The 144,179-nt window shown below is 41.9% G+C and overlaps 3 protein-coding genes across 13 annotated transcripts; all 3 read right to left on the bottom strand.

The window, feature by feature from the left end:
- Positions 1-30,890: 30,890 nt before the first annotated feature.
- On the bottom strand, positions 30,891-38,016 carry LOC116444420 (toll-like receptor 2 type-2). Of its 2 annotated transcripts, none has more exons than XM_032109805.1 (2): positions 36,761-38,016; positions 30,891-33,291 (listed from the first exon to the last, which is right to left on the bottom strand). In XM_032109805.1, the coding sequence occupies exon 2, from the start codon at positions 33,281-33,283 to the stop codon at positions 30,932-30,934; it is 2,352 nt and encodes a 783-aa protein (XP_031965696.1). In that variant the 5' UTR covers positions 33,284-33,291; positions 36,761-38,016; the 3' UTR covers positions 30,891-30,931. The 2 variants fall into 2 exon arrangements, with proteins under 2 accessions (XP_031965696.1, XP_031965695.1); XM_032109804.1 differs by having other exon boundaries at positions 36,773-38,016.
- A 99-nt stretch (positions 38,017-38,115) lies between these two features.
- Positions 38,116-58,111, bottom strand: LOC116444419 (toll-like receptor 2 type-1). 4 transcript variants are annotated; one of them, XM_032109802.1, is made up of 4 exons: positions 57,965-58,111; positions 46,118-46,402; positions 42,679-42,748; positions 38,116-40,880 (listed from the first exon to the last, which is right to left on the bottom strand). In XM_032109802.1, exon 4 carries the CDS (start codon positions 40,874-40,876, stop codon positions 38,495-38,497), a length of 2,382 nt encoding a protein of 793 aa, XP_031965693.1. In that variant the 5' UTR covers positions 40,877-40,880; positions 42,679-42,748; positions 46,118-46,402; positions 57,965-58,111; the 3' UTR covers positions 38,116-38,494. The 4 variants fall into 4 exon arrangements, with proteins under 4 accessions (XP_031965693.1, XP_031965694.1, XP_031965692.1 ...); XM_032109803.1 differs by lacking the exon at positions 57,965-58,111 and adding an exon at positions 46,542-46,716; XM_032109801.1 differs by lacking the exons at positions 46,118-46,402; positions 57,965-58,111 and adding an exon at positions 43,006-43,124.
- A 4,038-nt stretch (positions 58,112-62,149) lies between these two features.
- TMEM131L (transmembrane 131 like) lies at positions 62,150-143,613 on the bottom strand. 7 transcript variants are annotated; one of them, XM_032108225.1, is made up of 35 exons: positions 143,453-143,613; positions 143,069-143,139; positions 135,970-136,013; positions 107,896-107,967; positions 106,878-107,001; positions 105,697-105,813; positions 103,594-103,704; positions 97,454-97,531; positions 95,435-95,588; positions 93,319-93,377; positions 92,856-92,964; positions 91,816-91,921; positions 91,012-91,165; positions 90,219-90,389; positions 89,841-89,910; positions 87,766-87,883; positions 87,027-87,168; positions 85,917-86,026; positions 84,165-84,237; positions 81,919-82,061; positions 81,158-81,300; positions 80,640-80,826; positions 79,507-79,692; positions 78,481-78,630; positions 77,314-77,930; positions 75,058-75,212; positions 73,648-73,772; positions 71,962-72,119; positions 70,899-71,084; positions 69,766-69,844; positions 68,645-68,730; positions 67,195-67,315; positions 65,017-65,105; positions 64,040-64,182; positions 62,150-62,561 (listed from the first exon to the last, which is right to left on the bottom strand). In XM_032108225.1, the coding sequence occupies exons 1-35, from the start codon at positions 143,574-143,576 to the stop codon at positions 62,283-62,285; spliced, it is 4,854 nt and encodes a 1,617-aa protein (XP_031964116.1). In that variant the 5' UTR covers positions 143,577-143,613; the 3' UTR covers positions 62,150-62,282. The 7 variants fall into 7 exon arrangements, with proteins under 7 accessions (XP_031964116.1, XP_031964120.1, XP_031964119.1 ...); XM_032108229.1 differs by having other exon boundaries at positions 68,645-68,727; XM_032108228.1 differs by having other exon boundaries at positions 73,648-73,769.
- Between the last annotated feature and the right edge of the window lie 566 nt (positions 143,614-144,179).

Genomic DNA, 144,179 nt, shown 5'->3' with positions numbered 1-144,179 from the left:
GTACCCACATATATTTAAAAATCTGGCTGCAAGACATATCCTTAGAGAGTTTAATGTACCTGGCACCCAGGGATTTTGGAAATGGGACCTAGACTGTTGAAAATATTAGCAAGTAGTAGTGTTATAATCTATCCCACACATGTGAAATGATAAATTTATCTTTACTCTTTTGTTTCAGCCTTTCACTAGAATACGATAGTTACTGGAAGAGCTGAAATAAGACATCTTAGCTTCCCCACAGAAACAGACTTTGTAAATTCATAAGGTACCTCTGGAATTCTAAAGCTAGCTCTGCCTTCACAAGAAAACACTGGGTGGAAATCAGTCCCTAAATTCAGAACTAAGCTTTAGAAACCTTGCTAGAAAGATTGACATCCTTCTCAACTTTGTACTGCTCATTAAGTAGATGAACAAGAAAAGATTTGTATGAAAAACTTCTGTCTACGACACAATACAGCTGGAAACTACATTAACTGTTAAGCCTTGCCTTGCAACTGCTGCAACTAACTAGTAAACAGCAAGGAGTAGTATGAAAGTCAAAAGTAAAGTTCACAGAATCACAGATTATTTTGAGTTGGAAGGGACCCACAAGGATCATCAAGTCTGACTCTTAAGTGAATGGCTCATACAGGTATGAGACCGGCGAATTTGGCATTGTTAGCACCATGCTCTAACCAACTGAGCTGATCTCAAAATGGATGGAAGAGATGCATTTTCTCGCATGTGAAACTCAAAAGGATCACTGGATCTAGAATGTGGATTACAATATAGCACATCTATGCTGGTAAAGTGCCACAACCTACCTTAGGGTGAAGTTCACCCAGTGATAATTACACTCATTGTTTGTATATTGTATCCAAATGTGAGCTGCTCCATGGAGCATCCTTCTTCTGCACACCTGCCAACTGTGTGCTCCCACCATCTTCCTCAGTCACACAAGGGTTAAGTGTGTGGGCTCAGCTCTTTTACCCAAGCCCAAATGAGCACTGAATGAAAACAACTAGATACCATGAGTGGTTTGTGATGAGTTTGGCAGCCGAGCAGGAGACCTACCTAGTTCCATGGCTGTTCCTGCAATCTCCATTTCTGCATGGGAACCAAGCAATGCAGGGAGGTCACATAAAGTGCACCTCAAAAACAGGCCCTCAGCCCAGACATTTGCAAAGAAACAAGTATGTTACAGCAGGTTCAGTTTTGATTTGCTGCCATGGCTTGCCCAGCACCAAGGTAAGTTGGTGAGGGCAGATAAAGCATTTGCAGTATCAGTTTCATCTTGGTGTAGCCTGTCTCTGGAGCACATTAAAGGGTCCCCCAGGGACCTACCCTCCATCACAAGGAGCCAGGGCTGGGGTGCTGTTCCACAAGCCAGGAGAGCAGCAAGCAGGAAATGGCAATCTAATGACCATCTGCAGGGCAGGGCTAAGCACACCTGAGTCTTGGACAGGAAAAATATACCTTTTCAGTCTTATGGTAGTCTTGATAAGGCTGAGCACCCCAAGGCCTAGGCTTGCAGCATTTGGCAGCTGAACTCCCCCCTGCTTGTCTGTCTCTCACACTCATTCTATCTTTGATCCTCTCAAGGAGAAAAAGGATCTAGAAGAGCTTGTGGAAAACTTTACACACAGCAGTACTCAAAAAAGAGATAAGAAGGAGGTGCTGGTGAATACTGTAATGGCATAATCTACTTCAGTGGGAGATTCTCGTCTGGCTGATGCATTTCATTTCTGACACACTATTGAAAGGACAGTGCAGAAACAGGGGTAAAAAAAAAAAGAGGGCAAAATTTGCCAGAGAATTTGGTACCAACACATATTCTAGGTGGAGTTAATGAAGTGTGAAATGATGGCCTAGAGCTGGTCCTAGGGAAATAAGCAGTAAAATTCCATATACATTAATAGAAGCAGAAGTACCAGTATTGACTATTTTGAAGAGTCTGACTGTTCAATAGCAAGAGAATCTATTTTCTAATTTTCATGCTATGTCTAAGTCAAGGACACCAAGGATCCAGAAGAGCCACTCCTGCTCAAACTCAAATTAGAAGAGAAGCATTGTAAGTAGATTTAATGGAGCCCTACTGAAGCCACTGCACTATGTCTAATGTTTAGCTGATAGCTAAAATGCAAGAGCTGACAATGTCTGAATAAAACATGTATTTATATACAGATGCAATGGCAAAAGCTATCGGGAAGAAAAAACATCAACCCTGATTGTCAGTGTGTGGGCATATAAAGAGGTGGAGAAGTAACTGTGGTCAGGACAAAGTCATTCTCACGGTATAGTGTTGGGCAACTGGCTAAGTGCAAAGCTGCCCAAAGTTCAGTGAAGTCAGCCTGGTGACATGTGAAGCAGATGCTGAAAGCCTGACAGCTGGAAATGTTGGAAGCACTTGTCATCAAAAGGTGGCAGGAAGCTTATGTCAGCTGGAAAAGAGCCTGGATGCTTGTTGCTAGGGCAGCGGAGAGGGTTTTGACAGATAAAAGTGTTGGTGAGCAACGACTAGAGATAAGAGCTCAGATCCCTGGGAAGGCGGAGGAGGGCTGGTTCTTCACGTTTATCTTTCGTGATAGGGATACAAAAGGTCACTGCAAACCCCCAATTTGGGGCAAGGCCTTGCATAGTCCTCAAGTCATCTGCCACTAGCTTAACCCTAGAAGGGAATTGTTAGTAGGACATTTCATGCTCATTCTCAGTGTTATGGTATAAATGCCACAGCTAGCCAGGAGGCTGCAGATGGGGGGTGTGGGGAAGAAAGTATTTGTCTTTGGGAAGAGTTAGATTTGTTAGACTTGACCTTGAGAACTTGAATGACAAAAGTTACGTCTGTGCCTGGCAAAGCGCCTTCTTTTTGTATTTTACTTCTCTCTAGACACATTCAGAGAAAAGCAAAAAAGACATAGCAGACCTGTCCTCAAGTAAATCTTACTTGGTCCTGTAAAAAACAGAGGGAAAAAAAGACCCAGAAGTTCTTTATTGGGATAGCTAAATCATAAATATGTTAAAGAACAGGAAGAAAACCCAAGGACTATCAAAAAATGCAGTCTTCAGAAAGACTGAAAAATAAAACCTTGTTAGTTGCTGGTTTCAGTCCAGATCCAGTAAAAAAAACCTAGAAAACAACAAAAAATAGAAATCCCTTTGCAAGTTTTTTTTTAAACAAGTTTCCCAAATGTACAATATTACTCAGAGATTTTCCAGAGCAAAAGCCTCTTCAAAAAACATAATAAAAGTTACAGTATTGATAGCAATTTCAGATAAATGGAACACCCAAGGTCTTCGTCAATTTTCACACTATGAGAAGTTTCATTAATCAAGTACAGCTGGTTGAACATTTTTTTCATTATATGGTTTATTGGTTTGGATGACTCAAATAAATTGGGGAAATTCACCTAGTGCTGTTTCCCTTTCGTTTCCAAGGTTGGCAGTGGACATTTCTGAAGTGATATATTCCAGTTCTGGTAACAGATTTGCACAGTCAGTCATCAGTTATACTCACTCATGCACGCTCAAACAGATAAGTGAGACAAGATGGCAAATACTTGTCTAGGCCATGGGAGACCCAGGTTCAAATCTGTCCTCTCTGCCCCTCCGTGTTCCATGTCTCTGTTCACACTGTGACCTTAACCAATAACCAGGGGATTTGGTAACTACACATTTGAATGGAGAGTGTGCTCCAAATTATATAAGATTATAGAATAAATCAGAAAGAGGAAGAATAATCTTATGGCCCAATGACTGTGTTACTCACTTTGCACAGCAGTGAGAGGACATGGATTAGAAGGGTCAGAGCCCTTCTCTGAACCTTAGTGTCTCTCTTGCCTCTGTAGATGTGTGCTGTGCTCCCACATCAGGCTTGCAAACAAAGATTTAGCACAAGAAATCTGACCCACAAATTCTGATTTACTTGCTTGATGCATTTGGGTTATTTTTAAAATCTAGTTATCCTAGGAAAGAAACAGAGGTCCTGCTCAAAATACTTCATTTCCAGCATTAAGACTTTCGTCCAAGCGTTAGGCAAACCTTTTAGTAAAAAGTTTGAAACAGTTTGGAGTCTTGAATTTAAGTTGTTAACATCCCAGGTAAATTGCCCTACTCATTCAACCAGCAGATAAAATGGGAGAGCTGGGACTACTTACCTCTCATGTTTATGATCCAATCCTTTTCTTTTATTAAATATACATGAAAACCAAATGAAACAGTTTGCCAGGTGTTAAAAAATGTTTCTATAACCTCAAATCAATCCTTGTGCTGTGCTAACAAATCTAAAGAAATTAAGTTTCCATTCAGTCCATAACATTTTCTTTGCAGCTCAGCTGCCAAAATATTTTAAACCCAGCAACTATTTGCACAGCCCTATAAATTAGGTTTACTAAAGGAAACAATTAGCAAGCCTGTAGCTTACAGGAATTTCAATTGGTACTGTTACAGTGCATTGTTTAAGTAATTAGAAAATTATTCCAACTATTGTAAGTATTTGCAACACAAATCTGGTGCACTTAGATGCTCTCCTATTAATAATGAAAGCTATAAAAAGCTTGAAAAGCTATTCTGCAGAGGAGGTCACATGCTTATTAGTCTAATCCGTATATGTTTTTCATTGTTACTGAATAGCAATATTAAAATAAAATAGGAGCATACAGGGAAATGTGCTCCTGTGCTGCTAAATTTGTGAGAAATCTAAAGATACAGATGTGTCACTTACTCCATTCAAGTTTAAACATATAAGGATCTGGATAAAGACATTAATACAATAATTATTGATGTTAAGGTGTACCACTGGACTAGGGTTCTGTATTAAATACTTAGCAGAGCTATAAAATCAGCAGCAAAATGTCATGAAACCTAAATGAGTTTCCAAATGAGTGTCTATTTCCAAATGGAAATAGCGTCAATCCTAAATGAGATGCTTTCAGCACAATTTAGTACTCTCTACAATCCTGAAATGCAATTAATCTGCTAAAGACAGTAACACTTCCAATAATGATTAGCAGCCTTAAAAAATTCTGCACCTCAGATTTAGCTATTAAGCTCTAGACATGGGCTAGCAGCCAGATGTTTATAAACTCTTTTCAGGTTACAATTTAGTTACGGTTACAGGGTTAGACAATGTACTCTCATTTAGCCCTCCAACTGACTAGCTTAACCATTATCTGCCGCTACGCTGGGCATATGCACCCTGCTGGCTGCCACTGTCCAATGCCAAGTCATCTATTTCCCCGCTACTGCTCGGCTGAGGCTGCTCCATTCATCCCCTAGACAGCCTCCTTTCAGGGGAGCATTACAGGCTCAACAGACCTCTTTGCTGGAGTTCTATTTACACCACCATTTTTTGTTACTCAGATTGTGAAAGGAAACAACAGGAGATGGAGAGGAGACGGACTGCTAACACAGTGGACCAGAAGTCATCAACCTCAGTTCTTTGAAGTGATATGCACAGTAAATACGGAAACTATACCAATATGTGAAATAACCTGGTGGTCTAAGTGCAGTTCCCAGCAGACGTGCGGATCTATATCTACAAAAAGTCAGCGTCATAATCAGCAATCACTGGCAACCTTCCCCACTATTTATAAAGAACTGCAGTGTAATTATTCACCCGGCTCCCATTGATTATAATGGGATTTGGCCGGATAAATCCCCATGTAGCTCTTTGAAAATTTGGGAGCTTTAGGGCAGTTGCTACTCCAAGGTGTAAAACCCTGTACACATTGGGATGGAATGTGCTCCCTTCTGACACAGCTAAAATGCAGCAGTAAGTATTGTGAGCCCTTGACTTGATTACTGCTGTCTGCAAGCTGTTGTGAGATAGAAATGCACCTCCCTGCAGCAGGACAGCACAATGACCCTGTGCCTCCCGGGCAAAGGAGTGCCGGAGCGCATGCCAAACTTTGAAGACGTGTTTAATTCCCGTTGACTTCCACATGACTAAAGCACGCACACGACTGCTTCGTGGCATGGATTTCAGCGTGTGACCAGGACGTAAGGCATACACCAGTGCTCGGGAGGCCTCACAGCAGCTTCAGTTGTCAGGTTTTATTTGGGGAAGCTGCCTTGCACACACACCAGGCTGCTCAGCAGCTGCATCCCCAGTGCGCCGTGGGCTGGCTGCTCCTTGCCCGCACCACAAAGACTTTTGCAGCCGCATTGCTTCACTCTGCTGACTTCAGCAGGAGCAACACTGCATTTCAGCGAGTGATGGCAGCACCAGGGCTTTATATACTGAGGCGACAGACACGGTATATTGAACCACCAGCTGAGCAGGCATAAAGGGCTTGGGTTCAGTGAACTCTGTCTGTGCCTTTCAGATCTCCTACACCAGAGAGCAGCTCCATTAAGGGTACATATGTATCCCTCATTTCTTTGCCGCACTCTGACTGAAATACACCTCTTATCCCCCAGCCCTGTTATCTTCATTATTTACTGCAGCACCTTACCTCCAGCTTCAGCTTCCTCCCTCCTACTCTTTTCTGAGCTTCCCTGAATGGCAGCTCTGTGCCTCTTCAGTTACCAGATTTAGTTTGCAAGACCATGGCACCCTGGTCCCACTGGCCATGTTGGCCATTGGTTGTTCCAGCATTCTCCACTCCCATCTTCCCATCCGGTGGTGCCTTAGACAAAATAAACATCACCAGAGGCAAAGTTAATGTTACTTCTCTATGACAACCATCTCCCATTTCTATAGTGGGACAGATGCCAATAAGTGGTGTTGTGGAAGATGAGTCTGCATGTGCTGCCTTTACGATGGCCCACAACCAGTCTCTCAGAACATTTTATTGGTACAGATTCTGGGGTTCTGGCATGATAAAGATCTCACCTGCTTTCATTTTATAAAATGCACATTTTTGGATTTTCTTTTTCAAACAAAAAAAGATTTGAAATAGAGAAGCCTAGCACCTAAAAAATTTAAAATTACTAAGAGAAAGTATGTTGTTATTACAGAAAAGTTTCTCTTCCTAAACCAGTCGCACCATTGGGAAAACAAGGGGATTGGTTCTTGAATTTTCATTATTTGAAGTAAAGAGGCTTGCTTCACTAACTTTTGCAGATATGAGGAGAAAACACATTTTAATGTCCCGCTTTTTGGCAGATTAATTTACTATTACTTGTCTGGTGTGTTTTGCTGCTTTTTAAGAACACCTTCACAAGCTAACAGTGTTCTTCTTTTATCTGACAATATCCAGAAGCTGGACATAAAATAGACAATGTACAGAGCACTGTGTGTGCATGCATGTTTCAGTGCATAGAAATTTGCACTTTTAATTTTAACCAGAGCAAATGACAACTAAAAGCAATAGCCTTTCAACTTTTGCAAAAGGACGTCCCATTTTTGCATTTTATGGGGTAGTTAGAAAAACAAAATTTTATTGCCTGTAGAGGGGAACAATTTTCAGTAATTTGAGCTTATAGTGAAACCAGCTGATCTCCATCTTGCTTTATCTGTATTGTTTTATTCTTTGATCATAAATGCATCCAATGAATATTTTTACTTTTTTTTTAATAAATTGTATGCATCATGAGATAAAAATTATACTGGTTACTATTATTTCCCTAATGGGTTTTCCCTTCCTGTACAGTATTTTCTGTAGTTATCATATTGAGAATTTGCCAGAGTTATCTGACAGACTCAGCCTAGAGCTTCAGCAATTCTGACATTCCCACAAAAGTTCCAAGAAGAAGAAAAAATCTATTTTTTTTTACTTCCTAGGAGCCTCAGAATCCAGCCTAGTCAGTCAGAAAAAGTTGTTGTCTTGTAAGGGTAAAGCACGCTTTGAAGCATGTCAAGTTTATGAAAACATAGACAAATCCAGAAAAGCATTCTTCAGGGAAAAGCTCAAAGAATAAAATTTAAATTGTTTCTTATGTTCTTCTGATTGGTAGGTTAAAGATAACAACTTACAGGGCTGCCTGGTCATCAAGAGGTTGGGATGGAAAAACAGAGCCCCTGATGTTAATTGCACACAATTTAAATTTGGCTTAGGCTATCTTACACAGCCCCTTGCTTTTGATTAGATTTCTGCCAAGTGCTCTGACGCTCTTGTTTGGTAAGTGCTACAAAGGTACAGTGTGCTCAGGCTGAACTTGGGTGCTGTTAGTTCATCCAGAAACATTCCTCTGTCGCCCAGTGCCATTTTGGCTGCCTACTCCTGTTTCTTAAAACACTGTAGAACAAAAGGGAAAAAGTAGGATAACAACATATAACTTTTCCCTTGGCAATTTCTGCTTTGTGGGAGGTAAATTCTCTTTAGGTTTCCATTTCTTTATTTTTTTAAGATTCTGCTGTTGCGTTTTAAAGAGCACTTGGAAATATAAACAAACTGCTTTTATAACAGAAAAACATCTCATGATTTAAGATTATTGCAAAGATTTTGATTCATATTCTGGGTTAAATGCCCAGTATGGAAGCTATACAATGAAACTGCATTACGTTATGACATGCAACCTACTGTGTTGAAATATATACATATTTGAAAAACATATGTACTTGTAGGGAAATACCTAGGAAAGGTTCACCACAGTGATCAGGGACTTGCAAAGGGTGGCCATCTCTTCAGGATCCTCAATAACAGACTCAGAAAGGGTCAGGAGACCACAGGCCACTGCCATTTTGGTGTCCCATGCACCAGATAACAAAATGAAGTCATTATGTGGCAACAACAAACAATAATAAAGTTCAATTTGCTGCTGCCTTGGGAGGTTTTGAGGAGGCTGCTCAAGAGATCTCTCAGGCTGCTTCCCCACAGCTGCTCATCAGGCACATGAAGCAAACTCAGCAGGGGGAGTAATAAAGACACATGTTCTCCCTCAAGTTTAGAACAGAGAGTGGAAAGGCCAACAGAGGGCTGCATTGGGTCAGATGGAACAGAGGCAGCCTTGACTGCTCTTGATGCCAGCCTGCCAGCCCTGCCACCAAGAGACCATGGGCTTGGGTGGACACCTGGCAGTGGCACCTTCCTCCCCACCTGCTGCTGGGGGCACGACTACTCCCATGGCTGTGGCATGGTCCTGGAGGGACAGCAGCAGAGCTGAAGGGAAGAGGAGGGCAGAGGGTGGCTGGAGAGAGGCTGGTGGTGGCAGGAGGTGTGGGGCAGCTGCAGCCATGTGTGCGTGCAGGGGTGTGTGCATAGACAGGTGCCTGGCTAAGAGGTGGTGTTGGATGTGTGATGAGAAGCCACATTTTCAGCTCCAGTGTCCCACAGGCTGGGAGGGAACACAGGTCTGGGGGGAGGCCAGATGCACCCCAGGCATCTGAAAGAAGGAGCAGAGACAAGCCTGCACCTCTAAAGGAAAACCCAGTGCTCCTGCTCCAAAAGAGGCACTCATTCTTCTCAGCCCACTGGCTTGGCATCACCCATCCTTCCTGGCCAGCCCAGCAGGACTGGGCACCCCCTTACCAGCTCACTCCTGGGGAGCAAGACTGTCAGGCCTCCTCTGCCTTTATGCATTTTTCCTTCACTCTTGGAAAATGGAGCAATCAAGAGACTTTCAACCATTTCCTGACCTAATACAGCTTTCAGAGAATTTTACAAAAGCTGGCAAGGGTGAGATGGTAGCTCTCTGTACAACCCTATGCACTAACCACAATCACTGTTCATTACAACTGTAGTAGTATCAAAAAGCTCTAGCACAGTTTTTGAGTAATGCTAATTTACACCTCATTAGCAAGTACTTTCTACCCAGCCACCAGAAGAGAGGCACTGACCGCACAAATGGTATCTAGTCCTTATCTGAGTCTGCTGCTGACAGACACTGTGTTTACAGGAGAGTTTAGCATTTATAGCAAATACTTTTTGCCAGGTCAGTTTGCCACTACTGAGGGGACAAGTCATGCCATGGCCATACATTCACTGATCATCCATTACACACTGATGTTACAGATCCCTGCTGCAACCAAATCCTTTCATTGTTCTTTGCCTGGAGGCCAAATAAAAATTTCACTGTCACATCTATATTCTGGCACAGATAGGCTGATACATGAAGAAAAGATGTCATCATCAGAATGTGTTGGGTTAAAAAAACAACAACAACAAACTGAACAAACAACAAAAAAGTCAGTATTTTCTATAACCTCATCACTTTAATAAGGTGGAAAAGAGTATACTAGCAAATGGTCTGCTGCCTTTGAAATAAAACTAATTTTGTTAAGACCCAGTTAACTGGGTTAACTCTCAACTGGTCCCTAGCTTGCTACAGAGACAAATTACGGTGTGCAGTATTGAGTAAAGCAGGATCGAAACCATCCCAAGCGATTTCCAGTTTTATTGCATACTGACAACAGAAATCAGATTTAATTAGCAAGACATGAATGCATTTTCAGAATCTGCAAGTTTTTTATCACTTGCTAGCTGGTAAACAAATAAATTATGCAGTGTGAATTGAAACACATCTCTACTTGGAGCTATATAATGTAATTGTTGTAATTTAATTCAGTTCTAATGAGATTAGAGTTTGCAGACGTGTAATCCAGTATTTTTGTAAAGATACATTACCATACATTTGAAGTACAAAAGCAAGTCGGTTTTACTGTATTTGCTGACTTGTCAACACCTTTACTTGACTCTGCAAAAGTTTAGTGAGTGTTTTCTTTTCCCTTGTTCCCTCAATTTGATCCTCGTGACCTTTAAAAGACATCAGATCAGGAGCTTCTTGCCTTACACTTTTTCTGACAGAAACAGCAAAAAGAACTGAGAAAGCAGAATGGCAGCTGGACATCTGGATAGCTTTGAAGTTCCTGCTAGGTGAAGTTGTATCTTTTGATACTTAAATACTTCCAAGAGTGTACATCTCTCCCCAAGTGAATGGTGACTTGCATTCCCTGTTTCTCCCTTAACTGAGTACAAAGTGCCATGCAGTCCTTTAAGGCAGATGGCATAACTGTAGCATATCCCTCAGTACTCAGGAGCAAAACTCAAGGGCACATCACCCATAGGGCTAAGGTGTATATGGCAAAAAACAACATAAAGGGGCACACTTCAATTCTTAGTAACCATAACAACGACCACCACATATGGACATTACAACTGAAAAAAAAAAAAACCAAACAAAAAAACCAACAATAAACATTTGTAAAAAATAAGGAAAATATTATCCTCTTCAGTTTTATAATTTCTATAGAAAATTTAAAGACATTTAAAGAATTGGAAGATTTGGGAGGAAAAACAGGAACAAAATACCATCTTTGATAATGACCACTTCTAGGATATTTCAGTTTGGAACCAGAAGTACTATTTTTAGACTTCATTGAGTACTCAAAGTCAACTTTTCAGACTCTTTCTGTGTGAGCTATACCACGGGCTTTATGGTGTACCTGTACAGTTGCTGGATTAATGCATCTGAAAGATCAGATCCAGACCTTTTTGATTAAGCCTAGAAGACACTTTGTTTAAACCTCAGCTTGCTAATCTTTTTGCAGTGATTTTGCCCCCATGTATTGAAGAAGTAAAAGAGAATTTGCTGCCACAGGAGGGGCCCAGAGAGGCACTGAAATATCCATCCATGAAGATTTTAATAATCCAGCTGGACTCAGCCCTGAGCAACACGATGTCCTCACTCTGTTTCGTGCTGGTCCAGATAACTGCCAAGGTCCCTTTTGGCTGAAGTCATGCTGTAACTGTAGGTCTCTAGAATACCCCATCATCTCTGTTGGTCAGTCACCCTGAAGGAATTGCATGACCACTACTGATGTACTGCAAGTTCCTAAGCATTCTCCATGCAAGAGGGGCAGAGGGAACTTAACAACATCCAGCAACTCGTGGGACAAAGGGGGTGATGAGGGTGAAGGGAAGAAACCCTCATCTGGCTGTTGTTCAACTTGAAGCTATAGTATTTGTTTTGAATGCATTTCAGGAAGGTGATTTATTATAAGCAGAGGAACAATGGAAGTAAGTTAATTTACATATTACTTGCAAATATTTTGATAATCAAATTGTTTATGTTTACAGCAATACCAGAAACATTCAACATTTTGTTCACAGAAGTATAGTTAATAAGGAATTTTCTTTTCTTGAAAAACTGTACTGGGATTCTTATTATGTCAGTTTAATCAGTTCCTCAGAAAAACAAAATAGGGAGTGGCTTTCCAGTGATCATTATGCAGATTGCTGCTGTAGTACAATGTTTTCCTTTAGGTGCAATAAATGTAATGCTTCCTGCAAGTGTAACATAAAGAAATGATCCTTTAACCATCATCTTAAGACCTGCTTCGCCGGGGGATGGGTGGGAGAGGGTGGAGAGGAAAGCTTGTTACGGCCCTGCTTCCGCCTCACCTTTTCCTCGTTCCTTAATTACTTGTTTTCTTAATTACGCCATCTCCAGCGCTGGGCTTGCCGGTGCACTCCCCATAAGGGGGCATCCTTGGGTGCGTCCTGAGGGATCGCGACGGGCTGCTCCGAGATGCCGAGCGCCGGCACGCTGCCACCGGCGCTGATGTGGTGTCCGGTGGTGCCCACATAGAGCCGGGAAATGACACAGTCAGCTCTGGTACCAGTACCTGCTGCAGCGCTGCAACATCTCAGCTCAGCATCCATCATCTAGCCACTTCTTTCCAGATAGAAAAGAGTGTGGGTACTATTGCACTTTTTCTTCTGAAGAAGGAATGGGACGGAGCTGTGTGCTTAAAACCCATATCCAGATTTCTGCAAAGTCAAAAGTTTTGATTGGATGCAAACTTTGTCTAACATGAGATAGTAACTAATAGCAACAAAGAATGGCCTCTTGCTTTTGCCTGGTTGCTTGCTCCAATCTGGATCCCAACAGGTTTAACACCGGCTGTGTCTGAACAAAGAAGCTGCTGCCTGTCAGCCACCACGACACAAGGTCTGGGTCTGCAAACATCCCAGGCAGGCATCACACAGAATGCTGCAGCTCCCTTCCAGGAAGGGAGACAGTGCATGTCTGTCTCTTTAGCTTTATTTCAGGTTGTAGTTGAGTCAATGCACACACGGATCTGTAAGCCAGGAGGTGCCTGCTGACTCCTTAAATGTAGGCCCAGAAGGCTCCAGGTCAGAGGGAAATCAGCATCCAGGTTAATCTGAGTCAAGCTCAGATGAAGAACAAGATTCTTAACTACAAGGACATGAGACTCTAATCAAACACAGAAGCTCACTCAGACTTAGATATGATAAGAGACTGATTTATAGCTCTAAGACAATCCCCTCCTTCCTTAGGGGCTCAAGGAAACTTTTATTAACTCTAGAAGGAAGAGAAATACCAGTTACAATTCTCACTTTATATAGAAGGAAGCAGAAACAGGACTTTAAGCCCTCTTCTGAGTTTGCATTTACTTTGGATATTGCAGCCTTGGCTGTTGCCCAGATTGTGCTTGTTCAGTGGAAACAAAGCCACTGTTGGTCCTACAATGTGAATGGCTTTTCAGAAAGAGCCATTTTGGAGCTGCCATGCTTAAGACAACATCCTTCTCCAGTTACAGCTGAGAGTCATGGCACAGTCCTCAGGGGTTACATCTGGCAAGACAACCAAGCCTCTGTGGAAAGCAGCAAGCCATGGCTTTTGTTCAGGTGAAGAATAGCATTTATATAGGAGGAAAAAGCCAAATTGTGTTTTATTTTCTGTGTATGTGCACTGATGCTGTTGCCAGTCTTTTAGCAGGTTAAAACTTTTAAGGAAAGTACTCGGAGTTTTCAAACTGTCTAATAATGGACTATGTAGGAGAAAAAAGTCACTACCCTTATCTAGATGAAATATTGCTACGGAGAGTTTACTGAAAGAATTGAAGACCCCTACTCATCAAATTACTCAGGCACATGCCTAATTAGAGAGAAAGCTTGTTTTGTGGTTAAGGTGCTATAACTGGGGCTCAGGGTGGTTTGGCTCACTTCCTTCCATCTACCACAGGCTTATCTGCAAACCTGAGAAAACTAGAGTAATATGTTTTCCACACCAGACCTCCCTATTCAGTAGTTTTAAAACAGGTAAGGCATCTCAGAAAGGACCAGTCCTTAAAAAGCAATTTATGAGTTTTAAGTGGATGTTAAACAAATAATGAGGATTACACAGCTATTGCACACAGGCAGAATTGTAAGCACACAAGCAGCTTCTTTGCTTTTCCATCTTCATCAGCTGATGAGTGCCCTAAGCCATCTGTAGATTGAAATCCAGTTTTTCGTAACTGATCTTCCTGAACTGTGGTATCAGTAACTTGCATGATCAGTACTTTATCTCTTGACAATTGCCCCTCAGATTCTGAGGCATCATACCCCCTTGATTTGACAGCTCTGCCAAACTCTAAGGCATGAAACCTTGAGTACAATTTACAGAAACTGTTTCAGTACCACATACAGAACTAGCCTGACCTATGACAGCCTAACTGTCAGGGGCTTTCCACAGCAACGTAAAATTGCAGTGCAGAGATTGCGAAACAGGCTCTTTAACTATATGGAACAGTGACAAAGTGTTTGTCATAGCCTCATATACACAGGTGAAGCATCTAATGAAGTCACAGATAGTGCAGCTCATTGAAGGTTTTAGCTTCATGGCACAAACTCTCTACCTTTACAAACACAAGCTCCTAACCCTGAGTGCACACAATACCTGAGAGCACATAGTATAATCATATGCAATACTACTTATCATTATGTTCCCTTTAATTTCTCTTCTAGACCAGTGTGCTGTATGATTTAATCATTTTATGTTCATGTTAGCATCTCAGCCTTTCAAGTATTTTTTTTTCTATGAATTTTTGCCTTACTGATTTTAACAGATACTTAGAATAAAGAGCACAACACTGAAGTGACTAAGGTCACTCAGGTCATCCGCACATGTTTTCCGTTGAAAATATTTTGCACCAGACTGGTATTGACTCAGTGCTGAAACACTTGAATTCAAAGTGCACGTACTGGGAAGGTTCCTGTCTGCCTGGGAAAGCCTGTAGGATTCTAAAAAAGCATGCACTCTATGTTGCCTTGGCATTATTCTCCTCAACTGTATTTAAAGTTAGTTAATATGTACTACAGAGAATCAACCACTATTAAAAAAAAAAAGCTTATAATTCTTACAATTCTATTACTTGTGTAACTCAGCCTTCAACAATTGAAGCTTCTTTCTCAACCATTAGTTTACTGGAGCCAGTCACACCCACAAGGTGAAATAAGCAATACAGAAAAAAATACATTTTTAAATATGTTTAATCTAATTTAGGGAGAATTCTGTACAACTGAATCCATACAACACTTTAATAAGATTTTGTGATGGTTTTTGTAGTGCATTTAAAAATAAACAAAATATCTGCACCAGAAACATGTTGGGGCCTCAATTTTCAGTGCATAGCTGCATGACAGCAGCAAAGGCTCCTTCTCCAGTAAAAGAGGAACTGAAGCAGAGCCTTTTTCAGTAAAAATAGCAGTTGAAGTTCACTCTGCACTGAGTTTTGGCAGTTCTGCTTCATGGTCTGTTTAGCTGGGAGAGCAATGTCTTTTCACACCTACCAACTATCTGAGTATGAAGTTACTTCATAATAGTGAGCACTGGTCACTGTAGGTCTCTTCCAGTAGAGGGTTTATTGCATTTATTCCATGTTAGATAACTTAAGAGTCACCTGTACAACTTCCAAGTTTGTGTATTAAGTAGTAACTGCCCTAACGTTTCATATCCAGAGATTTTTCTATAGTTTTCTAACACACTGTTGATCTCCTTGAATGAGCATACTCCCTTTAAAAGCATGTCATATAGCAACGCTAAAGTTAAAAATTTCTACCCATATAGTAAGCACCAACATCTGATCCCTACATTTCAAAGACTAGCAAATAGCACAAACATCAAGAAACAAAGCTGGATGATTAATGAGATATACTAAAAATAACTAGCATACATTTTTGCATCAGATAAGAAAGCCACCTTATTCAGGAGCAGAAAATGTAAAGATGGTTGTATTTAGGATTTTAAAAGCTTGGTTAATGCATACAGGAAATTGTCCATTCAAGATGAAAACAAACAGAAAAAAAAATCTACTGCTGCCCTAAGTACAGGCAGGTCTAGACTTCTGCATTGCTGTTCTTGCAGGTGGCAATTATTATTCTTGCATTCGCGTGCATATATTTTTAGTTTAATTTGGTGAGAAACATTGAAATAAGTCAAAATTTGAAAACCACCACATACTCATTGAAAACAGCCCTCTGCTTTTGCTTGCTTACACATTTGTCCTACTCGCCACCCAGTCTTTGCCAACTTGGTTTATGCCTGTATGGTTCACATACAGGTTACACAGCAGAGTGTCTAGTACTGGGAGAGAAGACACCAAACACTTTTCTCTGCCCCTAACAACATCTGCATCTTTAGGAGCAAAAGACAGGGGAAATGAGATGAAGAGGTAGAACCCGCTATTTTCAATGGGAGGGGTAAACCTAGGGCTCCTTTATCTGATCAAAAACTGCTTTCTTTTCCATTTTCTGTTCCAAGAGCCCAATGAAGCAAGTAGCCAGCCCTCCATTGCATATCATGGCTTGGTAGACAGCATCAGCTGGCAAAACTTTCTGTCTGAGTCTGAGGTCACGGCGGGTCTTCGCACACATACACTTCCCTGCTCTGGATAGTCATGCTAATCTCAGACATAGTAAGAGCCCAGAGAGAATTGCACAGTCCTGTTAGTAGAAATAAAGCAAAAGATTGCAATGATTGACTCCCACCCTTCCCTTCAAAGTGCTTTGCAAACATGTGAAAAAGAAAAGCTTGGTTTCTTTCTGAAAGAAGAAGGAAATGAAGGTCAAAGGGAGCATAAAATCAGCCCTAAATGGAAAGGGCATTCATTAGCTTTCTCAAAAAGAACAAAAAATAAAAAGCAGCAACTACTTACTAGATGCAAGAGAAACAGCAACAGCCTGTACCTTCCAAAAGAGCCTTATCCAGGCTTATCAAGAATGTAAAACGTCTCCTGAAAAAAAGAGGCATGCTGGGGAAAGCTCCTATTTCAAAGAGGCCATAGCAAAAAAAGTTGCAGCAAAGCAACCAAGGTTCAGCTGTAGATAATTTTGGGCAAGAGGGAAGAGATTGCCCTTCACCAGATGGCCACATATAAAGTAGTACAGAGGAAGGGGCTAGGAAAAGGGGAAAAGAAAAAAAAGGAAGATGAAGAGTTGGCTTTAGATTTTTTTTCTCTTAAGTCTTGGCCTGAAATAAAACATAGGCTATTCTGATAACTGTGTTTTTTCCTTCAGATGGTAGCTGACATTTTGGGGTTAACTTCCACGTGACAAGGAAGCAAATTAGAGAAAATGATTGTTTCTCGGTTACTTCTGAGAATTTTGCTATTTCAGATTTTGAAAAATAAACATGAAGCCTGTGTTCTGCTAATTCACCTTATAAAAACCTGATTTCCAGTGGGTTTGCATATGTGCTCAAATAACACTCTTGTTTCTCCATTTTACTCAAAAATTTTGCAGTTAGTGAGGTGCAGGCAATCGCTTGCAACTGTATTATGTACCCTGGGATGTGGGATGGCAACAAACAACGCTAGTCAGAGAATTACCATCCTTGAAAAAACATTCTGTCCTGTCCTAGCCTAGCCTATCCATTTTTCTCAACATAAAGGCAGAAGTCTAATATAGCAAAGGGAGAAGGAAGGAAAAAGCTTATTAGCTTATTAGTATTCTGACTCTATAGTTTCCCAAAGGAAATTCTGACTATCAGGTACTCAACTGATTCTTGTAATGCAATTTGCTTGCCGTTGGAAGATGTCCATCGCTGGAAATTAAATAAATATGATACATAGGAACAAAGTTGTTCTCCCCTGGCATAATACTAATCCTAAATATCTCAGATAGAAAGGTAGATCAAATGCAAAAGCTTTGCATCTGGTACCATAGGTGGCTTTCCACTTTACTGATTGTATAACTTGTATCATATGGCAGTCACGGAATCAGAACTTACTTGGGAATATATTTGAAAAATGAAACGGCATAGTCATGACAGCATTGATTTCTGTACTGAAGTAACGAGGCAAATCTTGCAAAAATAAGGTTGGGTGATTTACTTAACATAGAAATTCCTGCCAATTTTCAATGTGCTGTCAAATATAATCATATTAACTAAACCTTAAAACCCCTAACAGCCTGATATATTATTTCTTCAATGCATGTTTTTGGGTATTTGAATATGCCTACATCAAAAGAAACTAGATTTTTAGGGAGCCAGCTAGTTTGTGTTGCCAAGTTAACAAGTTCTGGTAAGGTCAATCTCTTACAATAAATCCAATTATTACACAGTTATTTTCATTATATATACAGTTTTTACCTTATGCTATAAGACGGAAAGGATAGTGGGATAATGCTCTTATGTTGAATTTCCTGGTGATAGCCATTCTCACTTCCTCAGAGTGGGGGAGAGCATTGTGAGGGAAGCAGAGGACAGACGGATGTTTTTCAGTTGGTGCTTGCACGACCTATTCAATCTGCATAATTAGAAAATGGGAAAGTTGTCTATGACGCTGATGCTGACTTCATTTCTAGGTCTTTTTGAGCTCATTTAAAGTATGGTAATGAGAAAAACATTTTACCTTTGGGCAGCAATCTAATTTGTCAGGAAATTCCTCTTGCTATGATGAGTGGATGAGGAAAATTTGGAATAATATGATCCAGATGTTAAAGCTCCTATTTAGCAGCAATGCAGATGTATTATTTTATGGAATTGTCCAGATGGTGACCTTCCAGTATTAATAATAAATCTATACTGAGGTTTGCATCTGTATGACTCCATTCCTATCTTTGTTCTCATTTATATGACGAAATACTCATGCATTTCATGTAGAAGCTAATAGTATTAAAATTAACAATCTGGAAGACATAAAAATCAAAAAGGAAAGTTGAAACAATTACTGCAAGTAATATATACCAATTGATCCAGTAACAGCATCACCCAAGAAAAGGTTGCACTACCATTTTTTAATTAACTAGCATTTAATTTTGCAGCTAACATGATGACAAAATTCTGTTACCATTTTTTTTATTAGAAAGTAGCCAATTTACTGAAAATGTGTACTCACGTGGTTTTGGCTTCACTGCTTAAATTCAAACTTTACTTTACTGGAAAACAAAAAAGCAACCCACAGAACATAAGCACAGTGAACAGGAGAGGGTTCATGTTGGACAGTAACCAGCCAGGCAGGCAACAGAAAACCTTCGGTGGCCTCTGGTGACAGCCGGGAAACCTCAGGATCTGCGGTCAGGGGTGAGTAGAGGCCACTGACCTGTGGCATGTGAGAAAGGCAGCAGGGCCTGGAAAGAGCTCTGTCACTTTTATGGTCACAGACAGCAGACTGTGCTCTCCTAAAGTCAGGGCTGGAGAAAGGCCTAACACCGATGTGATCTAGTGATGCTGTGTTGTTATCTTCTACAGGTGTTTCTATCTCTTAATTCATTTAAAATTATATTGCACAATACCAGTTTGTTCAAGGGTTCCATGTTTTTTGGGGCTTGTGGGAGATTATTTTTAAGGGTTTCTCCTTTTTTCTTAAAGAAAACAAATTGAGTCCTCCTTCAGTTGAAATCTGTGGCAAAACTGGTTTAAGTTGAACACACATTCATTCAGAATTCTACCTTTTGGATTAAGGAAAGAGATTCATCTTCCATAGAGACATCCTTTTACTCTAGGTGAATCGTGCTTTTTGTTTGCTTTTAAAGAATCCCCCTGCACCAAACCAAACATAAATTTTAAAACTGTCTCCCCTCAGAGTTTTTGGGGATTTTATTTTTAGTAACATTTCTGTAAGGATCCAGGAGTTAACTCTACAAACATATACTAAAGCCAGTCTTGCTTTATCTTTGCCATCATCAGGCTTTCACAATCCCAAATCCATGGTTTATTAACATGACTAGAGAGAGAACTGACATTACAGGGCTTTTAACTCTTCAGCGGGTGTCAAATATGTGCTTATTGGAAAAGAAATACAATATTTCATCACTGTGGGCAGCTCAAGCCAATATAGGTATTGAGTTTGATGTAATCTCATTTAGGGAAAAAAGTTTAAAACTTTAAGCCACAGCATTTTGTTTTGAAGAAAGAGTTTTTAAGAAAATCCTTCATCAGTGTGGGTGTGTACGCAAGCACCACCCAGAGCAGTGCAACCAAATGTGCCTTTCTGAAAGCTCCCAAGAGCAGCTCTAAGGCTTAAAGGACAAAGTCCCTCCTCTGATTTCAGAAAACTTGCTCCCAGAGCTTTAACCTTGCAGTCACCATATGTAATTTGAGTTCTAAACCAAACTTTAATGTTTGTACCAGTAAAAATAATTCTATCAGCAGACAATTTAGGTTTTAAGGATATCATGTGAGGGGTTTGATGAGTTGTCTCTCGTTGTTATAACCAATTACTACATTGGATTTACTAATTATTTACAGGGTGCAAGGCAGACTAACATTCTAGAGTCAAAGGCACTCCTGGGTCAGACGCTGTACAAGTAACATTTTATGTCTAAGTTTTAGAATTTGACACTGTTATTCAAACCTGACCATGCACAATGGCAACATGGGATGTCACTACTTCGAAATAGTCTCAATTTTGCCAACAGTCCCACTGCTGCTTCTGTGAGTTGTTTATTTCACCATCAACCTTTGCTGGTAGAAAACCCTGTCCATGTGAGGAATGCTCTCAGTTATTAGTTACATCACTTTCAGAGCAACCTCTCTTGGGAAGAACATCACAGGATATCCTGGTTTTGTTGGTTTTTAAGTGGTATAGATAAATTTCACAGGTGGTATACTGAATTAACTGTATCTAATCTCAGTTGTTTTTTACCTCTTTTTGTCCTGTTCTGTCCTTTGTTTCCCTCCTTCACAAATCTAAACTATTAGTTTTAATTATCTTAGCAATTTGTTCACAATTACCATTTCTTGTGAAGACTGAAGCAAAACAAACTGGGTTTGATGGGGGTTCTTTCCTGTACTTTTTTTCTGTATTATACATTTTTATTCACCTCTAAGTAAGAGCAAAATACAGAAGCATAAACCTTGTTGAATTTATATAAATACTTCAGTAGAAGATACACATGCAGCATTCTGCACCACTGCAAAATACACAAGATCTTGAGCAGTCTTTCTTTCTTCTATCCATATGTTAGTGTACAAATTGTTCCTCATGATCCATAAATGCAATTTGAATTGGGGGTTATCTAGGTATAATGTTTACCATGTTTGGATTTAATTAATTCTTTAGGTAGTTAAGTTCAGGTAAAATTGGGATTGGCAACAGTTAGGATTTTCTATTTGATAGATTTTTCTTTGTATGCAGTGAAATTGCTCTAGGCTGATCTCTTCACCACCCAGCTCTACATATGAAACCCCTTTTGCATTGTGGACCTGTAAGTCCTCTTACTTCTTGGGGGTTTCTTATTGCAAAAACCTGAAGTTTGATAATAAGTCATTTCACAATTTGTGTCTGTGGTGTGAAGAGATAAGGGGAAAACCCTTCAACTTTGTACAGCCACTGTGTTTACTCATTTAATCCCCTAACTTCTGAGTTAATCCTCAGTTCTCCATTTATGCACCTGAAGGTGATGAGACATCAAAAGTCTTGACATAATGGATAAAAATAAATAAGTACATTCATATCAAAACCACATTGTAATTTCTGATGATCATGACTCTACCAGGCTATAATGTTGCTTGGAGATCTCTTTATTTTGACTATTGCCAAAGATTTTTACCCCAATGAGTTCCTGCTTCCTTCAAACTGCAGGCTAATTTTCATTTTGTTTTGCAGGAGCAAACACCCTAACACTAAAAGTATGAATATGCTTGACAGCCAGCACTGTTGAGAGCAGGTTATGAACTGCTTTTGGAGCCACAGCTGCTCAGCTTTGCTATAGGTAGGCCAAGCTGACACATTTTCTTATAGAAAGGGACTTTGTTTACAGTCTTATACAGAACAATTAGATTCATTTCCCTGTTTTGCAGAAGCAACAAGATCAGCCAAATCTCAATAAGGCATAACATGCCAGTCAAAGAAATGTTAAGTTTCTGTAGCTGAAAGAGCCCACTGAATATAAATCCTCAGAGCAAAATTTTTGCTAAAATGCAGTGGTATTTAAAGTGGTATCTAATCCCCTACCCACAAACCTCTCAACCCAATAGAGTCTGCAAAAATGTTAATGTCTCCTGTCAACTCTCTGAGACTGTGTTATGTGTAACAGGTCTTGGGAGACTGAAACCTGGCTACAAAATATTATGAAACTGAAGCTTCTCAGCACTAAAAAAGACTTGTCATTTCTGCTGCTACAGGACACAAAGTAAAAGCCTTTGCATCAGAGCTAACAAATTTTGTAGCTGTATCTTAGAAATACACTGGTGGGGAGTTTAGCTAAAGAAAATAGTTCAACAGAATAAAGCTGAACAGCATTGGTAACACAAGACTGCTAAGTTTCTGCCAAGAATTTTCCACCAGAGCTACATACTTTTAGATTAATCAACTATACAATATATGGGCAATAGTTCTGAGACTTAAAGGAACAGCTGATTTATATGTGTGCAATACCTGCAACCCTTTCAAGAAGTGTTGGACTTACATCAGATGCATTATGAGTTTGATCTACTCATTCTTGAGGAATCCCTGGAATTTCTGGTCAGACAGCACCTCAGACTGAGTCCAGCACAGTAGCTCTTGAGTGGGATGCAGAAATCCTGGACAAACATAAAGAAAATTCAAATTCTACCCAGGTAAAAATTCTAGGTGAATTAAGAAGTTCTGGTGTTTTAGTGAAGAACAGACTGACATGAGTAATCTTTCGTGGTCTTATGACAGAAAAGAGTCTGATGACTGATCCGCTCTGATGTGGATTTTGCAGTGACACTGCTTTTTTATGTATGTGGGAATTTTACGTGGGAATGATGGGAAGAGACTCTGGAGATTTGTCCTGCCGACATGGCTTCCACCACTGCTGTACCTGCCAGGGTACATCGCCCCCAATACCACTCGCAAGGACTGGAAGGGAGCTCTTTAATTTCTTGTGCCCCTGGGTTCATGACAATAAGGTCTACTGGATACTCCTGCAGTAAACTAACCTCACTTTTCCTTGAGAAGAGCTGTCCTTGTGCCAGACAAAGGTTGAACTCCCTTGACAATCCTATGATTAGGAGAACACTGTTAATGCAGTAGCCACTGCCATGTGCCAGGCCTTTGGGGATTTGGGGTTTCCAAAAGGCAGATCCCAATGTGCAAGAAACTACACAATTTTCCTAATTGCCATAGGAGAACAAGTTTCTTCCTTCCCCAAAGTCTGTGAAAGACTCTTATTGTCCTTTCCTTTTTATAGCTCCTATTTTCCCCTTTCAAATAAGAGAATTACGCTGACATAATCACCTTACGTCCAGTTACTTAACATCAAGCAGATGGTCGCTAAAGCCCTTGCATCAGCAATAAGATTTTAATTATTTTTTGGTAACTGTGAATCCCGGCACTAGTAAACTTAGACAACTGTAGCCATTTTCATGCTGTTTTTATCTTCGATGGCAGCTGAAATGTGTTTATGCATCCTTGACTCTAAGCAAATATTTTGTTGTTCATTGGCTTCTTTTTTTTCCTGTAAATTTAATCTTGACACTTTTACAACATCAGTGGCATACCAACAAGACATTTGTCCAGTTACATCTGTGCAGTCTGTGGGCAGAAAATCCTTGTGGATATAAAAAAAGAGGGGATCATTGAAAATACCTAACAGCTGTCCTGTTATCATGGATATCCTTTCCACTTAATTATGAAACTGTTGTTTTCTCCTCTTTTATGCTGTATTAAAAAATAATGATGACAATAAATACCAAGAAAAAAAGGAACCAAAACCACATTCAGAAACAACATTGTGCAGAGGTAAAAATAGGAACACAAACTATTTTTCAGTTCTGTAACACAAGTTGAGGCCGTGCAGATTTTTGGCCGACAAACTGATGCAAGAGTGGCCATAATCCTATAGTTTCAGGCTTAAATCCACCTTCCAGGTACTTGGTGCACAGCCTTTGTGGGTGTGCCTGGCAGGACATTAGACCAGGCATGCTGACCCATCAGCCAGGTCTGCTAATTCAGGCCCCGCTCCTGTGTAGTGCAGAGGATTTCCTCCAGCTGTGCCTGGGGCTGTTTGCCAGGTAATTTTAAGGCAGATGTGGAACCCTTCTCAACCAATGTCCTGTACCCTACAGCTTGACAGAAGACCCAGTGACCCAGGGATACCAAGCAACTCCACATCTTGCATTCCAGAAACTAAAATGAAACATATGAATATGTGCTGGAACAGTTACTAATCACCCATTTCTGCACATCATAAAAGTATCCTGGCTTCTTGCGAGCTGGAAAATATGAATACCAGTCTGGATGTTCAGGACATTGGATTCAGCTTTACAATAATTCCAAATAGTCCAACTATTTTAAGTAATTTGAAACTGCTTGGTTATAAAACCAGGCAGTGTCCACACTCAGTCATTAAAATTATCTGTTGATGGTTTGACCAGGTTTGCAGATGTAAGCGCTGAGTCTTTTTTGCATTTGAAAGATTCCTTAACAATATACATGATACTGGGTTTCATGAATCCTGCACCCACAGCAGCTGCATTGTTGGCAAGAATGAAACTCACACAGACTGCCCTAAGAAAGTTGATTTGAAGGGGTTGTTAAGCAACCCATACCCTCTCTGTAACAAGTGTGCTTTTCATTTGGATTTTCTAAACCATGGCCTGATTACTTACTAATTCTTGTTTTGATCTGCAGTGGAGGGATGAGATGGCCACATTAAATGAATGGAAAACCTGTTGTTATTATTAAGGAAAAATTATATTTAGGGAAGATGATAGTTCTGTTTGCCTTTACCTTACATAAGACCCCAAGCAAGCTAGGAAAAGTGCATATATATTTTCCTTCTTGATTTCAAGACATCCAGAAATAATTTTTATAATAAGAGAATCACTTTAAAGAATATAAATCACAGTTTTATAAAGACCATGCAGTGGATTTTGTTCTTTAAGATTTTTTTTTAAATTATATAATGCACTTTCAGAACAAGTGGTTTTTTCCCTTTTAGTAGTTAGTAAACAAGACTTTTCCTTTAGCAAGTAAAAAAATAGTTGAAGATCTGTTCTTGTGTCTGTAGAAACCTGCTTGAATGAAAGCAAAGTTTGGCTTATTTTCTTAGATCCTCTTTAATCATAGGCTACTTAATTTTAACCTTACCTCTATAAAAAAAGGAAGTAAATTATGAGCATATTAACCCAATACTGTATCTTTGATTCTGACTAAGAAAAACACCAAGATTTACCTATTGTTGCATTTTCTCTCCAGCTTCCTTATGAACAGATTGTGTGGGAACACCCAAATATTGTATGGACAACTTCTGGACTGTCTCTGCTATCTGGTGGTTTGGCAGTCGATTATTACAGGTATCATCCAAGGCATTACTTACTCACTGGTTCTAGAATAGGATGCAGATTATTGGTGAGAATTCAAAGTGTTGGATATTTACCTGCCTACAATAATATGCATATTCTGTGCTTAATTTTAAAAGACTAGAGAAAATAGCAATTGGTGGAATTCTGGTATGCTAGAAACACTTTTGCCTCTTTTTGCATTACAGCAAGGCTATACAGCCTGCTGTGTAAACTTACTTTCTCCAAGTAAGAATTAAAAGAAATTGATGGTTTTAATGGGAAGCTTGTGCTAGAAAATAAATAGATTTATTTCCTAGAATGAAGAAGTAGATATCAGAAGTAGCTTCTGAATTAAAATTAAACATGGTCAGTATTTTAAGCATCTCTACACTGTTATTAGAAATCAGAGATACACTTAACTTACTTTTATAAAAGAATAAAGCAGGTATTTTATGCAGCCATCCACAGGTGAAAGTAAGGTTTAGATGCTAAAAATAGGAAACGATGCACTTAAAAAAAACCCAAAGTAAATAAAAGAGAAAATCTTAAGTACATAGGAAGAAGGTGGCTTTTTAGCTTAGATGAAGTAACAAAGTTAATAATTCTTATAATGTGTTATACCTGCATTCATAATTGCAAGTAAATAAGCTGTTAATTTTCATAGCGCTGTCAAAGTTGCCTACTTGTGGGTGTAATGGAAGGAGGTGTGTCCTCAGCCTTCCCAATGGTGAGCAAAGAACAGGGGTACTTTGCTCTCACTGACATTTTGGCTGTGCAGAGAACTTGCTAAAGTAACTTACAACAAGTAACCAGCTGTGAGAGGAGACTTCGATACAATCAACTCAGTTGCAGTGAGGTGTTTGAACAGAGTTTTTGTACCACATTAGATGTCCAAGATCAAAACAGCAATAAAAACACTAACCTGGACATGGTCTCATCACAGTTAGAGCCAAATGTTGTAGGTGTTTCCATTTGAAAGCTTCTATATGTGCCTGGAAATGTCCTAAGCTGCGCCTAAGCCCTGTACTGATCCAGAAGTTCATAGTCCCTCTGGCCTACCAGACTCAAACTACTAGGGTTCACCTGAAATTTCCTGTGCCTACAAGGAAAATATCACAAAGACACCCCTTTCTTTTTAAATCAGCTCTGAAGGAAGCTGGTGAGTCTTTTTTGCCAGACTGGTGCCAGTCTTCCATTTGTTACACTTTTCCAGCAATTAGGACCCTTGTCCCAGTAACCTTCTCAAGAAAACACAACCCCATCTGACAGCAAACACAGTGTGCTATGTGGGATGTTCTCCACCCACTCTAGTTTTGTGGACTACATTTACAGAGAGAGCAAAAGGTAAGAAACACCCTTTTCATGCCTGTGTTAAGGTTGCTGAACAAAGAGAGGGACATGGCGTTGGATTCAAAGACTATATATTTGTGTTTCCCACACTGTAGCTGAGAATAGCTTAAACTCCACTTGTGCAAGTCAGAAGGGCTTTTGAACCCTACCCTGAAGCATCTATTGCCACATGTAGTACAATGACATTAGACAGAAGTCGTCCTCCATAGATGTCTTTCATAAAGGAAATTATAGAACCTATGAGCTACAACACACAGAACTGCAGTGAGAAAGCCCATTTCTACATTAAGCCTTGCAGCCACAATTTTCAGGAGATCTGGGCATTTAACTTGCTGTGACAATAAAATACTGAGAACCAATCCTTAGATCCACTGACTTAGGAGAGCTAGGACAAAATTCTTTACTGCATAGACTGACTTTTATAGCATTTGATGAGAAGCGGTTTATACAAAGAATGCAAAAAAAACCCCTTGGCTAGGCAGGTTCTCTCCTAAAACTTTTGCAAAGATTAAGACACATAAACTACATAGCTGTATATCTAAACAACTTTTCATCTTTAAATATTTAAATGAAACAGCTTTTGCTCATACTGCTGATTAACATGTGTAGATAACTATTGTGGTTTAACCTCGGAAGGCAGCTCAGCACCATGCATGCACTCTCTGACTCTCCCCGCCGTGGAACAGGGGAAAAAATCTGAAGGGTAAAAGTGAGAAAACCTGTGAGTTGAGATTTAGGCAGTTCAACAGGTAAAATAAAAGCTATGCTCACAAGCAAAGCAGAACAAGGAATCAATTCACCACTTCCTACCAACAGGCAAATGATTAGCCATTGCCATGACAGCAGGACTACATGACGCAGAACGTTTACTTGGGAAGGCAAATATGGTAACTCCAAATATCCTCCCTTACTCTTTCTTTCCCACAACTTTTAGTGCTGATTTTGTTATCATGGGTCATGACTTTATGTGTGGGACATCCTTTTTGTCAGCTGGGATCAGCTGTCCTAGCTGTGTCCCCTCCCATATTATGATGCAGCCCCTGCCTGCTCGCTGGCAGGACGGCATGAGAACAGGTGTAGCGGGTTGAGTTCGAAACCGGGCAGAAACACCAATTAAATGTAGTGGTTTTGATTCAAAATATCCATTATTTACTTATTTTCCTTCTGTGAGATAAGAATTAGGAGAAAAGCAAAGCAGGCACAAACCTTAAACAGTTGCAGTACAATGAAAGAGCTTTATTACTAACAGAATTAAAAGTAAAGAGAAAACAACAAAACAAAATTAAAGTAAATTCCCCCCCCCCCCCCCTTTCCAGCACTTCTCTCCTTTTATCCAGCTCACACAAGGGATAACAGAACATGGGATGTTAGTCAGTGTTGCAGTTCTTGAAAAGTCTTTCTCTTATGCTTAAGGAAGAAAAGGTTTTCCTTCAGTTGCACGTGGTTCCCAAACTGCCACCAACAGCACACCCGCCCGGAAACAAACAGTCTGCTGTGTGTAGAACATCTCTCTCATGAAGAATTTCACAGTTCTTTCATACTACAAAACATGGGCCATCACATGGGGTTATTCATCTTTTTAAGGATAAGTTATTTTGGCCTGCACACAGAGGCTTTTCTTCGCCACAAGTCTCTAACAGCCTCTCACTACTTCTATATAGCCTGGCATAGGCATTCTTCACAATCTTCACAGGCACACGAGGATACTCCATCCCCCCATGTTCTTTCATTGGATTAAAGAGACAAACAGTTTGTGGTATTACGGTTTCTTACCACGGCATGCAAGAAGGTTTCTTTTAAGCTGCGCGCCAGAATCGCGGCACCGCCCTCTTCTCTCCCGTCGCCATTTCCAGCTCCGTCCCACGTGACTCACTTCTCTTTCTCTCTGACTCTGAAACCGCCATGTTGAAGGGTGTTCTTGTTCGGGCTTGACGGTGGGGAAAGCCTCGCTCCCTCTGTGCTGCTGGCTGCACGGTGTCCTCTTCAGTTCAGCACGAAGTGTGCTGGCTGCAGACAGGAGGCTCTGCCGGCTCCAGCTGGCTCCGCCGGCTCCGCATGGAGAGGAGAGGGACCCGCCTGTCCCCAGAAGCTGCGCTGGATGGGTTTAGCTGTGAGCAGTCCATGGCTGGTTTGAGCTGCCTGCGGCTCTGGGACAGTCCCCCCCAGCGACCCAGGGTCCGTGCCGTGGTGCTGAGAAAGGGGAAAGGGGCAGTGGCCCCGGCCCGGCCCAGCGGGGCCGGGAGGCTCGGAGCCCCCCCACCTTCCAGCAGGCGAGCTCTGACCAAAAGGGGAAGTCCCGCCTTTCTGTGTGGTTTAAATATGTAAATTGTGAGAAGCGTAATTGGTCTTAAAGACTGTCCATCAACTCAGGGTCAACCCAACACATTCCACCCCTCGCTTCTTAAAATTTACATATCCAAAAGTTACTTAAAATAGCAAAACCAGAGCTAAAAGAAAACAAATTCCATAAACCTCCACCCCTAGAATTTTTACCACTACTACAAAGCAAATTTCTTCTATTATTCTACTTAATGTTATAACTTTCTACTTGCTCTGCTTATTATTTTCTCCTAATTAATCTTCATCTCACAGCGCTCATTAATTGCCCGCATTCTCCACCATTGATGTAGCGGGTTGAGTTCGAAACCGGGCAGAAACACCAATTAAATGTAGTGGTTTTGATTCAAAATATCCATTATTTACTTATTTTCCTTCTGTGAGATAAGAATTAGGAGAAAAGCAAAGCAGGCACAAACCTTAAACAGTTGCAGTACAATGAAAGAGCTTTATTACTAACAGAATTAAAAGTAAAGAGAAAACAACAAAACAAAATTAAAGTAAATTCCCCCCCCCCCCCCCCTTTCCAGCACTTCTCTCCTTTTATCCAGCTCACACAAGGGATAACAGAACATGGGATGTTAGTCAGTGTTGCAGTTCTTGAAAAGTCTTTCTCTTATGCTTAAGGAAGAAAAGGTTTTCCTTCAGTTGCACGTGGTTCCCAAACTGCCACCAACAGCACACCCGCCCGGAAACAAACAGTCTGCTGTGTGTAGAACATCTCTCTCATGAAGAATTTCACAGTTCTTTCATACTACAAAACATGGGCCATCACATGGGGTTATTCATCTTTTTAAGGATAAGTTATTTTGGCCTGCACACAGAGGCTTTTCTTCGCCACAAGTCTCTAACAGCCTCTCACTACTTCTATATAGCCTGGCATAGGCATTCTTCACAATCTTCACAGGCACACGAGGATACTCCATCCCCCCATGTTCTTTCATTGGATTAAAGAGACAAACAGTTTGTGGTATTACGGTTTCTTACCACGGCATGCAAGAAGGTTTCTTTTAAGCTGCGCGCCAGAATCGCGGCACCGCCCTCTTCTCTCCCGTCGCCATTTCCAGCTCCGTCCCACGTGACTCACTTCTCTTTCTCTCTGACTCTGAAACCGCCATGTTGAAGGGTGTTCTTGTTCGGGCTTGACGGTGGGGAAAGCCTCGCTCCCTCTGTGCTGCTGGCTGCACGGTGTCCTCTTCAGTTCAGCACGAAGTGTGCTGGCTGCAGACAGGAGGCTCTGCCGGCTCCAGCTGGCTCCGCCGGCTCCGCATGGAGAGGAGAGGGACCCGCCTGTCCCCAGAAGCTGCGCTGGATGGGTTTAGCTGTGAGCAGTCCATGGCTGGTTTGAGCTGCCTGCGGCTCTGGGACAGTCCCCCCCAGCGACCCAGGGTCCGTGCCGTGGTGCTGAGAAAGGGGGAAAGGGGCAGTGGCCCCGGCCCGGCCCAGCGGGGCCGGGAGGCTCGGAGCCCCCCCACCTTCCAGCAGGCGAGCTCCGACCAAAAGGGGAAGTCCCGCCTTTCTGTGTGGTTTAAATATGTAAATTGTGAGAAGCGTAATTGGTCTTAAAGACTGTCCATCAACTCAGGGTCAACCCAACACACAGGAAAGACCTTGATGTTGTGCAAGCACTGATGAGCACTAACTAAAAAGCCCCTGTGTTATGGAGACTGTTTTGGGCACAAATGCAAACCACAGCACCATAGAAGGAACTATAAAGAAAATTAATTCTATTCCAGCCCAAACCTGTACAACTATTCAGAATGATGGCTACAAAAATCATAGCATTAGAATTTGCAGTAGCCCAGTGCTGTGTTCTTGAGATGCAGATAAGTGATGGGACAAACAGGCAAGTGAAACAAATCCAGAGTACATTCACTACATATTTATTCTTTAACATCCCTGCCTAAGATCTTAGAGCTATTTTCAAATTAAACCAAAACATCTCCTGCTGCTCTTCACCAGCAGGCCACTCCAGGTAGGTCTTTGTGTTCATGATCTTCCGCAGCTTGCAGAACCTCTTGGGAATGGCTTTGCTCTGGATGGGCTCCAGGAGGATGAGAATTGCCGCGTCGTTGTTCTCATCAAAGAGGCGGAAATGCGAGAAGTCCAGCTCGTATTTGCACCACTCGCTCTGCACAAAGTGCTCAGACAGCACAAAGAGCGTTTTGCGGCTCTTCTCAATGGAGTCGATGATGTTGTCCACAATCCACTTCCCGGGCACAAAGTCCCGCTTGTGCAGGCAGAGCCGAAAGGGAGGGCAGGCCTGCTCCAGCTCCTGCACCATGGTGTTCTCCACCCAGTCAGAGTCGTTCTCGCTGTAGGAGACAAAAGCGTCGTAGCAGACGTCCTTGGGCGGGGCTCGCTTGGGCTTCCGCTTGGCTTGCAGCCATGCCCACGTCATCCGCATGTACCAGACCACGTGGTACTTGTAGCCGACGGCCACCAGCAGCAGGATGACCAGGAACACCAGGACGCAGATCAACGACACCACCAGGGACCTGTGGCACTCCATCAGGGACAGGTGCACGGCGCCAACCTGCGCCCCTCTCACCGCCAGCGGAGAGTCACACACGTACTCGTCCGGCCACCCCACCAGCACCTGGGCTATCCTGGCCTCGTGGTGGATGAAGGAGAGGAACTCACACGAGCAGATGAAGTTGTTGTCACTGGCATCCAGCAGCTCCATTCTCTTGAAGGACTCAAACTCCTCTTTGGAGAAACTGTTCAGCTTGTTTCTTCTGACAGACAAGGCCACTAGGTTTGGAATGGGTGCGGCACCAGGCAGGGCCTTCAGCTGGTTTTTTGTGAGGTACAGCTCTTTCAGAAATGGGAGCTGCAGTCCAAACTCCTTCAGGTTGTTTGCACTAACATCCAAAACTTCCAGCGATCGAGGAATGCAGGCTGTTACTTTAGGAATTTGAGTGCTGGAGAGGTTTAAATACTTCAGGGTTTTGGGCCATTCACACACATCTGGAATCTCACCAAAATTATTTTGGCTAATGTCTAAAACAATTAGGTTTCCTAGATGAGACAAGCTTTTACTTGTCATTTCTAAGTCACTCAGTGAATTCCGACTTAAATTTAGAGTTTGTAGGGATGGCCAACCACCCTGACAAGCTGAATGTTCTAAACTCTGGTCTCCAAGCAGATTTGCACTAAGGTCAAGATATTCTAATGACAGAAGACATTGGGAAATTCTGCATGGTACCAAAAAGACCTTGGTGTTTTGAACTGTGACTCTCCTAAAAAGAGATATTAGACCTTCCACAGCCTGAAGATCTGTAAACAAGTAAAATTCTTCTATAGATAATTTCTCTATTGTGAAAACTCTAAGGGTCTGTGATTGCTTTGCTTGAATTTGTATTTTCCATTGTCCAGTTCCCAAGAGTCTACAGTCTACCAGCTCCAGTTCTACTAGCTTTGGCATGTCTTCTAAAATGGTGACAAGCTCAGGCACAGTAGCATCTGTTAATAAGGTCTGCCTAAAAGAAATTTTCTTTGCAAAGGATGAAGACATGACTCTCAATAGTTGCATTTCTGCAGCGATACTGAATGCTATTCTTCTGACTTCCAGCCAAGCGACAGAGTGCAGAAGATCCCTAACAATGTCTGAAAATACATTAATACTTCTTATGTTTATGATCATGTGATTTATCGTCTTAATTGATTTCAAACTTCCTTGCTCGTACTGACTGAGATTGCTACCATCAATCCACAACTTGTGCAGAAGCTCAATGCCCTCAAAGTTCCCTTGCCTTATCACAGAGAACCATGGGTTGCCCAGGTGGAGAGAGCTCAGGTTCCTCAGGCTAGAAAAAGGGGAGCTCTCCCCCAGGTCTCTGTAGGAATTGCCTTGCAGGTGGAGGTGCTGGAGTGAAAAAAGGTGCCCAAACCACACAGGGGACACGTGAGCCAAGCTGTTATTTGATAAGTCCAAGAGCTCCAGTTTTGCCAGGGACTGAAACGAGTCCTCATCTATGGAGCTGATTTTGTTGGACTGCAGCTGCAGGACTCTCAGGTTCACAGCCTGCTGCAGGTCCTGGGATCGGATGTGCTTTATCCTGTTGTGGGCCAGGTCTAATACTGTGATTTTGGCCGTGAGTCCCAGGGGAACAAAGTCCAAGCCCATGGAAGAGCAGTTGCAAAGCTGACTGGTACCACATGAAGGACAAGCCTGCTTCAGCGCTTGCTGTTCGGAGAGGTTTGCAGCTAAGATCATGTAGACGGCCAACACTCGCCAGGTGTGTGTAGTCATTATATTGCCTAAAATATAAAATACAGTCAGAGCAAATATAAAATGCATAGCTTGTTTTGGAGAAGGTGTATTTTGGATAAATCTAACTTTTACTGTTCTGTCTTGTTGAAGGCACTGTTAAAATATTTGGTTTTAAGACAGTTCAGAGTTGAAATAGATTGGTTACTACTCTGATCCTCTTCCTGTTTACTAAGTAGCCTTCATACTTTGATCCCACCTCAGGTCTTTTTCTTCAGATTCTGTGAATATTATATTCATTTTTTGCTACAGGGAGTCTCCTGTACATGTTTCAAATCCTGGTTACATCAAGAAGAGTCAGCATCTTACAGTAGATACTAACATTCAGGTTTAATACTTACTTCAAGCATATGTCTAATCTCTGTTCTGACAATGGGGAGAAAAGGAATGCATTTGTTTCAGTCCAGTCCTCCTTTTATCTGCCTTTTCCTACTCTGATTGTAAATGTCCTGTGAGCAGGGAAACAAACACTTGCCAGGGTGACTCTCATGTTGCCATCAGTCTGATACTTGCTAATGAAATTTAAGATTGTAAAACTGACCATTGTCGCCTACTGCCTCAGCTCTTCCTTTTTACTGCCACATCCTTCTCCTCTGTCAGTTCCTTTTCTCTTTTGGGAACCTGTGGCAGAGAGAAGATCAAGCCAAGCCACAGGGCAGAGCCAGGGGCTCAGATCAGATCAGCTGATTGGACAAGATAGCTTTTTCCAGTCCCACAGCCTGTTTCTGGTCTGCTGGACTGAAATGAATCACGAGAAGCCACACAGATGTGGATCCTGTGTCACTTCACTTGCCTCTCACACTTTTCATAATGCTGATTTGGAATGGCTTTTTTTCTATTACAGAGCTTCCTGCAATATCCAACTTGTCCTTACTCCCAACAAGATGCCTTTAGTTCCTCTATCCTTCTGAGGAGGTGGAAAAACAATTTTTGAAGCCTGAGAGAGCTCTTTTCCCTAGTGTGCCACAAAACCCACCTGCCTCATTAGGTATCTTACCGTGGGTGGAAAGAGTGAACAATCCCCAAAGAGGCCAATCAGTGAGTTCTCAAAATCATTGTGAGCTCTCCAGCAGGTTAATTGGGCTAGACTGGCTCCTTGAGAACTGCTTTCTCCCTCAGTCATCCCACTGAGATTCTGTGCAGAAGATCTACTCTACTGTGAATTCATATTCTGATTTGTTTTACAGTAGCTGACCCACATATACAAGTTAATACAGAGAAGTTCCACCCTACCAGTTGCATTATTTTTAGCCATAACTGCTTAAGATTATCCAAAAGGGGCAGAATTGACTGAGATGGTTTGGGCATATGGGGAGGGGAGGAAAAGTTATGGATAATTTTTTTCAGTCATTCCATCTCTTCCCACCTGCAGGACTATAAACATTTTGACCTCTTTTGTTACTTCCCTTTTACCTCTGCCTGTTTTTGATGTAGAGCTTTGGATCTTGAAGGACAAAGTTCTCTTCCCTGTCTTTAGGTGCCCACGGCTGAACTGGTCATCCACCATGACTCTCTCCAAAGTCAATGGAGAGAAAGAACATCTTTTAGGAGCAATTAATATCGTGTGTCTTGGACACCCAGATTAAGATGTGATGACTCCAAGAGAAATGATCCCATTGCCTTAAAATGGCATATCACAGTTTAGATACCTAGATATTTGTCCATGTGAATCCCACACAAAAAATTGTGATCTGTACTTAAGACTCATCTGCTGTCCAGCTGAGGCTCTTTTACAGGACTTTTTGGTCTCCCAAGAGTAACTGGATAAGACAGTGCAGCAGGCTACAGGAGTAAAGCCAGGAGTAGCACGAGTTTCACTAGCAACGGATTTAAGTGGTATTTTTAAAGTTGTCACCAAAATACTTACTGTTAGAAAATTATACAACCAGGCAACCTAATCACTCAAAAGCTGCCTATAGGCAGGTTATTTATAGATGGAAAATTGACAGTACACAAGGGAACTGGGCAGGTACTGCACAGGAAATACTAGAAGAGCCTAATGGCTCTCTCCACCTTACCAGCCTGATACCATCCAGGGACTGCAGGACTGAACTGCATTGGGTGATTCGGGATGTTTCCCTTCCAGTTTTTTTGCTCATCTGTAATCTGAGCAGACACCCAGAGAAATCCCATTCCCACCCTCACTCACTTTCAGCCATTCTCTTCCCCTTCCCATTTCTGTCTAATGATTCTGCTTGAGACCCTGACTTACAAGGTCATTTCAGGCCTCTCCACACCCACTCAGACATACAGCCCCAGTCCATGATATCATTGCCCTGTCAAGAAATCACTTCTCCCTGTTGTCCTGGGAAATTAAAAATCCACATTAAAAAAATTAAATTGAAATGCAACTAAAAATACATGAACTTGCACAGATGCCCTTGTACCATAATGAGCTGTGATGAACCAGGCGTTCAAAATGTTTCAGAGTTATGGAAAAAGGGCCCAAGCCATCAGACATGCTCAGTGTTATTTTCCCTGGCCCATATGAGTAGAAGAATTTGAGGAAATATGCACATATTCTTAAACAAAACCATGACTGACAACAGAATGATGTTCTATAAATGCTAACAAATGGGGAAGGTTACTATAAGTGCTAAAATAAAGCATGCCAATAGTGTGCAAATTGATTCTAGCTTGGGGAGCTCTACCCAGCTAAATGCTGGCTGGTAAATTTGAGCAGTGCTATGGAGCCTGCAGAGGGAGAGCCACTGGTTGGTGAAGAGGTCAAACTACAAGCAGACTGGGGAAAGCTACTGCTCTCCACCTGGCTGTGTGTGGGTTATCCATGTCCTAGTTCTCAGCCCCCAGCAGTGCCCTAATAGCACGTACGCATATCCACACATCCACACACACACACAGCCATGCCTCTGCTTGTTTCCAGCACAGAGGATGTGCTGGAAGCACAAGCAGGTCAGAGTTAGGTGTGGAGGCAGCTGATGCCCTGAGGCCATTGTTCAGTGAGCTCTTTCCAGGCTGAATTCCTGAAACTAAGGCACCCCTCCTTCATGCCCAAACTTCCCTGGGCAGTCTGTGTTAACACCCAAGTGGGACAACATACAAATAGGACAAAGTACATACAAGGCACCCTCCCACAAGGAAACTGAGCAGAAATGGCACAGTCTGACCCAATTTGTCCCTTTTTCATTTGCTGCTTTCCTCTCTCCCATTTCCCAAAGGATATTGCTCCCATCAGCATGTCCCAGCTCTGCATCCTGCCTGCCGTGCATCCTTGCCAGGTGCCTGTGATTGCGCCTTCCTGCTCTACTTCTGCTGGCAGTCAGAAATCCCTCCCCACCCTGCACTCCTGCACAGCAGCCTTGAGCACCCTCAATCCCCCATGCAGAGGAGGATTGGTGGCAGAGATTAGGTTGCCTCTTCCCAGGGCTCTCCCTGTGTGCTTCTTGCTCTGGCATTGCAGCTCCACTGTCCTTCCCTGCATCTCCAGCCTTCACCTACCTGAAAACTCACCTCTGTGCTGAAAAAATTCCCAGAAACACCACCTTCAGCTCTGGTGCCTGCATATGCCGTGTTTTGTCTCTCTCTTGCTGATCCTTCTTTTCCCAGCTTCCTCTCACGCTGCTGTTTCGTTTCCACTTCACTGCTCAGCCTTGACAGTGCAAGCAGGGGAATTCCCACTGGGTGATCTGATTGGCCTAAGAGCAGGAACACTATCAGTCCTTTCGAATGTGCCAACACACAAAAGTCTGGGTCTGTGGTAAGAGTCTACTGTGTGAACTAAGGCTTCTCCCACATCTCTCTTTGACCCTCTCTTTATAATGACGGGCAAGACTTATTTCCCTTCTTAACCTCTAGGCACACATTTCTCCTAATTTGTTTTTTCAATGCTCATTGTTTGCTCTCTGATGATTCACTCATTACCTGCCTGGAGTTCAGCCTTGATTAGACCATGAGCTGTGTTTCTCCAAGGGAGTTAACAGAAAAATCGCCTTGTTGCAGACTGTGGACTAGCCCCGGAGATAACATTGTAATAGGAAAACAGAACTGAAAGTAGTGTTTGCAGGTTGCACCCACAGAAATTATCTTGTGTAGACAGATGTACACATACACACCGGAGTGTGAATATATACACATTTATAAAAGCACATACACATATAAATATGTATATTAACATATATATATATAAAAATATAGCAACAGACAATATAATCAAATTTGACTATTTTTCAAGTACTCAGTCAGCCCATATGCCAAGGCTTTAGTATTTCTCCACAAAATAACTGCATGGCTAAAATTTAATCAAGATCTAGACTCTCCTGTACTTAAACTCCAGCAAAACAAGCAAAGGGAAAATGTTGAGTTAGAGAAACCACACCTAACTTAATCCCCTCAGAGACAATTTCAGGTTCCCATAAGAACCTCTAAAACACAAGAAATCCAATCACTCGGTGTTGGACTACCTCGATATACGCATCTGTATCTACCTGCTTGTCTACACTCCCTTTGTAATCAGTGAAGGGCAATATGGTAATTCTAGGAAATACCTCACGCTGAAGTAGAGAGATGAACTGCCTCTTAGCCCTGTAATTTTCTTCACCAACTACAAAGGAAGAGAAGTTGAGCTGTAAGAGTTGCACAGCCCAGCGATTACATAAATATGCTTTACAAAGTAGAAGACCAAAACCAAGAACTGAGCCAGTCTGCAACACCATCTAGCCCACACATTAGAAACAAAAATCTCACACCCCAGAAATAGAAGGCTTTCACTCTTTCTGCAGGTAGGTAGAAAGGAAAGTGGTGGCAATCAGGAAGAGAAAACCAAGCATGCCCAGGGAGAAATGGACACAGGGGAATACTGATTGAAGCCCTTGGCTTTTAATTTCATTTGCAAATTACAATGGCATTGTTAGAAACTAGTTGGGGATCGCGGTAACAGGAGTAAAAAGTACAGAAATACCCCACACCCAGCAAAATGTATTTAGAAAAGCAGATCAAGTCCAACACGGTTTCCAAATATCAGAGTTATTGGCAGGGACTTTTAAAGACCAGAGTATCAAATCACTGGAAAGCCTAAAACAGGTCTTTACCAGCTGGTAAAATGACAATTATCTCTATATGCAACAAAGCCAGTTGCAGTTACGAAGAAAAATAAGCAAGAAAAGATTCTTAACAGTAAGAAACAGTGATATACAGGCTTTTGTGGAAATATGTTGAAATGGGGGCTGCTGACTTCTATGGCTTCAAGGCTCCTTTCAAGTTTTCCCAAAACACCTGCTGCTGCTCTTCACCAGCAGGCCACTCCAGGTAGGTCTTTGTGTTCATGATCTTCCGCAGCTTGCAGAACCTCTTGGGAATGGCTTTGCTCTGGATGGGCTCCAGGAGGATGAGAATTGCCGCGTCGTTGTTCTCATCAAAGAGGCGGAAATGCGAGAAGTCCAGCTCGTATTTGCACCACTCGCTCTGCACAAAGTGCTCAGACAGCACAAAGAGCGTTTTGCGGCTCTTCTCAATGGAGTCGATGATGTTGTCCACAATCCACTTCCCGGGCACAAAGTCCCGCTTGTGCAGGCAGAGCCGAAAGGGAGGGCAGGCCTGCTCCAGCTCCTGCACCATGGTGTTCTCCACCCAGTCAGAGTCGTTCTCGCTGTAGGAGACAAAAGCGTCGTAGCAGACGTCCTTGGGCGGGGCTCGCTTGGGCTTCCGCTTGGCTTGCAGCCATGCCCACGTCATCCGCATGTACCAGACCACGTGGTACTTGTAGCCGACGGCCACCAGCAGCAGGATGACCAGGAACACCAGGACGCAGATCAACGACACCACCAGGGACCTGTGGCACTCCATCAGGGACAGGTGCACGGCGCCAACCTGCGCCCCTCTCACCGCCAGCGGAGAGTCACACACGTACTCGTCCGGCCACCCCACCAGCACCTGGGCTATCCTGGCCTCGTGGTGGATGAAGGAGAGGAACTCACAGGAGCAGATGAAGTTGTTGTCACTGGCATCCAGCAGCTCCATTCTCTTGAAGGACTCAAACTCCTCTTTGGAGAAACTGTTCAGCTTGTTTCTTCTGACAGACAAGGCCACTAGGTTTGGAATGGGTGCAGCACCAGGCAGGGCCTTCAGCTGGTTTTTTGTGAGGTACAGCTCTTTCAGAGATGGGAGCTGCAGTCCAAACTCCTTCAGGTTGTTTGCACTAACATCCAAAACTTCCAGCGATCGAGGAATGCAGGCTGTTACTTTAGGAATTTGAGTGCTGGAGAGGTTTAAATACTTCAGGGTTTTGGGCCATTCACACGCATCTGGAATCTCACCAAAATTATTTCGGCTAATGTCAAGATTAGTCAGTTTGGGTAGACGGGATGTACAGTTTGCAGTCTTTTCCAGAAATTTTAGAGAGTTTTGGCTTAGATTTAAAGTTTGCAATGAAGGCCAGGAACCTTCACAGATTGTCTCATATAAACGGTTATTTGCAAGCAAATTATCATGAAAGTCCAGATACAGAAGTGATGAAAAACTTCTTGAAATGTTGCATGGTACCATGAAAACATTAGAGCTTGCAATAGTGAGTCTTTTCAGGTTGTTTATTTGTGACTCCATACCATTCAGGTCAAAAAACAAATGAAAATTCTGAATCACTACGTTTATTATCATTATTGTTTCAACAAAACTTTGCCCACTCCTCGCAATTTCTCTCATGTTCCAGTTTCCCTTCCCCTCAAGCACACAATTGACTGCCTCTAACTCTTTTAAAGAGGTGATTTCCTTCAGTAACACTATTGCTCGGCTAATAGCTTGATCTGTGAAGAAAGATTCTTTAAATGTAAGTTTTTGTATCCTAAAAGGACGTCTAGAATTCTGCACCAAGCTTTTTTTTTCAACTGGTAATTTGATTTCTGTGACTTCCAGCCAAGCGACAGAGTGCAGAAGATCCCTAACAATGTCTGAAAATATATTACTATTTCTTAGGTTTATGATCATGTGATTTATCGTCTTAATTGATTTCAAACTTCCTTGCTCGTACTGACTGAGATTGCTACCATCAATCCACAACTTGTGCAGAAGCTCAATGCCCTCAAAGTTCCCTTGCCTTATCACAGAGAACCACGGGTTGCCCAGGTGGAGAGAGCTCAGGTTCCTCAGGCTAGAAAAAGGGGAGCTCTCCCCCAGGTCTCTGTAGGAATTGCCTTGCAGGTGGAGGTGCTGGAGTGAAAAAAGGTGCCCAAACCACACAGGGGACACGTGAGCCAAGCTGTTATTTGATAAGTCCAAGAGCTCCAGTTTTGCCAGGGACTGAAACGAGTCCTCATCTATGGAGCTGATTTTGTTGGACTGCAGCTGCAGGACTCTCAGGTTCACAGCCTGCTGCAGGTCCTGGGATCGGATGTGCTTTATCCTGTTGTGGGCCAGGTCTAATACTGTGATTTTGGCCGTGAGTCCCAGGGGAACAAAGTCCAAGCCCATGGAAGAGCAGTTGCAAAGCTGACTGGTACCACATGAAGGACAAGCCTGCTTCAGCGCTTGCTGTTCGGAGAGGTTTGCAGCTAAGATCATGTAGACGGCCAACACTCGCCAGGTGTGTGTAGTTCTTGATTTGTGTTTTGCGTGGATGGACATTTTGCTGTAGGAAACAGAAAGGAGAGAAGGTAGGGTCAAATTTTAATTTTGAACAGCACCTGAAAACTCTTGAAAACCTCCACTATTTTATTAGTAATTTCTGATTAATTTTTTTTTTTTAAGTGTTATCCTGTGATGTCCGTCTTCCTCTCCTACTTGAGTTTCTCAGTCCTGCAACCACAGTGTGCTGCTCATCCCTAGAGTACAGCCATATCACTTGTCAAGAGCCATAAAGGACCAGCCTTGGTGTCCCGGCTTTTCGCAGGCATGTTGGCTATGGCTCTCACCTCTTTCATCTCTCACATTATGCCTCGTCTCAGCAACGAAGCTACAGCTGGATGTTTCGGCCCCAAACAGGGGAAGATGGTTAGATCCTCAATGATCTGGATGAGGAGATCGAGTGCACACTCAGTTTGCAGACAACACCAAATTGGGTGGGAGTGTTAATCAGCTGCAGGGTAAGGAGGCTCTACAGAGGGATCTGGATTGGATGGATCCATGGCCTGAGGCCAATTGTATGAGACTCAACAAAGTGAAGCACCATGTGCTGCACTTGGGTCACAACAACCCCATGCAGCACTAAATGCTGGGGTCAGAGTGGCTGGAAAGCTGCCCAGCAGAAAAGGATCTGGAGGTGCTGGTCAACAGGTAGCTGAATATGATCCAGCATATGCCCAGGTGGCCAAGAAGGCCAATGGTATCCTAGCTTGTATCAGGAATAGTGTGACCAACAGGACCAGGGCAGTGATTGTTCCCCTGTTCTTGGCACTGGTGAGGCCTCACCTCAAATCCTGCGCTCAGTTCTGGGCCCCTCACTTCCAGAAGGACACTGAGGTCCTGGAGCATGTCCAGAGCAGGGCAACAGAGCTGGGGAAGGGTCTAGAATGTAAGTCTTAGGAGGACCAGCTGAGGGAGATATAGTTGTTTAGCCTGGAGAAAAAGGAGGCTCAGCGGGAACTTTATCACTCTCTACAACAGTCTGAAATGAGGCTGTAGACAGGTGGGGGTCAGTCTCTTCTCACAGGTAACAAGTGACAGGAAAAGAGGAAATGGCCTCAAGTTGCACTAAGGGACGTTTAGATTGGATATCAGGAAATTTTTTTCACAGAAAAGGAAGTCAAGCACTGGCACAGACTGCCTAGGGAAGTGGTGGAGTCACCATCCCTGGAGGTATTTAAAAGACATACAGACATGGTGCTTAGGAACATAGTTGTGGTAGGCTTGGCAGCATTTGGTTAATGGTTTGACTCAATGGTCTTAAGGGTCTTTTTAAACCAAAGCGATTCTGTGATTCTATGATTACAAACGTTCCCAGCCCTTCCAGAGTCAGCCTGCCCATTTTGTATGGCTACATGGCCCAGACAGAGCCTGCTCCCCCTCTCAGCCCTTCCAGTGGTCTGAGGTTTCCAACACCACAAACTTTACCAGAAGAGATAGAGGGGTCCCCTGCATGGAGTCTCACCAGCCTCAGGGCTTCTAAAAGCAGAGCTCCTGCCACACCCTTTTGCACACTGTGTAAGCAATTCACATTCTTTACTGAAAAGGCAGAGCAAGCTGATATGCAATGAAGTCTATCAGACTTTTCTGTAAAACAACACTAGTAATAGACGGGAATTGGATGTTACTGTCACCCCATAAACAGTGGATGTAATTATAACAACACTGATTTTAATGTAAAGAAGGGCTGTGTTTCATGCCACAGGTGCCAAAGGACACTTCACCAAGTTTGAACTGTAAACAGTTCCAGTACTGCAGATGAACACTGCCCATAAACCCTGAATAAGCAGAGGTTAAGTACTTACCTTGAGTGCTGCACGCTGTGTTTCAGTCTCCTCGGGTGCTGATCATGGCATCTGAATGGTCACCTCATACCTGCAAACACAATGAAAGCTGGAAATTTTTGGCAGGTCTGATGAGGTGACAGTCCTCAACTGAGAAAATATTCCACCCTCAAAATACTGTTCTCCTCAAACAAAACTTCATGTTCCCAGTTTCCCAGTGTCCTTAAACTATCCAGTGAATCATACCAGTTTGCACCTCTTCTCACTAGTGGTGGCTCCCCTAAGGAAACCAGGGCTTCTGAAGAGTCCAGGATTGTCCAGCATGTATGGCTTGCCCTTCAAACTCACATTTCGACCAATTCTATTGCTGCTGCTGCTGGAGATGCAAAAATGGGAACAGCTCGTGCTTGAACTCTCCTCTTTGCAAGATAAAATTTAATGTCAGTCTCTTCTTTTTGTCAGTCAACTCCCATTGCTGGAAAGGCTGATGCAACCATTTTGCGCAATTCTTTCATAATCACTTCCTCCACTATTAAGTGCAGAAATAGTTCCCAGGCAGAACTGCATTCACCTCCCTGTACCTCTACTTTCAATACTTTTTGTCTGGTAGGCACTGGGGGGGTTGTTCACTGTGCTGATGTCTTGGGGTGACTTTATGGTGTGTATCCCATATTGCTGCCCTATGCCCAGAAATTAACTTTGTGCCTTTCTACGCCTTTAAACTGAACCTGAGAGGGGAAGGAAAAACTGAGCAAAACTTTATCGAAGCAGTTTGCAGCTTGTTCAAGGTCCCACAGAGATAGGGACTTTTTTTTTCCCCAGCTGTGGCAGGGGAGCGAGGAGGCACCCAGCTTGCAGTTTTTCCAGTCAGTTTTTGGCCAGTTGTTCAGTTTCTTTTTCTCCGGAGAGAGACTGAGAGTTGAACTTTTTTCCTGCCCTGGAATTTCGGATTTTCTCCCTTTTCTGCTGGACTGCTTCAACCTCCGAGCACATCAGGAGGACTTTCCACTGGGCACAGAGGGCCTGGCCCTGGGCCAAGCCCCAGCTCTGAGGAGACCAAAGGGAGGACTCTAACACTTTCCCAGGTTTTTCTCCACAGCGAGATTTTTATTATTTAGCATTATTTTCCTTTTCCTGTGTGTTTGTTCAATAAATAGTTTTTATCTCCTTCACTTTCCTTCAAGGAAAATTTATTTTTCCCGAACCTGGTGGGGAGGGGTGGTGGTGACCTGCCTTCTCTCAGAAGATATATTTCTAAATTTGGCCAAACCAGAACAGCTGAGAAACAGAACATCTCAGCACAACCAAGTTATGTAAGTTCTGTAAAATATTATCAATATATAGAGTGGTACATATATTAAGTGTTGGAGTCAAATTGTTTAGTCAAGGAGAGTACTATAGAAACAGTCAGCATCCTTTCATTTCCTAGGACACTACAGTCATATGTTGTCAACAGAAAATTAATAAGAATAGGAATTATATTTTGTCTGAAGCACAAGACACAGTCTGAAGGAAAGTATCTCTCTGTAAACATCAAAGGCAATTTTGAGAGAGGAGGTTTGGTGGTATTTATTTTAACCTGACTGAAGTAACATATGGTTGGTCAAACAGCCAAGTATGCTGCTTGCATAAAGGGGCAGGGATTCATCCCACCAGCTCTGAAAGGGAAGTCTATTACACTAAACACTAACATTCCTGTTGCAGTTACCATTTTTTTTCTGTGTTCAGAAATTGTCACATTTTTCTGCCCTCTTACACCGAGAAGTACCTGCCTGAGAGCAGACAGACAGACTGATTCCTGCCACGTGTCAGAGGGCCCACAGCTGCATCTGTGTGATCAAGAGTGGGAAAGCCAACAGAGAGCCCAAATGCATCTCATAGCAACTTCAGTCCCACTGCACTGACATTAGCATTGCACATTAGGCTAAGAAAAAAAGAAATTGAAAGACTGAGATAGCCTTGTATTTTCTGTCTACTACAGAGGACAGCTGATAAGCATAACAACATTGTAAAATAGAGACAAAGCAGCTGTGGGGCAGAACAGAGAAGGGAAATGGTCTTCTAGTGAAGGGATGTCATCAACTTCTCCAAAGCCACCTCTTCCCTCTAGCACCTCTCAGCTGAAATGGTTCTTGTTCTTCAACAGGGTAAACCTTCAGTTTTCAATATATTAACTCCAGGTTCAATGAGACTCATTCCTATATATTTTTGTCTTCAAAATTGTGCCTCCATGATACAGTTAAAAATTTTAGTTAAATTTGGGAAGAGCTTTGGAGAAGAAGACCATGTATATAATTCAGTGTGAAATGGGCACACTCTTCTGTCTATTACAGCTTCATCACCACACATTCATGGAGACTTGAGGTAAGTGCCAGCTGTTTTTTCAGAAGTACCCACTTTCTCCTAACATCCAGGCTCAGCCAGCTCTCATCATGGATCTACACTGGGCCAGGTTTCTGGCTTCTCTCAGAAAGAGAAGACTAGTGTGACCATGCCACAGTTCACAAACCAAGGAGGCCATTTCAGCACGCTGCTTAAAACGCCAAGAAATGGGGGTGATTGTCAGGGTTTATCACATTATCCAGAGTCAGGAAGGTTTGAGGATGCTCAAAAATGCTCTCCACAAGCTGCCCCACACACAGAGACAAGGTACCAGCCACCTGCCTCCCAGTGCGTTAGCTTTCAAATTGTGCTGCAGCATGGCTCAAAACGACTTGTTTTGAAACCAAGGAATCTAAAGTAGGAGAAAGCTGCTGTCTTTTAAGATGAGAATACTCTTCAACTGCTTTTTCTCCAGAGTAACTGCATGTTTAGCATTGAACAAAGGTGCACCTTGTAGGTGCTTTCTCTTCTCTTCCAAGTTTAAGCTATGATTAACCTTCTTTCCTCTTTTATACTATTTAAAACAAGCCACATGCCTTCACCCACATTACATTTTCCCAAGAGAAGCACGTGGATCTGCAACAAGCCTGTGCTTTTGTAACTGCAGATGTTCCAAGCATAGACACCACACAAGCCTTTGCCAGCAGGTAGATGGGGATAAGATAGAGACGTGGTCATTATTTTTGAAGCTGTCTTGCTTTAAATGTTCCCGTCTATCCAACAGCAGCACAAGCAGTACACAAACTGGGCATGATGCACTCTTTAAGCACTTCCCGTTCCCAGTCTCACACGGGAGGATCCTGCAGCCCATCCCCTCCCTTCCTCTCTTTCCTCCTCTATGTCAGTGTCCACATTCAGAGCTGCCTGTTGCTTTCCTGTGTAGAAAGGACAAGTGAGCAGTGCAGAAGTGACCCAACACAGGCAATACCGCGCCCCAGATCCCTGCCTCAAAGAAAAAGCAGAAGCAGTAGAAAAGGGAGGGACACACAAATCCATTGACACATATCCAGCCTGTGACACAAGCAGAAACGCTTTCCAAATCTTTGTAAACAGCACAAAACTGCTTCCTCATACTCACCCATGGTAACCAGGATGTGCCAGCATGTCAGCTTGGCCGCAGCAGTGCCAGGCAGGCTGAACCTGGGATGCTCTTACCCTAAGCGCCCCCCCGAAAAGGATGGCAAGGAAAAGCTGAAAGTCAAATCTGTCCTTGCAGTCTTTGGAGCAGGAGGTATAATACTCAAGTAATTGAAAGCAGAATGGCTTGGCATCCTTTCATGGTCCTGGGAACAGATCTTTTGCATGCACTGCTAGTGGCTGTGCTTTAACCTGTCTTGCAGGGCTGCAGGTATTCATCTTCAAGCTGCAACAAAAAGGTACATGATAATGAAAAGTAAACCATTTTAACTTTGTTGTGTTCCATATCAGGCCTACCCTGCCAGCTGCTCAACCCCCTGGTCAGATCTTCACACTGAAAGTTTAAATGCAAAGGACCTGATTACCTTTGTTTTTCTTCTGGGCAATCCTCACACTGCAGTTGTGACAGAGCAGGATAATGACGTATAACTGGTTAGTCATTCAGCAGCCAGCCTACGGCACTGCCTCTTCCAAGGAAGCAGAGTTGTTGATTTATTTTTGTCATATCCTTTCTGAAAGCACTCAGTCAAAAAAACATAACACTGTTTTGCTGCCTTAACTGAGGAGCTGCTTGCAGGGAAGTTCGCAGGCTAAGACATCAAAGCTTATCCTAATGATATGGATAGTTTCATTTTTCTAGCATATTTGTAACAGCATGACTCAACAAGAGAAAACACATAATTTCTGCCAAAGTATTTCTGATGAGTTCTTGACTCCCAAGGAAACTGCATCAACAGGAAACAGCCTACATGAAAGGCAAAGCTGGACAACACCGTTCCTTTCTCACCTTGTCCTTTAGGTACAGTGAAAAGACTTGTTTCTGACAGGAATGCTAGGATACACAGTAAATACATATTTTCCAGTAGTATACAGTGAAAAAAAGGCAAGTTTTGACAGCCTATTCTGGAGACCACTGTGACAAACACACAAAATCCTGTTACCACCACACAGATTCGTTACTCCAAAACGAGAACTCTGGGACAACTCACATGAAAGAGGTCCCCACAATCATTGCTGCTTGTTCCCCCAGCCTGCATGGGGCTGGATGCCAGTCAACTGTGCCGATGCTCAGCCACACACAAACGCAGGACATGCAGTGGGATCAATGGCACCCACATCTGGCAGGAGGCTTCCTGGCATGCTGCAGAAAGAAAGGTAAAATAAAAGCTGATACCAACAACTGATGATCTCCCTTGGTGCACATGGGGGAGAGGTCTGTCTGGAAATATATCCAGTTGAGTACAACTTCCTCTGAGCATCGCCCAGAGCTTCCTGCATCCCTGTGCAAGGGGTCCAGCTCCCAGAGAAGATACAGGGATGGGAACCATACATGGGGAGAGGTGTCGAAGACTCATGCTGCTCAGAGCAGCCTTGACCTCAGCTTTTCTGACAGACCAGCTTGGCTACACCAGCCCTTATACTTTCCATATTCACAACCCTGGATCTCCATAGGCATGACAGAGGCAGAGCCTAGGCTGTAGGACTCAGAAACCTGAAACACATACATGGTACTGGGACCTCAGAGGTCAGCCCAAATGAACTTGGGCAGATAGGCTCCCTGCTGCCAGGGATCCATCCCCTAAAAACAGACATAACCTGGAAATCATATTTTCTTTTAAAATATTTTCTGCAATTTTCATAGTGTTGATTGGTTCAACATTATCAATGTACCAAGCTGGTTCTTGTTTTAGAGATCTTCAGGAAATACTTCCGTGTAGCTTTCCCAAGGACCACTCACACAGTGTTTTGAAGGACTTTTTTCTTTGCTCTATGTCTATCTCACTCTTTTGTGTTTTTCAGTTTGCTTTGCTGTATCCCAGACTATATGACAGAGGTCATCTATTATGGACTGCCCAGAATGGTATTTGGACACCTAAGCCATATTTCCAGTTTTTGAACAAAGATGTGCCATTCCTGTTTCCAAAGATTTTGCAGGGTTTTGGGCAGAGCCACAAACACTTATGGCTATGGGCTCCCAGCACAGGCTGCACTACCAGAGGGGCAGGGTCAGGAAGAGAGAGGAATGGATCTCTTATGCTCGCTGTTTCAACAGCTTCTCCTTCATTTCATCTCGCCAGGAGAGAACACACCCTGTCACAGCCCAGCAGGTGCAAGCCATCACTGGCAGGCTGTTGTGAGGAAGTTAGGCTTTAACATCCTGGCTCTGGAATTTCCCATAAGGAGGAAAAAAGCTTCGCTCAGCTTCAAGTAAAAACTCCTTCAAGAGGCTGGGCAAAGGCACATGAATGTTGATGCATTCCAGTATGGGAAAGGTTCAGCAAATCTTGTCTTGCCTCATTCAGAGGAATGCATGGACATATTTTGTGTTTATGCCTACTTAGTGCTAATAGGCTGGAAAAAGTATTTTCTTTTTAACCTTTTGTTTTGGGGTTTTTTGTTTCTTGGGGTTTTTTTTTAATGGAAGGGAAACATTCCTGGGAATGGGAGCAAGTCATTGCAGAACCAGCTAGAGTTTGTTTCCTGTACGGAGGTGGAAAGCACTTTGCTGGGATGCAGAGATACATATTTAACTGCTTGTTATACAAAAGAAAAGAAATTGTGTTTAACAGTTGGACAAGAATCTCAGCAGGAAATGAAGCAGATCATTATCATGTACCATAAAAATATCAAGATTTTTGTATTTGTTCCAAAAAAGATAATGCCAGGATATATTTTGCACAGGTAGTTCAGGCTTCACATTCAGCTGCTGACTCCCTCTCTATCTGATGCCATAAAATATTAATACATAACAGTGGATTTCAGAAAGGGAAAACTAGTCAATTCCAAATCTCTTTTTTCTCAGCTATTCAAGACCTCAGAAGTTCTTTCTTCAGTGTAGGTACTTTTCTGGATTTATAGCCTATCAAAACTCCACATTTTTTAAAAATACAAAAAAATCTAAGGTACTAGTTCCTGCAGTTTTTTTACTCACTGGAAAAATGACATGTTTTGTGAGTCTCTTGCAGGGATTATTTCTATTGTCTTCTTTTGCAATTGTATAATTTTTTAAACAAACCCCTTAGAAGCTTGACTTAAACCAAGTTGTAAACATTCATGAAAACATAATTTTTACTGAAAATTAAAAGTCTGATCATAAAAAGATGTCAGAAAATATTTTAAAAATGTGTGTGGTTTCTGATAGGGCCACCAAACCATCTTCAAATAATAAGTGATTTCCAATATCAGACCATTCTCTTTCTGAATTTGAACATGATTGAAAACAGACAGCCGAAGCTGATTTTCAAGCACACACTCAGCTATTTTAATCATTCCTTCTAAATTATCCTCATATTGCATTTCTTGCTCTTCTGTGAGTTTTCTTGACTGTAACAGCATAGTAATGACAGATTCAGAAAAGACCATGCAATTAGAGCCTGTGCTGCCTTTTTGTCTTTATCACAGTATCTACAGAAAGAAACACACCATACCAGATGATCAACCCCAAAACCAAGGTGTTTTCTACTGCTGTGAAATACCTATATTGACAAACTTTGAGCTGAATGGATCTCTAACATCCTGAGTAAGTTACTTGGACATGCCGGGAAGAGCGTGGCTGTGCTGTGGCATTGCAACAGAGGGTTGTAGCAATGCTAAAAAGACTTTTGCATAGCTCTAGTGAGTATAGAAAGCATGGTAACTCATGTTTTTAAGTAATTTGCTCTGCCTTTCACAGCTTTTGGATGGAAGAGTTGTCAAAGGAAGAGGAATCAAAGAAAATAGAGGTAAAAAACCAGCAAACAACAACCAAATTCCATCTCCATAGCTGAAACTACAGGACCAGAATAAGTTGGCTGAGAGATAGCCATAAGGTAATAGAATTTGTCTACCTTACATCTGCTCTACCATGGGAAAGAGCACCAAATTAGATGCACTCTCCTACCTTGTATCAACTCCAGTAATACTCCTTCAATGCTTTACTCACTGTGAAGTTTGCACCTGTGGGCACAAGTTCTTTATTTCTTTGGATCTTATTATCCAAAGTCTAACAACTCCTACCCAACCGACCGGCCACCTGGTTTGTTTTCAGCTTATAACTTACACAAGTGTCAGCATAAATATTCTTTTCTATTTATAGAAATTATGTTACATTTGCACTTCTTTCATGAGCTGTTTTTATGACATCATGTAAAATTAATTTCCTGAATGTTCCATGATTAATAGTGTCAACAAATTTTCCTAAAATCAGTTCTTTGGAGTACTTTATTTCTCTGGGGTTCATTCCTTGAACTCTTTGTTCCCAGCTCACAAAAGGCCAGGCAGAGCATACTGAGATGCACAACCCTCTGTTGAGAGGAATCTTTCTTGGTGATCTCTCTGGTGTCTCCATGTTTGCCTTTGACAGTGTCCTCTCTGATATTTGCAAAGCCTTCCAGCTGAACGGAATTTTTCAAGAGTCACTACCAAAAATGCAATGAGTAATGGGAGAAGGGATGGGTAAAGTGAAGGTTGGCTGGACTCTTCTCCCCTACTGTTCAGTGGTCTAAACTTTTCTGTAAAATAAGTATTTCTCACACTTCTCATGATGAAACACAGCCTGTGAATGAGTTTGGCTGGTTCCCTGTTTCTGCAGGTGGAGAAATCCTGCCTCCAGGCTGGGCAGCCCTTTCCGTTTCAGGGGGAATTCAGCAAGGAGCTGTCAAGCTGGTTTGCTGGACAAGAAATCTGTGAGCTCCAAACTTCTCACTGAGTAACAGGACAATATTGATACCAGTCCCTCACTCAGGGTGAGTCAGGTCTGCAACTGGATTAAGGGAGAAGGGAACGTCTCCATCCGTTTTGGCTCGTCATGTCAAAACAGCCTGCCGTCCGTGAAGGAGCTGCTTTGTGCTCCCCTCTGCTTTTTACTCCTTGCAGGAAGGCCCCAAATAAATGCCCCATCCCCCAGGAATGCCACCAATCATAAAATAATCCCTCTCCAACTGCTTTCCCTAACTCTGCTGGCACAACGATGACTGCATGCTCTGCCAAAGTTAACAAGCAGGCACATTAATCCCCCCTCTTGCTAGAGAGTCTTTCCAGACCTGCCTCAGCTTTCTGTCAGTCGCTGTGCATGGAGGCAGGTTTGTCCCAGGATGATTCCTTACAAGCATATTTGCAAGAGAATGCCAAGTGAGCACCTAATCTGAAACGACTGAGGCCCTTGGAGGCAAGGAACCAGCTGTGCCGTGAGGCTGGCTCTTTCATTTGCAATTTTTCTTTTGTGTGGTTTACTTTGGCTGCTCGTTCTTGGTAAACATTGTACAACCCTGAAACCAGAAAATTCCTAAAATAAATTAAAAATGGACGACGACTAATAGATTTTGCTTTGTCTTTCCAAGGATCAGCCTTACTGAGCCCAGATTCTTGCCATCCAAAGAGGAGTAAAACCTCCCTGGGAATCTATCAGGAGTGAAGGACACCTCTAGCAGGGAAGGCAGGGATAGGGAAGCTGCTGGTCTCGTGCAACCATGCTAGGACCAGCTCAGCAAGCCTTTGGAAATGACAGGCAGAGCAAGAGCCTCACCCAGCTGCCAAATGCAAAGCCCACCATCATGCTTTAGAGCTGGTTTGTCCTAAAAGGCTTGCACTTCCCACCCCACAGTTCAGCCAGGGGTTTTCCTTCCCCTCCAACCCTCGCTTTTCCCTATGACCTCTGGTGTGCAACAACTCTGTAGACAAAGCCACACCTTTTGCAGAGCATGTACTCTGCAATTAGACGAACCCCTAATGCATTTTAAAGGAAAAATCAGATAGTGAAGGTACTGAGGGACTGCAGGGCTGGAGCAGGGCTTCCTTGTTCCCTCTCCTCCAGGGTGGAAAGTCAGAAGGGCAACAAGATCCCCTAGCTCCCAGTCCTCACCAGTGGGAAAGCAGCTGAGAGCTGGGTCCCCATCCAATCAACCCTGTACATTTGCGGGCAGCAGGACAAGACTGCTCCTGCACACAGACTGGCTTTGCCCGGCTCTGGGAAGCCATAACCTTCTGTTCAAGAGGTCTGTGGCAGGGGGAAATCACTGAGACAAGCTGTCACCACTGCTCCTTTTCCTGCAGTAAGCAGGACAATAAGGAAATTCAGGGAAGATACACCATGACTGCTCCAGTTTCATAGCAGAGAGAGGGAATTTTTTTTGTGGGCTCCCCTAAACCTCTGTAAATGCTACTACGGCTGAGACACAGAACAAAAGGAGGTGATTCTTCTGGACAAGCTTTCTGGAGGAGCCAGGTGATTAAGAACTGGATTAAGCCTTGCAGAAAATGTGGGCGAAGAAGATACAAGCAAGCGTTTAACTACAGGATCCTGTCAGAGATGGATGATGCTGTCTGAGTACCAGCTGTGCTGAGACATCCTGAGCATACTCAGAAGCAGACACAGAAATCCAACAGCAATTAATGGTATCCAAACTCCAGAGTCTCCAGACACCAGTGTCAGTTGAATATGGGACATCCCAGAACTAAATGCTAAACACTTACTTGTCTAAAGAGGCAGCAGGATCCCAAATTTTGCCCAAGTCTCTCTCCTGGTTGTCACTGCGGTAGGACAGTTTTCTAATTCTTAAAGCACTGCACAAATGTCACTAACTGTGACTTGCTGATACCTGCTATACCCTACAACTACCTACCAAAAGAAAGCTGACAGTCCTTCTTTCTCTCTTTGTTTCAGGAGATATGTTAAAGTCTAATGGGTAAGATGAAATTCAAGGGAAAAAAACATCCCTGCTACAGATTTTTTGCATAATTTTTGGAGGTGACATCGACATTCAGCTTCATACATAGAGCTTCTAGAAGCTCAACTCCAGACTGTTTTGATGTGGAATGCAGGGGAAAGGTACCATTACCAGATCCAGAGATTTCAGTGTGCTTATATTTCTATCTCCACTGCCAAAAATATGCTTTTCAAACAAGCTAAGTAAAAGGTTAGACTGCTTAAAAACAACCATTCATGTGACACACAAACCAGGGAAACAAAAGAGAGGCCCATGTCCTGGGAAGTTTCAGTAAGGTAAAAGGGGCCAAGAGTGCCGGCACACACAGCGGCGTTCCCCTCCCATAGCATGGGGTTTGGCTCCCAGAGCAGAGCAGCAGGCACCAGAGAGAGACAGACTGTAAGCCAGTGTGCAGTGTTTGTGGAAAGCAGAAGCAGCTGTTGCGCAGAAAAACTAATCAAAGTCAGCATCTTGCACAAGGGCAAGCATTAGCTCAGCTGTAACTCCACATAGCATGGACTCCAAAAGGTTTATTCCAGCTCATGAAAAATGGCCTCTTTTGTCCTCAGAATAAATTGTACAACTGGAGAACAGTTTTCAGAATAAATTGCACAACTGAGGCTAGTTTCTGGAGCTTGCAGCAGGTGGCACACAGCATTTCCACCTGCTGCTAGGCAGTGCTGCAGTTCCCGTGGGTTCAGTCATCTTAGACATCATTCATACAACCTGTCTGAGAGACTGTGCTGCAGTGCAGAGCCTGCTTGTGCAAATCCATGTCAGGCATGCTGTGGTCTGTCTTCTCCTTGTACTTTTCTAGGAATTAATACAGATACTCATGAGTAAGCAGACTGATCTAAACAGCAGTGGATGCTGACAAACTCAGACACTTAAGGAGACCTGGGCAGTTCCAGAGGCTTCCTACTCCTTTCTCTCATGAAATGCTTCCTTACCAGGCTGTCTCTCAGATCCCAGACTTGCAGACTTCTCTTAATACCTGCAGCATGTTCAAGGCAACACTGGGTCCACAGTAGTAGTAATAAAAATAATAATAAAAAAAACCCAACCAGAGCAGTCATTAGGCACTATTTGCTGCAGGAATACGGGGGGAATTTGAAATTGGCAAGTCAGTCCCATTACTGTAAGGATACATTTGGTCTGTCGTCTGTTAGAACACATGGCTCTGTGTGCCTGGCAAGTGCTTTAAAGTTGTTCTTTTGATCTTTGCTAAGATAAAACTGTAATATTTTGTAGGCATTTGAGAACATTAGTTACTGGCCTAGTTAAAAACCACTTAACCACTTGGAATTGGTGCCATCTGTTTCCTATTTTTATTCACAGAAATCAATACTCAGTTTTTTGAGGACTTCTCTAACAAACTCTCTCTATACGAAACATGATGCTCTGGCCAAGACAGCTGAACTTGTCCTTGACAGGTTCCCTGATGGGGCTGTTCAACTGACATAGGACGACTCAGACAAGAGGGAGCAAGGAGAAGGACAGAACAAAGGCCAAGTCCTTTAGCTCATCCCTCAAATCAGCTCTTCAGAAAGAATAATACTGTCTTGGTTAGATTTCAGGTTTCTCTATTACGGGAAACGGCACATGAGGTTCTTGCAACCAAAATCAAACCTGCAGCTTACTGAGCATCAGTCATGTCAGCCATTCTGGAAGATGCACCCAGGCTTACATTTTACTAAGGAAGCTGAGAAAAAAGAGATAAAAAATATTTCATATTCATTTAAGGATTGTGAAGCATATGTATAGACCATTATTTGGTCCTCAGCTAATTGTAATTTATCAGTACTTAAATTGAATTATTAATAAAAACCTTTAAAGAGAATGGAAAGGCTCCTTTCTTTAAAAAAGTCCAAACAAACCCTCCACCAAACGGTGAATAAGCAGGCCATCTATAAAAGGCACAAAGATATCTCTCCTTAATGATATTGTGAATTGAGGGCAATCACAAGTTGCACATTGCTGTAGGGTATCACACTGGGTCACAAAGTTCAGCTACTACAAGAGAAACTCATAATCTTGCCTGTGAACCCCACTCAGAAGGCAGAAATACTTACAGACAGGAAAAGTTTGTGTGACTGTGAGCTCAGCAGGCTGTCCACCCCTGGGCATTTCCATCAGGACTTTGTGTCCCAGGTTTCTGCTTGCCATCAGGGGCATCCCACCCTGCAAGCCACAGATGACTCAGGCCAGGCTGTGCTGAGCTGTGATGTTCAAGACTGCAATCAAAAGCAAAAGCAAACCCTGCAAGCTGGGAGAGGAAGACCAGCTGCACTTGCTGTGATGTGTGAGTGGTGAAAGTGATAGCAAAGTGTCAGGAGAAAATTGCTCAGCCACATCTGTGCTCACCAGAGGGCTGGTGTGGGAAAATTGGACAGCTGAGTTTTGATTAAGCAAAAGACACCTATGGTCTGATTTCTAGCTGCCCTGGAAAGTGCAGTACATGCCAAGAACATACAGATGGGAAAAACTGAAACTTGGTGTGCTAAGTCATTTGGCAAATGCACAAACTGCACACAGTGAGAGCCCAAAATCAAATACAGCGAGTGCCTCATCCTTAGCCAATGGGAGAGACTGGAAGGTGCCTAATTGAAGGCTAATAATGAAAGGAGGAAGACAACCTGGGACTAAGTGGAGGCTTTTACCAACAGAAGCAGGGCTAGTATCTCCTCTGGTTAACAGCTGCTTACTTGTCTGCAGTGGGACTGATCAACCTGCAGGCAGCTCTGGAAAGAGCTGATCAATACGAAACTGCCACTGAGCTCCAGAAACCATTCACACCACAGACTGTGGGTTGTGTGGCTGAGAAGTGTGGGGGAAGGCAAGGAGGAGAAAGGGCTTCCCACGCTGGTTTGGAAAAAGGGCAGCAATGAGGTCATTTTCCATTCCCTCACATGTGCCATGCACCCTGTCCAGGATGTACATGTGCCATCATGAGATGGGCTGAAGGCAAAATGAGCCAGCCTGCCTGCAAGCAGCTGGAGGAGCACTGCTGGTATGCTGCCTTTCTCATATGAACGCAGCTGATAATAGAGCAATAAGCTCCACTGTCTCACAGGTCTGGGGAGAGCAGTGGGAATGGTACAGCATTTCCTGACATTTCTGCAAGCTTCCCTCATGATCTTGAACATCTGTTTTGCACTCTTCAGCATTTCCTACACCACACTGCAAATCACCTTTCATCTAACAAGGCTGTGTTAGGTGAATGAAGTGAAACATTTTTCTCACAAAATCAGAACCAGCCATGGTAGCAGGTTCTTGTAGGCACTGATGGACAAGTGCACTGCTGCAGCACCTCAGCATTGCATGAGAAGGAGGTTATTTCCAATTTTGAAATAGCCCTGCACTGTTACATTATTTCTAACATTGAAATAGCACCCACTGATACCCAGCCCTGGGAAGGTAGCCCACCTTCCATGTCTCTGTCTTTGAGAGCTGGAGCAGGGTCCAGGCATAGGCTCCCCCCACATCTGTGCTAACAAAGACGTGTGAAAGCATTAGCTTCCCTTCACAAATTGTACATCCAGTCAAAATTAAAACCAAATGGCTCCTAGCAAACAGAGCATTTTTCCAGAGTGGTTGGAGAAGAGGTCTAGCACAGCCTGTCAGCCCATGGGTACAGCAGTCATAACCCAGGGGATGGCAGGAACAGTCACAGGTATGATCTGTTGCCTTCTCAAAATCCCTGCACAAGAGCTGAGTTTGCTGAAGAGGATGGGGCCTTTCTGGTCACTCATGAGGGTGACGTTGTCCTTCCAAGAGATGAGTACGCTTGCGCTCAGCTGCAAGCCAAGCCTGGCTGCTGGCAGTTTAGCTGACAGTGACTACATCACCAGTTTATGCTAGATGAGAAGCTAGTCCACAACAGCCAAAGAAGTTCATCTGGCACTAGTTTGTACACTGGGCAGGTCCTGCATTCTGAGCCAGCATGGTCCCTGCGCGTGCAGGTTGCTGGCAGCCTCCAGGCAACAAAATCTGCAGAGAGGTGCACGGGGCCATGTGGAATCACCCAAACCTCCACTGCCTCTAAACAAGGCTGCTAAAACCCCAAACAGCCCAGGGAGTAACTCCCACATACAACCAGGGGAAAAATCCTTCAGAGCAACCCCAGGCGTAGAAGAGGTTTGAGGGATTGTGCTGCTGTTGCTGCTGAAGAACACAGTAAAAATTAAATGCAGCAGAGCAGAAAAAGCGAGCTGCACAGTGTGTGGCCCACAGTTACAAAGGAGGTGTTTTTGTCAAGCTGGCACAGACAGCTTTTGCAGAGAAACCCACTCTAGAGATGGAGGGAGGAACAGCAAGATTCAGATTGCAGCAGGCCAGGAGTGCCTACATCCACATGTTAGTAATGAGCTGCAGAAGTGGGTGCAAGCCCCCAGGACCTCAGCTGCAACACCACCTTGTAGGGCTGGGACAACAAACCCTCTCCCCTACTCTGCTCTGTCGCTTGCTCACAATGGGACAAAGCAGAGCTACCATTGCCTCCCACTCCTCCAGGTCCCTCAGCTTGCAGAGACAGGAAGCATCGCTGGGACTTGCCCAGCAAAGCCTCCTCCAGTGCAGGACTGGGCAACTGCCCCAAGCAACACCAGGGACCTCCTTCTCCAGCTGGGACACCGACCTCTGTCTCTATGGCAATCCAACACTCACCCTGCCTTTCTGACAGGCAGAGTAGGGCCACAACAGTACAGCAGTCCTGGGGAGACAGTGAGCCTTCAGTCCACCCAAGCATGTTGCAGAAGAGGACATGATAAGCCCTGCCCTGAGCCTTTTTCTCCATACGAGTGGTCAGAGAGACTGAACAACAGGACGGGGCAATCAAAGGTAGAAGTAAAACACGCCCATGGTGACAGGGAGGTGCCACTGTGCACCTTTTCCAGTAGTTGCTGAAAGCAAAGCAAGTATGTGAAAAGAGCAAAGCAAGTATGTGAAAAGAGCAAAGCAAGTATGTGAAAAGGGCAAAGCAAATGGAGGTGACCCAGTGACTAAGAAAAATAAACAGTGGGTGTTTCACAAGGATGAAAGGGAAGAAAACAAATGCTGGAAACCAACACCCAACCTACCACTGTAAATACCAGCCAGGAGCTCACCTGGTAGGACGGCTCTGCAGGAACCTGCGGTGCTGCGAAGGCCACGACGTCCCAGGAGTCACTGAGGCTTCTCCAGAGGCAGAAAGAAGTTGGGTGATGGAGCTGCAGGCACTGCCAGCCCTAATGCAGGTGGTGGAAACCTCCCTTGCTTCCTCCTCTTCCGCTCTCTTCAGAAGATTAAGTTAACAGCTCTCCAATGAAGTCATTTGGCCCCCGGCAATCAGATCCCTCACCTGCCCTCGGAGTTTTAGGCTCATTCTGCCAGCATCGCTGCTTGCTGGTCATCGCTTCTTCCAGCAGCTGGAACAGTCCTGCATGCCCAGGTGCAGCTGCAGGAGCGGTAGGACACATCTGCCAATTGCCACCGTGCTTGTGACAAACTCCCAAGAGCAAGCGGCAGCGGTGCTCCCCAGCTGAGCCTGCCTTGGGGACAAGCCCAGTCCCCCGCAGCTCTGAGCCCGCAGGGGTGCTGACAGCTTGGCCCAGCCTGTCTGCTGCTCCCAAGGAGCTCAAACCTGCCTCCCAGGCCGGACCGGCGGCAGCCAGGCTGCTGGGCAGTCCAAATCCCTCCCTGCAGGAGCAAGCTCAGCGCTGTGCCAGCCCCACACGCCAACAAAAGCGGGTCCCAACGGAGCACTGCCCCTCTCCTACAGGGAAGCTGCGTTGGATGCTCCCCTTCCCGCAGTTCTACAGCGTAATGCTGTGAGGGGCTTGCTGCAGCCTGGCAAGGCTAGGGCACGCAAAGACCCTGCTGCAGATTCTGGTTTTGCCCAAATGCTGTCTCTCATAGTACCAATAAACCTCCAGGAATGTTCTCTGGCTCCATAATGGAAATACTAGCCCAACCAGGCAAGCTTGGCCACTATACCTTGTGATAATCAAGGACAGTGATAACGTGGTACCCCTCAATACACATATAAGAAGCCACAAACCTGATGGGAGCAGAAAGCAGGGTGGCTGTCACTTCTTCCCAGTTCTCTTCTTAGGAAAACAGTCAATGCCTGGAGACTGTAGTGCTCACACTGTGATAGAAGTCAATACTGAATGCTTGGAACTGCACCCATGGGGATTTTTTCCTCCTGCTCCATCATCAGCCCTACTAGTGAACTGTGCAAGTTATTGCTCTTTTATATATATGTTTTTAGTCTTCCCTTTCCAATTTTAGGCACTTCTTTGGTTAACCAAAAACAACTTTTGCTAAAGTCTCTTAAAAAAAAGGGTACCAGTTTCAGAGGGATCAGTGAAGCTCCCAATGCCACTATAGGGACAAGGCAGGAAGTTGGAAAGTACTTTGCTCCTGACAATGAGATGTCTTTAGAACAGCCTCTCCAGTTCACTCCAGCAGAATTACAATCACTTTGGTACAAAGCAATTATTTATCTTTCCCTTTACTGTAGGAGGAATGATTTTTAACGGAGCCCAAATCCACTTGCATTCAAGTAGATTGCTAATTAAGCTACAGATGTCTCCTGATGGCAGCAATTATTTCTATGAGCTTATTACATTCCTTAGTTATTGTTATGAAAAGTTATATGAAAAACTTTGCCTAATACTACAGAGCTCCCGGGGGAATTACTTCTTGATCTGTTCTGGTTTGATTAAAGGGAATGATTGTTTCCTTTCTTCGCAGTATTTCTCAAGCTCTTTGTGGCTAATTCCCCTTGTCTTTTGTTGGCACTTTCAACAAGTCTGATCGAATTTTTCACACGAGTCTTCTCTTCCAAACATTTCTATCTGGTTTTGCTCTCCCTAAGTTCTCCAAGCCTTTGCTTGGTTTATTGCATACATTTTTTCCTCTTTTTTCCAGTGATTGACTCTGTTTGGAACATACACTTTACTTACAACAGGGACTCAGTTCCTATCAGAACTCCACAGGGCTTTGAGGTTGTTGTTATAGTTTGTTGGAGATGTAAGAAATCCATGTCCTTACACTGGAACTTGAGGAAAAGCCTCCGTTCAGTGCTAGTAAATAAGGATCTCCTTGAAACATTGAATGGAATTAACAGAATAAACTAAGACAACTAAGCACAGCTTTCCACGTCCTCTCCTCTCTCCTGTGCCTTTTAATCCAAAATCCATGCACGCTATACAACAAGCAATATTATCCAGGGAATAAAGAACTTAATTGCATTTCAAACCAAAGGACCACTTTTTTTTTTTTTTTAAATCTGTATTTATTGTGTTTGTACTCCCACTCTATTCCTCCTGAAGTCTCCTACCATAGGCAGGAGGTGCACAGAAAGCATGTCAGTGGTTATGACTACTTCTCATGGCTTAGTACCAATTTCAGGAGCATCAAAGTTCATAGGAACATGTGAACTTTCCTTCAGAATCACAAGCAATTATGATTAAACTCGAGTCAAACAGATTCCTGCCCCGCACAACACATCATGGAAAGCAGCCAAAGACTCCAGGTGCTAGTTCCTGATCAAGCAATTAAAACACCACAGTTCAGAGAAGCATTCAGTGCCGATCCCATTTTTCTGACACCGAAACCAAAGGAAGGCTCAGGAGCACCTTCCACACGAGCAATTAGAGCAGGTAAATGTAGCAGCTTTTGAGTTTCCCAACCAGTCCCTGACCACCTTCTGAACTAACCCAAACACATGCGAAAGCACAGCTGGCAGGGTAAAGCTTATTTTGCAGGAACTGCTGATTTACTGAAACAAACCTTTTGCGGAAATGCGCTGTTTCTGCTAAAATATTTCAAGCCCTGGAATGGCATTTCTGGATGAAACCAGCAAGATAAAGGAGCTGGTCTAATAGCTGAGCAATGTGGTGAGACTGGCAGGGCCAGAATTTAGGTCTGAGCTCAGATTACTGAGTAGCCTTGCATGCAGGCTGTGAATTATCTTGCAGTGCCTTTTCTGCTCTGCCTTTGAATAAAAACAAATAAAACCCCCTTGATTTCTTATTGTCAAACAGACCTCTTGGCTTCCAGTCACTCTGTGAACAAAGGGCAAGAGGAAGTTAAGTAGCAAAAAGTAAGGAACTTGCTCAAGCTCGCAGAATCCTCAAATAGTGTCTGGACCCTGGTGGTCTCCAGTCTGGCCTCCCATGAGGAGAAGGACTGCCACCACCACTACAGCAGGTCACATGTGGCTTCATTCAGCCACATCATGAACATCAAGCAGAGATGTGTCCACCTGTTGAGGCACGTGTTCTCCTGCAGCATTGCCCTCCAAGGGACATCATTTTTCCTCATGTTCAACCTCCCATGTGGCAATCCATGACCACTGCCACTTGCCATAATGCCTGTTGCCACCACAACACAGAATTTGGTTCTGCCATCTCTGTGGCTCCTCTTGAAGCAGTTGCACAAGACAGCTACAGGATCCGCCTTCACTCTCTCTTCAGGCTTGACAAGTGCCCTTGTGCCAAGGACATCTCTGAACCTAAGGGATGCCTCCCCCTCCTTTTGATGTCCAGACCACTCTGCCATGAAGAAGAAAAGACTCTACAGGAAGGGTAAGCAGAGACATCTTGCATGATGGACTGGGTGCTGGCATGGGTGGCAGCACTTCCTCAGCTACTTTTCCCACTAGAGAGTTTCAGTCTCCTAACATGAGCCAGCACAATACCATTCTGTTTTGGGGAGTGGTGTGAACTCTGCTCTCAAATAAACATTTCTTTTAGTTCAAGCTTTGGCATTTTAAACAAGTGCAATTACATGCACTGAAAATGCTATTGCAACATGAAGGCTAAAAATGAAAACACAAAATGCCAGGAGTCACTCACAAGAAAAGTTCCTGGAAGAAATGCCCACTTACCCACACTGCACAAGCATAACATTGTCCAAGTGACAGCTTGCATTTTGAAGCCAGATAAACAAGACACTTTTCTACTGTCAGAAGTTTGCACTCACAAACAACCATATCAGCACTATAAGTGGTACCATTTGGAAACTCTCTGATCTGCATCAACAGGTAGGTCCTCAGTGTTACTGTTTGGTACAGATGCAATGGGTGTAAGTTTGTACCTACAAATGCTAAACCACTCCTAGTTTCTACCACAGAATGTAAACTTCAGAAGAAACATGTGCAGTACAGGTTCATGGATGCTCTTAAGAACTAATACTGTCCTCATTCATGAAAAAAACTTTGAATTTTAAATCTATAGCCTTCACCTGACAATAACAGCATCCTGAATATGCTGTGCTTTTTAAAATGCACTGAATGCTCAGACTTCAGTAAAAAAATTTATTTTCAATATAAAAGTGCCAAAATATTCACCAACATTGTAATCTATTCAGCAACCAGCTTACTCTAGTAATCAAAATTGCAAGCATCTTTATTCACATTTTTAAATCAAATTCCTTTCACACGTTTCCACAATAACCCGAGTCCCTCGAAAGTGGGAAATTTGCATTTCGATTGGTTGCTGTAGTCCATATGTCCAAGTTCATGTAGGCACGGAAAGGGTTAAACCTCGGATAGTATTCCTGCTTACACATAACTGCCTGGTTCTCCACATGGGTTGAATGTTGAGTTGTGGCACTGACGGGGCAGCAGCTTTCATAAACATCACTCTGAGGTGCCCAGATGGAACCAAAAAGTCCAGACATTGGAGACAAGCTTCGGGTGCTTGAGAGGTAGGGCTGCAGAGCAAGATAAAACCAGCATGGGAAACTGCAACATGGACCATTTGCCAAAGAAAATCTGGAAATGCTAAGTACTAAACGGGAGGGAGGAAGCAACATTTATGCAGAAAACTTAAGAAATCCACAAGTAGAGAATTACACAGGTGTTTACAAAGAAATATGGCTGCCAAAAATATTACGGCAGCATTAATATGTGTGTGTGTGTGTGTGTGTGTTTAAAGGCCCCTCACTGAATGAAGCCATATGAGCTCCCCCCTGCACAGCCCTGCACAGCACAGATATTACTCTAACAACAATACACTAACTCAGTTCTGATCAGACTGTTAAGGAAGACAGAGGAGAAATGGAAGACACACAAAGATCACCATGCATTCTTTGAGAGTTAAAATGAAAATAGAAGGATGCCTAGAAATGACAAGAAAAAGGCTGAAGTATGTGTCAGTCCAGAAAGACTGTGCATGCTGGGAACAGAAAGGGATATTCAGTATGAAAAATGAGACTATAATTGGGAGCTAGGGAATTTAGTTAGAAAATTTTGAAAGCTTATAAAGAACCTCCTGGAGGGCAAGATGTGTTAGTCTGCAAGGAAGTCTCTCAGAGAAGGTCATGGAAGTCTTGGGACTTTTAAAACTGAATGAAACATTGAAATGCATTGTGGAGAAAAGCTTGCCAGGGAAATGAACTGAATTATCTAATGCATTTTCCAATCTCTACCTTCTGTGTTTCCTGGCATTCCTGAATAAAATATTAAATAAAGCCATGTTTATTTTAGGAAAAAGTCTTCTACCAGTTTTGCCACTTTTTAACACAGAAGAATTTTCATTTTTACAGTTGAAATTATTTCTTGCTTTATTTGATTAGTTTTACTCAAAATAAACCTACAGTAAATGAAAAAACAATTCTAAAACAGAGGATTTTGAAATATGAGCAGAAGAGAAGGCGGTTACAATTAAAGACCACCTTGAACTGAAGTTACTACACTGCACTATGGGATGACAAACATGGCTAGTCTGGAGTGTAACAGGCCTGAAATGTGCACAAATCCACCTTAAATCACTTGGATTTCCTAGCAAAAGTCACAGAGAATGGCTGTCCATTCAGCTCTTCAATTTTCAAATCTCTCCAGGTTTTGCTGTCAGCACTTTTTGGGTTTTACCCTCAACTGGACATGCTGATTTTGATAGAAAAAATCTCAGTAGACTACATAAGCCCAAAATGTTTTTCCATATGTAAGCTGATTTTACTCAATTTTCAGGCAAAGGATCATCTTAAAATTTTGCAGACAAGGTCAGCAACATCCTTGACAAACAGCTGGGAAAAACTCAGGCTACCAATGCCAGCATTAAATACATACATCAGGCTACTTAAAAGATTCACCAAGAACATGCAAGCAACAGGTAGGGAAAAGACAGCAATACACTAGGACAGCTTTGAAGGAGCACACGAAGGCAGCACGTCACAGGGACAATACTCACTGTGGAGTTGACGTAACTCGCAGGCTCCCAGGCAGGTGGCATGTTGGGAGGAGCATTCCAGGTGGAGGGACAGTTCTGGTCAATGAAGGCTGTATTCTGCACTGCTGCAGTACCTGGGAAGCCACTGGGGTAGTTCATGTTCTCTGCAATTTATAAAATCAGGAAGACAAATTAAGGCTTTTGCAACATAAAACACTAGTAACATTTCTGTGGAGGAACGCTGAATCTTCGTGAGAGTGAGGTGGGCTGGGATTGACCTAATCCTTCAGTGCCTTCAGGCAATGTCAGGGTAGCACAACAGCAAAGCAGATCAATTTCTGTCAACAGGACTACCACTTTGTGTTAGGGACCCACTAACAAATTATATGGGGGACAGGATAGAGACTTGGCAATCCCTCTGCTGGAGAACAGAGTCTTTATTAGACAGAACATGCATGGCAGAACCTACCCAGTCCTCACTGCCAACATGTCTGAGCTCTAAGTACCCGAGGGATCACTGTGCTGCCTGGGATACTGCAGTCTGAACTTTAATTATTACTTAGGTAGGTAATGCTAAAGAATTCTAGATTGCTGCCAGTGTGCTTCCCAAGCCAAGAAACTCTAGCCTGGAAAGATAATTGGTCACAAGAGCCCTTGTATTTCACACACTGGAAGGCAGAAGCCTGCCAGAGGGGAAACAAAAGAAAATTGTGCAAAAAGATATGTGTAATACTGTAGACACAAGCATTTCTCTCTGTTCCCTCTGAGAGTCCTGCATACTGCCTTTTCAGGCTCAATAACTCTATACAAAGGCCAATCTTCTCATCCACCACATGCAGTCATTGTTTATTACTACAGAGCACTCAGCTGGAAAACGTAAAGTCCACTTAAGCAATGAACACCCGTGTGTATAGATCAGCTCAGCCTTTTGTTCTGTAAAAGGTGAGAGTAAAATAACCATGGCTCTGTGATAATTCAAAAGCTTTATTTCATCTTACCTTCTGGGAAAGCACCATATTCGTTCATCTCTAGCGGACAATACATGTTGGAAAACTGGCTGTCACAAGCTGCATTCCAGTCAATGAAGCTGTCCCAAGAAAAAGAAAAATCTGCTGTCAGAAAGAATTTGCAGAATTTCTGAAAATTATTTAGAAAACTTATTTAATGCAAAGCTGTTGGATGCAAAATGCCTGTAACTGATGGTGAGGCTTTTCACATTCCACTTGTCAGTTTTGCCAATATCTACTTCTGTGCCACTACTTAATCACAGGAATCTCTCTCACAGAGTTCTTTTTCCTCTGGGAAAATGAACAACTCGTAATGATGCTACCAGAGTCCTGCAATGCCTACCTGGGTTCAACTTTTTCCTCTATAAAATGAAAATAATTGTACTTCTTTCCCACAATCATGGATAATGTGACTTGAGGTAGAAGACATAGCACATTCTCAAGCATTCGAATGTTTGAGAATAGCAATTAAAATGGAGACTTCTATTTCCTATTTTCCCAACCACATGTGCTAAAGTCCTGTTAAACTGTGCATTTTCTAAGCTACACATTGATTTGTAGGGATTATACTCCTTTAATTAAAATAACTTCAGAATTTCAAGAAGATTTTTTCTAAAGTAATTCCTGAAGACATGTCAGTAGTAAAACAGGCCCTGCTATGCAGCAAGTTTGAAGTAGTCCAAGTCTGGATCCCATCTGCACAAGGTAGGCATATAAATTCAAGATTTCACATGAAGCTCCCCTACTTCAATTTTACTATTCAGCCAAGCAGCTATCCTAAGTTATCACTACTAAGTATCAATAAATAACTGTATGGATGTGCATGTATTTTTACATATAAAGTCTCAATCAAGATGGGTGTATGAAATTAAAGTCACAGAATGGGTCAGGTTGGAAGGGACCACAGTGGGTCATCTGGTCCAGCCTCCCTGCTCAAACAGGGTCATCCCAGAACACATGGCACAGGATTGTGTCCAGAGGGTTCTTGAATATCTCCAGTGAGGGAGACTCCATCACCTCTCTGGACCATCCATTCCAGTGCATGGTCACCTGCACAGTAAAGAAGTTCTTCCTCATGGTCAGGTGGAACTTCCTGTGCATCAGGTTCTGCCCACTGCCTCTTGTCCTGTTGCTTGGCATCCCTGAGCCAAGCCTGGCTCCATCGTCTGTCAGATACTGACACACATTGATGAGGTCCCCTCTCACTTGTCTCTTCTTGAGTCTGAACAGGCCCAGCTCCCTCAGCCCTTCCTTGTAAGAGAGATGCTCCAGACCCTTGACCAACTTTGAAGCTCTTTGCTGGATGTGCTCCAGGAGCTCCCTATCTCTGTTGCACTGACTGTGGAGTCCAGAACTGGACACAGCACTCCAGATGTGGCCTTACCAGAGCTGAGCACAGGGGCAGGATCATCTCCCTTGCCTGGCTGGTAATGCTCTTCCTAATTCACCCCAGGATACCATTGTCCCAGCCACAAGGACACTGCTGGCTCAGGGACAGCTTGTTGTACACCAGGACCCCCAGGTCCTTCCCCAACTTGAAGAACTGGCCATATTTCACTGCCATGTGGTGGCAGAGTAGTTTGGTGGCTCATTAGTTTGTGGCACATCTTTCATTAGTAAAATTTGCTGTGTGAGCAGTGTAAACCACAAGAATTAATCAAGTTCATTACTATGGGAAGATCAATCCAAATACACACAGAGCCTGAAACATACCAACTTGTATCCCTAAACCACCTATATACTGGAATATTTGTCTTTTTATAACAATGTCTGTTCATGCCATTTAGCACAAGTACACACTGCATAACACACCATGTGGCATACAGAAGCTATGCATTTAGCAAGAGGGCAACAAATTTCAAAGCTAGGTCCTCTGTCTGCTAAAGGAGTGAAAGGAATTAATAGCTTTACAGAAAGTATTTAATTAAACTTGAAAGACGTTCTAGAATATCTATATATGAACAGGAACAGCAGTGAATTTGTCTTAGTAAAATTAATCATGATGTACTCATGGAAGAGCACTAACAATTAGAACTAAGATTGAAGTGACAGAAAGACTTATTTTAACTATCATCTGCCTTCCAAATATAATGAGTCAAGTACAGTCCTCTGCATTAAAGAGGCCTGAACAAAGCATTATCTGTACTTTTTACATAAAACATAACTTGCCTGTTGTGGACAGAGGGGGTTTCTTGGATCATGCATGGTATATTATTCTCAAGGTTGTAGTTTAAGCTGTTTGTCACGCAGACTGGCTGGGCAGGCCACAAGTCTCCTGTTGGGTAAAGACCTAAAAAAAGAAAGGGGAATTAAATGCAGAGCAACAAGAAGGAGACTCCAAGATTCTGTTACACTGACACTTTATTCTCAGATCCCCAGTAAGGACTGTTTGCTAGAGAAAAAAATCCAAGAAAAAATCCAGAGTTACTAAGCAATTTTTTTTGTGATGAAGGCCCATCTTTAAACACATCTCAAAACTTCTGTTTTTTAAAAAAGATATATATAAGACATATAAGAACTGAGAAACTGGAATTCAAGAAAGCAGGGCAAGAAATTCCTACTGAAGGTCCTTAAGTGTTCAGCTGCGAGTGTGCCAAGGTGGCACACTTCCACACAGCAGAACAGACAGCAGGGATGCAATCCCCACTGGCCTCCTTGTCCCCACCCCTCAGTCAGGAACCACTTCTGAAGTCCAACTACACAAATACAGCAGGAACAGGGTCAGGTTTCTAACAGACTGGAGCCATTCCCGACCAGACAATTTGTGAACTCATTAAATGCTGTATTACCCCCTAGGGAAGATGGACCTAGTGCCCTGACTACCCACAGATACTTGATTCCTATCAACTCCATGAGAACTGGCAGCTGGATAAAGAAAAAATCCAAATTAGCAATTTCCATGAGACAATGGTTGCAAAGCTGGCTCTATTTCATTACTTCGCATGATACATATTAATATTGCTACCATGGAAAAAGGTTGATCAGCATTTGTATCCTATCAGATGCAGGTTAAACCTACAGCAGAAGGGCAGGGAGTGCTGCTGCCCAAAGAACCACGTGTCCTAACCAGCTTTCAAACTCCACCTCACCATGTAGCATGATGCCTTTATGAATCCCACTCAAAAAGCTAATAATACTTCCCTCTGAGATACAAACAATGAAAACTCAATTTTAACAGAGCTACACAACCTCACTCATTATTGCTTTCAAAGAGAGCAAGTACCAACTGTGGAAATTTGGAGATAAAAATGGTCATGTTTGATTTGATGTCAAGCTTCACTTTAACACAGCAAGCACTGATCTCCACACTGCACTGCTTCTGGACATTAATCTGTGCAAAGCAAGAAGATGAAAAAAAGAAAGAATACCTAGAACATGAGTTGAAAGCTAAATGCTGTCTTCACACAGAGAAGATGCAGCAAAAATCATCAAGGTTATAAGCAAAAACTGCCAAGGTTTTAAGCCTTCACTTGCAAACTTCACACCTAACTTGCTTGGAAGCAAGTCAAGTTCTAGTAATGATGTGTCTATCAAGTTGGTGCATGCAAGTGTTATTAGCAACATCACTAAAACTGCTTGACAAAGTGTGAAAAACACAGCTTCAGTTGTTAATACTGACCTTTATTTTTGTCAGGATCTGCAGTTATGTCAGTGAAATTGGGACATAAGGTTTCAGGGTATTGGGGGATGCTGTTCATGTCTCTGCTGAATGAAAAGAAAATTTAATTTCTTAAGTCTCATAATCCAAACTATTTCGAAGGAAATATACAGAGATGTAAAAAATATTCTAATGCCCATCATGATTGCTACTGCTTTCCCACTGTCCTGATCTTCCTTATTTCAGAATTACCACTGTGCAATTTTTTAAGGTTTTTTTTCCAGTTAAAAGCCAGCTTCTTATCACACATGTAAAATGAATAAATTAATACACCTTAATCACCCCATTTTTATTATCCAAGTATCAAGCTATTGCAAATTAATTCAACAACTCTTCTCTAAAACTAGAAAACAAGCTACAGTTCATGAAGATCAGTAGGACCTCTCATAATGTTTAAACAACTTCCAGGTAAGTTTACTTTTATGTCCATGAAGATACATAGAGACACATGAGCACGAATTTTATATTCACCAAACCCATCCAAGAAACTAGTCAAAATGAATAAAAGGAAACATTTTCAAGCACCAGAATCCCAATGGAAAAGGATTGGATTATTTTTCCTAGTGAAAACAGAGAGTAATGAATGAGAAGTGAAATGAGGATTCACAGTAATAAAAATTGTAGATGCTATCTCTACTACAGTAAAGAGGGAGAAAAGAATGTAGGGAAGGGAGGAATCAATTTTCATGCTGTATATCCTATGAGAACATTATTCCCATTAAAAGAATAGCATCAACTTGAAAGTCTTACTCCCACCTTTTTTAAAAAAACATTATTACTTTAATACAACTAAGCAGTAATGGAAATGTAGTAAGTTGCTAGGATCTGGAAGAAGTGAGAGTGGAAAACCAATTTCCATCTATTTTCCATTTGGAAGCTTGTATTGCACTTATGCAGCATTATCAATTTTGCTTCTATCTTTTCATGTACTGAAGAAGATTCTTCTCCCAACTAGTAACTACAATCAGATGATCATAAAAAGTTACAAGATAACAGGTAGGTATTATTTATCAAACTGAGACAAGACTTCAAGTTGGTGGTGTTTCTTTAATGCCTTAGAGGTATAGATTCAATTTTTTTACCTGGTATTGCAGATGTTATGAGACAGATTTAGAGTGATAGGAGTTTCAGATGGAAAATCATTTTGTGAAATATTCTCTCCTAAAGAAAAGAATGACTGTGAAAATCAAAGATCCTAAAAAGAAGTATGCACAGAATATACATACACACAAATAGAATCATCATGGTGTTAATCAAATTTTCTCTCACACTGAATTATCACTAACAACATCAATTTCAAAGCATGCTACCTAGGTCCATAGTCTTAAAATGTATTTTATGATTTAGAAGTGATTACCACAGTCTTAATGGAGAGGTTCCTTGTTACTATCAAATTAAGTCTGAATTTAGAATTACTTGTTTTCATTTTTTTAAGAGGCATTATAATTTGAACAAACAGAAAAGTCATATACACATGATTTGTTATCTATTAGATCACAAGTTCAGATACACCACACACTATCATCTATCACTTAGTAATGCGAAGTTTTATCCATACACAAATACACATGAAAGTTTTTGCATATTTTTAAAGAATTCAATCCATCCTTTTGCAGGTACCCAAAGCTGGGTTTGCTGGTGTCACTTCAGCACACTAAAATTTACTTCTAGTGCCACGTAACCCTGGATAATTGTGACAGTGACTTTCAACTACATTAACAATATTCAGGCATTCAAGAACTGCAGCAATGAACCACAGCTCCCATTTCTCATACTAGTGAAGTGGCTCAGGTCTCCTGGCTACTCATGCCTCAAATAAACCTATTCAAACCCAGCACCCTCAGATCTGAACTGCTTTCACACATTCCTCATTTGTGCATCACTTAAATAGTTTTAACGTTAAAAAAAAACAAAACATGATGAAACAAATTCAAAGGTGGAAATTGCTTTGGCTAGTGACACTCAGTTCTCCCATCTTTCCATGACAACTAAATGTGCATATTCCTCAGTGAGGAGCCTGACAGTCATCTTTGTCTCCACAAAACGTGTGGTACTTCTTGTCAAGTACAAAGTTCTTTAAATCTCTCCTTGCGTGTCTAAGAGGTACTCTACAAAAGACAAGTTATGTGCCCCATGCCATGGTAGGCCTTTCCATTCAGCAGGAAGGCTAAAACTCTGCCCACTACTGTGAAGAGGTGCAGTTTGCAAAACTTACTGGATGGAAGAAAATGCCTGGTAGTAATCATTGGCTTTTTATCTCCATCTGAACTGCTGGTACTGCTCCAGCTACCCCAGCTCCCACGACTTGCACGAACACTTCCTGACGAACTTCCACAATCTGAGCTTGAATCAGAACAAAACTTCTCCAAGCACTTCTTTTTGGACCGCTGATAAAAGTTTTCTAAAGAAGATGGAAAAAAAAAAAAAAAACCCAATCAAAAAACCAACTCAACATTTAAGAAAGTCTTGTCAGGGAAAAGTCATCTGAAAAATGAATTTACATGGATTCTCGGAATTTACTGATGGGAGAGAAAATAATATTTACTGATAGCTTCAGTAACTAGACCCTAACACAAGGAGCTTCTGACCTACATGATATCCCAGTAAAATTAATGCAAGCAAGGATACACTGCAGCTACAGGCAACAGGTTGAAAGAGGAAGTGCATACTGTCCTTTGAAATATATAGTTAATACTTTAAACATGGAACATATCCTGGCTGTATGAACATGCATACTAAAAGCAATGACAAAATGTTGCAAGTAATGAATTCGTAAGAGATAAATTCTCTTTTCCTATTATCTCATCGGAGATGCACAGGACAATCCTACAGAAACTGGTATCTTTTTTCAGATCTCCTCTTCCCTAAAGTCAGGGAAAACAGATGATTAAAATCCTGATGGAAAGGCAGGAAGCAGGTACCCAAGCTAGTGTTGTTCTTTAAAAATGATACAGTTGCTTCAGCTAATACCAGCTTTCTTTTGAACTCGAAAGCAGATTGTCAGTCTGTCTCTCCTTCACCAAGAGCTGATGGGTCATTGCTTCAGACTGATTCATTTTCGGATTCGCACCACCAACCAACCCCACGGAGAAGCATGCAGGGCCCTTCAGAAGTGAGCAGGTATTATTTCAGGCACTGCATCATGCCAGTCCTGTCATCTTCACATCAGGGCTCAAAAGGGAGAAAAGCACAGGTCTCTCAAGCAAGGAAGAGAGATCTACTGCCACAAAATCCACATTGTATTTCTTTCCCCATTTAAGAAAATTAAGATTGCGTACCTGTTTCTCCCTGCATGGACAAGCTCCCAGCTTTTTGGTCTGCTTTACAATTTTCCCCATTACTCTGAGGACACCAGGCTCTTATTCCAATATTTGCTCTCAGATCCGGCCTTTCAAATTCACTGCACATGTGCTTCAGCTCACTCTGCTCAGGGACCCTAATACAATCACACCCAAAAAAACATGTCTGTATTTTACATTTCATCTGCATTTTTCCTTTTCAGCCATTAAACACTTCAACTCACACAGCTATCAAGGCAAAGTGCAGGAGAAGCAATAGGTTTGGGAGTCTTATTCCCCAGCTTTTCAGAAACCTAAAAAACCTTTCCCAAAATGCAATATCCTACCACACAGACTTCTACTTCTCGGGGGGAGAGGTAAACATCATATGCATATTTAACTCCATTCTCTAAAGCACGTGTAGAAGGCAATCAGATGTTACTGATAAGCACAGTCTAGCAGTGTAAAAAGATCTAGATACAAAGAAAAATGTGCCCTGTGTTCATTTCACTGGCATAATTATAACTAGAGTAAAATCACAATCTGAACCAATCTTAAATTTTTGCTAGTAAAATTGGAATGTCTGCATCCAGTGTCGTATTCAGCGAGTATTAAGGAAAAATGATTAAAAGTCAGCTGTCAAATTTCTGCAGAAAGGCAACGGTTCCATCTTAACTCAGAAAGTAGCTACTGCTGAATTGGTTCAAGGAACAGACACTGAACTTCAGTATTTCACTCCTGGTTTTCATCCTTCCTACCTACAAAGCTGTGCATCCAGCAAAGATTTACACATGTACTGACTTCCCACAAAACCAATAGAAATTTGTGTACGATGCGTTATAACAGCCCTTTCAGATTTACAATCCCCTTTTAAAGTCCACTGACCTCAACAGAACCACTTGCAATAAAAATTAAGTCTGTGAAGGCTTTGTAGGATTGTGACCTTAATTCAAAGGGCTGGGGGAAGGGAAGGAGTAGGATTTTCTCCTCAGAAGTGTTTCTGTTCTAACAGCAGTTTGTAACTAGTATTTTTTAATAATCCAAACAATTTGAAATATATTAAAAATTATTTAAAAGTAATTTACAACTGATTTTAAAATGTATTAGAACAATCCTCAGGGGGAAAAAAAAGTAACTTTCCACAGTGCTCATTCAATATTCTTTAGAACCTAGTGCTGCTCTAGTCTTTTTAATTCATTACAGCAAAAATGCAAGCCCCTGTCTCCTTTCTACACATTTCTCTTCCAAAATTGGTAGAAGACAATGTTCCCCCAGTTACTCAATATAGCAGATGACTCTCCTGAAGGTGGAATCATTTCAACAATTTTCCTTTTTTCACTTAAGAGAATACCCGACTGGAACTTCTCCACACAATACACAACGGGAAGGAAGCTAACCACCCAAACTTCAGAAACAGCACATTCCAGGCTCTAACAGAGAGCTACCACTGCTATGCAGAATGGGGTGCCTCTATACGCATGTAGATTTACAAATGGAATATTTTCATTTTTTTGTTGTTGGTGGTGATACTTAGTACTGCACATTCCTAAAAATAAATGCTTGGGCCAGGATTGAAGTGTGTTTATTTAAATAGATAAAGCAATCCTGCCTAATGTACTATGCAAAACCTGCGGAAACATTGCAGCAACTCTGGGTTTCTTCATGATTTGGTGAGGTAATACATACCTAGTAGATATATTTACATTCTTCTTCTTATTTTTTCTAGATGTTCTATTTCTATTCCAATTCATATTAGGTACATTTCCTTCCTTTTTCTCCTGAGGTTTCTTCTTCCTATACGCATCTTCCTGCTAAAGGCAAAAATACAAGCTGAGACAATACGTACATTATAAAATGAACTTAACTTGGTCAATGAACTCCTTTGGATTTTTCTAGCTAAATTTCTCTGGACAAAATGACCTGACCCAAATGCATAGTTACTTCATGATTTAGTGTCCTTCCATAGCACATCCTCTTTCCAGCACCATCAATTTAACCAGCCTTTCCAAGACTCTGTCCATCAAGACAGCAAGAGACGATGACAGACAAATTTTTGAATTCCCAAACTTAGCATTTTCCCCTTCACAGCACCTAGCTCTGGCTTTCAGGGAAATAAAAAAATGGAGGGAGGAAAAAGTAAAGCAGTCAATAAAATTCCCAATGTGCTAAAAACAAAAAACATCTGCCAGATTTATGATCAGCTTGTGTGCAAGTTCAGCAGCAATAAATCCTCCCTTTCCTCAGCAGCTGGGGGGGGTGGGGGAAGGCATTCATTTGAATTACAACTGAGGAAATTATGGAGTAAGTTACCAACAAATACTAGTCATTTCAAAAAATGCAAGAAGCAAACTGAGCACCATCAGCCACACATGGAAAGAAGTTCGTAACAACAGTTCCCAAAGCAAGACTAGACCGTGTCTTTTCTGATATATTCCTCAAGCAATGTAAGCAATTCTTCCTCACACCTTTTTGCCATGGGATTTCTATCCAGTAGACAGAATACAAACATAATCCAGATTCTCATGTTTACTAATTGCCTGATGGAAGTTCTTTTAGTGTTCTATGCTGCCTGCAACAAAGGTAGAGTCTGATGTGTTTATCACACTCAGAAACCAGGGGTGAAGACTGATCCTTTTTAAGAACTTCACAATCTGTTAAGGGGCTTCTGCCTGCTGTACTCTCAAATCCAAGTTTCTGATGCAAAGCCCTGGGTTTGGAGATCGGGTCTGCAAATGAAGGCCAATATGCCCACTTCCCCTCCAGGGAATGCTCCCAATCATTAGTGTGGCTGACAGCTGGCATTAGATTCCAGCATGCTTGTGCCTGCTCTGACAGTAACAATCTCTGGCTGTGATGTGGCTGTTTTGATTTTTACCCAAACTGTTCATCATTCCATAAAGCAGCATTAATACACAACGGATGTGGGACAGCACATCTGCATACTTCCTCATTCATCTGATTTACAGTATTTCAGATCTGTGACTCTACATCATAGTGCCTACATACATATACACATACCTATATGTATACATATATGTACCTAAACTATAAAAAGTTAATTTTAAATTTGATAAGCAGAAAGATCACAATACAAACCTCGGAAGAAGTAATCTCCTCTTTTGCACAGCATGGAGTCTCTTCCTTAGGTCCCTTATTAATCTTTTTCTCTGTGGAAGGCTTTAGGTTGATCTGCTTTTTTAAAGTCTCGCAGTTTTCTGTTTCATTCCTGAGAGGCACTTGCTGGCTATTCCCTACAATTAAACAGTAACAACAGTTTGCTTGGGAAGAGAAGGGGCTCCCAGTCATAATCCCATATCTTTCTTTAAAAACAGACTTGTGTTGTTTTCCAAAACACTAGGAATCTAACCTCTAGGCTGATGATACTGAAAATTTAAAAATCAAAAGCTAATGCTGTGTAAAAATTCTTACAGTGGTTGCAAAAAGTAGCTTTGTCTTGGTTCATGCTCCTGAGCACACCATTCCCAGTGCATGCAGAGATTACCCAAGTCCTGCTCATCTCATCTAAATTTGAGCTATTTGGGGCTCAGCCACGAGTCTGTAAGGTAGAGTCTGAAGCTAGAGAACACTGGGCTAAAAAACAAACAGAAAAAAAGCCTGCAAGCTGAGTGGGGAGAAAGGACAGCCTTGGTGCTTTACATCTCTGAAGTGCCCTCTGCATTCACTATGAAGACAAAGGGAAGTCATCCTTTCTTTAGGATGGGTTCCATATTGAAAGTTCTTTTACTTGAGAGGCTTGTGAGGAAGAAGCATTAGTTTGATCTAAGAGTCCAAAAGATGAAAGCTTTGAGAGGAAGCCTGCCTCAACAATTAGCTGAGTTGCCCAGTTGAGTCACACTCCTCTGCCTGGGCCCTGCCAGGACAGGACAGAATTAACTTCGTCTCTGATGGGTTCCAGATACCTCAGAGATCTGCAATACATCCACAGTGACCTGCTACCGAGGCTCTCAGCTGCTCTGCATGAGAAATGTCATCACTTATTGAACTGAACTGGCCGCCTCAACTGGGAAAGGCAAGCCCAAACATTTTTACAGTTTCCTACCAACCAACATCACCCCAGCTCTGAGTCAGACACTCTCCCCTCTGGAGCAGGCAGCCATGAGGACTGCAAAAGGAGCACATGTGAATGAAACACCAGGCAAGGGAGACTGCCAGAGCTCTGAAGAACACTCTGTTGCTCTCCAGCATGCAAACATGTGAGGACCTCAGGTCTTGAACTCCCTGTGCACAAAACCAAGTCTGTAACTATATCAAGATACAAACACTGCAACATGGTACTTTTTAGACTTAACATCTCCTACTAAACACCTTGAAACACAGAAATACTCGCATACCTGATAGTGCAGAACACGACAACTGCTAATAGACAAGTACATTTAGTGCTTTACTACTGAATACACTGAATGATCTCCTAATTCAAAGCAAAGAATAAACAACACTGCATTTTAGGAGCACATGAAGAATCTCAAAATACCTTGTAAGAATAAGTGAAACTATCCTGCCTTCACCTGAGTGTGCACACTTGTACCCGCTATAGCGCGCAGACTGCAACACAACAGGCAGCAACGAGCCTGTGGTAACAACTACACAAGACAGCAGGGCCTGAAATCCTCTGATGGCTCACTCATTAAATAAACTCTGCCACAGCTACAGCAAATGACAGTTTTCACCATTCAACTACTTTGCCAAGTGCCTCAGTAAGGCCAAGCTTCCAGAGGATACATTTTCCTATCCTGCTCTTGATTCCTCCCAGGTGTTCTTTTGCTGCTCTTAAAATTTTGAATTGTGAAGCTAAAAGGTAAAAGCTCCCAGGCAGCTTAGTCCCACAATTTCAAAACAAGAAAAACTATATAAAAAATATAGCTAGGCAACTAATAAAAGAAACACTGATCTGCCAATTCCTACAAAATATAAATTCACATTATTCCGATGTCAGGTTTTTGTTATTTTGGGTGGTTTTATCAAAGGAGTTCTGAATATCTGCTTCTGAATGTGCTTGCTTGGTGATTCAAGCACCATATTTTCAGTGGACCTGAAAATAGCAAACTGGGATCCTTCTGAATATCTGACAAGGGCAATTTGTGTCTTATAAGCATATCTATGACATCAATTATTTTAACAGTTAAAATGCCATGGCACAAGCTTGAAATCTGTAAACCAAGAAACAACTTGAAATGCAAGCTGCTTCCTTAGAAATGTAAACAGACAAATCACAGTGAACACATAAAAACCGCATCCCCTTGTCTCATGCAAAAGACAAAACCCTGATCACAGTGAACTCATCAGAAGATTTTGCTTAGTAATTTAGACTGATGGAATTTGAAAAAAAATTACCACTACTTTTCCTAGAAATTTCTTGCAGTTCCGGCTGTTGTTGAGGTGAATTTCTGGACAAGTGACTTTCAGGTAGCTTCTTGGACATCTTCACAGAACAGAATTCCTGTTCTTTGAGCTCAGCTAGATTTTCTGAAGTTTTAAGGTTAGTTTCCTTAGGAAACATACATGTTTGAAGATCTTCCTTCAGATCACACTCTGAAGAAGTATTTTTAATGAGAACTGTATTTTTCAGTGTACTTTCTTCTTTACCCAGAAAGTCTTCTGGAAGAGTTAAATTCTTGTTAACATTTATGCCATTTGCATATTTCAGAGTTACCCAGTTCTCACTGACTACATCAGTGCAAATGTCCTCTTTTGGTGCTGAGATTTGGTTCTCTGCAATCTGATTCTGTTTCTCATCAGCAGCTGCAATGGGACTGCCAGCTGCTGTGTTTGGTTTCTGCTTACTGTAGTAAACTGAACATTTGTGTTTCTTCTGAGAGTGGCTGTAGGTCGCAGGACTTCTCTTTGCCGCACTCTGACTTCGGCTGGAAGAAGTGCCTACAGACAGGAAGCCCTTCCCTTTACCTTTATCTGAGGAACTATAGGAATCCATAAATGTCTTGCAGCTTCCCCTGGTGAACAAAAAAAAGTAATTTGGGATTTGTTCATCTTTACAAAGCCATCATGAATTGCTTTATGAGACATCGTTGTAAGAAAAGAAGGGGGGGGCATATTCACAAGCCACAAAATTGCTTTAGGTGTTCAATTTACCATACCAGCTAATTCATACATTCTGATTCCAGTGGGAGTTGAGCAAGACTCTAAGTATTTGCTAAGACTTCCAAGACACTTACATGCTTCAGTGAGTAAGTTCCTAACTGACCACTCAAGAGGGTCAGATATGAGAACCATTAACGTATTTTCCATTTTTCCATAGCTGCCACACGTGGTGCATCCTTTACTTTCATCACACAATCTCTACCTAATGTACTACTGTCAATATACAAGATTAATAAACCCCTGAGTTCCTCCACTCCTCCTGGGTTGAGATGGAAGTTCTCTAAAAAAAGCTGCTTGGAACACTGTCTCCTTTAAATCAGCCCACAGCAATGTCAGAGTACATACAGAAAGCACCACTTCACAATAAACAGGGTACAAAAGAAGAAAAAAAAGTATTCTTACTTGTAGGAATCAGAGCTGATTACGTCAACAGAGTTGCTGTTCTGCTGTGGTGAAGCACTAGGATTTGGCCTCTGTCTTGATTTCATGAACTCTGCTAGAATATACTGGGCTTGCTGGAAGGCTATCAGAATCACTCCAAGCAGGGACAAGCTGCCAAAGAAAACAACAGATACCGGTGTCTACAACTTTCAGGAATATTCAGCAAAAGAGTTAAAAAGTTTCTAACAAGATACACTTTTAAATATTTTGTTAGTAAATTCTAAGTAAAAACAAAGACAAGAAACTCAAAATACAGCTTTAAAAATGATAGTTGTAATAGTCTTTTCTTTACCTTTTTTTTCCTTATAGCCCTTACTAGTTATTAGCTCTATAAAATAACTCAGTCATGAACTTTACAAAGAAAAAAACAGAACAGAGAAAAAGTTCATTATAAAAAAGATAATCCTTGATTTGAAGGTAATTTAGAAGTAAGTCTCACTACAACACAATTACATCATACCATAATATGATACCTATCAGCCTCCTATTCATTTGTGATAGTCACTGTCATTATTTTGGTATTTAGTTAACACTGTCTCTTTCTTTTCCTAGAGAAAATGCTGGCATAAAATGAGCTACAAATGCCACCATACTTTTGAACTAGAAATGTAGAAGCAAAATATCCTCTCTCCACAGTGTATAAAATTGCACCAAACATATATGGATCAAAACAAAAATCTTTCTAATTCATCAAACCACCTTCTCAATCATGCAGTGTAAATTTTGTTAGCAGGAAAACAGAATGAAAAAAATCCTGTTTTTTCAGATGCCTACAATCTCTTTCTGCTGCATCTAGAACCAGGCAATGTGGTCACTGCTGTTGTTTCATTTGTGCTCTGACTGTTTCCAGTGTCCAAACAGTGCAAGCAGCACCACAGTGTACACGGGGATCTCCGTTAGGGATGCATCAGCACCAGTGTTATCACCATGACATTCACATGCACTGCATCTTGTAGGAACTCAGGGGTGCTGTGAGGAAAGCCTTACCTTACAAAGAGGACAGTGAGCCTCCAGAAAGACTCTTCCCAGCTGGGTCCTGGCACCACATCTGCACACAGTGGTAACAGATGGTGAGGGAGAGTCACGTTGAGTGTGAAGTGGAACTCCAAATCAGCAGCAGTCACCAGTGTCAGCTCACGGATTACCCACGAAGATGTAAAGTCAGGAGTGAATCTGACAGGAAAAACAGAGATGGTGTTACCTTTTCATTATTGGGCTGAATTTAATTTTCTGAAGTCACACTAATACCAAAAATACAAATAATATGACAACAACAAGAAGTATGAAAACTAATTTAATAGTATTTAATAATAATTTAATAGCATATTTTAATTATTAAAATTACTTTAAATATTGCCTCATTTATAATATTAATAATTTATTCCTCTAATAATAACAGTTCAATAATAGGAAACAATATTATTTATTAATATTTTTTAAAGCACAGTTAAATAAACTGTCCACAATCTGCTTAAATTGTGCAGGTGGCATTATGTCATCTTAAATCAGCAAAATACGTGGGTTCATTGTGACTCTTCACAATACTCCTACTACTGTGACTTGTTTTTCTCTCAGATTTGTCTTTTCTTCCACTTCCCTGACCCACCTCCTTATTCTACTTGATTGCTAGAAGGTATGACTTGCCTTTCCAGTCAGTAGAGGTAAAATTGTTGTACAGGAAACCTCAGTTACTTTAATACAGTAAGTAATATTAACTTTACTTTTGCTTAAGTCACAGTATCTTTCACTCAAAAACAGTTTAAAAAGAATCAATTTTAGACTATGTGCAGTGTTGGGAAAACATGACTAGATTGTGGTCAGGCTACTTGGAACAAGTTTAGAGAATACCAAGCAAATAAAACATTGTGGCAACTCTTTTGCTTTGATTTATTACTTCATAATGCACTGATAAAAGCCTGTATGCTGCTTTTTAAAAATAATGGGTCCTATAAAGAACCAGTATTATATTATTCGTTTGTTAGTGTTATCCTGAGGGAAACGCTTACTAAATTTCCATCCAAAATTTTGTGTGTGGTATGCTATTGGAGTGTCTGCTCCTGAAATTAATTATTTCAAATTTCCACTTCAGTTATTTTGTCAGCAAATTTGTCAGTGCTTACACAATGCTGATCTCCCGTGATGAGTTCTGACCCAGGAAAAATTCCTGACAGTCTAACACTTCAAATCCGTATCCTTGGCAACTGTAACCATTGATTTTCATTGATGAAATTGTTATAGGAAGAGGCCCAATATTCTCTACTTTGAAGTTCTTCGTAATGGATAGAATTTGCTTGCTGTCTTTCAGTTCTTAAAGGGAAAAAAGAGAGCCATTATTTTACAGTGCATAAAAATTATTTTCTTACATTCATAAATAAATTTCTGGTTTTACTTACAATTAAATTTAAAAAAACAACCATGTAAGTGACCAAAATTTAATACAGATTGTTTTGCAGTAGTGTATTTCTAAAACTTTTAACTATTTTCAGTCAGCATTTTGAAAAAACAGAATCTACACTTCTCAAGGCCAAGCTCTTCATCTTTTACCAATCAGTTTACGTAACATTAATGTTCTGTGTCTGTATCAGTGCAGAGCAAAGCAGCCAGCTGCACAACCAGAGACCTGTGTCTCCTTACTCACGTCGTCTGCAGTCCATTAGTGTAGCTTCTGGCACCTTGAATCGAAGGGATCCCCCTGCACCAGGGAGTCTTCCGCCTACTTTAAGCAATTCTTTGGCTCCAAAGCCTTCTACACTGACCACATCCAGAACGGTTAAGTTGTTTCTGCCATAAAATAGAAATCAAGCAATCAGCCACTAAAGCACAAATTAAGTTTGCAAAATCATGGCCTTGGTCTCTAGATGCCAAACCAAGACAACAGTGTTTCAGGAACCAGAATCAGTGGCCAAAGCGGAACAGATTTCCCCTAAACAGAGACAGCATCACTCCAGAACCAGTCACTAGTGAATTTCACACAGTGAGGGAGTAAGTTTAGTGACCACTGCCACTGGGTAACAACTGCGCCACCTAGTAAAAATGATTGCTTCTTCCATAAACTCTCTTCCTACAAAGATAACCAATGTTTGGCTGCACATAAGTCTTACTGGATAAATAACTCCTATCATTACAGAGTTGAGTTGAAAATAGCAAAGCCATGCAATGTGTTTCTCTCTCAGCTCAAAACTGCCTCAGTACAGTCACATGCGTTTTATAATCTTCTGACCATATATCAAGAGAATTAATGACTGAGACATAAGGCACAAACACATTTTAAGCAATTTTTATTAAATGAGAGACATTCTGACTTCCAAATTTTGACCATTTGTCTATGTGCCAGGACTTTAAAAATTCTTTTTTACATTGAGTTGCTTGATTCTCACTTACAGCTAAAACTTGGCTTACCTGATTAAAATAAGGGAAGCTACTCTTTTGTAGTCAAGAGGTGTAAAAATTACACCAACTTTTCTGGTTTCCAGTGGCTGTAAACTTAACCAAAGCATCTCAGAACTGCATTTCTTGCTGATAAGGTCCTCTTGATGTGCATTCTGTTAAACAAAAAATGCACTTCTCACTCACAGAAAACATGTGTGTTTAAAGATGTCAATAAAGCAAGCACTGTATCACTACTTAGCACCACATAGGATATTTTTGGCAAGGTGCAGAAACTGCTAACTAACTTATACCAAAGTCTTTCCTTTTGACAACATAAAACATCAGATAAGATTGTTTATTTGAGGAAAAGTTCATATTACTGCACTTATTATGAGGAATGTATTACTTCATTATTTAAAACAGCCTTTATTAGCTCAGACGGAAAAGAAATTATATAGTGTCTTTCATAGTCAAGGAATCCTGAAACACTTCACGACACAAGAACTGACAGTGCACTGATTGCACAGGGAAATGTGGCAACCATTATACCCTCAGAGTATGACTTACAACTTGATTGAAGTGAGAAAGGGACTGCTGGCAAATATGCTGATCATTTGAGTCACTGGAAAGAAGCCAAAGTGAATTCTCTACTATATTAATTGACAACCAGAACTACCAGAAGTTCACTTAGTCTGGAAATAATGTAAATTTTTGTTTGGTGGTTTTTGGTTTTGTCTTTGGTTTTTTTTTATACCATTGTTTATTCTTTCTGCCTTCAAAAAATGAAAATAGCCCTAAAACTTGTTCTTCCAGAACTGGGAAAAGGGGTGATCAGATACCTATAGCAGTCAAAAACCCCATAAACATTCCAAAATGGGCTCCTGCTTGGTTGTTTCTCAATTCATGGGTGTTGTACTTACAGCTTTTCTGATCTTTTTCAGTTCAAAATTTTTTTATTCTTAGTCTACTTTATGAAAAGCAACACACAAAAACTATCAGAACCTGCATTTAATAGTTAGTATTTATAAAAGCAAGCCATGTATGGCATTTTCAAACTTCACCATGTCACTCCCTACGAAGACATGCATGCACTCAAACATGAGCCTAACAATTCACTGCACAAAAAAACTGACTAGGGAAATGATGACAAATGCAAAAGCTTAAATATTAACAACTACTGATTTGGTTAACAAGCCAAGATCTGTCTCATATGTGCTGAACACCTATCTAAACCATGCATGTTCCCCACAGCTCTTCAAATCTAATGAAAAACATGTATTGCACACACTGATGTGAAGATCTACAGCTGTTCTTCCATTTGGTCAAGAGTTTGGTGTGTGGGACTGTGGAAGCTCACTCCTACCCCTATGCTACCTTCCCTTTCTCAGAGTGTGCCTACAGGCTAGGATTTACGAACTGCTGTCTCCTCTCTTTTACAACAACTCTTACAACAGTTGCCAGAAAGGAAAGGTCAGCTTTGATTAGCGTTGCAAACATACTCTTTTCTTTTTACAAGGTACAAATACTTCATTAAGGTCTTAAAGCATATGTGCAGAAACATGTATCTACACAGGACATTAAAGACAAAGCTGCAGAATGCCCAAGCAGCAAGGAAAATACATTAATTCTGGGCTTTTGCACAGAACAGAAGTCTTAAGAAGAAATTCTCCAGGTATTCTGGATAGTACTCTGGTCACCAGAATATGCCAACATCCCTGATACAGCATTTTCTTTGTTTCTGTCACCCATGACACAACAGCTCTGGGTTTAAGCACAGCTCAGCACTGGTGTGACACAGTCAAGTGTTACCACACTCATGCAAAAATTAGGCAATGGGAACCAGAGAGAATCATGACATTCCAAAGCTGAATCCAGGAGTTGCAATGGCATGAAGTTGAGATGCAGAAATCCCGCCTCCCTCTCCCTTGAACTCCATGACATTATTTCCCTCTACTGAGAAGATAACCAGCCAGCTCCTGACATCACTGACTCAACAGCCCAACGTTTCATGGTCAGCCTGGAGCTAAGTGTGAAGTCCCAACAACACATACACACACACTTCCAGGCATGCATGCACTTCCTCCCTACAGCTATATTCAAAACAGACTCATCAAATGCTGAAAATAATTAACTGCGAAGATACAGACCTGACAGGGAATCAAGAAAACACTGTGAAAGTGCTTTAAATCACACTTGGGAACAACCCAGAAGTAGCACAGCTAGAAAAAGCTTTCTCTAGTGTGTCAGACCAGTTCTACCAAAATTAGCCATCTTACCCTGTGAGAACATTCATCCATTAGCCTGAATTCGGTGGTTGTGAAATTAATAGCTTGCACATTTATGCCGAACCTAAATAAACCAAAACAAAAAGTTAAGCACTTCAAACCCAGCCTGTCAGAACTGCACTGACTTATTTTTACATGCTGGCATCTATTCTTAAATAAAGCCTACTTTCACAATTGCATTTTGGCAATGTGAAATATGGTGGAAATGTGGGTCTGCATTTCAACAGAATACACTGCAAATCAGTTTTATGTGGATTCCACACATTTGGAACACAGACAAATGGCTGGGCATTTAAGGTCTGTCAGTGTAGAATATTGTAAAAGATCACAACCAAGAAATACAATTTCTAAGCCACACAAACACAAATTCCCCGAAGCTTTTTCTGCTCACCTAACTGTTAAGAAATAATCATTATTAAATCTCATATAATTTATTCAAATATCCCTCTTTCTGCTCGTTATTTGTTTTGGATAAATTCCTATTTTCTATCACATAATTTGCAAATCAAATTCACTTACAGCAGTTGACTTTTTTGCCTAAGTGCAAATTAGGAGCATTTGACATTAAGTTATTAAAAACTGATGTAAGAAAATCAACAGGTAAAATGTAGATTATAGAGGACTAATGGACCTCCAGCCACTGAATTGAAAACTCACTTGTCACAACTGTCTATGACTTTAGCTTAAAAAGAACCAGTTATTATATGGATGTGATTTCTGGTAAACTTAGAAGATCTGGAGAAATGAAAGTGTGCAAATACAGAGAAAATGTAATTGCAAACCACTAGAAAGAGTCTATGTGGAAATGATATTTAGTATGCAAACAAATGCAGCTATTAATGTGCATATATATACACAGACATATATATGCACATGCATGTACCTATGTAAAGAAATGAGGTTAAGGAAGCAATTACACAGGGATTGGGACCCCAAGTAAGCAAGTTACACCTAAGCACAGGAGTAATCCCACTGTCTCAAACCAAACAGTCCTACCAACTGTAACATTTTTTCAAAATTAAGTGTGACAGTCAGGACTTATTCTGGCGAACTTCAGCTCACTTCACCAGGTCCCTTTATTGTTCATCTAGCTCTTCTCTAGATTTCTCATTAGATAATCTCAATTCTAAAACAGAAAGTCCAAACCAACGCAGAAACATTTACTTAGCTGACCCTAAACATTTATGTTGAGGTTCCTCCCTCTGGACCTGCATTTTTCTTCCTGGTTCCTGTTTCCTCTTCAACCAGGGTTATTACCTAAGAAAAGGCTAAGAAGAAAACTTTTCCAGGTGGGACGGTTCAGATGCCTTCTTTTCACTGATCTGTCTACAGACTCTGTAAGTACCAACTAGCACCACGAGGAGATACACAACCCCAACTCTGTAAGTTGCTCACCTCACCCAGGCAGCTTGCGCTAAGCCTCAGATCCTAGAAGATGACAGACTTACATCTGTCAGACACAAATTTGCTTAAAACATGTTCAACTTGTGTTTTATCAATGATGAGGTACATCACAAACGCATGCACCTTACAGGGAACTGCCCTGAACAGGGCTGTATCTTCCAAAATGGATCAGAACATAATCCCCACCTAAGTTACACTTTGAAAAACAAAAAAAAAAAAAAAAAACCAAAAAAAAACCAAAACCAAAAAAACCCAAAAAAACCCCAATACGTAACAATCATAAGGCATAGCAAATAAGATCTTTTAAAAGGGAAAACAGTATCCTGAGATAGTTATTACCATTTGTTCAGCAGACTCAGTGAAGCTTGGGGATCAGGGTAGTAAGAAAGAGGCAGAAGCTGCAACGTAACTGGGAAGGATGAAGGGTTTCTTAGTACGAAATATTTTACCTAAATAGTTTGGAGGGGAAAAGAAAGAATTAAAAACTACATATTTGAGAACTGGTTGGTAAAATAATTCAGCACTGATAATATGATCTGCATTTTCAAGGGACTTCAATCTGGCTTCTGTCTTAATGCAGTATAATCATACGTGCACAAGACTGCATGGAACAGCAGGACATGTCACCACAATGTCATAATTTGCAAAATCAGCTAAGAGTGCATTTCAAACCACGTGTGCAAAAATACAGACCGACTCCGCTCCCCAAACAACCCTTTCATTTGGATTTTGATTTATGCAGGCAGATGTGAACAAAGCTCTTGCACAGAAGAAAGTGAAGTTAGTGAGGTGCCACCCTTTCTTAGAGAAGTCTGAATGGAAGCAGGTTATAAAAATTACTGTAATGACTAACCATTAAACTGGATAAATGGAATATTAAGGTAATTCACAATATGTGCATATGAAAACTATTTCCATATGACTGGTTCTGGCCTAGGCTAGGTTAGTAGAGACCTAAATCTGACAAACAAGAAAGAAAGTCAGTGTGGCTGGAAGATACATTGCTCTGCAAGCGTTGTATCTTCTCATGAATGTTTCACACACTTCTGTCACACAAGGCAGTGGCATGAGGAAGGCCATCCTGTAACCACATGCATCACTAATGACAACACACCGTATCCCTGGTCCCATGTTCAATTATTTTATCACAAGCATGTGAATTATATAATAAATGCAAGGAAAGTTTTAACAACTACAAAAAATTGTTTGTTAAGACCTACACTGCTTTACTCCTCTCCTTGTACTATAATATTACAACTAGGAAGCTAGAAAACTTATCAAAGAGCCAAAGGGATACAAACCTAGTGTTTTAAATTAGATCAAAACACTAATTCACAAGCAGTATGAAAATGCTAAGCAGCACCAAACATTACCCACAGACTTTATAATTTAAATAAGCTCAGAAAAATACATCAACTCAGAAAAAAGCGTAGGAACAACCATCCTCACCATACTACTTTTAACAGCTGTGGCACTGAAGTTGAGTGTAAGGCCAGGCTCTGTAGTCAATCGTGGCAAGAAAAAGGCAAAGGATTCCTCTTCAGAGTTCTTCTGCTGAATAAAGCGAGCTGGTCCTGAAATACGTCTCCTGCTTTATTGGCAAAACCAGAAAACTTAGTTAGTTTGTATTCTTTTTTTTTTCCCCTTTCAAACAAAGAATAACAACAACAAGACGATTTGCCAGGGCCTATAATTGCATCAACTAAACTTTCCTTGAAAATGGTCTCTACAAAATAAAGCCCATAAAGCTGTACCCCTTAGCAGAGAGTTAGCCTAACTTCTGTGTATGTAGGCCAGGGACTAAAAACATTGGAAGACATTCAAAGACCCTAATCCTGAGAAGACTGCTACACAACCTGTCAATGAAGGATTCAGGCAACTCCATAAATGCTCTGGTAAAACATGCTTTGACTGCCTTCATGCCAGGTAGCCCTGGTGAGATGACTATAGTCAGAATATTATTTACATTCTCAGCTGAAAAGCTTACTTATGGCTGGCAGTGCCTTGAAAGGAACACTGGGAGTGTCTGGGGTGCACTGAAACTCCACATGCTTTGAGAGAACTAACGTAACTGTAGAAAATGGTCCAAAATGTTTTGTTCTAATTAAGAATACTTCCGAACAGAAATATTCTTTCTTACAACACTGTCCTGGCTTGAATTAAGAACCTCAGCAGATTCTGTACAGACCTGCATGCTTCCCCACGTCTTATTTTTTGCCATCTTTCATAAAGGTCACTTGCAAGCTCGGAATCCACGTCCCAGGCAGAATGGTCCAGAGAGAGACTCTTCTGCCAAAGCAGATTTGCTAAAAGGATAATAGGTAGTTCAGATTTTACAGAGATAATATTTGCTCCTTCCATCAACCTACTTCTGAACATGAGTAATTTGTATCTGCAAAGAGTCCAGACCCAAAACAAAAAAGGCAACCCACTTTTCCCCTTCAAAGTGACAGTATGAGAGGGTATATATATTATTTTCCACATCAGATTTGCTTAAGGAAATACATCTGCAAAACCAAAGTAACTGTACATGCAAACAAGAGTATGGGTATTGCACAGGCTTTGTATGCTCTAGTAAGCCCTTTTTTACTGCTGCTATGTCTAATAGACGCCACTGAAGAGTAACCAGGTTATCAGTAGCCTACACAGTACTCTCTGCTGATGGCAGTAAAGTATCAAGATAATATATTACATAGTGGTACAAAAATGGAGTAGCACGGCACAGCAGGGAGCAGAACAATTCCCACAGTTTGACCAAAACAGTCTTCTCCTTTTAGCTTCTTTTCTAGATGCTGATAATTTTCTCAAATTCTTAAGATAAATTGCAAGGCTTTACATCAGTCTAAAGATTAATGCCTTTTAGAAAGTTATACTCATTGGCGCGAGCATTTTCACATAGCAGAAAGAAGTCAGAAAAGCAAACTTCCTTTGAAAGAAAACAGAAATTATTTATTTTGAAAGTGTATGTACTTTATTCTACAATCCTTAATGTTTAAAGTATTGAATTCAGATTGGTGATTACTGGAATAATCCAACTACAATTTCTTTAGGTCAGTATTTTCAGGCTCTTGCATTACACATTTCTGTTTAACAATACTAGTATCCTAAAGCAGAAGGCAGAATACCTGTATATAAAGATCTCATTATCTGCATTATTAGAACAAAAATAAAGTAAGCAACAAGGATTTGGTTGTACCAGCCATATTCCTTTATACAGATTAAAAAAAAATACAAAAAAGCAAACATTTGCTTCTAAGAAATGTACCTAAACGTGCATGCGTACCAGTAATTGTTCAAGTCACATGTGTCTGTATGTCACCTCAGTTCTTCTTTTCACATTTGACTGACTACTATTGCCTTCCTCACATCCTCACACAAAAATACATTTCAGGAAATGTCATCTTGAAAACACTTCCAGGAGAGCACTTAAACATTTAAAGCCCATGGTACCAGCTGCCTTCTGAAACTCCCTACTGCACAGAGATTAAAAACCACGGTTCTGAATCAGCTTTCAACAGATTCAACATTCTTTAGGCAGTATCATGCTGTGTAATACCTATCGCTGTATTTTGGTAAATGCCAGCCATGTACTTAAAACAGCTCCCAGTATTACAGTATCTGGAGATAAATTCCTCAGTTCCAGAAAAAAGTAAGAGCGCTTCTTATTGTTTCACATGATACAGTGTCAAGGACGCTGTCTTATAAGCCTGATAAACCATCTTTTGCAGAAATCTATGGAATTATTGCTGTGAGAAAGAGATAAAGAGAAGGCCTTCAAATTTAACTCTGGATACAGGAGGATATTGGTCAACATTTTTCTGTTTGTTTTTCATCAAAGAATTCTCAGGATCTGGGCTCAGGTTATGCACATTTTCTAATAACTCTGAGTTAGTGGACAGTTTTACCATTCTACCTCAACATCTCTTGAGAAAATGTGTATAAAGAAAGAAAAGGGCAATACATCACCCATGAGAACTCATCGGAGAGTCTTAAATACTAAAACTCAAAAAAAAAAAAATGTTTCAAGATAGAACATCAGCTTGGCATGTGCTATGGAATTAGATGTCTGAAATACTGCACCATGTAGTCAGTACCCTTAGCCATTTACATGGTCCCTGAAAAGAGGGTGTTTTTAAAAAAGCGTAAAACTAAGTGCTTGTATAAACAATCTCAAGATTCTCATTACAAGTCCTGCTATATAAAATGAATTTTCTACAATAAAACTACTGTCAGATGCCAAAAAAAAGCCTAAGATGAGCCTACCTGAATCAGACTTTCCCAAGTAGCACTGAATATCACAGTGGGCAATTGCTTCAAAATTAAGATCTCCCTGCTGGAAAAACAAAATAAAAATATAACAAGAGAACAAATTTCAGTTTCTCAGTGCATAATTTCATAGAGTCAAATAAGAGAATTAAGGCCTTGAATTAAGAGAATTAAGTGCCAAGAGACCTATAATTCCATCGCTGTTCAACTCTGGGGACTTCACTTCTTAAGCTACAGAAGGGTTTAACAGAGTGGTCTGGTACTGAGCCTTTCTTTCAGGACTAAGGAACACATTTTCTGGCCTGAGAGAGACTCTGCTGTAGTTGGGTTTGCAGTGCCTAACAACAATTCAACACACACAATTGAATACAATACCTTGGACACAGTCGAATATATCTGCAGAGGTATTTCAAACATCACTCCCACATTTGTGGACAAACAAATACTAGAGAGCACATTCGTTACAGTGTCTTTCACACTGAGCTTCAAAGAAAATACATTCCAGCAGCCTGGAGGTAGAGTCAGAGGTTCAGCAAAGTTCAGAATCTAAAAAGAATCAAACAACAGCTGAATTAAAATTGGTACATTTACTGGTGCAGGTGATACCTTGAAGAATGTAAACGTTCTTGCCCTTTGTGCTTTTGCTGTTACTAAATGGTGATACGTGCCTATACCCAACCCATACAGTGCATATATGCAAATCTCAATATCAAAATATTAAGAGTCATTTAGATGCCTACATTATGTGCTTATTCATAAACCAGATTTGCCTGATTTGAATCAAGCAGTTGTGCGAGTAAATTATCAGCTTCAAAGCTCATCTATGCACTAAAGACTTCCACTATAAAGAAATGCTGAATCCTAGAGAGCACAAACACACATGCAACAATTCTGAGAACAGAGCAATAATCTGTAATTTGATGCATCTGTAGCTGCAACTCAAAGGAAAGAACAGTTGTTAAAAAAACAATACAAAACTAAGCAGGACAGTGAATAATGCCTCTTGAGACAGCAGCCTAATAGTTACAGATGTACACATACCTTTATTTTCAACTGATTCCAACCAGCTCTAAGAACACCAAGTTCTTCAAAGAACCTATTCCTATGTCAAAGGTCCGTATCTTTAAATCAAATACAAAACACTGTACAAAGAAGAAATAAAGCTCACCTTTACTATGTTCTTTGTTTCTCTGGCTATGAAGACTTCATTCAATTCAATGCTGAAGTAAAAATTATTTGTAAACCATATGGACCAGTATCCTGAAGTGTTATGGTGTGGCTCTATATGAAACAATGCTGCAGAAGGATCTACATCAAAATACCTGTAAGAAAATAGAGAAAAAAATATAAATACACCTGCTATTGTCCTTGAATACATAATAAGTGGTCCATACAAAAGAAGATACCATAGCATTCTTGCATAATGAGGCTCTTCTAAGCTTTTATGGAGAAGAACAAAAATTTTATTTGGGAATAATTACATATGAGAGTAAAAATTCACAAGAACCATGTAAAAGAGGCAGGCAAAATTTCTACCCTCTTGTTATGCTATAGTACAACATTGCCTACTGCTTTGCAATACAGTAGGCTGGGTGAAATTGGCAAAAGATGACTGAAGAAAGAAAAGACTTCACACTTTTTCTAAAACTATCCAGCTTCTGCGTTGCATTAACAAGGATGCTGGAAATTTTACCACAGACTAATCAACGTGTATACAATATGAGCTGCTAAGGCGTATCTTTTTACTGGCTCCTGAAATTGTTCTTGGGATAAAATACAGAACTATTGCTTGAAACATGACAGGTCCATTTTGGCAAATGACACAGCAACAATAGGAAGAAGCCTTTTCACTGACCTTGGAATCGTAGACTGACAAAGGAAGTTACCTTCATCTCTTAGAAGTAAGGTACAGTATTTTCATTATAATATCAGTGAATGTTAACAGACAAACAAAAACCCACTGTCAACCTACCCTTCCATCACAGGACAGAAAAGACAGGCTTTGAGTGTTGTAGTGCCTTTCAAAAGATTGCTCTCTTTGTTGTCAGAATAAAGACTTTCACTGTCACAGGATGCAGCTGGGAAAGAGCAGACACATGGAATACATCATCCAGAAGCATATCTAAAATTATTTCATGTGAAGATTTGCAAGAAAGGAGAACCTTTGCTGGTGCGATACTCACACAGAGTAAAGCACCTAATTGTTTGAGTCCTGATTTTCAGAGATTTCAAAACTTGCCTTAAATATTCATGAATGCTAAACACCTTCAAAAAATACACCCACAATAAGGCTGTGAAGAGCTACCTGACCAATTTTAACCACGTGTCACCGGCACAGCATTCTTACTAATGAGAGCACACTGCCTCCTTTTAATAACTGAAAACCTGCTCTGAAAAAAAGAATCCCTGAACATAATAGTCCCTTCTTTCTTCTTATTCGCCCATGTTTTCCCTAGGAAAAACATGTCTCAATGTCATTATGAAAGCAGCCTGTTTCATAAATGTTTAAAGTCTGTACACTGCAGTCTAGCGGCCAGAATAGGAAACAGGCTGGAGTCAGGAATGCTTAAATGTCAATCTCTGCTCTTCCACAAACACGTCTGCTCTCAGGCAAACCTCTTCAATGGTCCTGCCAAGAAATGTCATAGAAAATGACCACCCAAGCACAATAGCCTTTTAGAAAACATATTTGAAACAGAAAAAAAACATAAAAGGATGTTGAAAAAGCATGTTCAATAATTATGCTTATTGTAAAATCAGCTAACATTGTAGCAAATGTCTTTTCCCCCTTTTTCAAGCACGTATAGCTTAGAGCCTTCAACCAGCATAAGAGGAACCACATACACATAAAAATGGTGGAAAAAACTAGCAAAAAAATTCATCCTCTTTCTCAGTGAAGTCCAGACAAGTTGATTTTGAGATCTTTCAGGGTCTCTGGTGAAAAAAACTACCCCTTTTTCAGCAATCAAATCCTGTTTAATGATATGATCTCTAAATATATGTAACCTGTACCTTTACAAGAAATAGAAGCAACTTTCGTGAAGTTAGTAGATGATGAGGATAGCAGTACTGGCTCAAATTCCACAGGTGATGAGTCTTTTTGTGACAACTGACGTATTTCCTGCATGAAGACAAGACAAATGATTTTTGTGGCAGTACTACCACTATTAGTTTTGCAGCTCCTGTATTAGTCTATCTTCTTGTCAAATTTGCAAGCCACCATCTGCCATTTTCTCATATCTTCTAAATCAACACATGAATTTTTATTCAAGCTAACAGCTCTTATGTTTAAAAAAAAAAATTCATCACTGAACTACAACATGTCATCTCAAGGATCTATTAGACATTTGGGCACACTTCAAAAATTTAGAAGTGTGACATTTGCCACCAGCAAAATCAATCTGCTATTAGAGAAAGCTAATTCCCCAATCAAATCCAACACCCTAAATTATGACTTCCCAAAGCCCACAATTACCTGTATATGCACAAGGCTGTTTCCAGAATGCATGATATACACATCTACTGATGAATGACCTGTCCAAAAGAATGAACACCAAGGTAAGTTCACCAAGGACGGAAACACTCTTGTTTCTTCTCTTGTCAGATATGAGAAGCAATCCCAGTTTAAATTTTAACATCTTTGTGTGACAGATACCCTTGCTAAAAGGAAGAACTATTTACATCTTGAGCTGGCAAACGTTTGAGAGAGGAGGAAAAATCCACTCAACAAGATTTTTGGCCACAAAGATGCAGGCAAGCTTTAACAGGGAATCTTCATTATCCTCTAAATCCTATCTAGAGCACAATTCCCCCCTTTCCTAGGGGCAGGGAGACAGGAGTTAACAGCTGAAGGGAAGAAGAACGGCTGGTGATGCAAGTAACTTTCTACAGGCCAGTCTATCAGTAGCAGGAGAGGGTCCAGTGAAAACTGTTCTGTATCACACACAGCTGAACAAGATCCTGCCTCACCTGCTTTAAAATGCAAGCATTCCCAGGAGATAATGTGAAGCCAGATTCAGTGCTTTGGGCTCAAATCAGGAATGGTCTTATCACCCAGCAGGTGGAAAACTATTGCCTAAAGCAACAGGAGACAGAGGTAACAGCTCTCACCTGCGGATAAGGCGGTACAGCTGTGTTGGGGAACCACCCTTGGTCACTGGCAAAGCTTTGTTTCCATCCACAGGACAGCAGGAAGATGTACAGGACCAAAAGAAGAGCAGCAGGACAGAATAACTTGTGTTTTTGTCCTTGCTCATGCTTGAATTAAATCAGTGTATGCAGGCTGACACGAAAGGACGTTCTCCCACCTGACCAGCCATGATTTCTAATGATGTATGTGCTTTGCTCAGCTGCTTGAAAGCAAGACTGCAAGTGCCAGCTTCCAAAAGCAGGTTCAAGGTGTTGCTTATGAGCTCCACATACTCCCCAGCTGCTTAAAGCACATACTCTTAAAGCACAAGCTCTTCAGCCTTTCCAACTGGTGAGTTCCCCTGTGCAGCCCTGCCTACCTGCTGTCCCACTCTAGGTGCTAACATCCCACCAACAGCAAATCCAAAAGGCTTACAGGACCAGCCTCTAGCACAGAGAGGACTTATAGCTGCACTATATTTAACAGAAAACAGCCCTAAAAGCGTATTTCTAGTACTTTAACCATCAAAAGTGTTAACAGTGAGCGCCCTTGACAGAACAGATGGGAACAATTTTCTACCAGCATCAGAATAAATGCAAATCCACAACTCAACAAAGCCCTGGCATCTCACTGGCAGGGAAACTAGGTTTGCAGCGGGTATTTCAGTTTCAGCTCTGTGAAATATCACAGAACAGACACAAGGGAAGCAGTACATATTGTGGACATTTTCTTGTGTATATTGTATCTATTGTTTTGTGACTAGATTTTGAAATGCATTTCTCAAAAGACAGAAAGATCACACTCTTTCAATAAGTATGTTAAAAAATATTATTTTAATCTGGACTCTTAAGCAGTTTCTTCTTCTCCAGTCAGAAGGGAAAACTGGCAAAAATGTCTAAAAAAAGCTGTTCTAATAGACTGCAAGACTCTATAAATAATTTTAAATCCCCTGGATTTAGAGGATTTGCAGCATAAAGAAACTGCAAGGAGTTGATTGTTTTGCCTGTGGAATTCTAGCTTACAAGAACAAATGATGTGCACATCTGTATTACCTCATTACCCTACTTTCCATAACAGCCACTCTCGCCAGTACTGTATAAACCATTCTGCCTTCACAGTCCCATAATGGTTGATTTAATTAATGGGAAACCAGAGATGCAGTTGTAGAATTCAAAGGACCATGTCATCTTTCCCTACTATTTAAGCAGATGCATAAGCACGGGGGACTAAAGAATGAAAAAGATGTAGTTTACAACTTTACAATTGTTACCTTTATGAAGGGAACTCTGCTTATGATAACTCTGCCCTACACAATTTCCTGCACGCTGTGTTTAACTGAACTTTGTTTCCCCTACTTGTGAAGTTAAGCTGTTACTGAATTCAATTCAATTTAGGATACCAAATTGCAAATTATGTATAAAATCAAGCTGTATTACACTTAACAGGCAGATTTAAGACTTACCTGAGGTCTTTGTTCTTTCCATTGCTACATAAACTACAAAAAGATTCTCCAGTAAGTATTGTCTGTGCTCCACAAAATCTTGCTGGGCATTTTCCACTCTTACTGTTAAGCTCATTTCTAGCAGCATTGGGTCATCGGACATAAAACAGCAACTCTGGAGTGAGACAAAGGGATATGGTGTGTGTGTGATGGGGGACAGAACAGAAGAAGTTCACTACACTAAGGTACTCTGAGAAATTAATCAAAGGTATTATCTAACAAACAAGGTTTCCAGCACCAAAGCGCTGGCAAAACAGAAGTAATTAGGACCTTTGCTAAAATCTCAGCAGAAACCAAACACAGTGCAGGTACAGAGAGCACAGCAAAAACAAAGACAAAAACAACTAAAAAAGACACTGAACCTTGAGAGAATGAAAATTTATAAACTGTCTTAGTCAGTCTCACCTCAGGGACTGCAAAACAGTTTCCTTTGTTAAATCCTCTGCCTTCAATAAAATGTGCCATAAACAGACTGATGCATGTGTCTTAATGGTAGGAAGACAGTTCATGTTCACTGGTCTGTTTATAGTTAATTTTTCCAAATCCTGTGTTTTTGTCTCCATTTCTCACTGAAGTAATTTTAAAAAAACAAACATACATGTACAATTCTTAATAGAAAACACTGTTGTCTGGCTAGAATACTTCAGAAAAATACAAATAGGATCTTATTTCCATCTGTAAGCAGTGGCTGCTGTTAACACAGCTAAGTCATAGCAACTACAAAGACACAGACACCATTTGGCAAAAAAAATTAAAGCCAGCAAAGCAGAACAGAACTAGACAATCAACAGTGAATAACATACATTGGTCCTGCATCAAACCACAAGGTCGCTAAACTCAGGCTCCGATGCCCTACCAAGAAGACTAATTTGCTCAGGATGGAGGAGGAGACAACAGGCACGTGAAGTGCTCTCAGAATTGCAGCAAAACACTTCCAGCTAATCTCAAGTGCTGCAAGGAAGTACAGCAGGAGTGGGAAGCGCCTGAGGATGGGATGCCAGCTCACAGCTCACACAGCACCAGAGACTCTCAGCACTTGAAATGGCTGCCAGGAGCAGGAGAGGAGGCTGCCATGGCGACTGGAGCACAGGCACAGTGCACCCTTGGGAAGTCAGATCAAAGGGCAGACAGCTGCACCCCATGCAGCCTCCAATGCTCAGGTGCACCTCAAGCACCTCAATGCACTGTGCACTGCAAGAACCAAACGTGGAAGCAAAGCAGCACAGGAATGCTGCCCTGTGCAACACACAGGAATACAGCTCTGGAGCCTGGGCCTCATCACTCCTGGGGAAAGCGGTGCCGCCGGCCACAGCGCGGGTCTGTGTCTGACCCAACACCACACCCACAGTGAGCAGCACCCACCTCACACCAGTGAGCAGCACCCACCTACCATGTAAGGATGCTTGAGGAGAGACGGGAAGAGGACTCAGATGGCACTGCCCAGGCCAAGGAGATAACCTACTGTCCTGAAGGCTCAGTGCTTTTGGAGGGGGAGTCCCTGCTAACACACTCGCCCCTCTGCAGCTCTGTCCAGCACCACAGCCGCCCTCACATCCCCAGGAACACAGCCCAGGCAGCCCAGGCTTCAGCCTCTCCAGCTCACTGATCACTTCTCACTGTGAACCAGACACTCATGAAAAGTTTCCGGAGAAAAAAATTACAGGAATCTAATCTAAGTAGTACAACACCTACCTATCAGAATGCTTAGCCTGTTGGACTGGTTTTGGTTTAGTTTTTTGGGAGGTTTATGGGATGGTGGGTATCTTTTTTCATCTCCTTTATTCCTAAAGATTTTAGTGTGATGTGTGTGACATTTCATTTACATCAGAGGATGCAGTTTTATAAAAACACAATTCCCATTTAAACTGAGACACTGAAAACTGCAATGTTGCTAAAATTTCTAGAGCTCTGGAAAGCGTCCCTCTAAGCTTGGTTTAAAATAGAAGACTTACACAGATATAAAATAATAATAAAACATACCTTAACTAGCTGATATGTGTCATTAGGTAAACTGCACTCAAGATGAACCCGTAATAGACTGGCATTCATAGTTTCTGTCTGTAAGAAAAGAAAAGTGATGAAAACATCAAACACATTGCTTCAAATGTTATATAAATCTAATTCACATACCATTATTTATAAAGATAATAGGACTGCTTCCTCATATACAGAACACAGCAATGTAAGGAATTTTTTTAATGACTACAATTACTCTGTACAGTAGTCCAGCAATTAAACTCTGAATCTCAGGACTCCATCAATATCTACCTACTTATCAACATCAAAAACTTATTACACATGATTATTAAATATTTATACAGCATCAGCATGAGAACTCTTACAAATTTTCTTATGCCAAAAATCTGCATTCAACAGACCCTTGTGTGCAATATAAAAGCTTATTTCCTTGTTTTCTGTGTATTTTCTTTGCTGACTGGATATTGAAATACAGTATCTAGGCCAAGAACATAATGCTTCTTGGACATGGTCTGACACACAGGCTTCATGCCAAAATGGACAGACAGAAAATACTTGTTTTGCCTTTTTATTGACTAGAATGGGAAAAGAAAAGAAAAGATGACATTGACTGTGCCAGCTTGTAAAGCACTAATAAATCTAATGGGGCAACAGCACCAACAAAGCCAAGTACAGTTCATGAAAGCTATCTGGAAATCTGCACTGCCAAATTACTTGCAGAAACTGCACAGCCAGTATATCGTGATCCTAAATTAAATTTAAAAAAAAAAAAAAAAAAGCCAGAATCAGAATGGCAGACCTGTCACTCTATCAGTGCCTTACTTACAGCCAAATTTCGTGCTAATTTTGAGGCTGATGTGGAACCCCTGCCCTCTGTTTCTCTTGCGATACTGAAATATCTGAGTAGGGTATCTGCAGGTTCAGGTTTTTGAAGGTGTTGATTAAACTGACTTTAAACAATTTCAATAATTTGATGCAGAAAAGCAAAATTGTGAAGAAACTTTTGAAGGTATCTAACACCCTATTTCATACCTCTCTAAGACAGGAGAAAGGGGACAGGCAGGGGCATGTGAAAAGAGAGATTTAGCACACGTGTGACATTTCACAGGGCTCAGTTTTATAAAAGCACTGCCAAAAGGAAGCCAAGATCTGCATTCCCGACTCAACAGGATTTCATACCAAAATGACTGAGGCTTCACGCAAGAGGGCGATATAGTCCCTGCAAAGGTGGTTGGTGGCAACCCAAACGCTTTCCCCAGCACAGCTTTCTGGGGGACTCAAACCCCTCCAAACTCCTTTCTTTTTTTACAGATGTTTTTGTTCTTACCAAATTGTGAGAGCAGAAAAAAAAACCCCATTTGATTTCAAAACATGCATCATTTCCTAACCCCCTCACAGCCACGGCTGCTGGTGGAGTTTTAACAAGGCAGTAAGATTTACAACTTTGGGGGTCATTTTCTGATCAGATAAAACCTGATGCTTAGACTTGCCTTCTCAGCACTTCTTGGAAGAACACTACTGCTTTCATGGTCCTAAATAAGGATTTGTTAGCCCTTATTCAATGCCACTGTAGTTTGAAGTCATTTAAGAACCCACATCTCTGTTAAAAATATCAGCTACATCGTATTTTTTCCAGCCTTTGTTTTTCTTGACCTGGCATAGATCTAACATAGGAACTGCTGTCACCTTAAAATTGAAGCTTCTAATGCACAGGGTGGGGGGGAAAAGTGCTACTGGGGCTGTATTTGATGTTCATCTGCTTTCTAGGGGAAATTTTTATTTCCTTGTGAGGCTATCTTCAGAAAAGGAAACAGGTTTGCATTTCTCTAAGGCAGACAACAATGCATAACTGTCGTGCCTAATATCTTACAGGACTGGCAGGATGGCTCTGAGTTAACCCTAAAGAGGAGATAATGCATCTGAGAAGAAAACACTGTCAGAAGCAGAGTTTCCAATCAGACAAATCCAGGACTATCTCTCCCAGCAGTGCAAGCACTCCATTTATACTGTAAATATCACTGCTAATGAATGAGAGCAGAGAGCTGAGTTATGCAGCAAATATTTGTACCACAGGCAAATTGAAAAGGAGAGGCACAGCAGGGAAAACTGAGCAAGAACTCTGCAAAGCATTACAACTATTGCCACTTAATTACCTGGTGCAACTATTTTGTATTAGGTATACATATTTGAATATACACACACACTCAGCACCCACAAATCCTCTATGAACTGAACAAAGACAATTGATAGAAGCAACATAAATTCTTGGCAGTTTGGTAAGTTCTCAAGTTTAAATTTTAAAGAAATAGAGGCCTCTTTCAATAAAACCCTAAAAACCTGAACTATCCATCTCCAAGGAGTCCCACTCCTGACAAAGGGCTAGGATTCTCGCTGGGGGACAGCAGTGTTGGCAATTATTTAGAAAACAATTCAACCATCAATGAGGTCTCAGTAACACACAGCTCTCTAAAAGATTTTCAGATATATTCTCGCATCATTACCAGGACTGTAGAGTTCAAATCACTTTCTGGAGTTTAGCTACAGTATCATTAAAAAAGAACAACACTGAACAATCCTCCTCTTCTTCCTGTAGGCTGATCCCTCAAAGTTCCTGTCCTGGACAGTCCTTGGCCCTAAAGTGGTATTTCCGCTCGGAATGATGTTAATAAGCTGTCCCTGTAATAATGATTCAGCAGAGTTCCATCAGTTTTTTGCAGGCAGTTATCAGGATAGCACACCAAGAAAGCCCTACTGTCGTCCTTTCTTCCCTCTCCACGCCCAAGCACCGCACTTGGACAAAGCAAAACATGGCTTAAGGAGTGTTACATTCCTGTCAGTACTTGCAGTATTTCCCAAGTCGTCAGTTCATAAACTTTGAACTCCTCTGGGAAGTCAGCAAAGCGATATCTGTGTCTCCTACGATAAGACCCTCCACCCTGCATGCCACTCCTCCACTAACATTTCCACCATCCTGAACACAGAGAGGCAGTGATGTAGCTGCCCTGTTAGTGCTGTCCAAATACTAAACAATGCCAAAAAACCAGGCAACTATAGCGAAGACTACACCCAGAAGCTGGGTAAACAACGACGACCTATATGGGCTCCACCATCTGTTACGGCTTAGTGGTAACTAGCCACTGCTGAATGGCCACGTGGACGTACCACGAACTCACAGTGTGGGACACAGCTCTTCTTTCCTCCCAATGAGTGAGCCATGAGCCCAGGAATCCTGGGATCCAGGACCACAGGCCAATCCCAAACCCTTCAAATGCTGAAACTTTGAAAAGGGCAACAGAAAGATGGAGAAATTCAACAGTAAAAAAGGCACGTTTGCCTTTTCTTTCTGCTTTCTTATTAAGCACAAGAGTTTCTGCTTAAAAATGTGGGGGAATGAAGGAGGAAAAAAAAGGCCTTTGTGCTTTGCCCACTAAAAGATAAAAACAATGCACGAAATCCATGGATGTTCATTTTCCACAAAAAATTCAAATATAAACCTGTTGCATATTGCATTTCCAATGGAAACAGTACTGTAGAGGTAAATTTCCATCTATAATCCCCAGGTTTATGTTACATTTCCAACACAAATAACCCTACAGTGGCACAATTTTATGCATATCCCTATTTACAGTTCTGGCCTTGACCTTCAAAACAAGTTTTTACAAATTGAAGAAGCTATAAAAGGGGTGGTCAATTCGGTGGCAAAAGGGACAGCCCATTACTAAAGACACTGCAGAGCATGGATTGTTCAGCTTGGCAAAGTGAAAGCTGAAAGTTCTGGTGCCAGCTACAAATGCTTCTAAGTGTCAGAAGCAGGAAGAGCTACATAAATTAAATGTGCATCTTAATATATAAACTGGCCACAAAGCAACTTAAATTAGAACTCAGGTGTAGGTTTCCAATCATCAAAGTAGCTTGTATTAGGGGTACCAAGGCCTCCAGCAATTCTGGTAAGTCACTTTACCTAGCACATGATGGGACTAATGATGTCAAAACTTTTCTGGCCTTGTTGACCAAGGATGTCAGTCTTAGTGAACAATTTAAACACAACCACCTTTAAAACAGGGGACAACTTAGGCAAAAAAACAGACACACAGCATGCAGCTCTCTGTCTGAGGTTTCCAAGCAGTTATCAGGGGACTTCAGAGGTAAGGACACCTTCAGTGTATCAAACTAGACACTATCACCCAAGGTTAGAACTCAATCATCCCGAGGTGAAAAGGGATGTGCAAATGAGGCTTATGCTATCCTGAATTTACCCTGGTATTTTATGTCAGCTAAAAATAAACAGGGGAAAAGAAATGTGCACAGCTAAGTGAGTATGACTGGTTTGTTTTAAATGCTTTTTCACTACAAGCCTCCATTCTATGTGTAATAGTTATGTATCCTCCAGTTCGCCCATGTGTATTTACTCACTCAGACCTCACCAACCTCTCTTCCTTCTACCTTTTCTGAACTTAAAATAGAAACTGGACAAAGCAGAATGATACCATTTTTTTAAGGGATCTGCATCAGAATATAAGGAAGGTGAATTAAAGAAGGCACTTCTGGAGAGAACAGCTAGCTGTAGAGAAACATTCTTCTAAAAGGAACCCGAACTCAAACCATAAACTCCTCTCCAGTATTTAGATCTTGTCTTTCATCTTCAACAGCTGAGGAGCCCATCCGACTGCTGCAGCATTTCTGCCCAAAATGATAACATGCAGTGAAGAGTGTTTCCTCAATTACAGCACAGCACAGAAAAATTACACCCAGGGATTGGAGAACTGAGTCAACACTCTCTCCCACCTCATGTCCTACAATGAGGCCAGTGCCAGGTGGTACCATGCTGCACTGCTAAACACGACCTCAAACTTGTACTCCATGCAGATAAAGCATAGGATAATGTTTGTCACTCTACAGTAAGGAAAATGTCAGATGTTCCCCGAAGCTTCTCTACTCAGGAATTCAGACTGAACTGTGAAAAAGCATGTATACAACTTTCAGACACTACCTGACAACAACCCATCAAGCTATGTGAAGCTATGTGAAGATGCACACATAAACAGCATAAAAAACCCCTTCTCAGTTCTACCTCTAGCACCCCAAATTACAAAACCTTAAGATTTTTGCTTCCTTTCCAAGACTCTGTCTTTGTACATCCACAAGCAAACACAATGATGTGACTACAACGAACAGACTGGCATGGAAGAAAAGAAAGGGAGAGAAGGAAATTGTGCACTATCCTTGCATAGAGGTAAGATTGACCTAACATATACATAGCAGACTGAAAAATACAATATGTGCTGGCAATTTTTCTCAGGTAGAACAGAAGGCATCACAAAGGCAATGAACACAGCTTACATTTAGATGAAGTATTAAATTTTGTTACATGCTAAGATATTCTAAGTATGTTTTTAGAAAAACAGTGTCTGTGTATAATACAACAGAAAATCTGAACGATCAATTTTTCAAATTAGTTATTCACTTGAAAGGCTCTGTATGGACTGGAAGACTACGAAAATACCTGCAAGTGCAACCAAATGACAGAAATCATTAACGCTTCTTTCAACTCAAGTATTTATGCCTCATAAATTCAGCTTGCTTTGTTCTCCAGAGCTCCTTGTCAAAATGAGGTAAGCAAAGCTGGTATCTTCAGCACTGATAGGGGCAGGAGGGATTGCTGCAGCCTGATTCCCAGCTCCCATTCTCATCCATGCAGCACGCCATGCTGTTTAACTACGGCAAACTGTTGGTGCAGCCCTGCTGTGAACTCACATGGGGAACTGGCCAGAAGTAAAAAACAGAACAAACCAATACAACTTCCTGCCCTTCTCAATTTTATGGTATGAAGTTTATTTTTTTGTTAAGGACAGACCAATTCCCCAGTTCAGTCAGAGCAGGGCCACACAAATAGTTTTGCCAGCACAATTTAAAGGGCACCCCACCACAGGAGCACAAAGAAGAACAAGTGTGAATAGTTTAAATGCCAAAGACTGCCTCATAAAAGCAGCTGATAACCCTGTATCTTGCAATCTTTATCCTGCAGTCACTGGTACTTGGATTTTTTGCTAATGTTCCTTGCTTGCATCCCAACAACCTGAGGTCAAAAATCTTCTGTGGTTAAGCAGATTTAGGTTTCATCCCCCTTGAAATGTATACTGTACCAGTGTGTGTGATGCCTGAATGTTTTGAATGTGTGGAAGCAGTAAGTAGGCATTTGCTAGCTGCACTTTAGGTTCTTCTGGAGAAGACATCAGAGTTCCTGTTCCAAAAACCTGGTATTAAAAAAACAAGGTCATTACATCAACACCTAGAATTTATACCAGCAACTTCCAAAACTATTTTGCTAATAACAACAATCTTCCCAAGAAACAGATCAGTTTTTCACGTTAGATTCTTTTGAAGGACAATAAAGTTGCAATGTAGAAAGTAATCATACACATAAATAGCACTTTAGAATCATCACTCATTCAGGCACTATTACAAAAACAAAACAAAGCACTCACCAGCAGAGCATCAGGTGATCTTAAAAAGAAAGTATCTAAATTCTCCTACTATTCTTCAGGCAATTACAATACATGTATCACCATTTGGGAGTGCAGTAATTTCTGAGAAAACTTTGTTACTAGTCCCATTGAATACTGAATTCAATGGCTTTGCCTTAAAAACTGAGTAAAATATTTTCTCATTATTTTGGTTTTTAAAGACTGCAATTTTCAGAACACTATAAGATTTGTAATTTGGATGGTTCTACTGCATTTATATTTTGCTCCACCAAGATGAGTTTATGACAATAACTGGGGGTTGTGGAGCCAGGAGGTATCAAGGAGGCAGGGGATCATTAGAGGCTAAGAAAAATTACCTGGGGCTTTTCACTTGTATGCAAAGATTTATTATTTTTTAATAGGAAAAATCCACATCTTTTTAATTAAGAGGATAATAAAATGCATTCTACGTTCACTGAAGATCTTCGACTACAGACAGAAAATACCAGAACAAAGGGAATATGCCATTTGCTTTTAATGCAGGTATTTATAAAGTACATTTTACTATAATGGTACCTCGTCTCCATTTGGGTGATTCTTCTGTACACACTCTTGCATAAATGCATTAGAAACATCAAAAGCTTCAAGGCTTTGGGGCTCTCAAGAGCACTGTAACTGTGCAACAAACACTCAAGTCATGCCTCCTTTTGAAACTCTTAATCCTAATGTGAGCTGAAAACATGGGCAGCTACTTCCTCTGTCTCAGGTGGCTGGTGAAAATGTACATGAAAACCAGTCTGCTACTGACTTTTGCAGCAGTCCAACAGGAAACAAACCAATTTTGAGGTGAAACTGACAACTGCTTCCCTGCAACTTGTTGATAAAAGGCTGAGCTGACTGGGCAATAAATGAAGGGGTCAGGAGTGAGCACAGGGAGGGGAGAGATGTCAAAAAGAAAAGGTCAACCACCCTATAATGCACTCCTCCTTGATGAAATGTTACTGCCAAATGTGGCATTACCGCTAATAAATACTAGATAAATGCAACATTTGTATTAAAACCCCGTGTATTTCAACTGAACTTACCTAAGCTTCTATGTAAGGAGCTTTGTTTTCCAGCACAGTAACAAAGTACAGGAATTAAATAGTTTGATGATTGATTAAAGCTGACACTCTTTTTAAATCACAAAATTCAGGATTACGACTTTTCTTTGCCAAATTAACAAGAATTTGGAGTACATAGTGCTCCTTATAAAATTTTTAAAAAGGTAGACCTGCTTGAATTCACCAGTTAGTCAGAAAACAGACAGCCTTAATGCACAACCATTATTTTGACTTTCATGCTTTAAAGGCCTAAACCTCTGACCCTGTGCTACATCCCCAATGTGTTTACATAAAATCCTGCAGAGCAGCTGAAAGCCACCTAAAATATTTCCTAATGGGTTTTTCCCAATAAATGCATTCCAGCACAGTGCAGTCTAGACTGCACTAATATATGAAACGATCAGATCGTGATCTTTTAAGTACACACATACAAATGAACTTGGTTTTACTACCACTAAGAGCAGTAATTTTAATGATATACATGTATGTGATCATGACACTAGAACGATCTGGTAAAAGGGATGAATTGTTAACACTACCCCACCTGATCTGTATCAGGAATTCAATGAACTTTAAAAGTCTCTAAAACTATGAAAATCACTTTTTAAAACGCAAGTAAATCCAAAACCCAAGCTAAAAATAAGAGCAGTTCCCTGATATGAAAAACAAGAGTAGTTACCTGATATGAAAGTACTCCATGAGATGAGGTATTTATAAATAATGAGCTTTCAATACTGCCTTCTTCCGTTGGCAGGAAGAGTACTCTGAAAGACATCTTTCCCATCGCTGGAATCACCTGCAGAGACCACAAAGAAGCTTGCTTGCTTGGTGCCAGGGAGCACACACTCACCATTCAGTCACAGGGCCCAGAGGACACTTCCACATGTACATCCCTGTCTGTAGATCCCACTAAGCAGAACCTCAGCGCTGAGAAGTTTCATCGGTGCACTCTCAACTCTTACTACAGACAAGAACCAAAATCACACAGCAGCTTGCCAAGTTATGGCTGGAGTTTCTCAGCTAGCATGGAGCCTCATCAGTCAAGGCTTCTTTTTGCATAAGATCTTAACCATGCAGCACTGCCAGCCTCTGCATGCCCAAAAACACTTCCCCCACACAGAGGCAGATGGCTATAGCAAAGTGAATCAATACCTCTGTGATACACAAGCAAATCAGTCAAAGCTGAACTTAGGCAACACTATTAGTAACCAGATAGTCTGGCTGGAGGAACAATGATGTTTATGTCTGCACAGTTATGCCCATCCAGCTACAGTAAAAGCAAAAATCAGATGAAAACATAATAAAACCCCTTTGCACATCAGTGGAGGATAAAAACTGAGCTTCATCCAACTGAGATCACAGCAATTCATTCTTAACATGCATTATATTGTTATACATTGTTAAAAAAAATCAGAGTTAAAATAATGGTCTTAGATCATAAAGGCAATTATGCCCATAATTGCAATACAAAATACATAAAACATTTCACTGCAGGTTTTTCTGACAAATATGCAAGGCCACTCAAAAGACTGAAAATTCGTGGCTGTAAAACACCCACATGCCTGTGGATTACTGCATAATGCTGCTTTAGAGCAGAATGAGATTTAAACAGCCTCTAACATTGAAAAATTTTTCTCTTCTTCTGTTACTGTCAAACACATTTCCTACTGCAGGTTTTGGATGTCCTCTCCCAAACAAGTCTAAGTAGAAGTGAACAAAAAAACCACTAGCAAAACAGAAAAAGAGTTGGAGGTCCTACAAAAAAGCACAAAAACACAGAATGAAGAGCTTATGCCAAAGGAAGCATGAAGGCTTGGCACTCGGCCATTACATAGTTTCCAAAAGTACATCAGCACTCACCCGGCTATGAGCAGGAGACACATGAAACTGTCTAGTAGCTGTAAACACTGAATTGACTACAACATCTCTATCTCTACTAGGGTTGTAGGCATGCAGCATTTTAGCTCTGGGTAAACCCAGTAACCTAAAGCAGGGGGAAAATAAAGTTAAATAAATTATTCACTTTATAAACACAGGCAATGCATGAAAGAAGCAACACATATCAGTTTAAAAAATGTTGATCTGCAACAATTATTTAGTTGTAATTAATCTTTGGAAACATGTCAAACAAATTTTGTCTTTCCCGTAACACTGGGATGTAGGCTACACTTAGCCAAAACTCATTGGAGTAACTAGGAGTCAAAAGAAAAAACAACCCTTACAAAGCACAAAGTTTTGAATAAAAAGGTTTAAACAACTGATTGTTTCGTCAGCTAAAGCCATAATTCTCTTAAGGCTTTTGCTTTAGTTAGTACATCCTAAACCCCAACAGCTTAGGCATTCCTCCAGTACACCCTCTGAAATACTCCTTTAACTCACAAGGGGACTGAGTTTCTTTCTGATTACTGGTAGGTCAAAGGCTGATTATCACTTAAGAACAATTTTTAAAGTTTTCTTGAAAGAGTACTAAGAAAAATCTCATTTATTCTACCAGTATGTTTTGCTTGGGACTCTCTGGATTTTGTTTTTAGAATTTAAAGGAAACAAGCTATTCCCCCGCTAGAAAGGCAATCTTTCAAAAAACGAACAACCAGCATGAAGCAATTATTTGACATTCATGCAGAATCACCTGAAATATACACCCAGAATACATTATATCCCCTATTAGCTTTTCCTCCTTCTCAGAACTATGTTGATTTCTACAAAACACTGCAAGGCAAGAAATGCACTTCCAGCTCTGTGGCAATTATTTACTAGTTCTCTATTTTTCAGAGGATGGCATGGTCACAGCTAATGCTTCTTACCCAAATGGAGCCCACTATAGCTGTTCCTCCACACTTCATTATTAACCAAAATAACAATAACGTAAGATACTCACTGCATTCCAAAATGCAGAACTGATGGGTGAAAATGTAAGGCCTTCCCATTTGGAGGCATCTTTGCTGAGAAGCTGAAAAGAAGGGAAAAGAAGCCACGATTAATATTTAGTGGGCATGATGCTACAATCTGCAGGGAAGGAAGATACATTACAGGTTCTTAACTCTTTATATTCTGAGCCTCCCTTCCTTGCAAAGGTCTCCCCAGTCATGCTGACACAACTGTTTATGGGGCTGTGCAGTAAACTACAGAGGGAAAACAACTGGAAAGAATCCTGAGGAATGAAAACTATGTCAGCATGGAGCAGATCTCCAGTCTCACCAATCCAACATCTATACCAGCACTGGTATGAGCACACCTGAGAGATGCAGAGGTAGAAGAGTAAATAGCAGCTTGGGCAAAAGCCGACATCAAAAGAAGTGCCTGTATAGCTGTGGTTTTAATGCAAAAGCCAACTCATTTCTTCTGTGCAAAAGAGAGTAAGAAGTACTATGAAGCACATACCTCATCATCTTTCCTTTGCCCTACAAAAATTCACAATGAAGTTTCCATCAGTTCTAGCACGTTTTTAGCTTATTTCAACATTACTCAATACCCTGTAACATAGAAATTCCACGATATCCTCACCATTTTCTCAATTAAAACTTGTCCTCTGCAAGTCCCAATGACAGTGGTATAAAAGAAGCCCAGCACCTCTTCATTTTATCTGCATACCTAGTGCTACTCAGTCAAAAGCTTCCCGAGAAGCAGTCTGCATGTTGAATAGCCAGAACCAGTTTCATATCTTTACTGGATGATGCTAATAAGCATCCTAGCAAGGAGGAGTCCAAGAAGGGAAAGATGGACTGTGGTCTCATTGGTTATCCAGCTGCTTTGCATAAGTTGTTGTAGTACAGTCAATTGGTTCCCAATTTGAAAATGCAGTTCTGTAACATTACACCTTTAATATCTCTTAGTGTGTACATAATCCTGTTGTTATATTCTAAAGCAACAGACACCATAATTTAGTACCCGTCAGGAAAAATGATGTTTATTATTATGAAAACCCACAACTTTTATGAAAACATAGAGTCACAGAAAGGAGAAAACTCCCTCACTACTATAGCAGGCGGAATATCCAGGTAGCATTCCTGAGGAGCTGCTAGTGATAGTCTCCTTCCAACCACCTTGTCTCTGCAGCAGCCAGCTCTTGCTCCATTCCTAGAAACACTGCAGCAACCAGCACCTTCTTCCCCTTCCAAAAATCAGCCTCAGGGACGTACTCAGAAGGTAAGTCTGAGTACTGTTGTAAACACATACAAATTAAAATTACTACTATAGTAAAAGCCACAGACATTTGGGGAAGACGCGTTTCTTAAAGGGCCTCAGATCCTTTTACTGTATGCATACACATAAAGAGCAGAATAAAAGTTAAGCCAGTGGTTTATGCACTACAGTATGACCTTGAACCCCACCACTGCTTAAGTTTCTAGCATCTTACAGGTACTGCTGAAATACCTTTTCTCACCAGAAAAATCTGTGCTGAGAACAGCAAGAAGTTGAGTGCCTCTCTTTGCCAATTCATGATATTGGCAGTAGCTCTCCAAGACTTACTAACCCTCCTTCTGAGGAACTCTAGCAGCATCAGCTCTCTTCCTCTCAACTCTTGCTCTTTGCAGTAGGTACCAAATGCACCGGCTGGGTGCAAATCCAGCTGTGGATGTAGGAGACTGCATTTCATTTGCTCTAGGTGAACAAGGCCATGCTGCAGCACTGGCTCTTAAAAATGCACTGTCTTGCTCTTTACCCAACCCTCTACTTGTCAAAAAATGGGAAAAGCCCTATGAGAGTAGCAGCAGGGGTATCCCAGGGATGCCATTTATTCCTTCTGGAGAAGGCGGCCTGGACCTTGGGTGGCTGAAGCCAAGACTCAGTTAACAACCTCTGCAGGCTCTGAGCTGGCTCCTGAGCATGGAGATAACTTCGGAGCATCCCTGTACACTGCTTGACCAGAATGGTCCCATGATTACAAGACATCCAGCTTCTGCTTTGCACCCCACTAAAGCTGCCAAATTGCTTCAAGCTCCAGCCTGGCCCCAAAAGCATAACAGCCACATTCCTATGGCACCGTGCCCATCACCCAGCCCACTGTCCAGCTCCAGGGTGTCTGCACCACTTATCAGTGGCCCCAAAGCAGTACCAAAACGTAACTTGAGAGCTGAGTTTCTTCAACAACAGAACTAGTGGAAAGAGAACTACCACTGTTTTTGGTTGGGCTTTTTTTCCCCTCAAGGGAAAAGGTGACAGATTAGAATAATGGCAGTGGGCAAGAGAACATTCTGCTCGTGACACTCGAACAACTAGGATGCACTTCGAAGTGCATCACTACTTTGAAAGAGGCCCATCTACATCAGAAGTGTACTTTTCCAGTTACTATCTCTAAAAGGCAGCTGGAAGCTGGCAGAAGCTGGCAGAACACCACTGCACATCCCTGCGTGTGGCAGCGCAAGTTGCTACAGCCACCCTGACCTCTGAGGGCACGGCCGAGACCAAATACGGGGGTCAGGCACCTAAATTCAACCACTCACTCCCAGTTCGGGTATGAACGCATAATCCCCCAGTTCTGTAATCTACACATTCTCATAGGATTGGTTGATGTTTTCCCCTCCCTGTTTTATGCAGATTATGAATATTCATTTTCCCTAGTTGATTATGCATCAGTTCTAGAAAGTTCTGTAATCTTCAACACCCCACTGGCTCCTTCCCTAAATCCCTCCCATGTGTTGATCCCATTGGTTCCCTCAGCTTTAACCCTGCCTCCTTCCCTTAATCTCATTGGCTGTATCCCTTATCCCCGCCTTTCCGATCCTCACTATAAAATCCCTGGACCCCCTCCGATTTTCGGCTCTTCATGCCTGGTCCGGGTAGGATAAACCTTCTCCATGGAATGCATACGAGGACTGCCCTTTCTCCTTCGTTACCTCCGCCCGTGTGCTCTTCCATCCAGCTTCGAGACAGCTCCCACAGGTGAGGAGCTGGCCCTCTATGTGCATTTTGTGAAGCCACCTTGAATCAGCAGGGGTGCAGCCAGATCTCCGGCCTTCTCCTCCTAGCCAGCGCGCTGGGTGCCCCCATCACCTGCACCCGCGCTCCAAACACAATTCAGGTCTCTCTGAGGGATCTGACGCACAAATAAACACCAAGGTAATTTATTGAGACATTTAAAATATGAAGTCACTTTTAACAAAAAAAACTGTTTTTTTTCCTCTAAGAACATCATTTCACCCATAGATTCACCTCAAATTACGCCAAACACTGCTCTTTTAGCCACAGATGATGTGTCCAAAAAAGTACGTGGATCCTGTCATGAGAATGCCACAGGCTTGGGGAAGACAAATACCTGCCTAAGAATGTAAGTCTTGAAACAACAAATGTGGAGGAACAGGCCTCTTCACAACAGAAAAAGTGTGGTCTCCAGCTTCTCTTTCATTGCTTTTAAAATCTGCTAACATGCCATTAAGCATGCCATCTAACAAAGCTGGACCACAGCCTCCATGGCATCTCTCTTTTTTTTGTGGCAGACTAGTTGAACATCATCTCCTGAATGACAGATTTTGATAGAGCAATTCAATTCCAGCATTTCAGAGGACATTTTTAAGCACAAGTGAACCGGAGGGAAACAGGAGAAAGAAACAGATGAGGGAAAGGAAATTCTTGGCAATTACTTTGAACACTCAGTATGCATCAAAAACCTAGTTTAAATGGTGCTGTTACCACTTCCCAGCCCAACAATTTAATGCCCTTCCTCCCATCCATCCACACAATGTATTTAAAACCCTGACACCGTGAACCATCCATTTCCATGAAAAAAAGTGTAAGAAAAATCGAAACACTGAGGAGGTGAGGGAGAGCTCCACATGGTCACACAGAACACCAGGAAGATTGGGGAGAGGTTCTGGCAGGAAAGGTGAGGCTGAGCCCATGAAACCTCCAGCTCATTACCCTCACTTGCAGAAAACACCCAGCAGAAAGATAAATCCTGAGCATGCACACAGCCATCAGGAATGCCTACTGGAGAGAAAGGTGGATGTGGAGCTGAAAAAAGCAGGCTGGAGGGAAGGTTGGTTAAGGAAGAAGGGTGACACCGGGGGAGAAGAGCAGGATGGAGGAATGCAGGCACCGTTAATCACTTGTGCAAACAGAGGAACACATAACTGTAAGGCAGCATTTTTAGGGGATTTTGTTGTTTTTTAGAAGGTGCGTGAGCTGTAAAATGTTAAGCTACCATATTCCCTCCACTAAGCCCCAGAGGTGCTTCAACATGGAGAAGTTCCAGCCTTTCACATTGTTTCCTGCTTCAGGAAAGAACATTTTGGTGTCCTGTTGATGTGGGACTAACGAAAGGAGATGCTAATACAGGGATGTTGAGAGCACTGTTAAATATAGCATTGAAATTGTTTTGCCCTTCCTTCTTTCAGTTCTGTTAGTCTGTGATGTATTAAGTAAATACAGGTAAACACCCAGGTCATTACGTACAGTCTCAAACCCTGTTATGCAATGTATATTACAAACATTTGTTCAAAATAAGCAAAATCCTTACATTTCCCCCAAGTCCAACAAAAACAGATCTTTTTTCATAGGAGATTTATTCCTACTTCACTGGTTGAAATCACAAGAGAAACATTTCTCCTAAAAATGCAAACAAAAGAGCAGATCTGTTCTGAACAAATTGCTGGAGATTGCACTGGGGGTTTTTGTTTGTTTTGCCTTTTTTTTTTAAATGAAACTTTAGAACTGAGTAATTCATCTGGTTATACACATAAAACACTCCAACTGCAGAATAAGCTGCGTCTGACCAAAAGTGAAGGACATTTCCTGGAAGGAAGGTTATCTCCATGTTGCTTTTTCTTCTATTAGCTCCTTTAAGTCTCCCTTGTATCTTTATTCATTCACTTGAATTGATTACTTCATACTATCTTAGCATACATATTATCTGATGATTCAGATAGCAACATCTGTAGTTGAAAATAATCACAAATGCTACTTGGTTCCCTTTCTTCTTCCTTCCTTTTTTTACGCTTTGTTCACAGCACATGCTGAAAAAGCAAGTCGGGGAAAGGCATTTTATTGTTGGGTCTTTTGCTTTATGGCTGCAGGATTTTCTTGGAAGCAGCAGGCAAAAAGGATTGGATTCTTAAACATACAGTAGGTCTTTTTTGTGTGAATTTGTTTAGGCAGTACTGTTTTATTTTTCAGTATATTGATAAAAGTAAAATTTTACTTACGTTGAGCATTTTGGCACTTAGTACCACACATGCAGCAATGTTAATGAACCCACAAGATGAGGTTTTGAGATATGAAAGCGTGTATGCATTGTACAGGAAAGCACATTTTTTATGCAAACTGAAGTAGAGAAAAGGAAATAAGACCCCTCATTTACTGACTAATTTTAGATTCATTCCTCTAGACTACAGCTGATAAAGAAAAAGCAGAATGGAACACATACAGAAACAACCAAACCTAGATAGTTTCAATCATTCTGATTACAGCTGATGCAAAGAAATTATTTTAACAAATGAAAACAGGTAATTAAGAGGTAATTGACATAGAAATATAAAATGCAGATGAATCAAAGTCTTATGCAGAGCTAATACAAAGGTTTGGTTTGTCATATCCCTAGTCCCTCTCTTCTCTCAACTTCCCCTTTACCAAAAGCAGTAAAAGCACCAACTAGTATTAGGAACACTAAAAGTACAGCTCCTGAAAGACATAGAGTAGCTCTGAAAGAGATAATTAAATTTTTTGGAAATACAAAATTAAAACTATCGAGGCAACTCTGCCAAAACCAGAAACAGGAACTGTTTTAAATTATGATTTTTTTGTAACCTTAATTTCCTTCCTAGAGGCAGAAAGAGTCCTCAGAAACCAGGAAATTGTCCAACTTGCAATAACCCTGCACCACTCATGGGCAAGCTGTATGTGGTGTGTCTCTGTGGGGCTCTGGCACCTGGAGAAGAGCAGTCACACTTGCCACCTCAGCTCCAGAGGCTTACAGGACTTCGCCTGAAGCCCTGTACTGACCTGTGGCAACACATGAACCATTCAGTCTTTCTAGATTTTCTTTTACTTTTTAGAGAATGACCAACAGGTGAAAGAACACAAATGTGAATTTTGAACACTGGAAACCTAGAAGTCGAAAGGCTCCCTTATTTTTTAGCACTGCATTTTTTTAGGGAAGAGAGGGAGGACTGACTCACTGCTTCTGAATGCTTGGGATTTGTAACCCATCATTAGGAATTCACTTACATGCTTTTTACCAGAGAGCTGTGCTGCTTCTGGAAGAAATTCTTGACCGTGAGGGTGGTGAAGCACTGCAGCAGGTTGCCCACCAGAAGTGTTCAAGGCCAGGTTGGACAGGCACTCTGAGCAATCCAGTCTAGTGGAAATCTCCCAGCCATGGCAGGGGTATTTGAACTAGACTGAGGTCTCTTCTGACCCATTCTATGATTCTGGAAGAAGGATGGTTGCCTTTATTTCCTCTGAAGTGCACTATGTACATCAAGGACTGAATCCTCGACTGTGGAAAGTAGGAAACGCCAAAACATGTGCATGCATACCTGCTATTTTGCATGGTTTGGCTACAGGAAAATAGGGAAGGGCAGCTAAACCAAAAGAAACCAGTGAAATGCATGAAACAGTCTTTCTAAAAACAAATCCCATAATTTATGGCCGAAGTTATAATTTAAGGAGGAATACAGGTCTATCAACCTTTTCTTTTCTTTGTATTTCTTAAAATACTGAAGCTGGCAAAGCAGCATAATATAGCTAAGACCTGCCCACAAAAGTTTCAGTGAGCTGGTAACTTATTTACAAAGGCAGTATAATAAAGAGGTAGGTAAGCCTAGCTCAACGTGTAAAGCACAAACCATTCCATTACTTCCACTTGGTCCCACGTGCACTGCTCTCCTCCAGCAACTTGAGCAGCCTCCTCTGCTCCATTACTCTAGCCCTGGTGCTTCCACAGCCACAAGTCTCCTTCCTGGGCAACCATCTCTCCTCTCACTGCCTGTGGTCCCTTTTCCTACCAAGTTCTGCAACAGCATTTACACAAACCACCTGCACGACAGTTACCTGAGCCAGCAGTGCTTCAGTTTCATTCATTACAAAACTACAACAAAATTGCAATGATCAAACTTAGAGTATCTCACTCTATAGCACTTAAAGCCACATTTCTCAAGGGGATAGAAATGGAAGGACACAGGTTAAAAAAACCTGGCTTTTCTCTCTACCCTCACACCCAAACAGTCTCCTTGAAAATCGTCCAAAGAAGTTAAATGCACACCACAATAAAAAACGAGATTAAGACTCATGAAGAAATCTAGGGGAGATGATGATCAATGAGGGACAAAGTGCTATAGTGAGCGTCCTGGTGAAAAGAAAAGGCTTTCTTCCCCAGCTGCGCCTGTGGTTTGCAGTTTAGTAGCAGGAGCAGCACAATAAAGCATGTTTAAGAGCAGAATGGAATTGCTCCCTCACATAAAATCAGTCCCCAACGTCTGAAATAACTGAAATCTGTTAAGACATTAATTAAATTAAGTCATTAATTCACAATGACTTGAATTAATTTGAAATTATTTTCCAAAACCTCTTCTTTGAAATCCTTTACTCATCCAAATTTCAAGCAACAACCAACACTCCCTAGCGATGGTCCAGGGGGACAATGTACTTTTTAGGCATCTTGGATAGACAGTAATTATGCTATTTGTTTTGGATGACTGTACGTACAGGCCCCACTAGTTCAAAGTGCACATCAAACATATTTTGGTTTGAAGCACCTCTACTGCTCCCAGCAAATCCCAAATATCCTAGCAGGCAGAACATCTATCTTCATTTTACTTCTGGCTTCATATAATTCAACCATTGCCTTTTCATTCTGCAGTATTTCATGAGGCAAACTCTGATAACTGCTCTCAAATAAAACCCTTAGCATGCCTTTCTCTTTTTTAAGCTTCTTTACAATTTATCTTTTTCAAAGTAGTCAGCAATCTTCCATTAAAATTAAAATCACAGAAACAAGAGAATTTACTCTTTTCTTTTTATAAGTTCTTCCCAAGACAAATTAAAAGAGCCAATTGACCAATACAAACACACAGTTTTGGCCTTGGTATTCTTGACGTTTTGTCTTTACCAGGTCCTGGACTTGTGGGTTTTAAGAAAATACTGCATTTCATGTCCCTTTGAAGACTGCTTCTAGCCCATGAGTTTGCAAAATAAAATCAAAAATCACAAAGGCAGCTCATGCTCTTTTTTTTCCTTTTTAAACCTCAAAATTTTTTAGCCAAATTCAATTTTTTTTGCCTAATATGCGTACTCTATAGTTGCCAAACCCTCAAAAATCCCAGGAACATTTAAACTGCCTGCAGAACAAACACAGGTTTGTTCTTCAAAAACTGCCACTAAGATCACAAATAATTGCTGAGATGTTAATTTTTGCCTAGCTTACTCAATTAACCAGAATTAAGAAAGGCAGACAAACCTGAAGCACCCTGGCCTATTTAATACATGTACAGAAATGGCTGCTTTTTGAAGAACGCTGCGCAACTCTCACAACTCAAAACCCCTACAACAGAAGCTATGAGTCTCCACACTTCTGAAAAGATCAGGCTGTCTAGCCACACTCCTGCCCAGCATCTCTGAACAGAAAATGAGACATTTTGAAGCGAGATGTGCTGCTCACAGCCTTTTTCAGACACTTTGACGACACGAATCCCAGAGAAAGGGTACACAGAGAAGTACCTAGAGAAAAGGCTTCCACGGTGTCAGCACACTGCCTTCTGTGGCTAAAAACAAAGCACTACTGCAAGCCTTGAGCTGAAATACCATGAAATTTAAATGACTGTTCTCTACCTACAGTTTTCAAAGCCTTTTATTGAAAGCAGTCAAAATTCAGAGCACAGCACCATGAAAGAGGCAGGATAAAAGAACCTCAAGAAAGTCAGAAGATAGGCCACAAACCCACCTCCCTTGTACCTAAGAAGAACACAATTATTTTTACTTACTAGGTAGCAAAGCCTTATTCCTGTGCTTGCAATGGCAGAACAACAGCAGAAAATTTTAGTGGGAAGGGCAGTTTTTAAGCACAACCCTGTCCTAACATAATTACAAATTGAACAGAACAAGAGGCAGGCATTTTAGAAGAAACAAATTCAATCACACCTACCTCAACTAAATTAATTCTCACAAAAGTAACAATGAAAGTTATCTGCTGTTCCTGCAGCGTGTCTACGGAACCATTACCAGTAAAGAAGGAAGAGATCCAAGTGAAAACAGACCTCACCTTTTTAACGCCCCAATTGCAATTCTGTTTTTAACAGTTAAAACAAAAATTCATTTCATCAAGCACACCCAATTTTACTCAAAAACTCCCCCCAAGCTGAAGAGCAAAGGGCCAACTTCTGTCAAGTCAGTAGCAACCCTTCCTCCTTCAAGAGTTTCACTTTCACATGCCAGGGAAACTAGTTTTCCTCCAGCTCTGAGAATCTGGCTCCCACCTCAAGAAAAGCAGGACGCCTTGACAGGAAGTACTGTGGGGCTGCAAAGCTCACAGCAATAGGAAGTTACATTCTTGTCAAATTTCATTGCACCCAACCATTTCCTTTTCCTACATCAGGCACAGCCAAAAATTTCTATCTTGACACAAACCATTTTAAGTTACAGCAGTTCAGCAAAATGCATGAAAAAGAGCTCTGTGGTCACTGATAAGCTTGACCTGCTTAATAATTAAGAGTGATAATCTTCCTACAGTAATTAAGAGTGATAATCTTCCTATGGGAGCTGGCTTTTGCTGTTTCTACATTAATCCAAGCCTTTTAGTTCCTTTTCATAATGAAAGGGTACAGGCCTCTAGGACAGCATGTATTTGCCTGCTGGAGCTCAACAGCCCATAGGAAACCTTTACACTGAATCCATTAAGTACTAAAAAACCCACTGTTCTTTCCCGTGCCTTGCCCCTCCCCGGGAAAAGAAAAAAAAGAATGCTAACTAAAAAGGAAACTAAAGCAAATACAAGAAAACTGAGACCTAGGACTTTAAAAAGTAGGAACTTCTGCTTTTAATTTATTCCCCCCATCTGGACAGTGCACCTGATACCAGTTTCCCTGAAAAGTTATGGAAAAGTCACTAAGATCACGTCTCAAAGCTACAAAAAATACCCAGTAGTGGAAAACAACAATCTGGACTTTGCATTTTTTTTCCTCTTTTGTGAATTTCAGCCCAAATTTTTAAAAACAAAGTATAATCATTGAGCATTAACCTTTAAGAATAGTAATTTACCAATTAGCATTCAATACCATGCCTTGTTTAAGCCAATATATGAAGACAGACAATCAAAGGGAGCTCAGTATTGAAAACTGTACAAGTTATCTCCACAGCTTTTTGTTTTGTAGCCTCAAATGCTACAAATGCAAAACAAGCAAACACTCCAATATACAGTTTTGCTTATTTTACAAACTGATAAGATGCTGGGGAAGTCCCTCAAAAACTTAAAACCATTAACCACTTGCAAAATCCTTTTACCAAATATTTGCTTGAGTAATAGACCAAGACCAGCTTTCTCAGGGCTATGTTTCCATTTTATAAGGAGAAAAATTATTGCCACTATTGATTGCCAAACTTATTAAAAACTTAATTATGTCCTCTAGCAGATGAAACTTCATAGAAGACTTTCTAAAGCATCTCCAAACTACCACAAATTTAAACTACATTAGTTTTCTAAAAAATACATAATTTGTCATGTAACTGAAAAGCATTTTCACAAGCTGTACTATATACGAATGTGAAAATACAATGCAAATAAAATTATAAGGAGAAGAAGCAAGGCTACACTTTTTTTAAAGGTACTTTAAGCGTGATGCTGCAGGGGGAAGCTGCGGTCACACAGTCATCCTACACACAGCAGAGAAGCAAAGCTGCTCCCCCACACCCCAGGGGCCACTACCAATCTTCAGCATGAAAGGTTAAAGTTAAGTCACCAGCCAAATACCAACACCAAAAAAGTAGCTTCAACCCCAAACCACCACCACTATCTCACAGGAGCATCACTCTCTTCTTGTTTTCCACCCCTCCGGTTGGGATGTATTACATCCTCTTTAGTCCCCCTCCAAATGTTTTGGTGTCATTTGACAAAGAGTAACTCATTGAATCTATGCCATATGTGATGTATGGTTTTTTGGTTTTTTTTTAGACAGGACACAAAATACAGAACCTTATAAAGAACCTTTTAAAAATAGCAATATAGAAATTGCAGACTATTTTTATTGTTCACTGGCATTTTATTAACTGACAGCACTGTACATTTTCATCTTCGTCTCTATGCTTCAGCAGCACAGTCATATAAACCTACTCTCAAACAAAGAGCTTTTCTCTTCTAGCTTCCCATACAAAACTCTGGTTATACTTCAAAGTACATCCCCTCCTGCAGTCAGAAAAAGAAAGGGGAATCCTCCACAGCGTCAGTTCATTTCCACTTTTTCACCTAAAGCCAGTAAAGCCCCGTGGTGACAGGACACCACGCAGACAGCCTGCAAAATTTCCCCAGCTGCCCCTTTTGAAAAGGGCAGCTTGCTGAGCTCTCCTGTCTTGTGTCACTCGTCACTCTGGGCTGTGGTGTGCAAAATGGAAAGACAGCTCCATGACTTGGTGCTATTAATAAAAGCAAGCACACTCACAGTGTATTTGTGACCTACTCCTAAGTACTACTGTGTATTTATAATTCACTAGATTATGTTGTTAAAGGAAACACACAGATATGAAAAAATTTATACCAGAAAATTCAAACTGGCAAAAATACAAAAAAATTGGCATTACCAGGATTAGTAGCTGCAACACTTATCGCAGAAACCACCAGGTCCTTACAAAACATCTGGGATCTGTTGAAGCCAATGCACAGCATATGCTCTCAGCCAGTTTCTTCTGATGTACAAAATGCTGCAGTGTTCTGCTATTATACAACTCAGAACCATATGAAACACACCCTGTTCCACAGGTTTATTAACAAAATGTCTACCACCAAAGAAACTCAGGTATGCTGTTGCTCTGAATTCCAGCAAGGGGCACCTACAGTCCACAAGTTAACATTTGCTTCCTTCAGCAGGGTAGCTGGCGAAGAAAGGAAGAAGAAAATTAGCTGACAAGAACAGCAGGAAGTCAGCTTTTGATTATTTTATATCCATTTTAAAAAGTACTTTCAATCAAGTACAATATTAAAACTCCACCTCCCTTAGATTCTTGCTTTTCCTCCTGTATTTCAAAGCTAGGAAGCTAATCAGAGTTCACCAACTTGAAATGTTCACCTGTGAAACCAAAGCAAAAGCATCAGTAACGCTATTTTTAGTTTCTTGACAAGCCTCAAACCAGACATCTGCTTCCACTGCAATAAAGGATGCACTTTGCTTCTGCATGCCCCACATGGGGTTTCTCAAGCTGCCCATGAGAGGAAAAGCTCCTCCAGACAGGCCAAAAATCCTTCTGCAGCCCAAAGGTGTACTTAACTGGTCTTGGCCACACATCTCTTGACACTTCTTCCTCTGCAAGAGAAGCAAACTAGTGCCATGGTCCCGCATGGGAACCTGCACAAAGGTCCCAATGAAGCCACTGGGGCTTCTCATAAGCAGAGGGACTGCTGGGGTGAACTGAGGAGCAGGACTGATGCACAGCATTTTGCCCCTTCTTATGGGAGCATTTGGATACATGGATGGACATGCATCTGAATCAAGAGCAAGACATAAAGCTTGGCAAGTGCATCCAGCCTCTGAAGAGGCTGCTTCTGTCACTCTACAGAAATAATTTACATTAAAAAAGGAGCAACAAGGTTTTGTAAAACAGATCTTCAATCATGTCAGAATGGAAGATGTGGCTTTTGGCAGGAATATGGCAAAAAAGCAGAGGAAATTAAAGAAGCTTAAGATGCTGCCCCAAACCATGGCCAGCAGTAGGTAATGTGGATTTGCAGTTACCATGAAATCACAGTTTCGACACCTCATCTTACCTTTCCACAGCTTGCAAGCTTTCAGTGGACAGAGGGAAAATAAAGAAGATGTGAGTGTTCAAACAAAGTGTCATTGTCCCCAACCCAGTACGTGCACCCAGAACGACTTAACCTCCAAGTCAGGCATCATGACAAAGTCACGGATGACATGGGACAACCTGAATTTTTCCAAGTCCCAAACAAGCTTCCTCGGCTTGGGAACAAAAGCAAAGGTTCTCATCTTAAAATTTGGAAGCATACACTCCATATGGCTGGGCACTGCCCTGCCCTCCCTGCACAGCAAACGCTGCAGTAATTGTTCCAGGAACAACAAAACACAGCCCATCGCTTCGATGACCAGAAAGCATGAATAATTGTTTTTATTTACAAGGAGAGAAAAAAAATCCAAGCAAGACTGAAAGCATGGGGACCAGGGCAGGGGTGTGTGTTTGTTTTAAAGCGACTACCCGCATCTGCGGGATCAGCCACATTATCCCAGCAACACTGAGAATGCTCACAAAGGCCAGAAATGTCCCCTTTTCAAAAGGGCAGCTTAAACGCTGCAGAAACTGGGTCAGCGACAGGCCACAGAAATACCTAAGCAGGCAGCAGGCACCTCGCAAGCTGTAGGCAGCAGGCTTGCAGCAAAAGCCTTGAATAAAAGACAGAACACACCAAGACAGAAATCAGACAATAGCTATTGAAGAAAGGCAGTTAATAGCAACAAAGCACGTAAAGCACGGGTCAAGGAGTCGGTCAAGTACAGGCCCTTCAACTCTCTACCCTTCTTCAGTTGCCAGGAATCCAGATTTAGACACAAACCAGAGACATACATGGCACACAGCACCAGCAGGCAGGCACAAAACGGAGCAGACATGTTAAATACACAACACAGTAAGGAACTGCAAAACTTATTCTACAGTATTACAGGGCTGCTCACTTGCCGAGGGCAGCACAGTGCTTCTTGTTCTTCCAGTTTCGTTTGAAAAAAAAACCCCCAAAACAAAACAGGAATTACACAATTTCTGCTTTTATATATATATATATATCATCTGCATATATTCATCATCTCTGTGGTTCAGGTCTTTACTGTTTTACATTTATTGACATGTAGACACCTTAATTTTAAAATGCCAACCCACAACTGCAATCGATAGGACAGTGTAATTCAGCATAAAATATATTTATGTAGGCAAAATCTAAGGTGACCTACAAAGTCACTAGTGAGTTCTGACTTGCTGACTGCATAATAGCTGACACCAAATGAGTGTGCAGCAGGACTGCAGCAGACATCTGCCAGCCACAGTCAAGACACTTGATTCTGTTTTGCACAGACCCTTAAAATCATTTGACGTGAACAGAGGTGGTGGTTACCCAAGGTGTAAGCAGTTATGAATCAGTCACTCCCTCCTTCCTCTCATTTCACTTCCCTTTTGCTATTATGTATCTTTCCCTTCATTGTTAAGATTGAAATCTGCAGTTGTCCCTTATCAGTTTTTCCAATCACTTTAAATGAGCAAGCTCTCATTTGCTCCCTCCCTACCAGTATTCTTCGTTCACTTTGTGTTTTTATTGGGGCACTTTTTTTTTGCCTGTTTTTTTCTGTTCACAATCTTTAGTATTTTTTCACTTGTTACCATACTCTGCCCCGGCCCTCACCTCTTCGGCAATTACACCCCGTCCTTCCCCTGCTGCCAAATTCTAGCCCAGACATGTTCAGCACCACATCCAAGCAGTTTCCAGTGCCACGTGCAACTTGCTGGCTGCCCAGCCTCTCTCCCCCCAGCCAGGCAACCATGCATGGATGGTGGCGTCCTGCTTCAGGCAAGTTTTGCCTTGGCCAACACACTGCTCTGAGCTTTGGTAAGAGGCATCAGTCTGAAGAGGAGAGCCCTGTGCATCAAAGCAGATGGGATCTGTAAGCAGCACTCCCAGAAAAAGACATAGTGGTTGCAGACTGCCTTTTTTTTCTGTAGCAGGAAGCCCAGTGAGTCCCAAGGCATAGCCACAGCCTCTGCCCCAGAACACAAACTGAGGCTGGGTGCCTCAAGTCTCCGAACTTACATGAAAACCTGAGCAGAGAGGGCAAGCCAGGCAAGTCAGAAATGCCAGAGGTTTGAAAAGGCTGCCTCAACTTCACCTGCCACCTCGCTCCCTGCACCAACGGGAAGCTGCACACAACATGGGAAGCAGCGGAGGCAGCAGAGGTTGGGGGGATGTGTAACACCAAAATTGGGCACATACATGTATGCACTTTAATGCCATCTCCTGGCCCTTACCCTGGGCTCTGAAATTAGAAACCTGTCATTCCCCCTCCCTCCCAAGGACTGGGAAAAACACGCTGCTTGCGAGGGCAATTCGAAGCAACTAAATTAAACTCCCTGACCATCCTCTGGTAAAACTGCTTTCTCATTGCACAAGGAGCTGCAGGTGACCAGTCTTCCTTTCAGCATCTAAAGCTCTGTCCTGAAATTGCTCCTCCACCACTGCCCAGGTAGCTGGGGAAGGAGCTTCTCCATAGAAAAGACAAGATACTGGCAGTGGGGATGGATCCTGTCTGTCACCATGGGCCAGTTCCAGGTCACGGTACAGGTGAACCTTGCCTGGCTGCTGTAGTTACAGTTCTTCTGTTGCTCGGAAACCCATTTTTTATGCAACATGACCACTCCCATACCCTCTACATTCACCTTGCCTTCAAGCAACAGATGAACAATGCACAAATGCCATGATGGCATTGTGACTATGTGGGATAGCTAAAATCCTGCAAAATAGTCTCATGCCTCAGTAACATTACTGATTTTCCCACTTGGCTGCTACCTTGCTGTGCCCCCCCTCACATGCACAGCCCCTCAGGCTCTGGCTGGGACCAGGGTCTGATGAGCCTAGAGGGGATGAAAAGGGGAACAAAAGGCACTCATTGAAACCTCACAGTGTAGTTTCTTGTGAGACAAACACTGCTGGGCATCCAGACAGACAGTGGGAACTTAAGGAGGGGAAAGAAAATCACCCCTCCTCCTGCCACATCCCACAGTAAAACCCCACTGCCCCTCCACCCAGAGATTTAACATCAAGACACCAGGGTAACCACTGCACTGGGCAGCACTCATTTACAGTGACAGCATCACTTCTCCAAAATGCTCAGGATTTGTGGCTATTTGAGGTGCAGGAACTGACCTGCCACAGCATTATTTCAGCCAGGATCTGGTGCTCAATACCCAGACTGCACCAAAACTGTGAGTGTCCAACTCTGTGCATGGTGACAGTCACTTGTCAATAATTTGGTAGAGTTCTAAGGTAAAAAGACAAACCTTTTATATTTCAATTTTGAACCCTTCCAATAATGCTTGTTAGACTGTCCCTACTTTTTAAGTAGAGAGCAAACAACTTCACACAGTAATTCTGTATTAACTACTGCAAAGGCAGCTGAATCTTTCAGGATGACACCTAGTACCTACAACTCTGAAATTTCATGCAGTGTACATCTTTATACCCTAAGAAGTAGTCAAGTAATTACTTTAAAAATTACAGTTTTTATTTTCTTCCAAATGTAACCAACTTTTTTATTAATGAATCACCATGATTTAGCCTCCAAAAAAATAAAACAACTGCATTGTCAGATAATTCAGTAGAATTCAACTAGTTTTGCATTTTATCATACAACTCTCTCAGAATTCAGCTGTGTTGTGCAATGACAACAGCTAACACTGAAGTCTAAGTGAAGATGATGGCTTTTAAACACATGTCCCCATAGACCACACCTGTTTATAAAACAGCCAGCCTGGAACAGAGGAGTAATTGACAACTTTTACATACTCCCACCCAGAAAAGCCTTGAGAACACGGTGCACTTTGGCACGCTGACACAAGCGGCGAGGAAGTCCAAGAGCCTAAAAAATCCGGTGCACGTGCGATTTCAATTGCTTGTGTAAACTGCACCTCTCATCCAAGAGCACTACAGCCACGGAGTTAAAAGGCAGCACAACATGCAGGAACCTCAAGACTTTGGAAGCCATTCAAAAGATCCTCCTCACAAATAATAAAAAAACAAGCATGCATCTGTTTTTTCTCTCTCCGGTGCTAAACACATCATACTGAGACTGCTGAATCAGTGTCAAAGAAGTCTCCAAAGTCCCATTTTGTTCCAAGTGTATTCCCAATGGCAGCACAACACACTGCTCCAACAAATGCCGGGAGATGGCATTAAAGTGCATACACATGTATGTGCCCAATTTTGGTCTTACACGTGGCTTGCTGAACCTGTTTCTGTCCTCACTGATAAGACATAAATACCTGCAGCTGAAGGACTGCAAAGAGCTGCCTGATGTCACCAACCCTACATGCTTCCCATGGAGGAACTCTTTGGAAATGCTCACCAGGAAAAGAGTACCAGCAGGAAGCAGCATACCAGATATCTTTTCTTTTCAATTTGATTTTGATAATAACCAGAAATCACAGAAACAGTTCAAGCAGCTTCACAAGAAAGGTCAGACCTCAGTGCACCAACAAACTTAAAGAAGTGTTAAGTATTAACATTTGGATTCACCACTCAACAGCCACTGTCAGCTCTGAAAGAAGTGTACAGGAGTCAACAGCAGCATTCACAGTGACTCAAAACCAGTCCCTAGAGTTCCTAGAAATCTGAGTCTCTGTAAGAATTCCCTTTTGGATCCTCTCCTGGGACCCACAAAAGCTTTTCAATCAAGCCCTCCAGTAATTCAGGAGGGGAAACAGGCTCTAAGAACATGGCAGAATTCAGGGGTCTCAGAGTACAACAAAGAACAGTAAAAAGAGAGAGATTATTAACTTTCTATTAGATCAGATATCAGCATTCACCCAATTAAAAAAGGCTGGGAAATTCTCCTCAGGAGATAAAAATAAATGTGCTACCAACAAGGCAGATAGTCATCATTTATCTCTATCCACTTTGTAAAGCTGAGACTGCCTATTTAATTCAAAGTTAACTTTTTGTTTTGAAAGGTACCTATGTGCGTAACAACAGAATAATGCTTCACTCTCTCAAAGAAAATAAACAAGACCCAAAGAGAAATATTAAAATAATGAATAGCAATTAAAAAAACTGGAAAGCAATATAAAATTATTTATACATGCAAAAGAGTTAGCAAAAATCTATGCCAAAACAATTTTGGCTTAAGGTCACTTTTTTTCATATACACATATATATATAAAATTCAGGCTTCTGAAAGTCTTCCCAAGCATTTTGACATTTTGATGTGTGTCAAATTATCATGCTACTGATACACAAGTGTCTCCAAAGGCCAGACCAGTTTCAAATCTTAGTACTGCAAAGGAAGCAAGTTCTTTCATAATGCAAGCAGAGCTATGTTACTGCTTTTGGCACATCACATTGGCCAAAAGAACAGTTTTAGGCTTAAAAAAATATTGAGTTGTTTTCTGCATTTCTTTTATTTCCTTATGGAACATGCTGTTGCAAACAAACATTCTAAACAGAACCTTTTCTTTCTCATAAAATCCAACTCTGAAACACAACAAAACCATGAACCAGAGTGAACACAGCCCGTACTTTCAACAGCACTGAACAGGATACACCATCTTAACTTTCTCATTTTTATTTCCAAGTCTTTACAGCTCCTTCATGTGTCTTCACAAAGTTTTGAAGCTGAAGTTGGCTTTTATCAGGCAGTAACTAAAAGCATTATTTTGCACTTCAAATTTCTTGATTTTGCCATCTGCAGCGTTCTGGTATGCAGGTGGGTCAGATGGTAAACAACTAGCTACAGCTCACTGGGTACTGCAACGGTATCTTGAAGCAGACATGGGAAGATGAGAACTTCAGTAAAAATAAGAACAGAGGCCTACTTCTCACCTTCCTCTCAGAAAATACTACTTCTTTTCCTCATAATTCTGAGCAAAAAAAGCTTCTTCACTGTCTTTGAGAAATTCCCATGTTTATATAAAGTCCAGTTGTTCTACAGAAATTAAGGTCTGTTTTGTAGACACACACAAAATATCCTGAGTTATCCCTGTCTAATTATATTTCCATTGCTATTTCTAAAAGTAAAAATAAAAAAACCCTCAGCTTTATTTGTACACCACTTTGGGGCCAGGAGGTGGAGAAGAAGATAAGGTGACAATTAACACCATCAGCTTTGCCCTCTATCTTCCTTATCTCAGTTGGCAGCCTGGAAATAACATAGAATGGTAGACCCCTGAGACAACAAGCAGATACCTAAATTATCCATACTGATCACATGTTTCTCCCAGGTGATTAGCTTATTTGATGAAAGCAAACTCTTCTACAAATACAACGCAAATACGCAGTGAGTACTCAGAACTCTGCAAAAGAGTTCATACACACTGCCATCACATGCAACGATAATATTTGATATACACTGTTCCCCTCCCTGAAGTGGACAGGGCCCTTCTGTCCTGATGAAGAAGGGAGTTGGTCACTTTGCAATAACCACCAAAAATAAAAAGTCTCTTCCCAAAGCAGATACTGAAGAAAGTGGATAAAGAATGATGTTTAAGACAATGTAACTAAGATGTTTTTTAAAACTCAGGTTTGAATTTATAACCAATACTTAACTACAAGTGGTGTTGGTGTTGTTTTCCTGCTCATCTTTTTACTTATGTTACTATGGCAAATACCCAAACTACTGAAGAAGTTCCTTCGCCTACTTGCCCACAAGCCATGCAGTCAGAGCCACTGTCAGGGCATGAGCACAGCTTTCCTAGAGCATGTTTCCTCATCAGATAAAAATATGTGAGTCATTAAAAGCTAGGTTTGTGTCACCTTTGAGTATCACGAAGATGAGAGCCGGTTACAGCTGTGCCTATAACTCTCTATTACACTGCATTAGAGAGATTTCAGGACACTTTATGCTTTGCTTATAATAATCAAGCCAGAGTGCTGGGGTTGATCATTCAGAAGCAGACCCTACACAAATTCCTCAAATTGAGCAAACTGTTGTTTAGGCTTTTTTCTATTTTGTCACAATCTGCCAATCTGCAACAGTGGAAAAACTGTGGAGGGTTATTCTTACAGGGTGTCAATTTTCAGACTGCTGACACTGGTCTATGATTCGAGATGTCTATTGTTTAACAGCATAATGGTAAAATTAAAGTTACTGCAAATTAAGTCCTCTTATGGGCAATTAAGAAACAGTTATTATGGAGGTGAAAATAATTAATTAATAATAAATGCACAGACCGAAAGCTAGATCCTTTGCGGCCCACTGCCCACAAATCAGAAGGATTAGCCTGAGATTAACAGACATCTGAAATCCATTACTAGTGTATTAAAATGTAAAAGTAGAAGCGTAAGAAGAAAGTTCCTATTCTGAACTACTTATATTACAGAAGCAGCAAGTACAGGCTAGGGGGACACAAAGTTTACAAATGGACATGGACAAACACACCATAGCAGCTGTTTACTTTTGCTTTTCTTTGGTTTTTTTCCCCTCTTCCCTAAACACACAAAATGTGTCCCAACATCCCCTTTCTCAAAACAAGGCAGGTTAAGTTTAACAAGAAAAATGCCATGTTCCCAAGCAGACTTGCACAGCCCTCACAGCATGCGACTGGCCTGGCACTAAAATCTGACCTTCCCCATGTGTTTGCTGAATGACTACACCAACAGGCTGTGCCACAAGATCTGTCTCTGCTCTCACACAGCTCTGCAGCCGGTACTGAACCTAACACAATCGGAAATAAGACACCACATGCCCTTGTCCCACCTGCTCAGATCAGGCTTGTCCTAACTCTAAAGGGCATGCACTCTGGGTGGGCTCTGTCCCAAAGCATCAGCTATGGGGTGTTTAGCAAGAGCCAAAAAAAAAAATAAAATCATGCACAACAAATGACATACACGTGCGTGCACCGGCTTTCAACTGTCCACACAGTGCTGCCACTGCGTGATTCACCACACCATCCACCCAAAACCCACAAGCTGTCTCCCAGGCTATCCATCATCCCAGTGCAAATGCTTTACACCCCACTCCTACCCCACAGCCACTGACTTGAAGGCATTACTCCTAACACACAACAAGACACTGTCCATCTCAGCCCCACACTTTTGAGGGCTGACCTGCTCATCTATCTCACCTCAGTGATCAGGCTTCCCCAGCCCCTCCTGCACTGCAGGGATAAGGGAGCAGAGTCAGCCCTGGCAGAGGTACCATCACATAACCACCCACCCCCACAGCAGGCCAAAAGGCAGGGGCAGGAAGAGGCAGGTCTGAAGGACTGAGGAAAGAGCAAAACGATGCCACAAGATCCAGACTAGTGCCACACCAACATGAGTGGGGCTCCCTGGGAGCAACGTGACACAAGCAGAACAGAGATGACATCCTCCAGGTGACACAGGGCACCCATCCCACACAGCGGGAGGTAGACACCGAGGGAGAACTGTGCACATTTTCAGCTGATGCTGCCAGAGAGCAACAGGGAAACCAATCAGAGAACAATCACAAGTAAATGTTAATCCCACAGTAAAACAAAGAAATGCTTCTAGTCCAGAGAACTTGTGTGGTTCCCTGCCTTGTGCAGCCCTACCAGGCAACAGAGTGCAAGACAGCCTCTTCCTCTTGCAGTACAGAAACTACAACCATTTCAGGGATGGCCCAGACAGAAACTAAAATAAAAAACTAGAGATGCCATAAAACAGTATACAAGAGATCGGCAGAAGATACAGAGAACAGAAAGTGAAGAAATTATTAACAGAAGAAAACAAAGAAAGAACTATATAGGGCACCAAAATGTAAAGCATAGCTTATTTGTATTTTTAAAACAGGTCATTACATGTGAGAAAGTTTCCCCAGTAGCGCATATCCACAAACACAATTTCTTCATACACACTAACCCCTGTGCAAACAATGACCTCACAGCCCCAGCCTGCTCTTTTTACCAGTGTAGAAACTGGTGTTTCCATAGAAGCCTGTGTGGCTTTTCAAGGCACCATGAGCCATATGAATGCAGAAGTGCCAATGTGCAATTAGCACACCAAGATTGCGTTTATTTCTCAAAGCCAAGTTGTCATCCACAGATGAGAAAGTCCATTTGAGGCAGCATACGAGCTCACACAGATCTAAGAGTCTCTGGTCCAGCCATGAATATCCTCCAGCCCAAGAGGGCTCACAGAAGCGAGAGAAACATACACATTCCAGCACGGTTTGTTCAATGCAAACAGACAAGATTTTGATGATGAGTGGGACTGCCACAGCAAATCCAAGAGTAATTAAATGTGGCCACACATCACCTTTAAAATATTTCCATCAAGGTCAAGTAGGACCTATGCTGAGGACAGAAGTTTGACAGCTCTTTGCAAGACCGTCTCATCTGCCATTATGTCATGATCACTTTCTAGCCACAGGCTCACCTCCTCAGTTTGGTGTGAAACACTGTACAGCTGGCCTGGGAAACTGCTCTCATTTATGAAATGTCTGAAAACAATTTAGAAATAAAGAAACAAACGATAGCTGAAACATTTGTTAGCACACGGCACCGCCATGCAGTGTCCCAGGAGAAAAAACAAAACACAGTTTTTACTCCCTGTATCAGCAGGCAAGCAACATAATTTTGTAAAAGGACCAGTATTTTGGAAGAAGCAATGCACACAAGGGAAGAGCTGTCCCTAGCAGCATCTAACACAAAGTTCAGCAAGGCAAAGTTCATCAGTGAATCAACTGCCACATAAAACACAGATAAACAATTAAAGCAGCAGGAGCTCAGCCTGCCACCCTAGCTGTGTCTGGCAGAAGCCTAAGGAAGAAGAAGAGTAATGCTGATAGTTCCTTCCAAAACAATCTGTTTCTTCATCAACAAGAGAACCTCCAATTTCACTGACCTCTTGCAGCTCTCTTCCGTAAGCTTCTTTTAGTCCAGCTTCACAATATCTTGTGTTCCCGACAGGTGTTTCCTTAGGGATTTTCAACCAAGTGTAACAGGTGGGTATGTGCATCTCAGTTCCCCTCCTTTACTTCTAAGGATTATGTAAAGTAAGTGTAATTTCTTTAGGCATCCAGTAAAACTCAAAATTAGTAGTCCCTTGGTGATCTAGTCAAAGTGGGAGTGGGCACAACAACCATGACTTATCAATCAAAAACAGAAGTTAGCCAATATTGAAGAAGCTTTTGGTGCTAACCACTAAAAACATACGTTCTGTGCATACTGTACAAAATTTCTACCATATGCAAGTCCATTAATGCAACTAAAAAGCTTTTTCCCAAGAAACTCAGCGTTTTTTGGGTTTGTTTTTTTTAATACACACATGGATTTCTGCTTCCTTTGTAAATCAAAAATTTTAAAAACCACCAAAAACTTAGTAAAAGCAGCTTTCACTATTGCAAGTTAAGAGCAAGCATGTATTCTAGGAAAAGTCTTCATGTAGTTAGACTTACTTTTGGGGTAAGTTTAATGACAATCTAAATGATCAGTGGTACTCCAGACAAGCTTAGATTGAAAATATTGTTTTAAGATGATTCTTTTCAGACAGCTTAAGCCTTCACTGATGCTCTCAAAACTACTTTTCAGCTTTTGATTTTGAAACACTTTCTCAATGGATGCTCAGTTTGATTTTAATAAAAGATATTTAAAAAATAAACACAACATAAACCAATTTTTTTAAATATTCAGACATTTCTGCTGGCACAAAATCAATTTTTATTCATTTCAGTAAGAAAAAGCAGAAGGAAAAAGAAAATCTGGTTGATATCTGGTTGATCCTAAACTATATTTCAATCTTTCTTTTCCTGCCTTAGCCACCATCCAAGCTAGTTGTCTGGTACAAAGGCTTACCACTAGTCCCATGCCACTACCTTCCAAGAATTGGACTGTCAAAAATTATGGCACTAAGATCACAGGCTTTTTGGAGGATGAGTCACCTCTGAAGTGTCTTAATACCCCATCCACGGCACCAGACCTCATTTGTGCCTCTTGACTAGAGACGAGTTGTGGCCAGGGAGAAGGTGCAATGTACAGCCTCGCAATGTGAAGCAGGCTCATTCTCCCACTGCCACTCTGGATTCTTCCTGAAGCAAATGCTGTAACTACATCTCTTAAGTATCCCCTCAACCCTCTAGAAATTCTGCAGTTTGTGCACCTTAACTGCTTTGCTCTCTCTCAGGCAACTAGTAATCTACTCCCTTGCTGCCTCTACCTTCCATTTCTCCTCCACATCCGGAGCACTAATTCACAGACACAGCAAAAACAACAGGATTAGGAGTAATTCCACCAAGCAATCATGAGAGGTCAAAGTGCTGGGCATCAGCTGTCACTCCCAGGCTGCACTGACACCCGAGCAGGAACCCACTGGGAGCCGATACCATCTACTGCCCCAAGCAGCTCCAGTCCACAGGGTCAAACGCTCTCCAGTGATCAAAGGCAAAGGCTCAACAGAAATGCCTGACTGAGCCGACTGCATCACACTCAGAATTTTCCTAGCAGTTGATACACCTATCTACTCAAAGCAAAATATGCCCTGGCATAGGCAAAGGCTGGAAAATGTCTTCTTCCTGGCTAATTTCATTCCATACTCCTAGTATTGTATGATTTCCCTTCTCATAGACAATCACTGTGCATCACATACTAAGAATACATGCTGCACATCTTGAGCACAGCAGTCTGTTCTGGTGCAAATGTTCCTTAATGTGCCAGCTGTGAAACTGCATCCTCAAAGGCCTTTGTGCAGAAGTCCTTAAAACCCAAGTGCTAACAATGTCATACATGCGAAATTACCTTTTTTTTTTGGAGTCCAATGACTACTTCCTTGAAGTAGAAGGCTAAAAATTTTGATAGCATCATTTGTGCATGTCACCTGACAGTACTGTCTCTTTATTTGTGCCAGACTTCTGCATTTCACAGTATCACAGAATATCCTGATTGGAAGGGACCCACAAGGATCATCAAGTCCAACTCCTGGCCCTGCACAGAACCACCCCCAAGAGTCACACCATGTGCCTGAGAGCATTGTCCAAACACTTCTTGAACTCTGTCAGCCTTGGTGCTGTGACCTCTTCCCTGGGAAGCCTGTTCCAGTGCCCAATCAGAAAAGGTGAAAAACCTTTTTTCTAATAGCCAACCTAAACCTCCCGACACAACTTCAGGCCATTCCCTTGGGTCCAGACTCATTTTGCTGCTTTAGCAAGCACCTAAACCTTCAAAATTTGCTACTGCCAGTTGTGGCAACCAAACTCACCAGGATGAAGGGGCAGAGGAACAAAAAACCCCAAAAACCCCTCCAAACACAACAAAGCCCTTTCTTGTCAACACCTGTCATTGACTGTTCTGAAAGGCATCTTTCTACTGCTGACTTTCAATTGTAAGAAAAGGTTTTTAAAGAAATTTGAAGCTTTTTAATAGGCTAGTCCAAATACACACGACTTTAATTCTGTCAAAGTCTGTGGCCTGAAGCAGTACTCAAGCGTCTACTGTGCTGCATTTTTTGTTTCAGAATCTGATCCAGAGAGACACAGAACAGCACAAGGCAACCTGTGGAAACATCCAAGCAATCACAATAGCAGGAATCATAGGGTGGAAATCAAAGAGTTGATAATGATCATCTCACTCGGGGCAGCTGCAAACCCATGAACCTACAAATCAATCATTTCCCATTCACAAAAATTGCTATTTTGACAATGTCTTTTACCTCCATGCAAATTTCTCTATTTGTTAAAGCTAAACCTAAGGCAGAAATGATAAGACCACATCCATAGCCCTTGTGCACCTGCCACAAGAACAACAGCAAACCAAGACCACCCCAAAAGGAAGATCTTATGATGCACATGTACAGGAAGTCAGTTAAAAGACTGTTAATATTTTACTGGTTTTGTTGTGTTTGGTTTTTTTAAAGTAGGTTAGCAAGCACCCAGGGGAGCCCACTAACCTAAAATTCAAAACTGAATAAAACAATGTTTTGGAAAGAGACTTTCTTCTTTATGCTCCAAGATGATGAACTCTCTGTACTTCCTTCATCTCTGGAGAAATTTCTGATTTCTCTATCTCCTTTAACTTCTGCTTATACCCACCCCCACATTAAGGTGCTTTGCTTCTAGGGGCTTCACATCAAATTACAGTAGCTTCAGCTGATTTCCCCAGGGCATGCAGTTAGACAATAAGATGAAGATTCTGCAAGCTTCAGGTTTTGCTGCTAAAGGAAAAAGAAATCCCCGTGATTTCACCATATAGTAATAAAAGCCAAGGGAATAAAAATTAATCTGGAAATAAACTAATACATTCTAGTCTTTCAAATGTACTTTTGCTGGGTCTTCTTCATGAAGTCTACACTATAATATTCCTTCAGTATATATAGCACACGCGGGGCTATGTATGTGTTTACATACAGCAGCAAACCAAAAGTTTAGAAGATGCACACAAGCCAGGACCTGTTTAGGCAAGTTTCCTGAAGCATTTCAGTATGACAATAGAAGGATGTTTCCACCATGCACGTGAACCTTTACAAACTTTACTCCCAAAGAACAAGTTCATTTTCGAAAATGAATAATTACAAGAAAAATCTTTAAAAGCACCTGAATGACCAAAAAAACCCCAGTCAATTCACTTTTTCCTCTCCTAGTCTCAAGAACTATTTTTCAGTATTTTTATTATTGCCATAGTAGCCAATTACCCCATCCACCTCCAGAGAAAAATAAGCAAGTAGAGATTTTTCTTTTACACCTAAATTGCATCTCTCTGCTTACTAAGGAAAATCTCAGAAACAATCTTAAGCACAGCATTAGAGACTGCTGCCTTCTGACTACCTCTCAATAAAGAAAGCATGCAAGTAATAAAGTTACGCAGTAAAAATTCTGCATCCAAACCATAATAGCTCCCAGATGAAAAAATCAGAAACTTCAGTATTTGTGCAGGGAAATGCAGCTTTCAATAGTATACCTCTCTTTTCACAAGAAGAGGCATTTAAAAAAAAAAAAAACCAACCCTCTGCAGGTAGGAATTGGGGCACTTAGGCAAGCACAAGTAATCAGCACCAGCTGTCAGCAGCCACAGTAATTCTCACAACCTGTTTCCATACCATCTTTGTAATTCCCACGGAGATGAGGCCTTAATGTGGACACTGGGTCCAGATGAGAAAGCTCCCAATGGGGCAGAAAGGGGAAAAGCCATGTGAAGGAGCGTTGCAGTGCAGGGCAGACCCATCATAACCATCCTGCTCCCGCCCCTCAGGCTTACTCCTTCTGCCAGCTCCCAGCAAGGCTTGTGTTTTATCAGATCTATTTGCTCTCAAACCTAAGCTAAGGGCAAAGACTGGAGATAAATGCGAAAAGCATTTCTGGCTAACTGCAGCCATCAGAAAACGGTGCTGTTACACATGTTTATTGTAAGTCTTGTGATCTTTCTGGCTGGCATGGCACTGAAAGCTGTAACCACATTAACACATACCAGCGGAAGGAAGTGTTTCACTGGTAGATGTCCAAGCATTTTAACCTGGACTCTCAGAGGAAACAAAATGTGTATTTAAAAAATAATCTGTGATGCTATTTACCCAACCCTCCAAAATACAGAAGGCCTGATATCAACAGAAACAGCAGAGTTGAGACTACAGTTCTGAAGAGCATTATTATTTATCTGATTTCAAGACATAAGGGCAGAATATTTATTGTTCCACAGCAACACACTAATAAACCTTTGGCTTTCAATCTCCTTTACCTCCTTCCTTGTCTTAGTACAAATTAACACTCCACGACTACTTACATTTACAAATTTCATAATGGAAAACTGTCCCCTGCCTTAAAGAAATCAATTACAAAATATACAACAAAACAGGATTAATAAATGGATTTTTTTTGTGTGTGTGAAAGCAATGAGAAGCAAGTTCATCTTAGATACAATTAGGAGAAAGAGATGCAGGAAAGGTATTTTGTGCTTGCATACACTGAGCACAGGTTTTTTGGTTTTGCTAATAAATCAATATTAACATTAAGTTGAGAAAATTGTAAGCCACAAGTAATAAAAAACTATTTAACATGCAGGAGAAAAAAGTAATTTTTAGAAGTCTGCCCAATTACACTTTGGTATTTCCTAAAGCAAAAACCAAAATGAGCTTCAATACTCTTGCTTCCATTTGAGTTTAGCTTACCTTTGCTCTTGCGGATGCTCTTCCACATCCTCCTCCGAATCAGCCTGACAAACAGAGAAAATACTGTGTAAGAATCCCAGAACTGCACCATGCTACACTGGACATATGTACCACTTTTAACTCCTTCACAGATGGATTCTCATATGACTTGTTTGCAAAACAAATTCAGAAATCTAAAATTCCTCCAACTCCTTTATGAGTCAAGTAAGGTGGTTGATGGACATCCCATGCTGACTGAACAGACTCATTTTCCATTTATGCAAATGCTTCTATACAAAATCTGCTCACACAGAATTTCAATCTAAGGCCATCAATTGCCCTCAAACTACAGGAAGACTATTTCCTCCACTTTCAAATTCTCTGCCCCCATCAGTAAACTTCAGTAGCCAGTACCTGAGAAAATAGGATGCAGAATGCCTTGAAATGCAGATCACCTGTCAATGCCAAAAGCAAAGTACCACATTCCAGCTGGCATGGTGAGGTCCCAAACCCAGATCTTATCATTGATTAGCAGCATGTACAGAAAGCAGAGAGAGCAGAAGCTCTGAACACATCATCTTAGCTCAGTTGCTGGTCTCAGGTAATTTTCAAGACATGCAGCTGAACTGAGTCAGCTTGCAGTTCACCAAAAACCACTTTGAGCTGTCTACAGAAATGAACTCAAGTGTTGGTTCAATGAGCTCCCTGCAGGAAATCCATTTAAAACAAGGAGGTAGCTACTCTGAACTGGCCAAGATCTCCAGGAAAGCTTTAGGTACAACTCAAAATGAAGTGTGTTCCAGCCACTCAACCCCTGCTGATGAAACCAGGGACAACTTTAGGGAGATTAACATTTTTTCAGGAAGAGGTCACAGTCTTCCTGCCAGGAACAGCTGGTGAGTTTTCCCAGCTTCTGCAGGTGATGGTTCTACAAGACATGGACTACTGACCTTAGCAATGAAAAGGTAAGGGGAAAAAATCTTTTAAAACTAAAAGACTGTACTTTCCACCACCCCTCCTACATGTTTCCCACGTAAGCCTATCACGGAACAGGCCCCAAGCTACCAGCTTTGAATTTAGCTCCTATTTTCACCACATACTGGAAAAAAAATATCACCTGTAAATACTAAACATCTTTCTACAGGCTTCAGATGCTTAAGCAGATCAGGCAGCCCTACCTGCCTACTGAATGGGACAGACAGCAGGATTTCTAAAGACTGAGCTTCATGAAGTAAGGAAAAATGACAACACACACACTATGGCAACAAATATGGTTAATGTTGACATTAGTGCTAATAATTAACATTATTGTGCCTAAAATAATGACCTCATGGCTAATATTAATATAGATCTTGCCAAAAGCTACCAGATGCATCTGAACTTCCGTCTTTTGTCACAAGCAGCTCATACAAGAGAAGCAGCACAGCCTCCACCATAACATAACCAAATCTGGAACGAGACTGGCAGAGAAGTACAAGTTAATTTGAGGACATGACAATCTTTCTGTATGCCTGCCCCGAGGTTGGAGACACCATGCTAATTGTCCAGGATCTGCAGCACACCACAAAGCTCTTCAGCACAGATCTACCTAGAGGTCCCAGCACCTGGCCCCATGAAGACCCAGCCATCTCCTCTAGAAGCCTTGCTAAGTCTTGCTGTTAAGACTCCACCAGGATGGCACGATACAAACCCATTATGTTTTCCAGCTTCTTCTAGCTCCTTTTGTACTTCTAGGACCTCAGCATGATGCCAAGCAGAACTAGAGGACTCCTTATCCACCTTCTCCAGAAACAGCTCCTCTGCCATAGCCAGCCAGCAAGCTATCCTCATTTTAAATGGCTTAGTTCCTCCTTTAAATGGCTTAGCATCTGTCAGGCATCAGAAACCTGGGTCTGTGTCATTACACTGTGCTCACCCTTAACACTAGCCACTTTACCATTTCTCCTCTTCACTTTTCCCCAAGCAACAATGAAGCAAACTTCCCAACCTACAGTGCAGCCACAGCACATCTCGACTGTGCAAGGAAAAATAAAAAAATTAAAAATCACCCTCAACTCTGATCACACCCATGTCCAGCTTTCTCCTATCTTCACTCCTGTGTGCCACAGGCTACACATATATGTAGGCTTACACTGAGGATTTACAACAAAAAACAAAACAAAAACAAACGAACAAAACACCAAGAAAAAATTAGCGTTCTCAAACTACAGGACTACAGGGGAAAGGAAGGGAATACCTCCTGAAAGTTAAAATGCAGGTCCCAGCAGTCTATCCATGAAAAGAAAAAAATCCCCTTCCTCCAAACCTTATCCTGAATATGGGGCAGGTGCTTATCTTGTGCTGGAAAGCCCTTGAAAGCGCCCCTCTTGTGTCACACAAGTCTCAAGAGCCTGGGCTGACAGCTACTGCATAATCTGCATGGCCAACCAGCCCCAAGTCCTATCAGCGCCATCCAGAAGCTCAGCTGGGAGTCTGGAGGAGCCTTTTAACAGCCCAAAGAGGAACAAAATTCCCACCCCAAGTCTGTCTCAGACAAACCCTGCTTTGAAGCAGGTGACTCTGTACATTTAATTTGTGCACAGCTGATGGGATCGTTAATGACACACTGCAGTGCCGCATATCTCTGATGAATATATGTAAGATCAAGGTCTTCCTCAGCTTTCTAAACCAGTAGAACAATTAACCTTATTAGCCCCTGAGCTGCACTGAGGAACAGAAACTGAAGACAAGTTCCTACTACTTGGGATACTTGGGAAAAGGAAAAAAAAATCTTTCAGACCCAAGCAGAACCTTGTAAGTGAAAACACAGGCAGCAGCTCTGCATTTGTCCAGTGTCTATAACAACCATGATACAGTAAATACTGCAGTATCTTTCTCTAAAATTCAAGCACCTGAAACACTGTCACAGTAAAGTGAAATAAAAAGTCACTGTAACCTCCTTAGTATCTGCAAGCAAACTGAAACATTCACAAGGTGCTCCTGTAATGAAACATCTTGCTCATCTCCTACATGTAACACACAGGAACAGTAGAAAACTCATCACATCAGTCAAATACAGCACTGTCACAAAACCAAAGTTTGGCATACACTGCCTTTGATGACTTACTGTCATTTTCAATTGTGATAACAAGAACTACAACTTTAACTTCATTATGTCATTTTAAGGTTCCTCCCTCTAAACTAAAGGGGCTGAAGGGAAAGTGCTCAGCAGCTACCCAACCCACCTGCCCCTGCCTGCAGATGCTCCCAGTAACCACCTACAAGGTTTTTGACAGACAGAAACATGCAACTGTGACTCTCTGATACCACTTTTAAGTGGTGTAGGCTGTGAACAACAATTGTCATTTGTGCTTCTTTCGTACGCTCGTGGAAACAGCTGGCCTGATACCCTTACTGTGCTTTTCCTTGTCCTCTTTCCTCTCCTTTTCAGCAAACATAAAACATAACTAACTGCCTTTCAGCTATGCACTGAAGTGCTACAACGTGGCTGTTAATATTTGGAGCTTTTTCAGCCTTTAGTGATGAATGACTTGGGTGTCAAGTCTTATATAAAGGAGCTTTTCTCCCAAGCATTTTACTTAAGTAAGTATTAACAAGTTACAAACAAACATGCAAAACCACAAAATTATAAGGCGTCTGAATAAAAACCAGAACTGCTCTAATCAAGTCTCTCACACTCGAGGTTTTCCATGTCAAAAATCCTACTGGTTTTCAAAGGAAAACTCAGCTGCCCATCCCAGGGACATTTGCTATAAAAGGGAGGTTAAGGGCAAGGAGAAGGAGAGCAAGGTCCACAGTGGGTGCTCTGTGGTTACCCCACACTTCACACCGCCTTCAACAAGAAAGAAGAAACGGGCACAAGGGAATACAGCCACCACATCTGACTGGGAAAACCAGCTGGTCTCAGAGCTTAAAAGAGAATCCAGGAAGAAACATTAAAATACTGGAGGAAGCAGGAGACCAGTAGAAGACAGTCAGCAGGCTAGATACAGCAGCTCCCCGTCAGCCCCGGCGCACGAGCCCACGCACACCCTCACCAATTGCAACGCTCCGGGCACCCTTCGGGCCCGGCTGTGGAGCAGGAGCAGTAGGTGAGCCATCCCCACACAGCTCTGCAGGCTTCAGAGGAAGCTGAAATCAAAAGCTCACAAGCACAAGGGGGGGGTGAAAAAAGGAAAAGCACAAATACGTATAAGAGGGAAGCTGGGAGGGGGGCACGCGAGAAGCACAAACAATGAAAGGGAAGCAAGAGGAAACAGAAGGTAGAACAACCAAGCGGGGTGGAGGCGCGGGGGCCCTGGGCGGCTGTGCTCCAGCATGCAAATTCATGCAGCTCACGTAGACAAAGCGATGTCATGAAAGGCCTAGAAAGCAACCACAAATATTAAAATGCTTTGTTTCCCTTCCCTCACCCTTTAACGCGATGTCTTTATTCGCTACATGCTCCTGGAACAAAAGCATGTGCAGGCAACCAGATGGCTGAATGGGTTACCAATCCATCCAACTTTCACCCTCAAATTCTGCAGGCAGCAAGGAATGCTCAAAACTGCTCTGTCACAGGCAGGCAGCTGATGATGCATGGAAAATAAGATAATAGTGTAAAGCCATGACAGAAAGAGAAAAACATCCATCAGACAGCATTGGTAACCCGCCAGAAACAGGCTAAAGGGCTGGCAGACAGGGCAACCTAATCCATTTTCCTGCTGAGAGCAGTGGGAGGGAGGTGCTTTGGCAGAGGAATATGCACAGTTCCTTCCCTGGGTTTTTCACTTCCGCAGGTAAAATCCCCATTGGTGCCACAGTCCCTCCAAAAAGAAGCAGAAAAAACAAAATCAAGGGGCTAGAACAATCCTATTCCCAAAGTCTTCACCAAGGCCCATCTTCAAACATGTGAATGAAGCAACTCTTGGATATTCCTTACCAAACAACATTTATTATCCACTCAAAAGCAAGGAATTCTTCCTCTTTCTAGACCCTCACCATAGCATCACCACTGCTGTGATACGTGAACACTGGGCAACAACCCTCATCAAGTGTTTAACCAAGAAAGTCTATTCTTACAAGAAAGAGAACTACTCCTTGTACCAGCAGTAGGTCAGACCATTTTTTTTAAGTGAAATGTGATCAACAAGCAATAAACCTCTTGCAAGTTTCAGCATCTTTCTAACAAAGGGCAGTCAGATGTAGTGATTTTCCAGACCTCAGGAACTGATGCCGGCTTCTCCACTGATGCCCCTCACCAACCTGGAACAATCACCCAGGAGGGAAACGATGCTGAAATGCCTTCAGGACCTCACAGACACTGCTGGGGATTATGGCTGGATGGGCAACCCTTGACTCCTCAGGCATCCAGGGAAGAGCCATGACCAGCCACTGCAGATCAGTGCCACCACTCCATAAAACAGGTGTTGAAAGGGTCCCCCACCACATCCGCAGGGACTAAGGGAAGGCTCCTTTCCTCCTCACCATGACAACTGGAAAAGGTGGGTTCAAATGTGGCCACAGGGCCCAAGCCCAACAGGGGCTGGGTAAGGCCCAAGTCCACATGGAAACAAAAGATCAAGCAACAGGGTTGGGCCTGTAACCAAATTTTGGTCTTAAAATCTGTTTGAGGAACCCAGGCCCTTCTGTTCAGCTTGAGTAGTCACTGATGCATCAGATGCTGCTGCGGTCCTCAAGCTCAGAGGGGAAAACCATGCAAACCAGTCAATGCACCACTAGTACTCAGAGACTGGCTCATCTGACTTTTAACTTCTTAAATCAGCAAGCCTATTGCGATTTTCCTCTCACTCTGTCACAACTGAAGCCAGAAGACTTGTTTCTTTCCTGCATACCTAACATAGCCCCTACAGAGAGGATGGAGGAGCAGCAGCCTCAGCTTCGTCTTCACTGCTGCAAAGACTCAGCAAGACCACGTGCCAAGTTCATGGGTCATTCATGCCTAGCTCTTCCCTAGCCAAGCTAAAGCTTATTTTTATGAGGATGCTCAAGAACAAACCGTTTTCCAAGAGGACCTAATCTCCTCAGGAAGTAAACATCACGTCATCATCACTCAATTGCAGCTTCGCTATGAGAAGCAACTATAAATTACTACATTACACGGTTCCACATCTAATGCATCTTAATGTCTTCAATGTAAGGAACGCAGACGCAAAAGGCTGAGTTCCCCAAGCATCTCTGCACAGCAACTCTACACCTCCCCTTAGCTACTACCACATCCGCACCAGGCAAAATCTCAATAGCACAATAAGTGTATCTTATAAAATTATTTGGACGTACAATAGAAAATACTTTCATAACACCACATTACAAAAAGCTGGGTCCTGGTAAGCAGCATCAATTGTTAGCTAGCTAAGAAACAGCACTTCTGCTATTTTCCCTTACATTAATGAGTGTCAACGGCTGAGCACGAAACAGAGAATGATATATGGGCTTAAGACAAATAAATTACTCGCTTTTGCCCCCCATACAACACGATGTCCCTAAGGACTGCTTCTTCCCGTTTATGAGCCTGGTGCCTTGAAGTCTAGAAGGCCCAGCTCAACATATGGCAGAGTCCATCAGTGCGAGCTAAATGACTGCCTCAAATGCCATAAACTCCAGACCCCGCTTCCAGTGCCCCTCCTCGCTCACCAGCCCCGCTGGGCATTAGACCATATTGGTTCCTCTCGCCAACACAGAATTTATCAAATCTTGTTAGCGCCCAACGAAAGCGGCTAGACGAGACCAAAAAAAAGCGCTAGAACGAGAGGAACGGCACCATAAATGATGTGTCATTTGAGGGGGGAAAAATGGCTTCACCTGAGCAGGCCTGAAATATAAATATATGCATATTCACGTTAGGCACGTCTAGTGCCTTTCGAGCACAAATGTACTCGTTAAAAAAAAAAAACTGTGGGGGGGGGGAAAAAAACCCCAAACAGAAAATAAATGAAGCCTAACAACCACGCCGCTGGCGCAGGCTAGGGGGCCGCGGGGATGGGGCTGCGCCGTGACAGCAGCGGGCGAGGCCGCCCCCGCCCCGCCGGCCCCGCGCCCGCCCCCCGGGCCCCAACACACCCGCACACCCCCGCAATGCCCCCGGCCCCCTCCGCCGCCCCCACCCCCCGCGTCCCCTCACCTGGGCGGGCAGCAGGAGCTCCCCCTCCTCGGCTTGCCACAGCTCCACCACGCCGGGGATGGGCTCGATGGCTGCGGGGGCAGAGAGAGAGAAAGCGCGGATGGGCAGGGGGCGGGCGGCCGGAGCCCGCAGGCGGCGGCCCGGGGCTCCCCGCGCCGGGGCGGGCGGCAGAGACGCGTGGCCCGGCGGGTACCGGGGGGCCGGGAAGAAGGGAATTGGACTGGGGGGGAGAGGTGAGCCGCGTCCCGGCTCCCTTTGTGTCCCCGGGCTGCCACCGCGGCAGCCGCCCGAGGGACGGCGGCGGGGGCGGCGGCTCCGCTCTCAAGCCCGGAGCGGGCAGTACCGGCACCCCCCCGCCCCGCCTCACCCCGCCGGCGCTCTCACCTTGTCCCTGCGCCTCCCCGGGGCGAAAGCAGGGTAAGAGGACGTGGAAGACGCCGAGCAGGAGGTTCATGGCCGCGGCCGCGCGGCAGTAGCCGCCGTGCTGCGGGAAGCGCAGCCCCGCCATGCCGAGCCGCGCCGCGCCGAGCTGCGGCTGGGGCTGGGGCGGGGCGGGCGGCGGCGGCGGGGGCGGCTCCGCGGGCACCGGGCACCGCCCCCGCCCGCAGCGCGGCTGCGCCCGCCCCGCCCCGCCCCGCCCCGCCGCGCACATGGCCGGGCCGCCGCGCTGTCGCCGCGCCGCTGCCGGACGTGCCCGAGCCAAGTCCCCGCAAGGCGAGAGGGAGGCGCGGGAGGCGTTGGGGAAAAGCCGAATCGGTTTTGTTACCTCGGCTGTGTGGTCGGGCCGCGGGCTGCCTTACCCCCCCGCCCACCCTTACGCCCGTGCGGGGTGTCACCGCGCCGGGGCCCGGGTCTCCCCGGTGATTCTTAGAAAGAAAAAAAAAAGAATGAAAAGTGCGAAGGGAGGGAACCAGGATGCCGCTCGAAGGGGGAAGGGAGAGCACAGCAAGGAAGGCGGGGACGGGTGGAAGCGGGGAAGATAACCAAAGTCCCCCGATCTGGTGGTCCTATTGCAGATCACACAGAATCTTTAGGGACGGAAGGGACCTCTGGACAGCATCTCGTCCAACCCGCCTGCCAAGGCAGGGTCATCTAGAGCAGGTGACACACG

Source organism: Corvus moneduloides, chromosome 5 (genome assembly GCF_009650955.1).
Source record: "Corvus moneduloides isolate bCorMon1 chromosome 5, bCorMon1.pri, whole genome shotgun sequence".
NCBI lineage: Eukaryota > Metazoa > Chordata > Aves > Passeriformes > Corvidae > Corvus > Corvus moneduloides.
Note: the sequence above shows the minus strand (reverse complement) of the source record. Positions and strands in the feature narration are given on the sequence as shown.

Coding starts and splice junctions, on each gene's coding strand:
- TMEM131L (XM_032108225.1), bottom strand. CDS start 143,576: ATGGCGGGGCTGCGCTTCCCGCAGCACGGCGGCTACTGCCGCGCGGCC. Junction 92,965..93,318: donor ACAGCCTTGTGCATATACAG/GTAATTGTGGGC, acceptor GTCTTCATGCAG/GAAATACGTCAGTTGTCACA. Junction 64,183..65,016: donor ATATGGTGCTTTCCCAGAAG/GTAAGATGAAAT, acceptor TATAAATTGCAG/AGAACATGAACTACCCCAGT.
- LOC116444419 (XM_032109802.1), bottom strand. CDS start 40,876: ATGTCCATCCACGCAAAACACAAATCAAGAACTACACACACCTGGCGA.
- LOC116444420 (XM_032109805.1), bottom strand. CDS start 33,283: ATGACTACACACACCTGGCGAGTGTTGGCCGTCTACATGATCTTAGCT.